Source organism: Bidens hawaiensis, unplaced genomic scaffold (assembly GCF_021521415.1).
Source record: "Bidens hawaiensis isolate Kalapana, Puna unplaced genomic scaffold, B.hawaiensis_p1.1 tig00010069_1, whole genome shotgun sequence".
NCBI classification, from domain to species: Eukaryota; Viridiplantae; Streptophyta; class Magnoliopsida; order Asterales; family Asteraceae; genus Bidens; species Bidens hawaiensis.
In genome coordinates this window covers 694,098-838,276 of record NW_027491760.1, presented here as the reverse complement: position 1 = coordinate 838,276, position 144,179 = coordinate 694,098, and the positions used below count along the sequence as shown (strand labels likewise).

The 144,179-nt window shown below is 36.0% G+C and overlaps 9 protein-coding genes and 3 pseudogenes across 11 annotated transcripts; 8 read left to right on the top strand and 4 right to left on the bottom strand.

The window, feature by feature from the left end:
• Positions 1–285: 285 nt before the first annotated feature.
• LOC143534161 (protein PALE CRESS, chloroplastic-like) lies at positions 286–3,239 on the top strand. Its single transcript, XM_077028732.1, has 7 exons — positions 286–385; positions 456–523; positions 993–1,187; positions 2,034–2,120; positions 2,250–2,300; positions 2,412–2,591; positions 2,896–3,239. The coding sequence occupies exons 1-7, from the start codon at positions 286–288 to the stop codon at positions 3,130–3,132; spliced, it is 918 nt and encodes a 305-aa protein (XP_076884847.1). The 3' UTR covers positions 3,133–3,239.
• Positions 3,240–6,212: 2,973 nt separating this feature from the next.
• On the top strand, positions 6,213–8,795 carry LOC143534147 (putative glutathione peroxidase 5). The gene is made up of 6 exons (XM_077028721.1): positions 6,213–6,352; positions 6,429–6,490; positions 7,100–7,161; positions 7,419–7,537; positions 8,229–8,395; positions 8,488–8,795. The coding sequence occupies exons 1-6, from the start codon at positions 6,299–6,301 to the stop codon at positions 8,519–8,521; spliced, it is 498 nt and encodes a 165-aa protein (XP_076884836.1). The 5' UTR covers positions 6,213–6,298; the 3' UTR covers positions 8,522–8,795.
• Positions 8,796–9,832: 1,037 nt separating this feature from the next.
• Positions 9,833–14,609, bottom strand: LOC143534146 (uncharacterized). Its single transcript, XM_077028720.1, has 10 exons — positions 14,580–14,609; positions 14,200–14,266; positions 13,306–13,465; positions 13,076–13,207; positions 11,660–12,111; positions 11,053–11,226; positions 10,866–10,982; positions 10,599–10,778; positions 10,462–10,508; positions 9,833–10,390 (listed from the first exon to the last, which is right to left on the bottom strand). The coding sequence occupies exons 2-10, from the start codon at positions 14,245–14,247 to the stop codon at positions 10,066–10,068; spliced, it is 1,635 nt and encodes a 544-aa protein (XP_076884835.1). The 5' UTR covers positions 14,248–14,266; positions 14,580–14,609; the 3' UTR covers positions 9,833–10,065.
• Positions 14,610–23,648: 9,039 nt separating this feature from the next.
• On the bottom strand, positions 23,649–30,129 carry LOC143534128 (aluminum-activated malate transporter 14-like). The gene is made up of 6 exons (XM_077028704.1): positions 29,516–30,129; positions 25,445–25,585; positions 24,831–25,103; positions 24,629–24,738; positions 24,109–24,252; positions 23,649–24,023 (listed from the first exon to the last, which is right to left on the bottom strand). Exons 1-6 carry the CDS (start codon positions 29,772–29,774, stop codon positions 23,697–23,699), a joined length of 1,254 nt encoding a protein of 417 aa, XP_076884819.1. The 5' UTR covers positions 29,775–30,129; the 3' UTR covers positions 23,649–23,696.
• A 13,699-nt stretch (positions 30,130–43,828) lies between these two features.
• Positions 43,829–45,470, top strand: LOC143534127 (uncharacterized). Its single transcript, XM_077028703.1, has one exon. The coding sequence runs from the start codon at positions 43,875–43,877 to the stop codon at positions 45,060–45,062; it is 1,188 nt and encodes a 395-aa protein (XP_076884818.1). The 5' UTR covers positions 43,829–43,874; the 3' UTR covers positions 45,063–45,470.
• A 13,683-nt stretch (positions 45,471–59,153) lies between these two features.
• On the top strand, positions 59,154–60,565 carry LOC143534126 (gibberellin receptor GID1B-like). The gene is made up of 2 exons (XM_077028702.1): positions 59,154–59,314; positions 59,387–60,565. Exons 1-2 carry the CDS (start codon positions 59,264–59,266, stop codon positions 60,377–60,379), a joined length of 1,044 nt encoding a protein of 347 aa, XP_076884817.1. The 5' UTR covers positions 59,154–59,263; the 3' UTR covers positions 60,380–60,565.
• Positions 60,566–65,011: 4,446 nt separating this feature from the next.
• Positions 65,012–66,732, top strand: LOC143534125 (protein VAPYRIN-LIKE pseudogene; annotated as a pseudogene).
• A 1,315-nt stretch (positions 66,733–68,047) lies between these two features.
• On the top strand, positions 68,048–77,292 carry LOC143534145 (serine/threonine-protein phosphatase BSL1-like; annotated as a pseudogene). Its single transcript, XR_013135481.1, has 22 exons — positions 68,048–68,246; positions 68,351–68,411; positions 68,897–68,975; positions 69,055–69,134; positions 69,232–69,326; positions 69,768–69,867; positions 70,299–70,368; positions 70,533–70,634; positions 70,720–70,801; positions 70,888–71,058; positions 71,689–71,848; positions 71,959–72,154; positions 72,240–72,407; positions 72,857–73,021; positions 75,614–75,687; positions 75,771–75,855; positions 75,945–76,043; positions 76,167–76,366; positions 76,434–76,509; positions 76,585–76,720; positions 76,798–76,937; positions 77,035–77,292. The product of XR_013135481.1 is annotated as a serine/threonine-protein phosphatase BSL1-like (transcript).
• Positions 77,293–99,875: 22,583 nt separating this feature from the next.
• LOC143534160 (uncharacterized) lies at positions 99,876–100,790 on the bottom strand. Its single transcript, XM_077028730.1, has one exon. It carries the CDS (start codon positions 100,788–100,790, stop codon positions 99,876–99,878), a length of 915 nt encoding a protein of 304 aa, XP_076884845.1.
• Positions 100,791–102,658: 1,868 nt separating this feature from the next.
• Positions 102,659–106,042, bottom strand: LOC143534124 (RNA-binding protein BRN1-like; annotated as a pseudogene). The gene is made up of 9 exons (XR_013135479.1): positions 105,805–106,042; positions 105,553–105,635; positions 104,833–104,884; positions 104,580–104,705; positions 104,417–104,496; positions 104,162–104,349; positions 103,876–104,096; positions 103,059–103,207; positions 102,659–102,978 (listed from the first exon to the last, which is right to left on the bottom strand). The product of XR_013135479.1 is annotated as an RNA-binding protein BRN1-like (transcript).
• A 2,763-nt stretch (positions 106,043–108,805) lies between these two features.
• On the top strand, positions 108,806–115,756 carry LOC143534159 (U1 small nuclear ribonucleoprotein C-like). The gene is made up of 5 exons (XM_077028729.1): positions 108,806–108,962; positions 111,873–111,922; positions 113,677–113,718; positions 113,793–114,021; positions 115,374–115,756. Exons 1-5 carry the CDS (start codon positions 108,806–108,808, stop codon positions 115,652–115,654), a joined length of 759 nt encoding a protein of 252 aa, XP_076884844.1. The 3' UTR covers positions 115,655–115,756.
• A 1,185-nt stretch (positions 115,757–116,941) lies between these two features.
• Positions 116,942–124,154, top strand: LOC143534144 (protease Do-like 2, chloroplastic). Its single transcript, XM_077028719.1, has 20 exons — positions 116,942–117,259; positions 118,139–118,315; positions 118,928–118,978; positions 119,358–119,431; positions 119,523–119,586; positions 119,760–119,804; positions 120,197–120,304; positions 120,972–121,049; positions 121,193–121,259; positions 121,382–121,440; positions 121,542–121,641; positions 121,718–121,854; positions 121,954–122,057; positions 122,211–122,298; positions 122,412–122,497; positions 122,593–122,617; positions 122,710–122,781; positions 122,893–122,943; positions 123,065–123,125; positions 123,521–124,154. The coding sequence occupies exons 1-20, from the start codon at positions 117,074–117,076 to the stop codon at positions 123,766–123,768; spliced, it is 1,881 nt and encodes a 626-aa protein (XP_076884834.1). The 5' UTR covers positions 116,942–117,073; the 3' UTR covers positions 123,769–124,154.
• The last annotated feature ends 20,025 nt before the right edge of the window (positions 124,155–144,179 follow it).

Genomic DNA, 144,179 nt, shown 5'->3' with positions numbered 1-144,179 from the left:
AAACCTACCCTCCACGAGGTGTGGCTCCTCTTGCCCGCGCCTCCTTCGTTTAGATCCGGACCTCAGTATGACGTATCTGTAGCAAGTCAGAGGTGCTCAAAACAACTAAACCAAATCATATGGACCAATTTTCTAATTATATTTGACATTTTAATAAAAATCTAGAATGATAGGAAAAAGTTAAGTAGTTACTCGTTCTTTTTTTTTTTTTCAAAAATAATTCATACAGTATTAACAAGCTGAGTAGAAATTGAAAACCAGCAAGCAGATAAGAAGAAGAAGAAGATGCAGGCGGCAGTGGCACAAGTAGTCTTCCGGCCATTGTTTCTTCCTCCTACCACTCTCTCAGCTTCTTCAAATCTTTCTTTTCCTAACAAATTCCCATGTCAGTCAGTATTCACCATATAATATATACAACACTCGTTATGAATAGGGTTTTGTTTGTTTGTTTCCAGATGTGTGCAGGTGCAGGAAGCTTGAACAGGAAGCATTAGAAGGCCTCCCTCAACACTTTCACGATGAAGTAAGTCAGTCAGTCAGTCAATGTTTTTTTTTTAATAGCTGAAAGGCTTAATTTCTTGAAATTTATTCAAATTTTTAGCTTTATCTTTGATGGGTTCTGTTCTATATTCTTCATATTTGCTAATTTCTTTAAAATCTTCGAGTTCTGAGCTTGAAATTTATGTAACTTTTAGCTTTATCCCTGCTAGAATTTTCATATCTGCTAATTTCTTGAAAATTTTCAATCTCTAAGCTTGAAATTTATCTTTTAAAGGAGTCCAGTCAAATGGGTTAAACACTGTCAAAAGTTGCTCAAAAGTCTATTTTTAACACAAATTCGGCCCATTTTAACCCGTATAAAAATCACCTGGTTTTGACCCGTTATCCAAACCGCCCACTCTCTTCACTTTGCAACATCTAGTTTAGTGATCCAAATGGTCTTTTCGAGGAGTTTGATGGTTTTTTGCTCCTTTATAATCTGTGGTTTTTAGGAATGGCAAGCCCGTCAACGAGAAAAGACCAAAGAATTGGAGCGGTTACGCCAAGAAGAAGATGAAGAAGAGGAAAGGATAGTTGATGAGTATCGGGAAATCGGCATGTTGTTGAAGGGTTATCCACAAGAAGAAGTTTTCAAGGCAAAGAAATTGGTATCCAGTTTTCTAAAATCTGCTGAAGAAATCGAAGAGGTAGTCATTTGCTATGATTTCAAGGTTTATGTCAACTAAACTTAGTGATGATTTTCCTAAAACATATTTTTGATGCACACAACTAGGTCTGTAAACAAACCGAACCGTTCGGCTGGAAGTTCATTTTTGTTCGTTTGTTTTGTTAACGAACAAACATGAACAGAAGTTTTTGCTCACTTAGTTAAACAAGCAAACATGAGCTGATGAGCATATGGCCCGTTCATTCGTTTATCTTTGTAAATGTTCTTTTATGTGTATGTTTGTTACTTTGCGTTTGTTAATATATTTATTTAGATTTTTTAGGCCTGTTACAGTTTAGTCTAGTTTAATATTTTTTTAGGCCCAACATAGTGCTGTTGACAATTACTTTTAATTGGTTCTAGTTTAGTTATGTTCAGCTATGTTCGTTCGTTTACGTTTTGGAACTGTTCGGTTGTACTGTTAACGAACGGACATGTTCATTTCTTAACGAATGAACATGAACAAGAAACCCCAGTTCATTTAGTTGTTCGTGTTCAATCGTTTGTTTGGTTAAAGTTAAACGAATGAACACGACCATGCAACCTTTGTTGTCATTCGATTCGTTTACAAGCCTACATACAATTTCTTATATATACGTATATATCTTCATATTTTTAGATTATTATTCTAGTAATATGGTTTTGGTAATCATATATAACGCATTAACTACTTATAACAAGATTAAAAAGTGGGTTGCATGTCAACCTGACCTGTTACCATTTTACCACATCAACCTGATCCACACATTTTCCATAATCTTGATTTTCAATTTCATGAAAAATAGTTTGTGAATATTATGAATCCATCTTATTTTCTTGTGCACAGAAAATTGAGGAAGCTGCAGAGAGAGGTGAACTGGATGAACTTGTTCTTATGGTCATCTGGACCCGTCTTGATCTTGCTCGCCGTGATGTATGCTTCCCCTATTGATATTATTTTGTTTTACCTGTTTGACCCGTTAGTAGTAAAACATGATCCAACATGTTCATAAGTCAATGGGTCAAAATTGACGTCTAATTTTGTTCAACACTTAATTGTCAGGAAGAAAAAGATGCTATAAGAAGTCTTGATTTGCTATACAGACGGGTCGAGGTATGCTCTGTTGCGTTTCTGTCAAACCAGCTATAGATTTTTGCTTAAACTTCTCATTTCTTGTTTACTGGACATGAACGGTTTTCTAATAAAAATTAGTATCTTTTTCAGACTGAAATCTTGAAAAGGCAAGCGAGTCCAGCAATGAGACTGCTTAATGATCTTTTGATAATGCATGATGGATATGATGATGAAGGGTGGCTCAAAGCGTGTAAAAAACGCATGATTGAAACGTTCCCACGTGAAGATCCGTTTAGTCTCTTGGTCCCTGCTGGATTTGATCTTGATAAGGTATTAATTTGCTTAGGCAGCAAGATAACGGGTCAAAAAGGTTTGGGTAAAAACAGATATTAGTTTTTCGGATCAAAAATGTGTTTGTCCAAGAACCAGTTCCAGTTTGACCCGGCTTTGACTTTTGCTGACTCAAACCGGTTTGGGCCCAGAACCTGATTTGTGCACCTCTACTATGAACTTTGACTTTGATTTGAACTTAATTTGGACTTTGGAGGACTTTTTATTTTATCATATTGACCGTTTCATAACAAAAATTACAAAAAGCAACCCGAGTTGACTCGTTTTCTTTTATGTGAATTAGCACCATGGGCCTCTAGGTAGATCTGCAATGGAAGCTGACAACCTTCTTCTAAGAATCGATTTTATACGCGAGGTTGATACATTGCTAAAAGAAGTTAAGCCTACTGAAACCGTTGGATCAAATACCGAGGCGCTTGATCCTCAATCGGTTGCAAATAGATTAAAGGAACAAGAGAAGAAGAAAGTGATTAGGCAAGTTGAAGCTCTTTTGGATCTTGCCATAAAACTTAGTTGGTAGATTTATAGCAATTTATTATATATGTTATTAAGTTCTTGTTTAATTTTTGTGAGTTTGTTGTAGCTATAGATATTAAAAAACTAATGGGTTATGTTGTGTTATTTATATTTATATTTAAACCAGTTTTTATCCCCCGTATTACGGGGGCTGTTTTACATTACTCGTTTTTAATATTTATATACTCTTCTGGCTTTAATTTTATTTATTGTAATGAAATTTATAATATACTTAGAGTTTGATGATTAAAAGGTTTCACAAATACCTAAGATGTTATAACGCGGTTTTAAAGTTATCTGGGTTTGGTAAGACCCATACCTGTGAATTCGGGTCAAATGCATGACAAGTCTTCATTTAAAAATCAAGCAAATCTGATGACTCCAAAAAAAGGGGGAGCGACCACATCGTGACACGTAGTATATTTATGTTTTCGTTTATATATATTATAGATTATTTAGTTATGTTGTCTTATATATATTTATATTTAAAGAGCTGAATCAAATGGAATCATGCTATATTTATTTATTTTTCAAAATTAGACAAGTAGCAGGGCTGTTCCAGGCCCTATACAGGGCTCGGACGACCTCTAAAGCACGATTTCAGTAAGATCCCGAAATATTTTTATAAAAATTATATGTATAAATTTTCTTTAACCTTAATTAGTGAATTCTGGTGAAATGGTTGAAAAGAAGCCAATAAGGTTTTACCAAGTCTAAACATTAAACAATTTAAAAAAGTATGGGCCTAGTAATGAAATATTACAATTATTGTCAATCTTTTGGAAAATTTATTTTATATAAAGGTCATTTTTTTAACACTCTTCTTGTGCACTTGAATTCTTGAAGACGACGCTGACAAGGTAGATCAATAGATGTACCATATCAGCATATGATAACATTTGAGTGGGTTCAAAGGTATTATAACAGTAGGGTATGAGTGGGTTATAGGAACAAATGATGTTGAGCAGCAAGTAGGACATGAGTGCGTTCTAAAGTATTATGATCAAAGTGGTGATTATAAAAGCAGTGTAGCACATCATGTCCCATCTATTAACTTGCTCCAAGCGAGCTCACCAGGGTAGTATTTGTTGAATTATATGGAAGCGTAAATTATAATGAGCATCCTTTTGATATCGAGGAATATATCATAGTTTGTTTTCAAGAAATTGCACCAATCATTTCTGTTGTTCACTCGGCCCGTCATAAATGGACGGGGCACCAAACTTGCTCCAAGCGAGCTCACCTTGGTAGTGTTCGTAAACCCCCCACACCCCACATACACACACGCCCCAAGTAGACCACGCGAGCAACATTTTCGAGTACTGGAACTCGGAGAGTAACTCACATAAATGTGTGGAGAGGAGACCAAAAAGAGAAGTGAGTAAGTGAGTTTGGGCTAGCACACCGTCCCTACTATTTTGAGTACATGTAAGTTAAAGTCAGGTGTGTAAGTCTTATTGAATGTTGTTTAAGGGTGTTCTAGTCCCATCCCTTGGAGCATGGGCGAAGCATGCTTATGACCCGGACCGAGTAACCCACAGTCCCACACCCCCTCTTGTTGCTCAATAGTGTGAATTTAGTAAACGTCCCAAATATAGTTCTTTTATGCACATTATAAAACTTTCTGCAATCGCATTCTAGTAATTATCTAATATACATGTTTTAAAACACAAGTCAACAAGAGTTAAATAAACAGACAATTTAGCAAAATCATATATAAATATACCTTGAATATGTTAGGATTATAAAGCAACTAGTTATAGCTAAATTAGTTATAAGCCATGACCCAACAAAGAATTAAATACCGGGAACGCTCAAGCCAAACTCTGAAACCAATGTGTCACAGGTTAAAACAACATAGTCTGGCTATAATAAGACTCTTCAATTTGAAAAGTGTGATGGCCTAAACACAATGAATGTTGTCCTATATAAAAAAAATTTGGTGTCAAATGTTTTTTGAGTGAATTAAAGTTATTGGATGAGGTTTGGCACATTAAGAATACAAATCAACAAACCATTACATATAGCATTTATTGATTCTATGTCCGCAAAGATGAAATGTGTGTCGTCTATACTCATTCCATTATGATAAAAGAAGCACACTAGTGCGTCTTATAGGTTTGATCAAATTAAAATATAAATGTGTTAAAACACAAATACAACTAACTACATGTATTATTAATTAACATAATATAAAGTTACAGGTAAGTGGTAACAACAAAACTATAATTTAATATCTTTTTCTTGCCGGTCGAATTTATATGATTTTATGTTTTTAACAACCACGACAAATTAAAATATATATTAATTAAATACATATTATCATCACCAACAATGTTTGAATTATCTAAATATCTATATACTCCATGATGATATAAAACTCAAAATACGAGTCCATAATTTACAGCATACAAAATACATAAAAAAAAATCATAAAAACAAAAGTTTGTTTTGACGTAATAAAACTTTCAGAATGAAACATACGTACCACTAGACAAATGGTAAGAGAAAAAAATTAAAGTATATCGAGTATATGGTTTCAAGTAATTAAGGCGGTATCACATGATACAATATATGATCGTTAATTTTTTTTTATGAATATTACGTTTGAATAACCTATTTTTCAAAGGCTTATTGGATATTTCAGATTTCTAGTATTAAGGTATCCGGGGTACTCCCTAAAGTACTCATTTTATCCAAGTGCAACCACCAATCAACGAATACACCTACATCTGAATACACACACGTAACAATCATTCATCTTTGCAAGTAACAAAACCCGAATTGCATTGCACCAGCCGAAACCTTTACCCGGATGACAGGCGACGGTGTTCCCGAAAAACGGGCTAGACGAAAACTCACCACATACAAAGATTTATTTTTTTCTTTCAATCTCAAGTAACCTTTTTATGAAAAGTTTGATATTTGATATATTCTAGTAAACTATATCATAACTTTTATAATAATAAAACAAACTTACTTTTAGAAAAAAGTTGAAAAAAAGGCACGGAAAAGTCAAACTAAACCAATCAATTCTCATATGACATTTGCTGGCAAATTTCAACCACTTCACCTTTCATTCATTCCCTTGCAGTCTTATTTAATCCAATCCAAAAGCTTAGCTTAAAATCCCGGTGACAAATAATATCTTATTAATTAGCTTCAATTCAATGGGTGCTGCTCCATCTGTTCCTGAAAACTCTGTTCACGAGTTCGCTGTCAAAGTATTATTATTAATACTTTATAATATATCTATATAGATCTGCTAATAAATGATTGTTAAATTTTATTAATTTACAGGATGCTAAAGGAAGAGATGTAGAGGGGAAAGTGCTGCCGATTGTTAATGTTGCTTCCAAATGGTTTGTTGTTTCTTAGGGATAAGAAGCAAATGGTACCATGTACCCATACCGAATCGGGTACTGTCGGTATGGTACCGGAATTTTACCGAAATTTGTGAAACCGGTACTGTACCGAGTATTTTAAACTATCCAAAGTACCCATTTTTTGAGTTTTCAGAATCAGTATGGTCCTCAATAGGGATTTTTAAATTCGGTACCAGTACCGTACCGAAAATTTGGTACCGTTGGTATCGAATCGGTACCAAAGTTTTGAGTTTTGGTATCAGTACCGACACTGGTATTTCCGGATTTTTTTACCTTCAATACCGGTACCGAACCAAAGATTTCGGTGCCGGTACCAAAAATTTGCGATTTTCGGGGCCAGTACGGTATGGTACCGATCTCATCCCTAGTCTTGAATGGTGCCGCTATTTTTCCTTAAATTTTTGTCTTCGGTACTGGTACCGTACCTAGTATTTTCGGAACCTGTATCCATATTTGGGGATTTTTGGTACCGGTACTGGTACCGAGCTCCATTCCTGTTTCTATCTCTAAATATTTATAATTGTTTGGAACTTTTTATTAGTTTTTTATTTCTTGATTGATTGATTGTGATTTGTGTTGAATCAGTGGCTTTACGAACTCGAATTACCCTCAGTTGGCTGAGCTCCATGAGAAGTATAGAGAGAAAGGTATCCGAATTTGAATTAGTTTTTTTTTATTAGATGATATTGATTGATGCTAATGATTTAAATTTTGATCGAAAAGATCTTGTTAGGGAGTGTTTGGGATTGCGTTTTAAGAACTGTTATTGGTTATTCAAATCGCGGATAATTATTACTTTTAACGCAATCCCAAACACTCCCTAAAGTTTCTAGACAGTGACAATATGATGAAGATAGTATTTAAGAAAATATGTATGGTGACATATTCTAGTAATGATTATCAGGTCTTGAGATCTTGGCATTTCCATGCAATCAATTCTTGTCCCAAGAACCCGAATCAAGTGAGAAAGTGGAAGAATTCGCGTGTTCAAGGTTTAACGCTCAGTATCCCATCTTCAATAAGGTTGGTTCTCTTTAAAAACACATGTTTAGGGTTTAACGCAAAAATCTATTAACTGAAAACCGATCGGTTAAGAAACTATGATAATTGAAAATATGTTAACGAAAATTATATTTTTTTAACAAAAATGGTTTGAGAGATTTATTTGCATTAAAAATACAATTTGGGTGGCTTTCAACTAGGGGTGTAAACGAGCTCAAGCTTGGCTCATTTCAAGCTCTGCTTCTAAAGCTCGAGTTTGGCTTGTTAGTAGTTTTTCAAGCTTGAGCTCTACTCGTTTATTATGTATTAGTTAATTTTGTATTATTTATAATTAGTTATTCATAGCTTATAATTATTATATTTGATGAATTTAAAAAAAAATACATAAATAATAGGCTCGAAAAGTCAGACTTGGGATCGAGCTCTATGAGTTAAAAGTGTAAAACTCATGCTCAAACTCGTTTTTTAAACAAGCTTGTTTTAATGCTCGAGCTCATTTAAGCACGACTCGACTCAAGCTTTTACTGAGTTGATCTCGAGTAGCTCACGAGCGGCTTGGCTCATACATAACCCTGCTTCAGTCGGTTTCCTTTTAAGCTGTCCATTTGATTTTATTCTTTTAACCCTTAAACATAACTCATAAACGGGTGTTATGTTACCTAAAACTTAGTTCAATGGTCAAATTGACTCTAATCGTGTGTTTTCATTATAGGTTCGTGTCAACGGGCCCAAAGCAGCACCTTTGTACAAGTTTCTTAAAGCCAAGAAAGGAGGGTTTTGTGGTTCCAGAATCAAATGGAACTTCACAAAGTTTCTTGTGGATAAAGAAGGCCGAGTCATAGGCCGTTATGGACCAACAACTTCACCTTTATCCATCCAACTTCACCTTTATCAATTCGGGTTTAATGTTCTTAACTAATGTTGATTATTCTAAAAGTTATTTGTTATTTTAACGTCTTTAATTCATTGCAGGGTGATATTCAAAAGGCGTTGAACGGGCAGTGAGATCTATGAACTAATCAAATAGTGAAGGTAAGCAAGATCTATACAATCATCTGGGTACAAGACCTGTCTATATAAACGGGCTTATTAGGGCGTATCACATAGTCATCAAATGGTGAACCTTGATGCTTGAGAGTTGAAGGATGTTGGTTTAATATGTATGGTATCTAAGTATTATTTTGTTTGTTTTGTTCCGCCTTTTATTAGCACTGTGTTAAACAATGTGAATGCAGAAAGTGAAGTTTGTGTAAATCACTTTTTTTACGATCTCACCCGACAGATGGTCAGTGCGAGAACTGCTTATACTAATGATCCAATTGAGTGCTTTTGAACCTCTTTATACGGGGTTGATGTCAAACCGGTTGAATAGGCAAAACTGTAACCAGATTTTCAAATTTTAGATTTTTTATAATTTTGTTATTAAAATCTTGTTTACTTTTTCATTTACTACTTGATTTTTCATATGTTAATATTACTATCCATTTACTTACAGAAAATGTAGTATATAATTTTGTATTAGAACATATATAGAGGGAGGCTTTCATATCATAACCAATAATATGTTATGATATATCCATACAGGATATCCATCCAATAACCAATGATAAGTTACATATTGTTAGAACTGTGAAAACCGTTGTATAAAATTTAATTTCTTAACTTAAAGTATGGTATATACACTTCTTTTTCTTTTCGTTTTTTTTAAAAAGACCAACGAAATTTCATTCGCAAACTAGCTAGAGGCTAGCACACCAAAATACATCCGCCTATGTAACAGAAAGACACCATAAACAAGTTTCGATTCCCTCCAGAGTAACTTGTCTAAGGTTCGATCTATTCCGAACCTAATGAAAGCTAACAACCTTTATTTATTCTACCAAGTCGAATACCCGGATCACCGCCCCACTGTGAACTCCTAAGTGTGATTAGAGACACCGCATGAAAGAAGTGTTAAGAACCAAAACATCTCAAGTAGATCCTGAATACAGAAAGTATGTCACAGGAACTCTGTACCATTGAAAAATGGCATGCCAAAGGTAATGAGTAGGGTCACACGATACAAAAAGATGTTCCGCCGACTCATTATACTCTCCCCCCAAAAGCAAAGGAGAGCCTATGTTTCAGGCCTCCAAAGCAACCCGAATCGTGAGACAATCTAATTTAGAACTCTAAACGAACTCATAATCACCATTGTACTCCTCGCACCCAATAAAATCTTAGAAAGTTTAAAAGATGAAAACTAAACTTTTTTTTTTTAATTTACTATATTTGTCGAAACACATTTATGATATATATAGTTCTTGCATACTTGCAGTGTATAGAATAACATAGTACTGCCAATAAATTTTATATTAATACATATATCATTCAGTTCAGTAGTAAAACAACGCATTGGTCAAAAGTCGGTTTGAGACGAAACAAAACAGTCACGCAAAAATCAAAGTTACTTCAATAATAAAATCCTACCCCTGGGTATTTCATAGTAGCTTTATAAACAAAAAAAAGGCGAGACATCTCCCATTAGCCAGCCAAACAGCTCCCACCGATCAATGATCAAACAAATCCCATCCGTCTTCCAGAAGCGTCTTCCGATCACCAGCAAAGCTCCCAGGTTCTTCAAGTGATTCAGGTGCCGCATCTGGCATTGAAGTATCTTCAACAAATCCATAAGAATCTCCCATCTCTTTACTGCTCTTTACACCTTCATCAAGCTCGGGCTCAAAAGAAGTAGCAACACTTCTAAAAGACGAGCCTGAAGAGGCTAAGATTGAGGAAGTTTGGCTGGAAGAAAGTGATCGAGATAGCGGGATTCCTTTATCAAACTTCTCCTTTAGCAGCAACACATCCTGACATTTAACAGATATCTCTCCTCTGCAAACATTCGTGTAAAACAAAATGTTGAATGATATATTTGTAATCATGTTTATAATTACAAGACTTACTGTAAGATGTCAATTGTGCGGCCACGGTCCATGAGAAACTCTTGCAACTAAAAATCATATAAGAAATGTTACGACTTAGAGCAAAAGCGGTATTTTAAATAGTATTTTGAATAGTATAAAAGCTTAGCAACACGTACCTTGGTATTTTCCTCTGCTTCTAGCTTTAGCTTTTTAGACTCTTCAACAACTTTTTCCATTTGGCGTTCTTGGTACAAAAGTGCTTCTCTAGCAGCCCGCTCATTTTCTAGCTTTTGTTTTTCTGCTGTTGCAATTTCATGTAAAGCGGTGGCCAATCTAGCCTCTAAAGCTTTTCGCATCTAAAAGTTAAAAAATTTATATCAATTGCTATGAAACTGATTACGCAGAAAAACAACATAAAGCTGAAAAGTAAATAAACACTATACCTCATCAAGAACTGTAAGTGATTTATTTCTCTCATCTGATAAAGTGAATAAACGAAGTTGAAGCTCTTTCAACTCGGTTGCTAAAATGGCCTTCTCTGCATTAACTTCTCCAGCATGTTGGAACAAAAAATGTAAGTGTACATATAAATAATACTAATAATTAAAACTAGTTTATTAAAAAAAATACCATGTCATTTGCTTCTTTTGCCCTTAAAAGTGCATGTTTAACCTCCTCTGCCTTTGCAAGTATATCAGCGCAATCCTGGGTGGCATATTCTTTTGCTTGGTCAGCAGCTTTTTCTTTGTTTTCTACTTCTCGCATTAAATCAATAACTGAACTCATGGCTGAAACGAGAGTTTTCTGCACCGAAACCAGTTTCAAAAAATAATAATTTTTAAGTTACCATATTTACAATTTGAAAATATATTCTAAGGAAAGACAACTGTAGTTTTTAAAACAGTCTTGTATCTAATATATTATTATCATGAAAACAACAAAAGAAGTTTGCAATAAGTATTAAGTTAACTTGTTGTAGCATAATGAGTAGAACAACATGCTGCAAACAGCAAAATGGTAAGTGTCAATCAAAAAAACATGTATTTACAATTCTCTTAAAAAAACGAAGAACTTCATAAATTATAAAAGTCTTAATTCATATAATTAACAAATAACAAAAGCGCAAACATAATAGATTATCAGAATGAAATAATTCATTAACATATGGGTCAAAATCGCGAAAACTGAAATAAACACTAAAAAGTTTACTGTAAAAATATCAAAGATATGAAATTACCTTGTTATTTTTAGCCTCTTCAATAATTTCCTCAAGAAATTCAGTGTTACATTTCTCCTCTGATCGAGTAAGCACATGACTCGCATCCAACTCACCATCAGAATCATCAAACTCAGCTGTAAAAGCATTTCTTTCAGAAACTGAATTCAATGCACTAGAATCTGATTCTTGAGTGGCACCTATATTTGTTTCTGGAACAAATAATGTTTCACTTTCAACAGCTTCACTTCCAGTATTCACGTATCCTTGATCATGGTTATAAGAAGAATCACTATCATTAATATTATAATGATGAGATGCAAGTGGCTCTGCATTTAGAGGCTCTGTAAATGTTGATAAACTATCAGCAGCGCTTCCGTCATTTGCATCATGATAAGATGATGTGGCAAGTGATTCCACATTTACAGGCTCTGTAATTGTCTGGCTGTTGAGTTGAGAAGCAGAACTAGTATCTAAAATCACACATTAAAAGATCAAGACATCATCAAAAGTCAAAAGGTTATAGATCCAAAAAAGAACAAGCATAAACTTATTGTGTGATGAAAACAGTCTAAACCACATTATGAGCTGTAATGAAATGTGTTCTATAAATGTGTTATAAAACATATTGTTTAGTTGTGGTTTATCAACTTTATACTGAAAGAAGTTAAACAGTCGGTTTTTAGTGAATAATGAATTCTTATAAAATGCTGAGGTAAATATAATCAAAATATGACACTTCAACTTTATCAACTAGAATGATTGTTCATAAATTATTTATTAACTGGTTCCTATATAACTATCATTTGTAATTACAGAAGTTAACTTTTTCATGTTATAATGAAAAATAATGTAAAAAGGTTAAAATAAAGGTAAAAAGGTAAGTCCGCCTTTCTTTTAAAATAATTGATACAAATAGTGAAAAACTGATTTTTTGATCACACATTCATGAAAACATTATAAACCAAGTATCACGACTAACAAAGTAATCACACCATACACAGTTGTCAATAGCGAATAGCGGTATATAGCGACGAGTAACCTAAATGCTACATAGCGAATAGCGGCAAATAGTGACCGCTATTTCATATTTAGCAATAAAAGAGTAGAAAACTTTTAAGCAAATAATTAGGCTTTATATACACAAAATAAGCTTTTACGGTGGAACTTGTGGAAGGTGCAGCTGTTTGGTCGATATACAAGCCTTAAAAATAGGTTTCTACAATTTTTTATCTTAAAAAATAAAAAAACATAAAAAAAACCCTAAATACCGTTTTAATAGCGCTAAATGGCCGATAGTTAGTATATAGCGGTCTATAGCCGCATCGCTACATAGCGCGCTATAGCGCCCGCTATCACCGCTATTGACAACTATGACACCATAACACAATGTCAACCCCTTAAATAAATAAACAGAAGTCTATAAGATAATGCTACCTTCTGTTGCACTAGGTAAAGTTCCATCAATGGCTGAAACTACAAAAGTTTCGGTTGATTGTTCATGGCGATCTGGATTAATAACCAAGTGATCCATACTCGACTCTAGCTGACTAATTTCCCCATTACCACCTACATCAATCAAATCAAGAATATAGATAACACATTATCAAAACTATACAAAAACACAGAAAATATCTAAAAAAACTGTTAAAAACAATGCATAATACCTTCATGGACACTGAGTGCGCTTTTGCTATTACTTGAAGAACCAACTGTAGATGGCTTTTTAGGAAGATTAGGAATGATCTCAAGAAGAACAATTTCCACAGCGATGTCAGCATCTTTAGAGTGTTCTATAGCCACAGCTTTCAAGATACGAGAATCAACCTGCACAATAATAGACCATCTGCTATCAGCAATTGCGTTTCAAAAGCTAAATGTTTTCATAATGACCTTTACCTAAAATACTTTTACTTTTACTCATTTAAAGATTAGTTTTCCTGCAGCTAAACTAATAAAATAATTGTAAGCAAATGTTACTTGTACACTGTAATAATTCTCACAAAACTTAGGTGATCACTTCCAGTAAGGGTGAGCATAAACCGGGTAGGACCTGTAAAACCGTCATACCCACACCCGTTTATAGTTTGATAATAGGATCAGTTCGCGGGCAAAGCATATGCAAGTATACAACTTTATGACTTGATTTATTTTTTGAATTGGTTGACAAGTTTTATGAAAAATTATCATTTGTTACATATCCTATAATCCTTGTATACGCATGATAAATGGAAGCTTTGATTTGCACCGTATATACTAATTAGAAAGGGTTACAACTCTTAAGTTGTTAGTTATGTTTCCGTTATTGACTTATTATTTTCTACAAATTGCAATGCAAGCCTATTAATTTCCCAATTATAAACCATCTCATATGAAACAAACGGTACAATATTAACAATCGATTCTCAATTCTCGTCTTAACTATTATACGGGTCTGGCGGATAAGACCCGTTTGATCACCCCTGACTTCCATAATGCACATTTAAAAAAGAATTTAGAAAGTTGTTCAATATATATATATATATATATATGATGAAACTTAAGATTATATATTGACATACCTGTGGGAAAACATCCTGTAACACCCTGTAAACTGAATTAAATCCCATATTTCAACAGCACCAAACCCTGAACAAAAAAAAAAAACTCAGCTTATTTAACAGCAAGAAACTTAATTAAAAAAATAATAATAATATCTGCATGTTTTTTTTTTATAAAAAGAGAAACTTGATCCTCATTTGATCATAAAGATACGAATAAAAACTATTGTGTGTTGAGAATTTCGAGTATAACCCAGATATGTAAATAAAAGAGCGACACAGAAGGATGAAAAAACTATACGATTAATCGGCGATCGTTCATAAAGAACGATTAATGATGAAATAATAATAATAAAGTGAAGGTATAGAATAGAGGGTTTAGAGAGTATAAATTAATATACCGTTGGATTAGATTTGCGAAATTGCGAGAGATTGAAACCCTAGAAGAAAGACAAGACAAGAGCAGAGGAGAGGTGTGTTAATGTGAATGTGAAATAAATGGGTTGAGCGATAAGAACAGAAGGCGAAACAACAAAATAAAGAAACAAACAGTGTGTGTGTGTGTGTGTGTGTGTGTGTGTGTGTGTGTGTGTGTGTGAGGGGTTGGAACTTGTATGACGGTCCGATGTTGAGATAACCCTCCTTCCTTAGAAATTGTGCACGATGACCAATTAAATTAATAATAATAATAATAATAATAATAATAATAATCATAACGTTTTTTTTTTAAATAGTTTCCACCAATACCCGAGTAAGCCTTTCTGAGACAAAATGTTAACTGTTCAAACTGATTTTGACGTTTCAGGCTTGACTCACCCAAGAACACCATCAAAAAAAAAAACTCACCACTGTTGGAAAACGACACCCCCTTGAACCATGATTCGAACCTGAGACCTCAAGGATCTCAAATATTAACCATCACTCGCATGCCATTGATCTAGAAGAAATTGATGTCATTTTCACTTTTTCACTTTGGTGAGGTGGTAAAGTGATTAGGGTGTGAAATAAAAGGTTAGGGGGTTCAGGGGTTCTAACATCATTAAGTGCATAAATTTAGTCTGTATAGTAATTGATAAGTTTGGTGCTGCTAAGCTCTGATTGGGCCACTTGGCGCACGATACTTGTCAACTTTTTTTTAATATTTTTTTAGTTTTAGTTTAGGGTTTTCCGAGACTGGAAACGCTCAAGTTTACCGACTGACACCACCCCATTCGTGCATCTCAATTTTTGTATTATCCGTTTTTCGCTCTGTACCTTAACGAAAACTGACCGAATGTCAATTTTGTTTTTTTGTTTTAGTTTCGGTATCATAACGAACGTGAAGAAAACCAACCGAATTCACGTAAACTCACCGCATTTTTTGTGTAAATTGGTACAATAACCCACGTAACGAAAATCAACCGAATGTCAATGTTTTTTTTTTGTTTTAGCTCTAGTATCGTAACGAACGTGAGGGAAAGCAGTCGAATTTGCATACACTCGTCGTCTCAACGCTCGGGATAAATAACGCTCAAGTCGACCCAACGCCCGGGTTTTACCGACCGACGCTACCCATTGGTCCACCTCAACTTTTATATTTCTTTTGTTTTATTTTTAGTTTTCAGTTACGATATCATAACGCACGAAACCGAAACCGATCGTATTCGCGTCACTTATCGTGTCAACGACCGTAACCGACAACACTTAGGTTTTACCAATCTGCCCTGCGCAACGCACCTGGTAAAATCCTAGTTGAATTTATTTTCTTTTTACAATCATAGATGTCACGCTAACTATCATTTTCGTCCTTATGATTTATTTACTTTTGTAATTTTTATTCAAATCTTCTTCATCGATCGAACCATCATCACAAAGAACCTCGATTGCTTCTAAGTCCTAAGATGTTGTAATATTCAATATCTTTTGCTTTTGTATTCTTCACTGTCACACCCCGACCAAAGGCGGCGGAACATGCCGGGGTGCAACGATTGCTCATAAGCGCATGACACTATTTAAAGCGACAATATTTAACAAACTCATTTCATTTCACAACATCGAAAATGTCACATAACCAAATATTCATAACTCAAATACAACAAAATATAACAAAATATAGCAAGTCAAATATTGTTCATTTTTGCTAATATCCTAACGGTATTTGTGATGTTTTCTTCACCGAACTCCATAATCAACCTAGATGCAAACCTGTAACATTTCATAAAATAAAGTTTATCAACACAAAGGTTGGTGAGCAATTCATAAGTTTGAACAATAGATATATAGTATGAAAAGCCACAAACTAGTATACAAAACCATAAATAATAGCTATAAACTTGGATAAATAGTTATCGCTAACAAGTTAGCGACACCCAACTATAAGGGGTTGCCAAATAGTTTAGGATTTTATAGTTATCGTTAATTGCATTACGTTAACGACACCTTGCCATGAGGGGTTGCCAAATGGTCTAGGATTTATAGTTCCACCATCCAAAAGCGATAAACACATAGTCAAATAAGCATAGAACACCAAATCGAGCAATTATTCAAGTAAGGTATACAACAACGTTTGTGGTTTAAGACCCAAGTATAAAACATTTAGTTTAGATAAGTTGAAATGTCATCCCCAAAATAAAAGATAGAAAACGGGGTATGAAGTTACTCACATTCAAGTAATAAACTTGAAAGATTGATTATTTAGAGATTTGCCGGAACAACGAGTTTAACGTATGAAGCCTAAATAAAAGAAAGTCTTGGATTTAGAAAGGTTGTCTTGAAGATCTTTAAATAAAATAATTGTTGCAAAAACTAATCAATTAAAGTTCAAGGTTTAAAATGTAACTATTTAAGAATTTATAATAATAACCCTTTTAAAAAATGTAAGTTTGCTCAAAACCGGGTTAAAGTATCTAACCTTAATATTTACTTAACCAATGTTAAGTAATAATGTGGGGAAAATGCTAAAATGCAAGTTCCATTAGGCTAAAGATACTAAAACGGGTTTTTAACGAGTGTTCGGGTTGTCGGTTCGGGTCTTGACAAATGGTCAAACCCAAAGTCAACTTTCCAAAATATTAATTGTTATGAGATAACTCATTAAAACATACTAACACTTAACCAAGTATGTAGATCTATTGTTTAGAACTAACAACGCACGTTAAGCGAGTGTTCGGTTTTGTCGGTCCAAACTATGTTATGAGATCAAGTTGGATCCAACTATTCCAAGTACTTAAGAAAAATAATTAAAATCAGTTTGTAAACTATTTTTTAAAGAAATATACAAGTCTTGATAACTAAAAACACACTTGTGTGTCTTAAGCGAGTAAAAGTCGGTATAGTTCGGTCTCCATCTCACAAATAGTTCATAGATGGTTTCTACATGCCCAAATATCATAGAACTTGTATATTGGTTTATAAATGAAGAAAAATTAAATTTTACAACAAAAAAAGTTAACTACAAGTCTTTTAAGCAAAAGTTTCGGTTTAGTTCGGTTTCCATCTCCCAACGAGTTCATAGATGGATTCCATATGCTTAATATCAAAGAACTTGTAAAAATGATTTTTGAAACTAAAATCTAGCAATAAACATGTTTAAACAACTATTTTAACAAAACTAGTAAACAAAAGTTCGGTTTCCGGTTTGGACTAGTTTCGGTTAAATGAGGTTAGTCTTATACAAACCCACACCATGGAACTTGTAAATAAGATGAACAAACTAAAGGGTTAGAAGTTAGTCATAAGTGACATGTATAATAAGTTATGTGTGTGTAAATATATATCAAGAACACGAAGTCCTCCATGAAGCCTTGCCTCATGACATTCGAAACTTAACCAACCAAAGTCGGTGAAGTAACAAATAAAGGAAACAAAGGGTGTGTATTATATATATGTTGTACCACCATATTCAAGAGTTAGTAATGTTAAATGAACAAGTTAGAATGAAAGACTATAGTTAGTTTGACTTGAGAAGTCAAAACTTCAAAAATACATAAGAAATAACAACCTTGAATCTATGGAGTTTGAGAGAGTTTTTTTGGAGATGTAGCAAGAGTAAAATGAAGAATATGGGTGTGTATATATAGGGAAGGAGTGAAGGGTTGGGTATAAAGATTCTTTTATGGTTTGCATAAATGGGTATGTTTAAATGGTCAAACAATGCATAATATAAAAAAACAATATTTTATATATTTTATATATTTTAAATGACAAGATCCAATATTTTATATATTTGAAATGTTCGGGTTACAAACGGGTCGGGTTTACATAACAAAAGTGACCCAAAATTGACGAATGTCACATTCACTATGTTACATCTTTGTTTTGATGATGATCAAACTTATGTAACTTGTAAGTTTTTTTAAACTGAGGTAGCCAGTTGCACAAAATAAAGTTTAGATACTAAAGTTGCATAGTTGGCTAAACCACATGTACTAAAATGACACTTAACTCTAGTTTAAAACACAAAATTCTCTTATTTGAAGAATGTCTAAAACGGGTTGACCATCCTCCCAAAATAGTGGATTGCATCTTTGATGTTTTCTAGAATATCAGTTTTCTAAAAGTAATGTGAAGGGACAAGGATCACAAAGTCTAAAATCAGATTGAGAGACAAAAGATTAAAGTTGTGTAGACATGTATGGTCGAACCTTGGATCGCCCTTGAGATCAACTCTCGTGTCTATAATATTTTTCTAGCTACTACTTTCCTCACAGTATAGAATAAATATTTTGCCATGTTTGTTGGGCTATAACCTCTTGAAAAACGTAAGTATAACCTAAGTAATGTCTTTAACGACTTTAACTACTAAGTTAATATCAAAAGAGAGATAATATCCTATCAAGAAAAGCTGGTCTTGTAAGTCTTATTATATCAACTACATAAAAACACTTATGGTAAATTTCTAAAGTGATCACCATTCAGATTATTGAGATGAGTTGTAAGGGTGATCACTATTATCATTGGCTAGATAAGTTGCAAGGGTGATCACAACTATCATTAGTGAGACAACAATGGTATTGCAAAAGTTAGCCTACTCAACTTAACCCCCTATGGCAACAACTTTTCATGTTACCTTACTGAAATTTTATTGCAAATTGCTACGGATTTACATGATTGATGGAAAGTTTCATAGAAATTGATCATTTACTCATAGTATATTACTATTGATCAATAGAAACTTGGTTCATCAATAGAAAATGGTCATTAGTAATAAGTTACTACTACTTAGCGACAACGATGATCAACGGTACCCATTCGTATAAGTGGCAAGTTGGGGGATTCTGATGGAGTTTATGCTCAAGGTTTTCAACTCTTTACCGAAGAATTTTGTCATTTTAGTGTAGTCGTGATTGTTCGCCAGTTATACAAAAAAGTCTTTGGTCTAATATTGGTACGTTGTTTTCGTAACATAATTCACACATTTTTTTTAGTTTTCCCTTTGAATCACTAAATAAAGTTTATCCATACATAGTACCGATGAAATATTTTAATATGACAATGTTCTTTACACGACGACTATTAAAGATACATTTACGAACTACAAGAATTACTTACGGACAGTATTACATAGTTCTTTTGCCAAGTAGTTATTAAAAAGAAATGATGTATAGGAAAAGAAGAAGACATAAATGGTATGGTCAAATCCAAAGAGGACTAGTGCATTTCATAACTAGAGCATGAGCTTCGATGCTTTTGTTAATGGAGGTTTTTAATGATATCATTAGTTAATCATTCAAAAGTTATTCATAACTAATTGCACTTTAATTCCAAACCATTCCACTTGTAATCAAGAATATGATTTGGATTCTAAACTTTTCATGTTTCGTTTTAGTTTTATAATAAATTATTCTCTGGGTCTTTTTTCCATGTAAAACTAAAGCTTTTTTATAAAAATTCTGGCAGGCAAGGAGCATGAGAATATTTATACTTTTTATCAACTCAACGGAATATGTATATTAAGAATTCGCATCAACACAAAGACAAAGAATATTTGTAAATATATTGAATCGCGTTGACAAAAATGGATGTTTTTACGTACAAAAGATTCTCCTAGGTTTTAAAACTCAGATGCTACTTAAATTGGATTTATAAAACATTGGTGAATCTTATTTGAATTAAAGATTCTTGAGAAATTAGGGGTGTGTCAATACTTTTTATTTTATTTAAATAACAAAGATGTGTTTCGGTTAAGTTATTGAAAATTTACACTCAGACTCCTGGCTATTAACTCATGTGTAGGTGAGTAGCATGGATGACCCTTGAGTAGCTGGATAGTAGTTTAAGATTTTGTTGATTTTGTATAAAACAGTTTTTCAATTTAAAAACGATATGAACTATCTTATTGCTTAACACTTGCTACATCTTCTCTTTGTGGCAGCTTCTACCATGACCGCCATGCAACCATTGCTACCACTTTAGGGGCTTCGATTCTCGACAAAGCTCGAAACACGACATCAAAGTTATAAGGTGTTGGTCGGCTAATATAACCATTAATTAACCATAGCAACATATTTATGGGCCATTTAATAAATGATTTAACACTTTAACCGGCTCGTTTAATAAATGGGTAAACCTATAAACCTGCTTAAGAGGTTTATAACAGATTTTTATTTAAAAAGTGTTAAAATTGAAAATCTGATTTTTTTAGTTTTCAATTTAACTGTTAATTTTTTAACTGTTAATTTGATTTTTTTTAATTATTATTTTTGAGGTGGCTTGAATGAATATACAAGTATCAGTTTGAAACAAGCGAATTCTCAAGATTTAACAATCTTTTAAATCAAGTGGTATAAAAGTTGTTTGACTTAACGACCCAATTTTTGCCTAACGACTAAAGTTGTTTGAATTACATTTGAAAGTTTCTTTTAATTGTTTGAATATCTTTTTTTTCTCCTTTTCTCTAAGTCATGGTGTTGAATTGTTGATTCGTTCAATTGAAAGAAGACCAAAGTATTGAGTGTTAACAATGATTTGAACGATGGTATAAAATTTGAAAGTTGGCTTTGATTCTAGTCATAAATTAAACTAGTGAAGGGAAACCAAATGTTGTACTATTAGTCTTAATTGTTCCCATATTAATTCATATAATGATTTTGGTTTTAAGTTTTTAAAAGTTACACCTTTATTACTCATTTTTCATTGAGTCATTTCACATTTTATCCTTGGCGCTAACGCTAAGTCGTTAAGAGTGTCTCTAGCACCCCATCAAACATTGGAGGAATCAAAAAACTTGGAACGAATTTGTGGGTATTTGTTCGTAAAATCGTATGAGATAGAATGAGGGTGAGTTAGCCAGTGAGATAATTAGGTCTTGACGAATGTTTATAGACGTCCTTAGCGTGGGAGAAGGTGTTTGTTGTATGTTTTTATTATTTTTTTAAAGTATTTTTAAGGGTTTTTTTTTGTTTTTGTTTTTTTAGCAATTTCATATATCTCCTTTTAAACTTAAAAAGATATTCATTTTTCTAAATCATGTTTAAAGAGTACTATATATTAGGCTATGTGTAGTGGAGGAGCTACAAAATGGGGCGTTTTGTGTCATGTGGCGTCCAGTCAGCAAAATGTGGGTTTTTTGTTTTAGATGTGTAATGGTGTTGTACCCCCTGTATATATATATATATATATATATATATATAAGACACATGTGAATATAATAATAATAAATAGAAAAGGAAGAAAGGGCGATAAATAGTCGTTGCCCCTCCAAATTCGCCCAGGGGGCGGTGTTGTAGTCCCTAAACCCTTAAATTTGTAGCCTCACTGTGGGTAACCTTATGATTTTGAAAACTTATGTTTTTTTATAAATATGTGAAATTTCTTTTTTTCTTTTAAGTTTCTTTATTATTTTATTATACTTTTTCCTTTGAAAAACATATATTTTTTTATTTTAAGTATAAGTAACAGGAAAAAAACATAATTTTTATGTTAAATATAAAAAAAACATAACAAAATAGTTGTATAAAAATTTCAAATAAATATAGTACTTAAATTTTATGTATCAATTAATATTTTCTAAATTTAATTATAATGTTATCCGATTCTTGAATCGGTTCCAACTAATGAATTAATAAAACGTCCGGTTTGAGAACCAGTTCACTTATTAAAATATTGGTATGCATTTTGTTTGAATGCTTGTTTATATCAGGTTTGAAGTTTAAATGAATTTTAAAATTGTTTGAATGACATTCGAATATATCAAATTGATGGTTATTTCGGTTTGAAACTTGACTTTTGAAAATTGTTTGAACGGTATTTAACTAAATGATGGCTATTATTAGGTTTAAAGTTTTAACAGAATTTTGAAAGTAGTTTGAATATAATCTGAAAGGTACCTTTTTGTAGTCAAGGTAATATGGAGTGTGACAATTCATATTTTATAAACACTAATTCTTGAATTGTTTATTCTTTTAAAAATAAAAGACAATGATGTTTAATTATATGCATAAAAATTTGGATAAATAATTACACTTTCTACTATTGGCAGCTACCAGCAGTCAGTTAGTCACATACAATTTTTTTTTATTTCTAACAATATTTTAATGGCTTGCATTAATATTAATTTAAGTTAGGACATAATGATACGGACTAAAGTAAATTATATAAATATCTGACTTCCAAAATGTTTTTTAATTTTGATTCTATATTATTTGATTGTTTAAAAACTAAAACAGAAATAAAATAATATATTAACAACCCTTAAAAATATACCTTTTTTTCCTGTTCTCCCCATCCAAGTAAGGTATAAACAATCCGAGTTAAAACTTAATTTGTTCAATTCAAGAAAACCTGAGGTTGACTTGTTTCAAACTCTACATGTAAAGCTCAATCTTGGCTCACTAATAATTTTTAAAGCTCAAATTTTGAATCACGTCATTTAAAATGGTAATAAAATTGTTTATTTATTGATTTACCTTACTTAGTTGGCTTAGTATTTTAGTTCTCTTTAATCTTTAAAACAACACCTATCATACCTAGTAAAATCTCACCAATAACACAGCTATTAGCAGAGTATAAGGAGGGTATCCATGACTTTTACTCAGTGGAGGCAAAGGACGTGCCGGTTAAAATGATTTTCTTCTTAAAAATCATACAAGTTGGTCAAATCAGCTTATTCTCAAATAAGACTTTGGTCAATCAAATTTAAGGCATGACTCATTATGTTGTCCGATCAAGAACATCACACATACCTGACTTTTACACTTGATTCTTTCGACTTGCAATGACGATACGAATGGTAACTATTTGGTTGAAGTTATGATTTTCATCTAGCTATTGTTTTGATTATGCTTTGAAGCTTGAATTAATGAGTGCCAGTTCACTTGATTAACAAAACTTGTCAATTTAGGAAAGGATTCCAGTGGAATCATTCCACTCTTTATTTGGGTATCAGATATAGTTGACTTAATGAGTTTGGATGTTGATGGTTGACAAGTTATTTTTGTTTATACATTCTACAAGCATGTAATTTTAGAGACTTGCATCAGTCATACCCTAAATCATTTGAATACTAGTTATAATATAAGTTATATGTACAACAGTTTATGCTATTTGGAATGAAAACCAGCAACTTCTCCAAGTGCTTCAACTTCTTTTGCAAGTACTTCTACTTTATCAACAATCCCCATCAATAAAAACAAGAAGTTTGCAATAGCAAGAGATTCGGTATTTACAATCCCTTTTAGCTTTGATGAAGTTGAAAGTAAGATGAGTTCTTGTTTAATCGACTGCAACTTTGGCATTGTTTGGAGCGTCGGCTGACATCTTTTCATATTCTTGATACTTCTCCCAAGCTCTCGCATGGTTAGCGCAAGTGACAAGCCAACATTTTCACATGGTTCTTTGATGGTTGCGTGTTGCAACGGTGTCAAGGGCTGAGTAAGAAATGGTAGCAATGTGAGCCGGTTTAACTAAATGTTGAACAAATTATTTGATGCGCGCATGTAACATGTTGCAAACCTGTAATGGTGATTCGAGGCATTCATGCAATGACAGAATGATAGAAGCAAGTTCCCTTGTGAGCTCTCCTATTTGTAAATATTTCTCCCAAGGATAATAGAATCCAAATCTTCCATGCCAAGGTTCCCACCTTGCAAAATTTGCCTAAAAAATCAAATGTGATTTCAATATTTGCTCATGTTAATTGAAGGTTTTTAGATTAGTAGGTGGTTTTATATTAAAATATTTCTAGGCGTATTTTGTAAGTTCTTTGACTTCTAGCCAGTTTGCCACCCCTGCATTCAAACGCGACAAGTTCTCTTGGGTGGCAAGTGAACTTAGTGAAAAACTTTATGGAGATCACTTGCCACACTTCTGAACTCCAAAATAATTATCAGAACTTGCATACGTTCAATTGCAAGGGTAGCGAACTATCTAGAATTACCAAAACTTTTAAAAATGCTTTAAGTAGCTAAATCTTAAACCACATACAAATACTGTCTTATACATCAAGATTGAAAAAGTAATCAACATATGTTACCAATGATTCATCATTTGATTTGGAGTGCAATACTGCCTTGCAATCCCTAATATTTATTTTTGGCTTGCTTTCTTTTTCACCAACTACCTTGAAGTATGCTTTCATGCAATCTGCAAATCATCATTTAAATTATTTTTATATATGACATTGCTATAAGAATATTAAATCTTTTCATGTGGCTGTAAGCCTGTAACTACTATACCTTCAATGCAGCAAGCTAATTTGTCAAACTTGGAGGATGTCAACTGATGAAGTTCATCACTAGCCCACATTGGAAAAACAAGTAAACTAATGAATATGCATACGGCAAAACCCATGCCTATTGTTGAGAGCCGCTCACGGGCTAACTCAATAATTTTGTCAGCACGTAAACCAGACACGGCTACCAGATTAAAAGTTAGGATAAATATCATGAACCCATAATCATATTTTCTTTTTATGCTTGGAATCAATCGACAGTATGTAGCAGCAGCGCCTGCACGTCACAAAAAAAATCGTCACCAGGTTATAAAGGTATATGTATATAAGTATAGCATACACATGCCACTTTGTCAATATGTGTGTGCATGTTACACTTGTTATGTTGTAAGAGTATATTATTTATTATAGTTAATTATTATTATTATTATTATTATTGATATTTATTTGTTGTTAATCACTATTCTATCTCTATATGACATTTAATCATAATCGTTACACTTTTCATTTATCGTAATCTCTTTGTATAAGGACATGTAAATAATCTCAGTTGATCAATTAGCATAAACTATTATTCACCAATACGGTTTCAGTTATTTTGAATTTTTTTTTGCTTACCAAAAATAAACACAGTTGAACCAACCACTGCTGCATTTCCAATCTTTCCAAAGTTGTCTGCTAAAATTGCTGCCAAACACCCTAATCCACCCCCAAGTATGGTTCCAAACCCGCAGAGTAACCCTTTGCTTAATGTGGCACCTAAAATATACATGTGTCAACCATTAAAATTAGTTTTAATGCAAAATAGGTAACATCAATCGTTAGACAAAAATCTGAACCAAAAAAATAATCAGGTATACAACATATATGTAGAACATATATCATTGTGCTTCTGTTAATTATATTTAATATTAAGAATCATGGTTAGTTCAGTTTGATCTTGTTGCTTTTGTTTCTTTTTTATTTTTCAATTGACACCCCAAATATAAAATTACCTTTTTTCTGTCATGCACACCAACTGTTCGACCTTTTGCCTCAACCAAACTTCTTGATTTTTCACTCTTGTTCTTCCTATTTTCCTTTTGGGTGCTTAAGGGGGTATTTTGAGTTGGAGTTCTACCCATTTTGCTTTGTTTTGGAGTTATACCTTCCTCCTCTTATGCGTTAGCGGTTGTTGTAGGGTGCTAGATGGGGGGTGAGCAACCCGTAGTTGCTCCCCTCCTTCGAGTGTGAGGGGTTTGGTCTTTGATTCTTGCTCTAACTCATCTCGAGTCGGGGTCTTTAGGGGTCCGGTGTCTTTTGTGATTTGTTTGTTTTCTGTTCTCGTGTGTACATGGCTACCATAAAAAGAATTCGAAACGTAAATACAGGAGGGCTTGGTCCTAGCTCCACTTACGGTTTAAGGCCATGCCCCTTTAAGCATTTCCACGAGTGTAAGGATGGTAGACCTGGGTCCTCGGGGTTTTTCCGCCTACTTGAGCACATGCAAAGTACCCATTTCAAAACGGATACTCGGAAGAACCTTTTAAAAGACGCTATCTCTAAGGATTTGGACCTTTTTATTGATGTTGGGGAAGCCCTTCGGGCAAGGGATAAATGGTTATGTGGGAGGTGCATGACGTTGCATGCCCTTAGCAGGGGGTGCAAGCATGCTGATGGTGTCTATTCTTTTTCTGTGGATTCTGGAGATGCTGGAGAATTCATTGTTGGGATCCAGAAACCTAATCGTGTGTCTGTGGATAGGGACCCAGGTCCATCTGTAGGAGTGGTTGGGGATGTATCCCTTTTGGAACAGGTTTTCTCCCTTCCCATTCAAACGGTTAAGAGCATCCCCCCAAGTTGTCGTTTGGCGTTTGCTCAGACTTTGGCATGCGCTTTACGCAAGGTAGTGGATTCACCAGGCTCGATTGAGAATTGGGTCAAATTACTATTGTTGCCGCGTTGTACTTTAAGGGTGGTGAAACCTTCCACTAGGCAGGAACGCAGGTCAGGGAATCGAAAGTCTTTGCAATGTAGTAGCATTCAGCAAGCACTTTCGGTGTGGAAAGATGGATCTGGTTTTGCAGACTTGGTTCTTTCTCTCTTTGATAACGTGGGGGGAGCACTTTTTCTAAAAGAGAGGTGGGAGGGGAGGAGGGTTCTGAAAACAGCCTCAATATTAAACAATGTCTCAGGAAAGTCAGGGATGGTCATTTCACAGCTGCAGTCAAGGTACTATGCTCAAATGGGGTTGCCCCTCTCGGAGATTCAACCATGAAAGCCCTTATTGATAAACACCCAGTGGTGCCGCCTCCGTCCTTGCCTTCTAGCTCTGTCGCCCTGCCTACTCTCTCTGTGGATGGGGACTGTGTGCTTAGATGTATCCGATCATTTCCTAAAGGGACCTCATGCGAGAGAGACGGGATGCGGGCGCAACACTTGTTGGACGCTCTTGGTGGTGAGGGATCAGTGACTTCCATGGGTCTGCTCTCAGCCATCACTGAAGTCGTCAACTTATGGCTAGGGGGTCTGTACCCCAAGGTGCTCGCTGAGTTTATTGCTTCGGCCCCCCTTACCCCTTTATTAAAGCCGGATAATGGAATTCGGCCCATTGCTGTGGGGGCTATCTGGCGTAGGTTGGTTTCTAAAGTGGCTATGAAGATTGTTGGGAAGAAAATGAATCAGTATTTAGGGGACTTTCAGTTTGGGGTGGGGACCCCTAATGGGGCAGAGGCGGTGCTTCACAGCGAACCGGTTTCTTAACTCCTTTCACGCGGATGGCTCTTTAGCTATGCTTACCGTGGACTTCTCCAACGCCTTCAATATGGTAGACCGCACAGCCCTTCTCCGGGAGGTTCATCATCATTGCCCGTCTATCTATCTATGGGTCCAGTTCCTTTATGCCCAGCCGGCTAGGTTGTACGTTGGTGATGACTGTATAGGGGCTACTACTGGGGTTCAGCAGGGAGACCCCCTTGGGCCCCTTCTCTTTGCCTTGGCATTACACCCTCTTGTTCTCCGGGTACAAAATGACTGTAACCTCCCATTTCATGCTTGGTACTTGAATGATGGGACTATTATTGGTGGTGCCAACGAAGTCGCTAAAGCCCTAGACATTATCAACTCGGAAGGGCCATCATTGGGGCTGCAACTTAATATTAAGAAAACCGAGGTTTTTTGGTCAGCGTGTAATGGGGTGAAAGTCAAAGATGGGCTCTTCCCTAGTGGGATTGGTAGACCAGAGAGAGGGGTAAAGCTCCTTGGAGGGGCTGTTAGTCGAGATCCCTACTTTATTAAGGAGTTGGCGATGCGGAGAGCATCTCGTGCGGTTGATCTTATGAAACTCTTACCTTGCCTTAGGGATCCCCAGAGCGAACTCCTCCTGCTTAGGTCTTGCATGGGGGTTGCTAAGTTGCTTTTTGGGTTACGAACATGCCACCCCCATATGATGGATGATGCGGTATCCTGTTTTGATAAGGGGCTACGAGAAGCCATCGAAGACATAGTTGTATGTGGAGGCCCGTTCTTTGGTGATTTTCAGTGGCGACTTGCATCTTTACCAATGCGTTTAGGGGGTTTAGGCCTTCTTTCGGCTCATGATGTTGGGGTTTACGCTTTTGTAGCGTCGAGGGCTCAGTCTTGGAAGCTACAGAATCACATCTTAAGGAATAGGGGAGTTGCCGACCTGGACCCAGACTACGTGCAGGCCCTGGAACGCCTAAATGGCGGTCTCCCAGACTTTGACATTGGCGGTTTCTCTAATATGGACACCGCCCCACCAAAGCCTCAAAAAACTTTGGCGAATGCCCTTTTTAGCAAAATCGCTCAGAGCCTGGGAGAAGTTTTTGGATTGTCCCCCCGACAGAAGACGGTTATTGAATGCTTACAAGGTCCTCATGCCCAAGATTTTCTGACCGTTATCCCGATTGATGGCTTGGGCCAAAGCATGTCTGCGGTCGAGTATAGGGCCATTCTTAAGTACCGTTTGATGGTCCCAATATACCCAGAAGACGGAACATGTCCGATCTGCCGTAAGGCTTGCCTGGATAAATTCGGAGAGCATGCGGTTCATTGCAAAGAGATGCCTGGGTTCAAATACCGACATGATTGGGTGCGGGACGTTCTTTGGGACATCTTAAGGCGAGCTGGGATATCAGCTAAAAAGGAAGCCCCCGTAAACTTCCTTACAGACCCCACGGAAGGGAGATCCACTCTACGACCGGCAGATTTGCTCGTCTTTGGTTGGGCCGGGGGAAAACACGCTTGTGTTGACCTCACAGGGGTATCTCCCTTAGCTTGTTTGAGGGATAATGGGTTTGTAGCTAGGCAAGCAATGAAAAGGGCTGAAACGAATAAGGTGAAGAAACATGCTTAAGCCTGCGAAGAGAACCAACATGTTTTTGTCCCTCTGGCTTTTGATACATTTGGCTCATTGGCACCGGAAGCTATCCGTTTCCTAACCAGGGTCCAACACGTTGTGCATAGCAATGTGTCGACTCCAAAGGGGCAGGGGTATCTCTTTAGCAGGTTAGGGTTTGCAATTCAGAAAGGGGTGGCGGCGCAGCTTGTTGCCCGCCTACCTGCTATATTGATGTAATATTTATGTTTCTATATAATAAATTTGGCTTTTAATGAAAAAAAAATAGGTAAAAGAATAATCGTTTTCAATGGTAATATAAAGAGCTAGTATTTACAGAATTGATGACGAACCTGCGAAGAACTCGAAGACAACGACAACAGTCATGATAGCCCACATGGCATTTTCACCAACTTGCTCAAAAAGTGGATCTAGGAGATAAAGAAGCGAAACTAAAACTAAAGCAACTCCAACCTTGATGCCATGAATGATCTTTTTCATATCTTGTCTAATCTGATTTTCTATAGCCAATGACAAACGATAAACAAAAGAAAGTTTCTTGTAGTTGGGAGTTTTTTCATTTTCATTTGAAATGTGAATAACGGTGCTCATTGTTAACTGATGCAGTCGAGTTAGAAGTTATTGTGTAGGTTATCTTGTGTAGATCGATAGAACTTATATACATGACCATTGCCCATTAGATATGGAACATTGGCAAGTGCTAAAGTAGGCATCTGTTTCATGGAAATTCACTCATTTTGACTAAGGGTCACACTTGATGGAATGATATTATTATTATTATTAATAGCAGTAAGTGGTTTCATTTGTGAATTAAGTGGAACTTGCTTGTCTTTTTGTATATATGGAGGATGGTCTTTTCACACATGTTAGTGCAATGCCATGTTATTTGAGCAAAGACAAAGTGGTCTAGCCAATTGCTCAGATACCAAGCTTTTGATTGATTACAACATGTTCTGGTGAGTGGCTAGACGATAATGTCACCAGGTGTAGGCATGTCCATCAGTATGACTAATACCGAACATAAGTTAACTATTAACTTTCTCTAGTTGTCTTTTGAAAGAATTACAAAGAACATTGGTGTAAATAATATATTATGTGCATTGAATAACAGAAAACCCTCTCTCTTTACATGAAAAGATCAAAAATGATAAAGTTAATCAACCAATTGCTATGATTATAATAAAACGCCAATAATATTTAAACCAAAGATAATAATCACTAACAAGCAAACTACAAAATCATTTTATTCAAAAGTGTATATTATTACTAAACTAGTAAATTTTTACATCATATTTTTTGTGTTACTTTTTTATGACGTTTTCAATACGTTTGATTTTAAAAACCAAGCGAATTTAAATCATATAATCTTTATCAATACTAAAAAAACATATTTTCTACGGAAATTTAAGATGCGAGAAATTGCGTAGCTAGGAATTTTCAACAATAAAAAACTATATATTATATTTCTTGTTGTGTTAACTTTTTCACAAACTCGCTCAAATTACAATACGATCATGCGATAAGATACGTAAGCATCAACTTTTTGATCATATACATTATAAGCCAAATAAAAGGAATAATTGCCAAAAATAGACATATTGACCCATTTTATTTTACCAAAATAGGCATCGTCAATCACATATGATCAGATAAGTCTCTTGGGCATAATCAGGCACCACGGGGGACGGACACAAAGTAACATGTTTATGACATGTCACATATGTGGCATTATTGGGCTACAATGGTGTCTAAACGACAATAAATGAGCTCTAGTGTTTCCTTACATGTGAAAGTAAATCTATGTAATAATGGTTAGGCTAATTTGGAGCCTTAGCCTCTCACAATCATCGCCGAGGCCTTGGTTTTGTTTTGGTAAGTGATTACTGGTTTGGAAGAATTTCATGATTTTTTCGTCACAGAGTTGAGAATTCTTGATGCTTTAATGTTATGACAAAGTATTGTTTATTATTGACTTCTGGTTGAGGAAGAAGTCATAACGAATTGCTAAATAAAAAACGAAAATTGAAATTTACTCTACAAACATATATATTTACGTTGAAGGGAAAGAAACAATATTTAAAATCAACCCAACCTCAACTCTCGTTTGAAACTGCCCATCAACAATGGTTTCATCTTCACGGGCGTTGTGCTCCAGTCGTGCCCCTCTCACAGACTTTTCTATCTCAGCCACAGACCCCCTCTCGAACGTCCTTAGAAGATGTTACCATCACTACCTAAAAGTAGAGTTACTTTGGGGAAGTATAATTGCCGTACTGAAAGTTTAGCAACATTAGTCGTCTGATTTGACATCAATTTATATTATAAAAATGAACAATAATCCCTGGTGATGTTGACGCTTAGATTTAGTGCTTAAAAGCTAAATTAATGGGAACACATTTGTACACAATCCGTACCTGTCATGCTACTAGTTTCTTGGAATCTTCTATGACCAAAAAAAATTATGAAAATTTATCAAAATGGTCATTTTGCGCCACGTCTTTCCAACTTTAGTCATCAATTAGTCAAAATCCCAAAAATATCCATCAAGAACCGTTACATCAAACGGAATTCGTTAAAAAACCGCCAGATCTGATGAAACTCGTATTAACCCGATGGATCCGACATAACCCTCTATAGAGCCGTCGGATCCAACGGAACTTAAAGAACCCTCGAATCCGACGGATTTTTTAACGGATCCGACATAATATTTCATCTCCTACCTTTCAAACCCTAAACCTCTATAACCAACATCGATCCATCTCCATGTTTCTTATTTCTCCACAAACTCAAAAAAATTCATCGTGTAAATCGCATAGTTTTTCAACGAAAACACAACCATAGTGTTTGTTTTCCACGAATCACATCTATTGTTGAGAAATTTGCACAAGAAAGTGACGAACCCTAGATTTTCAATTTGGGGGTTTTTGATTTCGAGTTTATAAAGTGATATTAAACATTATGGCTGTTATCTTCTCGAAAAACTAAACGATTTACATTATGGATTTGCTTGATTTTATGAAAAATAAGAAACATGGGGTGGAGGTTTAGAATTTGAGAGGTAAGAGATGAAAATTTTTATTGGAATTGACGGTTCTTTAACGAATTTCGTCGGATCCGTTAATACGTTAACACGTGACGAAATTTTACAAGTCAACGAGTTCCGTCAGCGGTTGATAAAATTCCGTCAGATCAGACGAAAAAATGACTATTTTTGGTATTATTATTTTTTTTCAAAACCACAGTTAAATTGAAAAGAGTTAATTAAAAAAGGTCAGGTTAAACGTACCCTCCTCCCTTGCTATCCATACCCCCCCCCCTCCTGAACTTTCATTTCCTTTTAACATTTGTAATTGACATGTTAGTTCCTCTTATTTTATTTTATAATTCTCTTAAAATATCAAATAAAAAACTATTAAATTTTTATTTTTGTTTTACAGTTTATATATATTTTTGTTATTGATTTTATTATTTTATTTCTTTAAGATTTTATCAAAAGTTTGTTTATTTTTTTTACATGTATTAAAAAGTACTGTATGTTTTCTCTAGCTAGTTTTTTATTTATTTTTTATTTTTTTTTAATATTTTTAAAATGTATTCAAAACAATTTGATTTTATTTGTTAGGTTTGGATACATGAGATTAATGTTATCTAAGAAAAGAGTCAACTTTTTTTATTAAGTTGTATGTTATTTAACCTTTTTATTTATAAAATATAATATTATTTTTTATAAAAAAATGCAATCTATCTCTTAAATTTAAAAAAAAACGCCCTTCAAAAGATTAAAACGGGTATAGAAAAAAATATTTAAAAAAAGAAGAATAACAACGTTTTTCATATAAGAAAAAAAAACATTTTTCTAAGTAAGAAAAAATATGTTTTTATTAAAGGCTTTAAATATACATAAAATGGTAAATAGAAAAAAAATTGTTAAATACAAATAGAAAAAAAATGCATTTATAAAAATAACAATGATAATAAAAAATAACAAAATGACAAAAGAAACAACAAAAAGATCTGTATTAATGTAAAACTTGAAGGAGGGGATATGTTTAGTAAAAATGAATGATAGGGGTGTACGTTTAGCAACACCCATTAAAATTGACTATTCAAAATATTTTTCTAAAAGCAAAAAAGAGAAGTTTTACCACGCGAGAAACATTTATTTATGCAAGAAAGAAACGCGTGTCTTCACGAATATTGTTTTTAATATTTGGTACATTATTTTATGATTGTAAAAGATTTACTTGTTTACCCGATACACTTCGCGATTGGTTGAAGGACTTTAAGGAACCTTTTTTTCTTTAATTTTTACCAAATTTTGTTTTTGTTTACTTTTGATAGGTATACATCATCTTTGTTTTCCTTTTATATTGGAAGGGGATGCTTCATTGGCCATGACTAATGATTAATTATTTAGCGTGCATAGTTTTCACTCTAAACCCAATTAACACTGAACAACGTTTAAAGTTGTCGACAGACTTATACGTGGACAATAACTTTTTTGATGTGGGATTGGGTTTAAACCCAACCCATTCGATGACATTATGAAGAACCAGCGATAGTGTAACAAAAGATATCGCTCTAAATAAAGTCTACAAAACAATCATAGAAGATAAAGGATATAAGGATTTAGATGTTTGTTGAAGTCGACTTTGATTTAATTAAGATACAAAAGAAGTAGGGGAAGAGAGGGAACTTTTTTCCCTTAAGTGTTGCATTAGTTATTCTACCTTGATTTTCCCATAGTACATGTCGATTAGATTTACATTTTTCTTTCAACTTAATTAAGCTTATATATTTATTTAGTTATTTATTTGATTATATATATATATATATATATATTATTTTTTTAACATTTCTTGATTTGTGTGTCATGTCTTAGGGCCATCTTATGGTTTCGGTTTCAACTTTTTAGAAGTTACACCTTCAGTGCTTGTTGTTCACTCCAACGTAACACGTTAGTCCTTGATAGTAACCAGTAACTTTTACGTAAAATGACTAAAATACCCATATCGTTATATATGTAGTTCACGTATATGTTAGTATAGTTAGCGACTTAGCGTATATATATATATTTTAGTGTAGCGCATATGCTTGTCTATATATACTTGCTTGTAATCACTTTTAGAATTTTAATGAGAATCATGATTTGAATTTTACACGAGGTCCTCAATTTCATAATTTCATCTAGGTTAGTTGCTTAATTTCCATTTTCTCGTTCTAACCATTCTTATACATTCATGGTTTTTAAGAAAGACAATTAAGTATATTATCTTAAACTAGCTAGACACTTTGCAAATTATGTAGATGGTGGTTTAAACGTGGATGCAAATGGGATTTGTTTATTTCCTCAGGCTGAGGGTGTGGATCGCTAGAGGGGGCGCGTGAGCCCATCCGCTCGCGCCCCGGGGCGCGAGCACCACACCACCGAGGCGCGAGAGGGGCGCGAGAGGGGCGCGAGCGCGGAAAAAGAGGCAGGCGCAAGGCTAGTAGCGGCTGGGAATGGGCGTAAAGGTGTCTTGGGTTGCGTAAATAGAGCCGTTGGGCTCTTTGTTTATTAAAAAAAAAAAATTTTGAGTATGTTTTTTTATTATGAATTTTCATATCATATCAGCAATTCACACCCACACATGCATATAATATATATTATATATACACACGTACATACATTATGATATATAGACACATAGTACATACACATATATAACTACATTCATGCATGCATACATATAGACGTATATATATAGTTTTAAAAGTAAGTCAAAATGTCAAATAAAATGATTAACATTTTCTTTGTCGGATAAACTGTATCATATGTAACTAAACAAACTTTTATGTTTATCATTTTATCGAAAGTTTATCGACTGTATCATATTTATCGAAAGTTAAATATAACCCGACCAGATGATCTTGTATTAGATTAGTTTTATTATTAAATATTATTGTTTGTTTAATTTTTAGTATGTTTTTTTTTATTATGAATTTTCAAAAAAATGTGTGTTTTTTTAAATAATTTTTGAGTTTTTTTAATAATACGTTTTTTAATACATTTATAAAAAAATAAAAAAAAAAACCGCTCGCGCCCCCTCTCGCGCCCCTCCACACCATGTCCCGGGGCGCGAGCACCACTACCAACACCCATCTTATCAAGTTTCTCTCTCTGCCACACGTCACAATATTATTGGCTGGAGCCCCCACTCGCGCCCCCCACACCCCTCAGCCTCATATATGATGATGATACGGTTGTACCAACATGCATCCGTACATATCATACTGACTTTTTGCACTAAATCATCATAGATGAGGAGAATGTGTACAAACTCGCTTCTTGATTTCTCTTTCATAATCATTCTTTCACCACATTAAACATTTCTTAAAACCTTTATATTAAACAATGATATTTTTTGTTTGTTTTATAACGCGTCTAAAGCGTGTTAGGTCATATACCCTACTTGATAAAATGTTTAATGGAATTGGTCACTAGTGACTTTACTTATATGGTGTGTTTAAAGTTTTTAACTTTTATTTTTATATATGCACCGACGAAGTTATGCACTACGGCATCATACGTGAGATTAATATTGTCTTTTAGTGATAGCTAGATGGGTGGGTGGCTTGAGTAGTTGATCAAAATGGCATTGGGTCGTAACATAACATAACATAGTTTAGTGTGTATGTAGGTAGAAGTAACACAACAATGTTTTTTAAGAGGTTGCATGACATGTTAGTTATTTAGTTAATATGTATTTATAAACAAATAAAAAATACTCATAGTATTTAATAATTTCTGTAAGTTTCTGGATTTTTTTATATAAATAAATTGCAATCTTCTCGCAAAAGAAAAAAGAATGAGACATTATGTTAGCTTCAACTGGAAATATGTAATGTTTTTCAACAAAAAATTTATATTTTTCATCATGTGTAGTACACATGTTCTAATTTGTTAATGCAATGTTTCAGTATAGATGCAATACTATTTTCCACATAGAGTATATACTTATTGCATAAATTTATTTTTATTTTTATTATTTGTATAATCATGTGTATTACGCATGTCCTAAACCGAGTTAAAATTAAAATAAACACTATATACTAACCAAAGATTAATATATGTTTAATTTGTCAACAAAATTTTAGTAAATTTAAACATTTATTATAAAATCATAAAATTAGTATGTTAATGAAAATTGAGTACCTTTACATATATCGAAATAGAAAAACTTGAGGTGACAACTGCAAAACTTTATTATTAATATGTAAAATTATCATTTTTTAACTATTGTAATTTATATTGTGTTATTTAATTTTTTTATTAATTATTAAAAATATGGACATAAACCTATCAATCCACTCATGTATTCGGTTGAGTATAATGGATACTAGTGGATGAGTTATTATCTCCAATTATGTTGTAGTTTGTGTTCGAGAGAGGACCATGTCACCTTAAGTTAGGTTTATGTCGCATTTTACATCCTTGTGTTTGCTGTTATGAGTATATACGCAAAATAAATATCCAGATCCTATTTTTTTTTTTTTTTTTTGCTTTGTTAAAACTAGGGGTGAGGATTTATGGCAGTACCTAAACACGATACGAAAACAAATTAGGATTTGAGATGTCCCGTATAACTTGTTTAGAAGGTGTTCGGCTAAGTTTTTTAAAATTGCTTATTTGTTTGTAAAAAAAAATACGGAGTAACTCAATAAGCTTTTTGAAAAAGCTTCATTGTGAAGTTCACCCACTTAATATGTCATGCTTGGATTTCGGGGTGAGCAAATATCAGGTTTACTCAATAAAAGTCGATACCCAGAGACCAAATATGTCATGCATGTTTTTATTATATGTTAGTTTCATAGTCATGATCATGAGATCGTCAATGTTCTCCATGTAGTGGTAGAGTATGCATGTTTACTTGTTTTCATGTATTTATGGTTGATTTGGGAATTAATGAAAACAATAAGAAAATTGAAGCGATTTATATTTCTCTTTCTCTCTACTAATTTGGAGTCTAACCTGCTTAAAAAGTTTGTATGTTAGGAGGTTGACCATCTTGAATCCTATCATCCCTATAGAAGTTTGTTTATGAGATTTTATTTGGCGGGCGAAGACAACCCCGGACGAGTTACAATGTAGGCTTGAGGTTTGTCTCCTAAGTTTGCAGTGTTGGGCCTAGAATGGGCTTGGTTTATAATAATTGTAAATTTGTAATGGAGTTTATGAAGTTTGGTGTTTATTATTAAAGTTTGGAGTTTGAAGTTGAACTAGTAAACGTTTTTGCGCGCTGCAGCGAAAGTGTTGATACATGTAGACTTGAACGTCACGATGGAGCCGTTAATAAAATACGATGTTAATAAAGTTCGTTCTAGTAAACATCCCCGTGCATTGCACAGCGAGCAACCGTTGATACATGTAAACATGCGCATCACGATGAAGACATTAATAAAACATAAAGTTAATAAAGTTGCTCCGTGTGTTACGATGACTCTATTTTGAATAAAATTTACATCAAAATGTAATTAAAGTACATATGAAAAATGAATCGAAAATTACTATTCAAGGATATTTAAGTCAAATATTAGTTATAATCATATAATAATAGAATAATAAAAGTAATAAAATCATATTAGAAGTTGTAAATAATTAAATGCATGGACTATGGTTCAACATAGCACCACACAATTAATTGATTGCAATACCCAAATAACTAACTTGATACACATGTTTAAATCTAAATGATTAATCTCATGAACAATTGTTTTTGTGAAATAACTACTATTTGGTTTCTAATATATATATATATAATATATATAACTAAACTAGTTTTTATCCTCTGTATTATATATTGAGTTGTTTTACATTATTCGTTTATAATTTTTATATGTTTTTTTGAATTTTAATTTTATTTATTGTACATAAGTTAATAATATACTTAGTGTTTGATGATAAAATAGTTTCACAAATAAATGAGATGTTATAACCCGGTTTAAATACTATCTCAGTTTGGTGAGACCTATGACCCACTTATTTTTTTACTATAATTTTTTTAATTATAAATAATATATATCTTTTTTTAAAGAAATCAGATATTAATTTTTAGTATATCCATATTTTATAGGATTTTCATACCAAATATTTGGCGAGATTAACTTTTTATTTAATGAAATGTTATAACCCGTTTAAGGAATTTTTGGGTTTGGTGAGACCCATACACGTGGATTCGGATCAAATAAATGAGAAGCCTCAATTTACAAATAATGCAATCTAGTGGCTTGAGAGAATGTAATGAGCAACCAGAGAGCCTTTAAAGGTTTCGTTTGTATATATTATTATAGATAGATGATATATTGAAGTGGTTCAAACGACACTCCTCTACTCTAGGGTTGTTCTTTGGGTTAGTTAATCGTGATTAGAAATTTCAAAACAAAACCAATAACTAGTATCTTTATTCAATAGTTCGGGTTTGGGCCGTTTAGTTTACGGTTCTATCTAGAAGTGTAAAAAACCAGTTTGGTCAAACCATGGTCCAAACCGGTTTGAATCAAACCAGTTCGGTTTAGGAGCAAGAAAGGTCGAACTGGTCCAACTCGATTCGGTCCGGTTCAGAACCGGTTTTTCCTCAAACCAATCCGGTTTTAAAACCGATTTGGTAGTTCAGATGGGGGGGGACTGGTTCCAAAACCGGCAGGCTAGGTCACTTTGGGACCCGGTTTGGGTGAAACCGGGTTTTTTAACAACTCTAGTTCTTTCAGGTCGGGTTAATCGGTTGGGATTTTGGGTTGCTAAAGTTCTTACTGGCTGCTACATATAAACTTTGTTGGGCTGATATATTTCTTATTGGCCAGCTATGTATAAACTTTGTTGGGCTGCTAGTAGGATACAAATTACAATAGCCTATGTAAACTCTATTTGGCTTTTATTTTAAGAAAAACAAAGCTTTATTCGGCTTCAATTCTTCAAATACATCATTATTCATTCATACAAGATTTTGTAAAGTAAGGTTTATGAGCAGTATGTTAACAATGTGTAAGCCCTAGTTCCAATTTTCCTTCTAAATATAAAAAGAAAAATGGGAGGGATAGTATTTTAGTTCCTTTAAATAGAAAGTAACATTATGCATCTTGTCAACAACTTTCTATAAATAGCAACAAAGTTTTGTTAATAACCATTGGGTGTTTTAAGCCTAAAATAGCAGCCTTCATGCATTTCAAATATGGCATACTGCCATATATACTGTTGTTTAATGGGTTTGTTGAATTGGTGATCTCGGTTAAATCCGTAGGTGTTGAAGTTGTCCGTATTCTGGTGAAACAGACCACTTTGAACGACCTTTAATACGTTGTTCATGATCTGTAGTTTTATGTCGACCACCGATAACATGTCGCAAATGAGATGGTCCATTGCATAAGTCATGGACGTTTCCCGTCTGCAGACGGATTACCGATGATTTTGACCTTGGATACTACATCAAGTTGTGGTGTAAATATTGTTTCATTCCAATATGTATTTAAATGGTTGCTATTCTTAAGTGTTATTTTCAAAAATGCTTTCTAAAGGCTTTAGAAGGATATTTCTACTTGTGCTTTTTCTTGGAACTGTTTAATGCAACAAAAGGGTTGTTCACTTTGTTAGTTACAAATCACAAATATAGCATATCTTTTAAACTTGAAAACGGAGACATTTAATTGGATGCATGAGGTTACAATTCGTGAATATAACCGGTCTTTTTACCTTTTTAAGGAAAATTTTTCTACTTCATGCGACTTAAACCTATGACATTTGGTTGTTAATAGACTCTTATCTCTTGTGGGTAATTTCGGACTCAAAGTCACAAGCCGGTGAAATTGAGGGACACATACTGACAAGTCTATCACAGTTGGTTATGTTTCCTAATCACATTGTAATTAAAGTAAGTCTTTGATAACAAGTTAGAATAGTCTATATAAACCAAGTTATGGTGAGACATTATAGAACAATAACCAAGTTAGGGTTTACTAAAAGAAACACGAGTTATATCTAATTTGGGTTTTTGAGTTATTTTTTCTCTATAATATATAGAGTTATTCTATAATCGTTTCATGGGTGTTTATGATTGGTAAGTTATATCAATTCGTTGTTTATCTCTGCCACTGGCTACCAACCCTAGACATTTATTTTTTAACTGCATTGACATTCTGGCATTTTTATTTGTTGATTCGGTTTTATGGTTTATTTATAACAGGTTTTCATGTCAATGAACCTTCAAGTGGACCAGATCGCATTGGGCGAGCTTTCATGTGATATGCTCACTATTTTTTGCAGTGGAGAACTTTACAAAAGCATCTTGATCATCGGTTGAAGAAAGTAGTATGTTCGCAGCATATTTGGATATAACCCGTGTTACATATTCTAGAGTTTATTGTATTTAATGAATGTTCCTTCTTGAAGACAAAGATAGTAGGTTCTAATATATGGATTCATCATCAGCAGTCACAAATCTAGTTGCAATATTTTGGCAATGTGTGTGATCATCTCTACCACTAAAATATATGTTGAAGGTGGGTCTAGTATTTGGTGAACTGAATGAGTATTCTTTGTTTTCCTCACATGTGCTAAACTTCATATCATGTTTGCTTGTATATATGTCATAGCTTTCAGAAAAGTAAAAGTACATACTTTTCTTATATTTGTACAAAAGAAAACAAATAGAAATGGACTAGAAGTGTTTCCGAAGATTGGCTTTATTACTATACTTTTCAAATGATGAAAATATCCATTTTAATAAACTTGAGTTTTTAAAAATTATATAAAAAAATGTCGTTTGACTTATTTATGTTAATTTCCCAAAAATTTCTACCAATTACAGGAGAATTACAATTTAAATTACAATTTATAGGAGGAAACGTGTCATTAATCACTTGTTGATTATACCCTTGATTAAAATGTTTTGCAACTTCAGATAGCAGATTCAATGTGCTGTGACAAAGGATCCAATCTATTACGCTAGATTGAAACTCGTTACATCAAAAGACATTTGTCACGCTTTGATTGATTGTTAATTTTAAAAAGTAAAGATTGTTTTGTTAGTTTTCTCGATCAAATGGATATCTTCATGATTTTCATTCATGATATGCTTGAAAAAAATTTTCTTGATTAAACCTAGCAATCAATATTGACCCGTTATAACTTACAACCTTATGTTATTACTATAACTTAAATCGTTATTAAAGAAATAATTTACATTATTAAATTCGTTAAGTTCTAAAAGACATTTATTTTTCCATAAGGCACGTATGTTCAGTAAATGAAGGTAGATGACAGAAAGAGACATCTTACCTAAAATGTATAAATACAAACACATCCTTTCTTATATTTTGGAGATCAAGAGCACAATCCTAATTCATATATAAGGCTGAAATTATATATCCACCCCGTGTTTACTATAAAGTAACTGTGCTTTATATTTGGGTTATGATGTTATGACATAATTGCCCTTCCAAATCGATCATTGTAGGGCCCACATAGGGTATGGTTAGGATTTGGGCTGCTCTGCATTGATTCAACTCCCAAATTGATGCTTGTGTTGGAAGATAGATGAGATTATGTTGGTAGGTTCATCTCTTTGTTTGCATGTGGATATTACATTTACACCCACATGGCTTGTGCTTTATGACTTTAAGGTACACCATGGTTTAAACATTGGAAGGCTTGATTTGTACTCTTTGGTTTTCTTCTTCGGGTTTACTTTCATGAGAGAGGGGAAATTGTTAGTGTTCGGATGTGTATGAAGAAGGATTTTTTGTTGGGACGGGTCATTTAAATTATTTACCAGGTTAATTCAAATCATGGAACCTTTTCCACCGGATTGAGTCTGAGTCATCAAAATATTTAGGGTTTTTTATTTGATTCGTAAATTCATAAGGTTTTTTTTATTTATTCACAACTTATTTTGTTCATTTTTTTTATATTGCCTAAAATCAATCAACAAATTTCATTTCACGCCTTTCAAACAACAAACAACTTTAAACCTAAACATGATTACATGAAGCATTTAATAGTAAATATCAAGCAATCAATAAACTAATTAAACACGAAGCAAATGATAAACAATCAAGTTTAGTGGAAAAAGTTTAATGAATTACCTAAAATCGAGACTATTTTAGAGGGATGGTAGGCAACACTACGACTGTCGACTGCAATAAGCGGCACTCCAACGACATCAAGTGGGCGCTCCATGGTGGAAAAAATGTTAGGTTTAGGAATAATATGTGTGTGAGTTGATCATATTAAAATTGATTGGAATGATTTAGGTTATTATTGGACTTAAGCGGGCGCCATGCTAAATATGTCTTATTTTGTCATTTGTGTTATAGAACTATTATTCTAATCGTATTACACATATTGAGTCATGTAATACCATTATTGTTAAACATGACAAGTTAATGCGCCGTTTTGTTAGTTCTTTCCCTTTAAACAATCTTCAAAATAGTTTAAGAAAATTTAGGGGGTGTACTTACTAAGTTCAAAAGTGAACTAAAGTAGCAACAATAATACTTACAACCATTAAAAGGTTACTTTATTTACAGTTGCTACAAAATAAATAAACATTTAACACTACTTTAATAATAGATCTCCTTAAATAAACTGGAACTTTTTAATGCTAACATGGTCATTTATGTATAACACCACCATCATGCGACCACCACACCACATCACCTAGCATTTACAAATCTACCCATTTTGACTGTGTTCCCACTAAAAGTCATCACCACTGCCACACCACAACGAAACCCTAAATCAACGATAACACAAATGCACGTTGGTGGTTGAAGACAATGGTCCTGAGGTTGAAGACAATGACGATGGTGGTAGTGGTGCTAAAGCCAATGGTGACGCTGGTTGGAGACGGGAGCATGGTTGTGATGATATGAACAAAGAGGGAAGCTACCGGTGATGGGATATGAGATGGGAAGAGAGAAAGGTTATATTAAAAAACAAATGTACAACATATCCCTTAGTGTGACGATAACATGAAAGCAATACAAGAGAAGATATTTAAAAGAAAAAGAAAATACCTCACATTATTGTAAATTGTAAATTGTAAATTGTACAATAAAAGACATAAATGATAAGTAGAGGCGGTAATTAAAAGCAACGACTTTTTTACAGTTTAGCATTAAAATCCTTTGAAATAAAATTTACATAAAAAACGAAACATAAAACATGTCACTAACACTTAATAAATATATCCGTGGCTGGTTCCACAATTGTCACGTGCTTATGGTCCTAGTCACCGATGAAACCCCTAACCCATCAATCCGAACCACCCTCTCACTTAGGCTCGGACAAACGTTGATTCTACCCAAACCCAACAACCACAATTACTAAAGTCTAAAACAAAATTGAATTAATAATAAAATCATGTAACAAACAAATTACAATTACAAATGTAGTCTGTCTTCTCCAAGAAGCCAACCTTTTCTGGTTTGCGTTCTCTCCAATCCATCATCATCATCATCATCATCATCATCATCACCGCTTCTCTCTCTCTCTCAACATAACCCTCATAACCATCTACCTGTCTTCACCATTAAAAGCTTTCACGGCCTCAAATCTCAATTTCCCACCAGAAAGGTGAACAATCACTCCCTTCACGCTTAAGCTTTCACCTCCTTCATATATATTCCAATCAATTGTACATCCATTCTCAACTTACAATGAACCCAATACAATGTTTTATATCAATTTTCTCACTTATTCACTTGCTACACATTTCCTCCGCGCTTTTAGACCCGGCTGATTTCCTCGCATTACAATCCATCCGGAAATCGCTTCAAGACATGCCGGGGTCTAATTACTTTTCATCATGGGATTTCACTTCCGATCCATGTAACTTCGCAGGCGTCTACTGCCAAGGCGAAAAGGTTGTCGCCTTGAACCTCGGTGATCCTAGAGCCGGTGCTCCGGGTCTCTCCGGCCGCCTTAACCCTTCAATTGGAAAATTAACCGCTCTGGCCGAGTTTACGGTCGTTCCGGGAAGGATAATGGGCGCATTGCCCGCCACATTGTCCGAATTAAAAAATCTTCGGTTTCTAGCTGTTAGCCGGAATTTCATCTCCCATGAAATTCCGGCTAATTTAGGAGTTCTCCAAGAATTGAGAACTCTTGATCTAAGTTATAATCAGATCACTGGCGGGTTACCTTCGGCAATTGAGAGTTTGCCAAAGCTAACCAACCTTATTTTATGTCATAATCATCTAACCGGGTCAATACCGGTTTTTGTGTCTCAGGCACTGACCCGGTTAGATTTAAAACACAATGAGTTATCGGGCCCAATTGGGCCCGATTCACTCCCCTCGTCATTACAATATCTTTCTCTCTCCTGGAACCAATTTAGTGGGCCGGTGGACCAGCTCTTGCCTCGGCTTAATAAATTAAACTACCTTGACTTAAGCCTGAACCAGTTCACCGGCCCGATCCCTGGTTGCGTGTTCGGGTTCCCGATCACGAACCTACAACTCGAACGCAATCAGTTTACCGGGCCGGTCCTGCCCGAAAACTCGGTGGCAATCCAGACAGTTGATCTTAGTCACAATATGTTGTATGGACAAGTGTCTCCGCTTTTCGCAACGGTTAGGAATCTTTACTTGAACAATAACCGGTTCACGGGTTCGGTTCCGACGTGTTTCGTGGACCGGTTATTGGGTGGGGACATACAGCTGTTGTACCTTCAACATAATTTCTTGACCGGGATGCCAATAAACCAGAGGACTGCAATTCCTCTGGCTAGTTCGTTGTGTTTGCAGTACAATTGCATGGTCCTACCGGTTCAGACTCCATGCCCGATTAATGCGGGTACACAGAAGACCCGACCCACTTCACAATGCATAGAATGGAAAGGGTAAAATAGGGATTTTACTTGTTTGGTTTTGGGACTTAATTATTTTTTTGTGGAGGGTGGTGGTTTTAGATTCAATTTTGTTGAAAAATGTTTGGAAAATTTGAGATGATGATAATAATAATATATATATATATATATATTTCTTGTGAATAAACCTTTTTTTGGTTGTCATATGTTTTTGCTTTTGGAAGAATTGGTTTAATATAGTTTGTCTTATTATATGTAGGAAAATAATAATATGTTTAAATGTGTAATAATAATAACAATAATAATGTTTTTGGATGTTTGTGGAGGGAGCAAGAGATATATGGATGAGTGTGTTTTCGTTTTCAGCTTTTAATATGCTCTGCATGGATGCTGTTGTGGAGGAACTCAAACTACATCATTGCCTCCGTGTTCCATTGTGTGGTCTCTTTCTCTTGAGTAACACCATTTTTTGTTTCTTTTCTATATACTAGCATAACATTTTTTAGGTAGAGAAAGATATTTCTAAATGAATCCTTTTTTGTCTTGAGTTGAGTGCTTGACTAAATGACTAGGCTAAAACTTTAGTTTGTCTGTTTTAGGCCCCTTATGGTTCAACATTTAATTAATCGACTATATATGACATATGTCTTGAAATGTTAAAAGTTATACATAAAGTACTATGTAATTATATAGCATTATATTTGTATGAATAATAAGTTCAATTAGGGTCAAGCATGGAACCGCACTCGTTTAAGCCCCCCTCTTTGACTCAAGATTTAACGAGTCGATTTTGAGTTGATCATAATCGTCTTGAGTTGTTTACACCCTCACTTTCATTACCTCTTTAATTGGTTTTGTAATGAAAATATGTTTTGAAATGTTAAAAGCAATGTTTTCATAACCGGACCAGACACCGAACCGGACAACCTACCGGTTCACCGGTTCAACCGGCCGAACAAATTTGGTCAAAAAATGACGGGTCAAGCTTAAAAAATGATTTTTCAAAAAAAATATTTTTTTTTCATACAAAACCGGTTCAACCGGTCCGGTTTTCCGGTCCGACCGGCCGAACCGGTTCGAACCGGCTGGTTCTCTGACTGCCGAGCGAACTGGGTGAACCGGACCGGTCGGTGGACCGAATCCCGGTTGAACTGGTTCGACCAGCTGGTCCGGTCCGGTCTCAACAACATTGGTTAAAAGTTATAGGTATATTTGTTACCAAATATCATTTTATGACATCTATCTACTCACTATGCAATTTACGAATGCATACCTTGTTTTTCGTCCTAGTTGTACGACAGTTTAACATGCCTATCGGGGATGGCCCAAAAAATAATACTCGAGATATTAAAAGGCGTTTGATGTAATAGCCATAAGTATTAGAGTTTGTATTGTATTTCAAATCTTCTAACATTCTAAGTATGTATTGGTTTTTCTTTGTGTTTGTGTTTGTGTTTGTGTTAAGTGTTATTTCATCACATGGTATTGTACTCCTATTGTATATCGAGATGACCGAGAATCTCTACCATCACTAGGAATGGTATTCTCCTCATCATTGTGCATAGAAGGCATAATCTAATTATTTTTTTAATTTTATTTTCTAACCAATAAGATAAAAGAAAGTTATTCAATAGTACTTCATTTAACTCACATAAATTTTGAAAATGTTTTTGTAGGGTTAACACCCCGAAATAACAAAGCGATTCAGAGAACAAACAGTATCAATAACGACATCTTGTGGCCCGAAGAAAAAGTTATTAGTCACTATGACACTATCATTGGTACGTGGGCGTTAGAAGCCAAAAAGAAATCTCTTGGATAACACATCTTATGGTCCGCTAAGTGGACCACTATTTGGCGTCATTATAGATGTGATTGTACATGTAATAAACAAAACGACGCACTCGAATTTATCTTCTAAATTTGCAATAGATCAATTCGCTCGATTCATTAATAAAAAGACATGAATTGTGTGTTTTACTATCTCATTCACTCACTCTCGTCACCATTATCACAATCATACTCGATTTAGATTATCGAATAAAGTATATATCACTGGTATACTAGTAGCCGAAGGGAGTTTGCTTTAGCATTGGCGCCATCCAGTTTCATGAAAATACGAAGAAAACCTAACTTAGTTGATCGGAGAGTCCAAGTTCTAGGTTCAATAGGGACAACTAGCTTATATAACCTAATGGTTGTCACTACTGACTGTGGAGCATAACTAATGTATCTCTTAATATTTAAGCCAATATATGTCTCCTGGACTATTCAAGGGAGTTAACAAACTTTCTGGTCAATTTCTGCACAATCAGTGACAATATGAAGCTATTAGGCTAAGTTACTAAAGCTACTTAGGAGAGTCTTATATGAACGAGTATTGCCCGCTACAAAAACAATGACCATTTCATATTCATCGAATTTAACTTACGTCTAGTAAGTTACTTCACATGAGAGGGTTAAAAGGTCACAGCAACCTTAATTTATGAACATTATAACGTTTTGTGATCTTCAAAGATAATATAAAGCTTTATGGTTATGTGATAGTCAAATAAGTATTTCTTTCTTAGTTTAGTAACTTGTTTAGAACTTTTTGGTTTTTGTTTTAATCACTGGATTTTGATCACCATTTACAAAAATTAATTCTGACAATGGTCAAATGAGACATATCTTTTGCTTTCATTCACTTTTGTATTTTTTTTCTTTTAATTTTTATAATAGCAATTTTAAGATATTAAAAACCTTGGTCATAAAAGGGAATGGAAATTTTGCCCAAAGTTGTGGTGCAGAAACACATGTGATTAAACAATTTAAAGAAAAAAACATCTTCCCAAACTCCACTTATCTTTATAAAAATATCGAATCATATTTAAGGTGGGTCTAAAGCGTAAGTTGATTTTATGATACCACAACTTATGTCACTTTACCAATTATCAAGCATATATACCAAACCATATGGACCTTTTGTGTTCTGAAAAGCTCTAAAGTATTTATAGCAAAGAAAATTATGATGGTATATTCTTTACTTAATTTTTTTCTAGGTATCTATACTCTTTTAAACAATACTTCCATAATCACTCTTCAACCGATCAATTAACCAGTACATTGTATGACGAGTGTAGCAGGTTTTAAATGAGGGTCATGGTTTTCGTGTGCCCTTAGTGGAAAAGATTATAAAAAAAACAAAGTAAACTGTCGTTACAGTAAAAAAAGTAAGGGAATAACAAAATAAAAAAGCAAGGGAATAACAAGTAAAAAACAAGAAGCACGACAATACGAATAAATCACTGGATATGATTTTACTAAAGCAATATTTTGAAATTCCAATCCAATCACTCAACACATTAATCGGCTTGATTCAAGATGACTCAATTGCCATTTGTGTAGTCGGTACCGGCCCTTCCCACCAATCTGGTCACGGTTTTAAGAGCACTGTTTTAACCCTTTCAAAAACAAGTTATATAATATTTTAACTCACGTTTTTTTCTCTGTATAACGTGTATTACTCGGAAATTGGATTTCACAAATCTCATATTCTCCTTTATATTTTTACTTTCATTGGGATTCGTAAACCATCAAAATTACTTATGCATCATACAACTTGTTAAATGAATCATTACCCATTAATTTTGATAGTGTATGAATCATCCGACAAACGTCATACTAATAAAATATGTGCATTAAGGTGGAAAATGACTTGAAAAAGTCGGAATCACATGTCTTAATATATTAGACTCGACGACTCTCTTAAAATGTTTAATGAATTAGAACTTTTAATATTAAAAGCTAACACAATCAATCTAGACATCTAGTGATAGCAATTTGACAACTTTGGTCATATGAAGGTTGTATTAAAATCATGAACTTTTAGAGGCGTAACCAAATTGGCTCATGGGTTGTACCCGAACTCTTTATGCATTAAATGCTTGTACGTAATGGGGATTAGTTGTGGGACTTTGGTTTCCTATTAAGGCCACATGGTTATTAATTTTAGGGACCATAGGGAAGTTAAATCCTTTTCTAGAGCAAGCTATGATCATGGCCAACAACAACGTCACATGGATGACTTGTACATTGTGCTTGCAAGATGTACATAGATATGGACCCCTACTTAGCCTCGTTGGAAAGAGTAAAAAAGCACTACCTTGAATTATAATGCACGGTAATGAAGTTTTAATAATCTTCTATCCCATTGAACCATGAACGTGCAACAAAGCCTAATGATAACATAATATCAAATACTGTGAGTTTTAGTTCTTCATGAAGGGGCACACATATATACATACACAAGGAATTAAAGAATTGGTAATTGTTTTTCTTTCTCTCTTATTTTCATTTTTATTTTTTAGAGGTGAAATGAACGAGTTACACATTTTAAATTATTATCGGTTATGACCATTCGCAGTGTAGGTAATTTTAAATATGGATTTAGGCGGATTAACTTCAAACATTTTTTTTCCCATTTTAGATTTGTAAATATTTGAATCCCATGAAAGTTATATCCTTGGAACATTAATAATCTACATGATACATGCTTAATTAATGTAGGAAAATGATCACCAGAAAAAGTGCCATTGGTGTGGTAGCAACAAAGTCATGGTTGTCAAAATATCGGTAAATAGATAACTCTTGATCCCATTCATTCCCAACATGCGACACTTCATGAACTAATTACTAATGTGACCATCCGAAGAGACGCCTTTGTCCATCACAACCCTAACCATTGCGACCATTTGTGCCTAACTATTGTGTATGTCAAATATAGCGAGACAAATGAAACGTGTGTGATCCTGATGAACCCTGCCTCTGAAAGTTAATTGTTCATTAATCGAACCACATGAAAGGAACTTGGTAGTGGACAGTGTTGAACCAGTTATGAGATCGAAAACATGTCGTGCTTATCGTCCAAGTCATATATATGATCTCCACTATGAGAACCACACCTCCTGAATAATAATTGATGATTAATAATCAATTTAATGTTTAACCATGTTCCCATACGTAACAGAAACTTTATATAGAAATGTCTTATATTATTTGAAAAAGTAAAGAAACCCTACAATTTTATCAATTTGGAAATATTCTAAAAACGTATGCCAATAAAAGGCATCCTTATAGCATAAAGTACCCACTCACTATTTTTGCAACTAATAAATATACTTAAACTAGGTTATGTACCCGTGTCTTACACGGGTTAAACAGCTTAAAAGAATGATTAATAAAGTTGAATATTATACATTAAATAAGTACAAAATTAAATTGCAATTATAATTCACAAACTTTAAAATAAATCAAAATCCCTAAATAATCTTTCGATACAACGTTAGATGATACACTAAAAATATGGTAACAACTAAAGTATAATAGTATTACGAGAACATTTCTGGTACAATCGGAACAAAAATAAACCCGTCATAAGTGGAAGAAAGTTTCCGGTTAGTCAAAGAATGTGCAGTAAAGACTAAAGAGAATCGATATGGTTTTGATCAACAATATATTGATAGAAAGAAAAAGATTACATTTACATAGAAAAGAAGGCGGACCGGTTCAGTTAAAGATCCACGTGTTTTTAACTATGAACCAGAGTAAGTTTTAATGGTTAAAATGATTCATATATCTATAATGTTGTATGTTTATAAAAATAATATAATTCATATCGAAGAAGTTAAATAAAGTAAAAAAAACCCTACAATTTTATCAATTTGGAAATATTCTAAAAACGTATGCCAATAAAAGGCATCCTTATAACATAAAGTACCCACTCACTATTTTTGCAACTAATAAATATACTTAAATAAATAAAACATTTTACCCATTCAATAAAGTGGAAGCTTAAGAAACAAGTATAAAATTCATAAATTATTCTAGAACCTCAAAAACAGTTCAACGAAGACATTCTTTTTCAAAAAACAAGACAACACACCAGAAAGTCATAAAGTGTGACTATTATTTCTTAGACACTTTCTTATAAGAATTCGAACTATCTATTTCGTTTTACATAAGACATTCACCTTATATTCAAATGTGTTCTTTTAACGTACATAAATTTACACATCAATAATATCTTTTAACCATAAGGATCAGATAATTTCAGTTTGTAATGTACATGTACCCGTCGCAAAACTTATAAAGCAAATTTCAAACACGAGTCTGTTGTTAGAGGGAGACGAGTATTTAATACTGTACACCCTAAAGATTTATATCCGAAAGTGTTCACAGACACATTTTGAAGGTTTTGAATTAAGCCAATATATATAAAAATGTATTTAACACACCTTTTTATTTATTTATTATTATGAACACATTTTGTATATACATGCTCGGTGAGAAAAGTCGAAAACCCTAACCTAAACTGAAACTCCCTAACCTAAACTGAAACTCCCTATTTTGCAATTTAATTGTATATACGACTTAAACTTATGTCGTATAAAAATTACACCGGTATGTCTTTGCAATTTAATTGTGCGTTTACAAAAAGATAAAAGAAGGTTTCTTAGTAAATTCTGTAATAAATTTGATATATTCTATAGTAACTAGCTTCCAAAACCTCATTGTCAATGTCGGCTACACGACACCTTTTTTTGGAACCAACATTAAAAATCAAAGCTTTGAAAATGACGGAATAACCAAAATTATAATGTAATTACTTATTTCTCAGACTATAGGCGGGTTCCACGCTTTGTGATGGGATGTTAGTATTGATTTCGACTACTTGTATATTAGTATTCGTGATTAGGGCTAATAATTTATACACGAGACACGAATACATGACACGTACCTACACGACTTTAACATATAACATGTAAGGCCTTAACATGTTTGATGTTTCGTGTATTAAACAGGTAGACACGTATTTACCTGTTAAGTACATGTTAAGTACGTAGTTAGATTTTTATAATTATATATATGTGTATATATATATATATGGTAGGGTTATCCTAAAAATAATAGTTTCTAGGAATACTAGGAATAAATCATAGTCATTCGATCATGTTAATCAATGGTTGAGATTTAAAATTACCAATAACCGACATGGTTTCCTAAAATTACTCTTTAATCATTATAACCGACATAGTTTCCTAGAGTTATTCTTTCACCATAATTTGTAATGACAAATGTCAAAATTTTGTTGGTCCTTATTCTTTAATCATTATAACCGACATAGTTTCCTAGATTTTGCGAGAAATGATATTACAACGAGAAGTGCGAGAAGTGAAGGTATAACTCCATTACTCCATAATTTCATATGATGTTACACACACACACACACACACATATATATAGGTTGGTTGTATTTATGTCTTAATTACACATTCAAACCTATGTACCTACAAACATACAAACATACACACACACACACACACACACACATATATATAATTATAAGTTATCCTAAACCCTAAATTCATAAAACATTCTCACTCTTTATTTATGAGCCGTCGCCAATAATGAACATTCCCTCTCCGGCTTTTGTTTCACTAAACAAGTTGTAAAATATGTGTTTCTAACCAGCTCTTATCGTGTATTAGCGTGTTTTATCGTGTATATCAGGTAGTAACAGGTTTGTGTTCGTGTTTGAGATACATGTACACAATAAGTTATCGTGTCGTGTACAAGTATGCACATTCCGTGTTTGTGTCTTATCGTACACGGGTATACACGATATGCCAGCCCTATTCATGATATTTAAAAAAAAAAAACTTTCCGTTGAAACGTTAATATAAAAATAGACACATCGCAACATGTGAACACACCAGGAGTGAACAAAAAAACTTATCAACTGAAGTAAAGCTAAACTGACCTAAAAAAAATCAAACCAAATAACTAACCTAGACTAATAAACCAATGGTTTGGTTTTGCACCGAACCAAACTATGCCAAAACCAAACATGAGCATAGAATCGTACCAAACTTGTTTGAACGTTTATTTATGGAATGATACACCATTTTGAGCTAAAAGTTTCATGCTCAAATTTATAAATAAGTGGTTAACATGGTTTAAAAAAGAAAAACATTAAGGCCCAATTCATCTTGGGCACATTCCCAAACATTTTAAGTCCAAGTATAAACCGAAAACTGAATCTAACCCATACGTATAACCGAAACAGCCCAAGGCCGAATAAGCTAAAAGGCTAAAATCAAAATTATAATTATCCCCCAAATGCTTTTCAACACCACCATCACCGATTCACCACCATAGGCACCGCCTCTTCCATGTAATATAGAAAAGGGTGTCATGTGTGTTAGTGTGTAGGGTGATAAATTTTATACGACCATATTCATAACACATGGTAGTAAATATCTATAAAAAGAAATCCCATTAGCATAATTTTTTTAGTTATGATATAACTACAAGTATTCGAGTAATAACTTTAAAAACAAAACAAAGAAAAAGACTATGGCAATTAAGTTATGTTAGTGATGATAATTAAGTTTTCTGAAAAAAACAATATATGAAGTCAAATCAAAAATGGAAAATTACAACAGATTATTAGAAGAACCAATTCATAAAACCTTACAGCTTTCTCAATCCAAAAACAACATTTAATTTAAAAAATAATCATTTCTTTAAATCATTTTTTGATTTCATTACAGAAAATATAGGGATCTTTTATATTAAATTATATACATATATAACGTGACACTTCACAAAAAACATTTATCATCACGCTATATAATATGCAGAAACATTTATCATCACGCTATATAATATCTTTATATCGTTTAATGTAAAGGAGATAAAATAAGAACTATAATACCATCTTTAATCTAGATATATTTTTCAAATATGTAATAATCACCGGGGCCGCTGACAAAAAACTAACAACGGCAGTGTCCATTGGTGGATCATCAAAGGATCACAGGAGAAAACAAAACCTAAGGAAAAGAAAACATATACTAGTTTTTTTTATAAAATTCATTGTTAATCTGTCTCTAATGACCGATGAGTATCATCGGAGCAGACAAATATTGAATACTTTATAGAAATAATAAGATGATAGAAAGAAATTGTAGCTCTCGTAGCTAATCTCATTACCAATTGTCGACAACTATTTACGAATATTTATAAGAAAAGTAATTTTGATGAAAATTCTCTTATTTGTATTAAATAAAAAACGTAGTCGTGCGAAAAAATCTAATTACCATCCAAGCACTTTTCATGTATGTCCAAATTTATTTTTGTGTGTTTTGGGCTTTTTTAAATACTTACAAAATAGTTGTTACAAATAATTATTGAAGGTAAAGACAAAAGTATAACTTTTTAAAAACCCCACAAGATGTATTAAATATATAAATTTGATTAAGAAAACAAGGCTGGAAATTTTCTAAAATTATTAGATATGATATGTTCGATTGTGTCTAGATTTATAGTCTATTTTTTATTCAAAGCTACAAACAATTATGAAACAAGAGAAAGACAAGTTTTCAGGTTGATTGAGTATTTTGAATCAAGCTCAAGGTGACTTTAGCTCGACTTGACTCGGGTCATGAATAAACTAAAAATAGCAACTTGGCACGCATGTTTAACGCTTTTGCCCTTGTTGAATACTAGAAACCAATTCTATGGGCTGCAATAAAACATGCTCATCCGATAAATGTGTCATTTCAACTATTTGCAAAGTTCCAGCATGCTAACTACAATTTTTGAATTAAAATAGAAGTGTAACTGAAGAGGTAGGTCCCAGCAGAGCCCAGTTGGACCCGCAAGACTCACCTTAAACAAGGACGTCTGCGCAGAGACCAACTGGATCCGCAGGACCAACCATGCTCAGAGACGTGACGTCCTTACGCGCAGTACGCAAGCTGGTCCCGCAGGAAATGCCTCCCAATGGTGAAGGACTCCGCCTGTCCCCGCAGCCTCGGATACAAGCCATTAGGGAAGGCCACCCGCGCAGCATGGCTACACGCACAAGGCACTTAGCTCTCGATCATTCAGTGTCACCTGAAGGAATGAGCCAAGCCGGGAGCAATCCCGCACAGAGGCGGGAGGGGGAATACTCCCGCCCAAATAAGCCAGTCCGTATACTGAAGGATCTTTTACTGTACCTGACGAGGTATGGGCGAAAGATCTGATCAGAGATACGACAGCTCACTGATACAGTATGGCGAGCAGCATGCTCCTGTACTGTATCACTATTAGCCGCTGCCTACTCACCAACTACTGCCATACCACGTGCGTAGCCGTCAGTTGGTGGAACAGGAATAGTATACAGCAGGCCTGGTCACTATCAGCCGCTACCTACCCACCAACTACCAGCAGGGCACGTGCGTAGGCTACTGTTGGTGGAACAGGAACACTGTTGCAGCCGGCCATACCTCTTTGGAAACCTACCTTCGGCTATAAATACCACAAATGGTATGACCATCTCATCTTATCATATCTTATTACATTATCATCATATTATACCTGATATCTGTTCTAGCAATCTCTTAATATACTTTTATATTTAAAGAGCAATCTAGTCTGATTCTCACGCCGGAGGGTGGTCACAAGGAGGAACCCCCCCTTCTCAGTGACGAGCTCATGGTGTCTGTTTTGCAGGTTATCAGAAGAACCATCTTCCAAGGGTCTAACCCCTCGTGGGAAACATCTCTCCAACCCCCAGGTTACCAGTAATCTGTCCGGGGTCCGGTTAGTGTTTCTTCAGTAACCCTTATCTAATTCATCTTGAAAATTAAGTTTACCTTCTTTTTCTGTATTTTGTATATCTTTGTTCTTATTTTGTTAGTTTATATTATATTTTATGGATATGGGTATTTTGGGTCAAGTTATTCTATAAAGGGAAACAAAAATGAGAATGATAAGAAGGATTTGTAGACACACAAAAATACCCCTCCATAAAAATTAAAAATTACAAAATAAAAAATAAAAAAATCATAACTCAAAATTTAATAAAAAAACGAAAAAAGTAAAAACACAAAAATGTTTCACCTTCTTTCTCATTCTCATTAAAAAAAACACAATCGTAAGTGAAAAAAGTTGTGTTTTTTTGTTTATCATAGTATTTTGTGTTTAATTTCGTCATTGATTGTGCCTTTTTTTTCTTTACATTGTGAATTTTTTTCTTTATATTGTGTTATAATAATCAACATTGTGTTATATTTGTTTAACATTGTGTTATATTTTGCGATCTATTGTGTCTTTTTTTAGTTATAATTATGTCTTTTGTTCATTTTCGTCAATGTGTCTTTGATCTCACTATTATGTCTTTTCGTCATTTTTTTAAATTTTTTTTGTATATATTTTTTAATTTTTTTAACGGGAGTGATAGCGGAAACATTTTAGTTTTTAATCTTTTTCGTTTTTTATTTATATTTTGAGCTATGATGTTTTTATTATTTTTTTCTAAATTTAATTTTAAGAGGTTTTTGTGTGATCGCAAATTTTTCTCAGAATTCTTATTTTTGTCTCACTTTGTATTTTAACTATACCCTGGGTATTACTAGGTAGTTTTTTTTCTTTGTTTTTCTTTAAAAAAATTTTTATGTGAATTATAAAAATACTTATTTCATCATCATCATCATCGTACTCAGTATATCCCACCAATAGCAATGCTATGGTAGGGTCTGAGGAGGGTAAGATGTAGACAGCCTTACCTCTATCCCATTGGGATAGAGAGGCTGCTTCCGGTGAGACCCCCGGCTCGATAGTAGTTTTGCATCAAGCCTTGGACATAAGGCACATAGCACTCAATCATCGGGACACCGGCTGATCGGTGCATGTGCCCTTGTCTTTCGGCTATCAACGCCACCACATGATGCCTGATTAACCTTCCGCCACTTTTAACGTTATTTTCACGAGATTAGTAAAATAACGTCAAAATTAGTGCAATTTTACTTTTGCCCACCCGAGGGTTCACACATATATACATTATATGTGCGCACCGCAAGCAGGGCGTAAATAAAAATACTTATTTAATAAATATAAAAATTCTATTTTGGAAAAAGAATAAGAAAATGGAGCGATGAAGGAGCGTGTCGCACGCAGAATACCTATTGTCATCATGGCTGGTTTTTCTCAACTCATTTTCTTGCCGCCATAAGAAATTGTTTTTTTTTTTTAATTTCTCATATTTTAAATTTGGTCCAATCTTATTAAGTTTATAAATTAAACGATAAATTCAAGTGAAGTTAAAAGAGTTTAAGAAGCTTCCACCACTTATATCTTACTTTATTATTTGTTCATGAATCTAATTTTAAATTCTTATCGTAATTTCTCTACTTAACCTAATTTTATTGTCCGAAGTTGTCTATTACTGTCTGATGTGATGTCATTCATTGCTTTTTTTACTTTAAAAGATATGAGAAGACTTCTTTATATCCCAAGCAACAACTTAGTATCGTTGGATGCTTGAAAATACAAACTCGCGATATTCACCATGTTGGTTCACATGGGGTGGTAATGTTTATTAGTCTTTACTCTTTGCGACTATTAGGCATTTACTTTGTGAACATGTTTACGGCATATATGAGTTGATAGCTATTAATTTCATGAACATGTTTCTTGTTTTCAAAATCCACACGACATGTCCAATAACCACACCATGACACCAATCACCATGCATGGATTTTGCTTTGGTTTCGTCATTTATATATTTATTTGTTTTTTAAGCTCGTTTTCTATTTATCACATTTTTCCTCTTCTTTGAGCCTAAAAAGTGAATTGAAACCTTTGGTTTGTGAAAATAAAATGTGTTTCATCATTCATTTTACGGATAACAATGAAAATGATATATGTAACCACTGTGTTAGTGATTTTAGTTTCGTTAGACCATTTGGGTTATTGAGATTTTACTTGTAGAATACACACTTATCTAAAACTATTGTGACTTTGGTACAAAAGAAACCTCCATATTTTATGAGGGGTTCTACAGTGGTACTGATACCAAAAATCGCAAATTTTTGGTACCCGTATCGATACTGATATTGAAGTCAAAAATTGAAAAATACATGTACCAAAACTCAAAACTTAGTACCAATTCGGTACCAGTACCGAATCTGCTTATCCCTAGTCAAGTGGGCAGTGACTGAGGAGCATTTGTACGATTTAATTGAAAATGTTTTTTCATAAGTCACATTAACTTTGCTAAGAAATGATATAAATACCATGTCAAGCATTCACATATCATTTTTCACATCTACTACGTCCCCATAATATAAAGAAAAAAAATGTTGGGTTTTCACCAAATCTATCGTTAAATCCATTCGCTAAAAAGACTAAATTTATGGACTCTTATTATTTCTCATATTGATGAACTTATATTCATTTTCATTACGTTGGTTGTGAATGGTGGAAAGTTGGTTGTGAATGGTGGAAAGAGATAAGAAATGAGGTGTATGAGTTTTTATTTATTTTAATAGATATAGAAATGCGTATTGAAATGTATGCATTTTTTAATTGATAATCATAAGTATAAGGTTAAATGTCAAATAAATTTCACGCTCTTTGACTATACTACTAAATTACACAATAATTTGACTTAAACCCACAACACATTAGATTAGCAAAGTCAATTTAGATACCACTTACATAAAGAACCTAGTGGTGTTTTTACATAAATTCCAGAGGCAGGTAGAATATTAACGCTGTGCCAAGAAAAGTTATAAAAACAAATGTAAAAGATTTACAAAATTAATGTCGAAATTATCTACTCTTGACCAATGTTGTTGAAACCGCACCGGACCGGCCGGTCGAACCGGTCAGACCGGGATTCGGTCCACCGACCGGTCCGGTTCACATAGTTCGCTCGGCTGCCAGGGAACCGGCCGGTCCGGACCGGTTCGGCCGGTCGTACCGGAAAACCGGACCGGTTGACCGGTTTTCTAAGGAAAAAATATTTTTTTTGAAAAATCATTTTTAAGCTTGATCCGTCATTTTTTGACCAAATTTGTTCGGCCGGTCCAACCGGTTCGACCGATTGAACCGGTAGGCCGTCCAGTCCGGTTGTGAAAACATTGCTCTTGACCACACTACAAAACAAGACAAGAAAAGAAATTAAATATGAAATGCAATGAATTAAGCAATACAAGACAAAAGAAAAGAGACTTAGGTGGAGTTGCTATAATTACATTTGTTTTTATTAAAGCAAACGTCCAAAAACCAATTAAAATCACAGTTAATAAAATTTAAAAAAAAACCATATTTATAAAGCTCATATCCTGATATCCACATCCTCCTTTGTCGTCTTCCTCTCTCTTATTCTTTCACTCTTTACTCACAAAATTCATCAATTCATTCATGGATTGTAATAATAATAATAATAATGAAATCAAACCCAATGAAGCCAAGGTATTAATATTATTATTCTTCGTATTCTTATAATTATAATTAATTTCTGATTTAATTTCATGTTTTGTGTAGAAAGTTGTTCCTATACACACATGGATGCTAATATCCCACTTGAAGTTATCCTACAACATGCTCCGGCGACCGGACGGCACCTTACGCCGGGAACTCGCCGAGTTTCTCGACCGGAAAGTCACCGCCAACGCCACTCCGGTCGACGGTGTTTACTCCTTTGACGTCGTTGACCGTGACACCGGTCTGTTCAACCGGGTTTACAAATTCGCCTCGCCGGAAAATGAATCAGTCGCCGGAGTTTTGGACTTTGAGAACCCGTTAAGCACGACGGAAATCGTTCCGGTTGTTTTATTTTTCCATGGTGGGAGTTTTACGCATTCGTCTGCGAATAGTGCGATTTACGACACGTTTTGTCGGCGACTGACGGGGTTTGTTCGAGGTGTGGTGGTGTCTGTTGACTACCGACGCTCGCCTGAGCATCGGTATCCGTGCGCTTATGAAGACGGCTGGCGAGCCCTGAATTGGGCTCAGTCCAGACCGTGGCTTGTAAGCGGTACGGATGGTAAAGTTTATGTTTATTTAGCTGGGGATAGCTCTGGTGGGAATATAGCACATCACGTGGCACATCGTGCTGCCATGTGCCACGTGGATGTGATGGGTAATATATTATTACACCCGTTATTTGGGGGTGAAGAAAGGAGAGAGAGTGAGAAAATATTGGATGAGAAATATTTTGTGAGGTTAAAAGATAGGGACTGGTATTGGCGGGCGTTTTTGCCCGAAGGGGAAAATAGGGATCATCCGGCGTGTAATGTTTTTGGTCCACGTGGTGCTGACTTGACGGGTGTTAAGTTTCCAAAAAGTTTGGTTGTTGTGGCCGGGCTTGATCTTGTTAAGGATTGGCAATTGGAGTATGTGAAAGGGTTGGAGAAAGCCGGGCATGATGTGAAGCTTTTGTTTTTGGAGAAGGCGTCGATCGGGTTTTATTTCTTTCCGAATAACGAGCCTTTTTGCACATTGATGGCGGAAATGAAGAGGTTTTTGGAAAATTGAATTTGAGAATGAAGAAGATGACATACACATATACACAACAAAATATTTTGATGTCTGTAAGGCCTTAAACGATGCTAACTTTGAAGAACAATGACGGTGCTTGTTTGTAACATAAAGTAATGTTGTAGGAGGTTTTATTTTTGCTTAATGATCTATTACAAGTATGTATAAAGTTATAAGTTAGATTGTTGATTTTTACATCTTTATGAATGATGTAATATGTTTTAAAATTTATAGTTGTTAACATATTTGATACCTAAACCCTAAATTATCGGTAAAACTATGGTGCTTGTCAATATCCTGTTAGTCAAAGCATGCGCGGCACATGTGGTGGCTTTCAAGTGATTCCATATAGAAAATTAGTGGAAACAAAATTCGAATGGATGCAATGGGGTTGGTGGAGCATGGCGAATCAAGAAGAAAGGAGATGGAGAAATGATTGGGGAAATGAGGACAAGTTCAAGGTTGTAAATGGATGTCTATGTCATTCTCTTGATTTTGATTTGATAAAACATTGTCATGTTTACAAGGGTTTAAGTTGGCAGTATTAAAAAAGTTGAGGGGAGTCATACAACTTGTTTACAAATGACAATTTAAAAATGGGCTTATAATGAATAAATGAACAATAAAAAACAAATAGCTTGCTATTAAGGGAATATAACGACTTGGGAGTTGCTAGATAGTTTTTAACAGTTTTATTAAGAGACTACATTTAAATTTATCAACATACAAGTTTATTTTGTTCACTAAAAATATGTCTCTGCATTAGTCAGTTTTCTAAACATAATGGCTCATATGATGGATTTCAAATATCTTCTTAGGCCTATATCATAACGTCCAGGGCGTTAAAGCTGAGTTGACAAGGGTTAACGAGTGACATACCACTTCCTTCATGGGTTAAGGGCGTAAAATGCAACGTGAGTTAAAATGTTAATGGGTTTTAAAATCTATTACACACACACAATGAATCAATTTCATATTACATATAGATAGATAAAGGAGGGTTAAACAATTTTCTTAATGCGAGCTAAAATGAAATAAATTAAAATAGGTGATGTGATGTCATGGCCTAAGCATTGCATAGGGCTTGAACTTCAAGAATTAAGTTTGAATAGTTGAGCATTTTAGATCATTTTTTATTTAAAACATTTTAGGTTTCAACACTAACTTTCTCTTATAATGCTTGACAGATTTGGGTTAAATAACTATTTGTCCAATTTGAAAAAAAAAGAAAGAAAGAAAAAAGAGTTTGAAACTAGTCCATTTCGTTAGCCATGAGGGTAAAATAATTATTTCGTACCAATTTAAACGAGTTTGAATATAAATTATTGGTAGAATCAAATATGTTATAGAAAGAAAACAGCATAGCTTAAGCATAACTTTTTGAAACTTTGGCTCAAAGATATTGCTTTGTCCAAACCACGAAGTATATTTTTGTAATTACCTCCGGTAATAATGGCCTATTATTTTCCACCATATCATTCAAGATTGGTAGAGATCAAGGATTCAAGTAGGTTGAAATGAGCTTAAGCTCAACTCGAACAATTTAGGTTCATTTTGAGCTTGATTGTGTAACTTGATGAGCCTTTATGATGCAAGCCTGATCATGGCTCAAGGAGAATTTAAAATCGACTAAGTTTTAATTTAAAATTTTGAATATTCATATAGTTTAGAATTCAAGATTGGCTAAGTTTCATTCAAAAACCACGAATATTCATATATATAAAGCTAGTTTTAGTTAAGGGTGAGCAAATAACTGAATTGAATGAACCAGAACTACTTAACCATGATCGCCTTGCAGAACTATTATTTTTTTATGTGATCATGTTCTAAATATTTCTTAATTGTTCACTGTTCATCAAATAGTTCATACTTCAAAATCACTATTTCTTTATGTGATCATGTTTTAACAATCAACTTAATTCATGTACATATAAAAATCATATTCAATGATTAGATTTGTTTCAAATATATTTGTATATACATGTGTAGGGTGTTAACTTGAGACTTGAAACTAGAAAAGTTCGAGCCGTGTCCTTACAAGCTTAAGCTTGACTCTTTATGTATTTCAACTTTGAAAAATAGATAAATTCCCAACTCAATCAAACTTAAGTTTGAGTTGAACTTAACTGACTAAATGTGAAAATTGTGTTGAGTTTACTAGTTAGGTGCATTATAATTAATGAAATAACTCATATTAATTGTCATGTCAAATATATCAATCTTAATCTAGATGTGCTCGAAGATCACTGGCTCGGACACGACCCGTGCAACCCATTTCTCTAAATGTGCCAAATAATTGACCCGCACAACCCATTTCTCTAATGTGCCAAATAATTGTCAAGTTGACGGTGTACGTTCTTAGAAAAACAAATAGTAAACTTCAAAACACATTGTAATTGAGTTGAATCTATGTAATAAAGTTGTAAATGGATCTTAAAAGGGTTGAATGTATAACTTTTTGTGTTGCATCCAACATCTCTTGCCTCTTATCTACCACACACCCCCATCAGTAACGGATCAATAAATTTTAATTTCAATGTTATTACTGGTATTCGTTGTTCGTATATTTATCACTTGATTATATTATTTTTGTAGTTAGTTTCGGTTAGTTTCGGTTCACTATGCCCCCAAAGTATAAAAAATGTTACTTTTGATTCAAGGAAGTTGAAATCGAAACCATAAATCCAATTTATCACATGAACATAGTTGTGATTAACTATTATTTTTATTTATGGTTCTTGAGATTTATAATCATCAACCCATGCACCATTTTAGGAGATGCATTATATAAAACTTTTCTATTGACTTTTTGTTCATTACAAGACACGTTTCATCGGGTATACTAAATAATTAGAAAATCATTTTTCTAAGAACTATATTCTTCTTTTCTCACTTTATGGACTTTGAATTTGTGTCCGGTAGACGACAATAAAATCAAAGTAATTGGCAAATTAACGGAAATTATTCTCCATTCAATTTTTGTCTAATTTCCTAAAAATTTTATTGTTTTTTCTTAAGACAACTATTAACATAAAATTTGATTTTTTGGTTAAGTTCACAAGGATCATTCCCACTTTGATAAACTGGTAATGTAGTTAAAATATAAAATATGAGGTTAAGGATTTGATTCATATAGAATGTAACATGTAATCATTAGAGAAAACATAAAGAAAGTAAGTTCACAATGTTTGAGTTCAAACGACTACACAAGCTTACACAGAATCAAATCAAATCGTCTAGTTGAATAGAGGACCTCTTACACATACTTTTTATGACTTTATTAATGTACTTTTTTTTTTGTTTTATTTTTATAGGTACATGTAAAAACACTAGTTAGAACAGAGAGATGTGTTTATATTTTGTGAGATGGTAAATATTCAATGATTTTAGATCCAATCCAAGTAATTTGTTTTCTTTTTCTAGTTAAATTGGTCGGTTGTTCACCTTTCGCATCATATGATTATATACTTGTTAAAGTATCATTGTATTTAATTCTTTGTTTCTATTCTCTTTTATATAAAAAATGCATGATTTCGTAGGCAGTAAAAAGTTATGAACCCATGAACTTCATTGATAAGTTACCGGTGATGAAGACATGCAATCTGTTCAACAAACGAATAAAGACTCGATGAGCATATGATCTTTATTGTGCATTCTGTATCTTTGTAATCTTGCTTGATATACAAAGATATCTTTTAGCTAGTTGTTCGCTAAGGAATAACAAACCCTAATTATGAGTTATTAGTTGAACCTTATTGTACGTGATTATGAATTTGTTCCGGAACTTTTTGATTAAACAAGTTTCTTGATCACGATTTATTAATCATTAGAAATGAATTAATGATCTAACACTTTGTTAGATGCAATTTCCATGATATCGTTTTGTCCCCTCTAGCTAAAGCGTCCCAAGATTAGCGAGAAAAAAATATGTTTCACTCTCTTAATGGTTCCGATTTCCTGAGGACAAACAAAACAATAAAATATGGGGATCTTATGCATATTTTCTCAAAGAAATGACCAAAGCCTTATATGTTTATTAATCTTAAAAAAAAAAACAACCGATAATTGGGGATCTTATGCATATTTTCTCAAAGAAATGACAGAAGGTGAAATATGAGATCACAACGTATTATTTACTCTCTAATTAATAATATAAATTATTAAAATAATAAAATAATAAGAAAGAGAGAGAAATATAACTATATAAGAATAATTTAATATAATATTCATATTAGGGGTTTGAAATATCAAATAAAAGTGGTTAACAATTTACCTAATAAAAATGTTTGATGGTGATTGACTTGGAATCATTGAGCTTTAATAAGTAAAAAATGTTAATTGGTTTGGGTATTATAATACTATAATCATTATTATATTTTTAATAATGATATATTATTATACAATGTTCATATAATAACAAATTAATTTGTCTTAACTTCCAAAATTTTCCGTGGGCTAACTTCTAATTTTCCTACTGTTTTTGTACAAGTTTAATAAATCTTTCATTTTCGTTTCAGCCCAACTGTTATTGTAGCCTCGTTCATATGTTACATACTTACATATCTGTTTATTTAATAAAAAGAGCTATTTAAACCACTCTTTAGCATCTTTCAACATTTTGATTCAAATAACTTATTTTGGTCGGGTCAAACAAGTCATGTTCCAATTGCTCACCACCTTCCAACCATCTTCATACTTAATAATATACATCACAATCCATAACTTTAATCAATTCAAATACCACATAAAATAATAACCATATACACAACAAACAATCTCACCTATCTCCATCTTCACCTCCATTCTTATTCAAAACCTTCACAAATGGACAGACTGGTAACCTCAGACGTTAAGGAACTCAACCTACTATTCACCGCCGGCAAAAAATGCTCTACAACTTTCAGGCTAACCAACCTCATGCACACCATGTCCATAGCCATCTCTTTAACCACAACAAAACCTTCAATATTATCATTCACTCAGTCTTATTCAATAATCCCACCACTCGGGACCGGATCTTTCACGTTAATATTATCCAAACCATCCGATCACCCCCCGATATCAACCCCGCAAGACACGGTTCTTGTCCGGTCAACCATGCTGCCTACAGGCAAAGCCAGCCAGGAAGAACTCCGAAAACTGTTTTCTAAACCCGGTCCACATATATTTAAAGACGTAACGATCCCGATCTCGCTTGTCGGGCCTCGGGTGGTCGAGTTTTTGATATCTTATACCGGTTCCAAGACGTTAGAGACCGCATTTTCGTTGTCTAAGGCGATCTCGTGGTGTGATGTATTGGAATTGACTTCGTTGTTGGTTCCGGCTGCGAGTTTTGGGAATAGTTATGTTGTTTCGGCTTTGCTGGACGTGGGTGCGGATGTTGGGGCTCGTGGGCCGGATGGGGAGTCGGTTATGTCGTTGGCGATTGGTTCGGGGAGTATTGATACGGTTCGGGTCTTGGTTGAGTCGGATTGTGTGATTGATTATGAACATGATAGGTTTTTGCATGATGCAGCTTGTGTAAATAGGGTGGATATTATGGAGGTTTTGTGCATGGGTTATTTGGATCTTGATGTGAATTTGGTCAACGGTCATGGTCAAACACCTCTTCATGTTGGTGCAACTTATGGTTTTGTTGAAGTGATTGAGTTCTTGATTATGTTAGGGTGTGATGCTGACGTGGCGGATTACAATGGGTGGACCCCGCTTCATTGTGCCGCGGTTAATGGGCATGTTGAAGCGGTTGATTTGTTGTTAAATACATGTAACTATGTGAAATACGCGGTTAATAATGTAGGGAAGACCGCATTTGATCTTGCGGTTGAAAATGGGCATACGGGTGTATACGATATGTTATGTTTGGGGGATGTTTTGCATCGGGCTGCGAGGAAAGGGGACGTTGAGGAGATGAAAAAATGTTTAACGGAAGGCGCGCTGGTGAACGGGAGGGATCAGAATGGGTGGACCCCGTTGCATAAATGTGCGTTTAAGGGTTACATTGAAGGTGTGAAGCTTTTACTGAACCATGGTGGTTCGGTTGATGTGGTGGATGGTAGTGGGTACACGGCTCTTCATCGGGCGGTAGAAGGTGGGCGTGCTGAGGTGGCGATGATGTTGATCGGTCATGGTGCAAAGGCGAACATGAAATCTCTTGTGGGTCGTTTAGATTCTTTTAAGAAGTGTAACATCATCGTAAGATAGAAATAGCTTAAATTCACGAGTCGAAATGTTTTGTATTCAAGAGGTTTCATTAGATTGTATCTATGTATAGTTTAGGGTTGTGTGTCACGTACTCGTGGATAACATACACTATTACTGAAATAGTTTACCTGGATCGTATGAAATATGTATGATTTCGATTTTCTTCAACGTGTCTCGTTAAAGAACGTATGAAGTTTATATAATACAAAGTTTTATCATAGTTACTGTGCAAAAAGGTTGTAAATTTGGGTAATTGGAGTTAGTGGCTACAAAATGTGTTGCATACTTGCATAGACTGCATCTCCACATGATTATATTTAGTGGATCCAAATGTAACATATTAAGCTTTATACTATTAATTTAGGATGTAATCACGACAACTTCATCATCATCAAGTTCTGCATCAATACTTGAATCCTATGAATACTCCCAAGGGGTAATTAATTCAAAATTAGGTGGGAAATACTATAACATTGGTTAATGAATTCACATAAGGGGTGGCTCGTGGAACAACGAAAACAAGTTAGGGCTTTAGGCCCACACTCAGTTAAGGCCCATCAATCCAACAAAAAACAATACATATAGATATATTATAATGAGTATGGTAGGCCACACTCAGTTAAGGCCCATCAATCCAACAAAAAACAATACATATAGATATATTATAATGAGTATGGTAACCTCAAATTAATGTAGTGGTGTGGTGGTAGGCTTTGTTGTTACTAAAATATAGGTTATTAGTTCAAAACTTGTAATAATCAATTTTTTTCTTAACATTTCTCATGAAAATGCCCCAAAATCTTGTTTCGATTTAGACCCTCACATTTGTTGAGTCGGCCCTGATTCACGCCCATACACTATATGGGAAAATAGCCATCACTTTGCTTAGTTGGCGGGTCACACCACAACAATAAGGGTCTATAACAAATGCGCATCATAAAAATATTTTAGACATGAAACATATTCTTTTAGATATGGCCATGAGACATTACAACACACACAAAAGTTGCCATAGCTAACATGATGATAAATTGATAATATGATCGTTGTGCCATAATTTAGTCAAACTATGCTAATTAGTATACAATCACATCACTAGCATACACCTTGTTGGGGGGTGATGAGTTCGATACCGAACCGATACCCTTCCCGAAAATCTCGTTTCTGATTTTTCCAAAAAATTTGATACCGGTACTAATACCGAAATGCTCGTTTCCCATTTGCTCATCGCTACACTTGGACCGATAAATCATTACACAACTAGGCTTATAAACGTAATACTAAGTTGAAATCGTTTTAATCAGTTAAATACAAAATACTTAGGAATATAGGCGTTAGAAAGAAAAAGAATCAATGACACACAACACTTGATACACATTCACTAATCATCCACCTTGAACAACAACATTCATTTTCCATATCTCAACCTCACTCACTAGTGATTACTACTCATGACTTTGATTGATGGCTTCCAAGCCCTGGCTCACACCGGCTCCAATCCAACTTATCATCCACTAGAGGCTTACTCCGACTCACAACACGATGCTCCCGGTCCTCGCTGCGGCCACACGCTCACCGCCGTAGTCTCACGGCCCTAGGCTCATATTATACGGTGGTGCCACTGCCATTGGCGGTGCTCCGTCCTCTACTGTCTCCGGAATACGTAATTATATAATTATACATCCTTTACTCATTGATTAATGCCTGTAGTTAGTTCAATTAATTGTTTCATTTTTTTTATTATATTATATTGTTTCTGAATTCTAGGGTTAGAAGGTGTGACCAACTCTGTTCATGTATACGACGTGCTTACCAGGAAATGGACCAGGTTCATTTAACTTTAACCCAACACTAACTTATAATTCATCAAGCTTTTTTGAAGTTCATGTTCGTTTATTAAGAAAATGGGCATATTCGTGTTCCTTCCTTCGTTTAAAACCTAAACGAATATTCACAAACATAAACGAGCTTAAACAAACATAAATGAACATAAGTGGGCGTTAATGAAATATAACCAAGTGTATGTGTGTGTGTGTAATATTTAAACGATCCCCTTTTATGCTTATATTTATATAATATAAATATAACTACTTATGTGTTTGTTAAATTTTAAATAAACTAACTAACAAAATGTCTGTAATTTAATAGAATCAACAAAATATTTTGTACATGTTTGTTCGTTTATTAAATAAATGAACATACACGAACTTCCTGCCAAACAGTTCATGAACGTTTGGTTTGTTTACGTTTAATATTGCATTCAGTTCTTATGCTTTTGTTTGGATCTGAGTTTTAATTTGTGAGAATTTCCAGAATTCAACCGGCCGGAGAGCCGCCTTCACCTAGGGCTGCTCATGCAGCGGCTGCTGTGGGAACCATGGTTGTGTTTCAGGTGATTATAAAGTAGTTTTACAGTGAAATGTTTGCAGAAATAAAAAATTTCAGTTTTGATAAGTTTGTGGTGTGGTTAGGGAGGGATAGGTCCTGGCGGACATTCAGCGGATGATCTTTACGTGCTTGATTTGACTAATGACAAATACAAATGGCACAGGTAAATATGCACAGTTGAAATGTGAGCTTTGTATTTGTTTGTTCTTGATCTGTTAATTGTGTTGTTTAATGGTGCATTGATTTTTTGTGGAGTGCAGGGTTGTTGTTAGAGGGGAGGGTCCTGGCCCTCGTTATGGCCATGTGATGGATTTGGTAGCCCAACGCTATCTTGTTTGTGTTAGTGGTAATGATGGTGAGTATATCTGTAGTTGTAGTTTCAAATCAACAAATTTAAAAAGATGGCTTGGTATATGCTGCTGTGTTATGTTGGTGAACTTTAGGTTTTATGTGTTTGTACTGGTAAATTACTGTTTCAGTAGACCCTCAGCATCTTTGAGCTTATGCGTAAGATGTTAATACTGACTACTTGCTATGAAATTGCAGTTGAGTTCTTGTCTTCTTGAGGACATACTATAGATGCTATCTGTTGTTTGATTCCATCATGCCATTTTAAAAGTATCTGTTATGCTTGAATGTCTTTCACCTGTTTACTTTCTGTTTAGTGTGTTTTTCTTTCTTCAGAATTTGAAATTAGCACACACTTCATACCATGGCTAATTTTTGGAGTGTGCCATTTTTTAAACTGCATCTTTAGTACATAAACCCATAAGGCAACATCTGTTTTTTGTTCTAGGAAAGAAAGTGCTTTCGGATGCTTGGGCTTTGGATACTGCTCAAAAACCATATGCTTGGCAGCGACTAAATCCAGAAGGTGATAAACCTTCTGCTAGAATGTAAGTACTAAATTTAATTGTCATTACAGATAATAAAACATTCATAGGTTGTTATTATGAATATAGTTCTTCTACTAGTATGTAATTCTTTTAGGTTACAGTTAAAGAGGGCCATGGATTTAAGATGAAAATTATATTTAGTTCCAAAATTTCTTTTGCTGGTAATTTAATCTAGAATAAATGGCCTTCCTATGTATGTATATGATGCTAAATGGATTGGATGTACTTATTCCATATCAATTCAGATACATGCGTATTAATTTCTGGCTATTCAAGAGTCTAAAGTTGATAGTGCATTTGAAAGTTTGTATCTGTTCATCTAAATGTGCATCAAGTACTCTAAATCCTTATTGATCAAAGATTACACTTAGGAACCAATTAATCATTTTGTTCAAACCAGTGCCCGCTCAGATGGTAGTTTCAATTTGCAGGTATGCAACTGCCAGTGCCCGCTCAGATGGCATGTTTTTACTTTGTGGTGGAAGAGACAGTTTAGGCACGGTATGTTTATTTTAGTTGCTTAATCTTACAACTGTCTTACTTGTAACCCCACTTATAAATGTATGCAACATTTTAGTTTTAGTTTTGAAGTCTATATTAGCATTTTGTTGTTAAACTATATAGTTTTCTTGAATCGATTGGGTCTGAATATATGACATTTGCAGCCACTAGTAGATGCATATGGATTGCTCATGCATAAGAATGGTCAATGGGAATGGACACTTGCACCAGGAGTTGCACCATCACCAAGGTACCAACATGCATCGGTAAGTAATAAACATTTAATTAGCGCGTTAAAACCAGTTCATCTTTTACAGTACCTGCTTATAAAATCAATTTATTGGTCATCAGGTGTTTGTTGGTGCTAGATTGCATGTTACAGGAGGGGTTCTTAGGGGAGGATGCACAGTAGATGGTGAAGCAGCTGTTGCAGGTTAGTTTGATTTATATTAATGAAGTAAATGGTTAACAGATTCATGTTAAAATGTAGTTAATTTACAACATTGTTACATGTTACAGTTTTGGACACTGCTGCTGGTGTTTGGGTAGATAGACACGGTATGGTGACTTCTTCAAGCAACAACAAAACCAGTCAAACTGAAGATCCTTCTCTGGAGCTCATGCAGCGTTGTAGGCATGCCGCTTCAGCTGTTGGCGGCCGCATATATGTCTATGGTGGTCTTAGGGGAGGTATGTTTAATTTCCAAAATTACCCTTTTCCCAGGAAATTAAAGATGGCAATCATGACCCATTCTTCAAAGTGGGTTAATTTGAGCAACATAACTTGTATATGGTTAATTTGGGGCATATCAAATCAGTCAATGGGTCCATTTGGGTCAACTTAAATTAATCAACGGGTCAAAACGGGTGACTATTATAAACTTAAAAGGGTCCAAATAGGTTAGCACCACTCATGATCATTGTTTGTTTCCACCACCTCCAACAGCGCCTTGTAGTCTACCACCACCACCATCGCTGGCACTAGCTTTCATTAGATAATATAACGGATGAACCTATTTTGATACTTCTCCTTAGAATGACTCGTTTCAACCCGACTCCACTTTGGCCAGAACCCGTCTTGACCTGAACCAAATTGATGTTTTTTAAAATGACCCGTTTTGACCCGAACCAAGTTCATGTTTTTTAAAATGATTCGAACTCATTTTTATCAAAATCCATATTGACCTGAACCTCTGACCCGATTCCATTTTGACCAGTGACTCGAATCCGCCTGACCCACCCAGTTTGCCAGGCCGAGAAACTAATCACATGTTTGTACTGTTGCATAATATGAGTTTTTACTTTTTACTTGTGTTGCAGATGTGTTGTTAGATGATTTTCTTATCGCCGAAAATTCACCTGATTCTGATACTGATTTTCCTATGTTAATAACATCTGAAACAACCACGAACAATTTGAGCTCGTTTGGTCCTATGTCCCCTGACAGTAGACCAGCTAGTCCTTCATCTGGTGGCTTAAGGTTAAACCTGCTTACTTATGAATGGGTTGATTTGAGGTTTCTTTTGTATGCCAAATGAATCAAACAGGTTGAAAGTGCCTGATTGTTATATAATAATGTTTTTATTCCAGTATGAACAAAGAATCTATGGAGATGCTGGCCGAAGCATCTGCTGCAGAAGCACAGACCGCTAATGCTGTTTGGAAAGCTGCACAAGCACAGGCTGCAAATCCAGAACAAATGCCAGTTTCTGATGACTCACAAACTGCAGAAACCAATTCAGAGGGTGGTGATACAGAGGGTGATGTTAGACTTCACAGGAGAGCTGTATGTTTTCTTGACCTTGATGCAATTTTAATTAAAATTCATTTACTTAAATAACCTTAACTCATACCAAATAATATACTTGCAGGTTGTGGTTGCCAAAGATTCAGTAGGAAACCTTGGTGGGCTGATAAGGCAGTTATCCTTGGATCAATTTGAAAATGAGAGTAGACGAATAATTCCTTCACAAAATGACATGTCACATCCAATAAAAAATATTATAAAGCAAAAGTCACGTGGAGGCGTGCATAAAAAGGTAATATATGTTAAACTAATCTTGTCATAAGTCTAATAGTTCAGGGGCATTTTGATCTTTTGGTCATTATGGGGTTAGTTAATTAGTTAAATTCATTGAGTTAGTTAAAGAGTTTTATTTGGATTTTATTTATTTGTTTGTGCTTATGTATGCTATCTACTGGGTTTAGAGAATCATGGGTTCATAAAATTTATTTATTTGTTAGGATTAGAGTCCAATTAGGATTGTTTAGCTACAAATAGGGTCATACTCATCATGTAATCAGTTTAGCGTGTCTTATATTTTCGGTTTATCAATAATAAAAGAGTTGAACGAGTTCATTCATATGGTGTGTTTTGTGTTTGATCAAGGGCCTGATTTTCCAACAATATATTAATATTGCATTTCTTTTTAGTTTTAGTAAGTAATTTTTTAGAGAAAATTGGGATTACTAATATTTAGTTTTGCAGGTCATTTCTACTTTGCTTAGACCTAGAAGCTGGAAACCTCCTGCTAACAGGAAGTTTTTCCTTGATTCATATGAAGTAGGAGAGCTTTGTTATGCTGCTGAACAAATCTTTATACACGAGCCAACAGTTCTTCAGTTAAAAGCTCCTATAAAAGTTTTTGGTGATCTTCATGTTAGGAACAAAGCGGCGCGCGGAAGCGAAACAGCACACACACGCACAACGATAAACACACATAAACGAAAATATAAACGACACAAGAATTTAACGTGGTTCGGTCCCCGCGAGGGGACCTACGTCCACGGGCTGCAACTAGGTTTTCTTATTAGCTCAGAACCAAGATTACAATTACATGATGGGATATATATAATAAACAAGATTAGGGTTAAACATAATTAGGAGCCAAAACCGGGCCTTCTAATAAAACCGGCCCAAAGGCCTTCATAACCCAACAATCTCCTACTTGAAGGCCTTGCGATAAATTCCAGCCTGCCATCCAATTAAATATAACAATCTCATTCATCCAGTAACTCTAGTAATCTTCAGTAATAGAAATCAACCAAGCCTCCAGTTCCAAGAACAAGCTAAAACTTCAACAAAAGAAGTTCTCCAAGCCTCCAGTTCTCTAGGAACAAACTAAGATTTCTACCAATCCACACCAGTTGCAGCGCCCCTTCCCATCAGTTACCTGAAAGGCCCATTGAAGCTCCCGAGAGCTCCAATCCGGTCATCACAGACCCAGCCATGACAAAACCCGCCAATGGCTCATCCTCAATCTTAACCGGCCCTCACTTACTCACACTACCGGCTCCAAAGACTTCCAGAGGATAATCACTCTCCAAAAATCAGCAGACTATACCAGGAGAGATTTTCACATTCGGATTTCCCAGTCTTCCGAACTCAACGTCCCTTTGGAAACAAACCTAGAACACACCGCGTGCTCCCACTGTTACCAAAACCCCGAACATGTTCAGACCTCCGAATACGCTCAAGCTAACATCACTGTGGCTCCAGGCTTCATGTCTGCAAACTGAAACCCCTTAGCACTACCCGATTCAGCGAGCCAAGACCTTATAACTCGGAAGTTGGTTCACTTCTTCCGACGATACAGAGACCGTATCTTCCAAAAGTCTTTAACTAAAAGATTCAACAAATGCTTCATTGAAGTGAGTAACAAGAAATAAAGCAAACTAGAATCTTGAACCCAAGAGTCTTCACCGCCTTCACTGAGTCTCAATGCATCAACCCCAGATACATTCTCAAAAGCAGAATTCCAAACCTTTCGACATCGACTCTTAAAATGTCTCACCTCTACGCAACCTACCAAGTCGACTATGCCCAGCTCCCACTGTTCCTGTTATCCCAACCCATGCCACACCAACACTCCATGAGATGAACCCCACTCGTACTATCCCGGCAAATAACTTTACCCAACACGAGATTATGAACCTCTCAAATGGTGTACCACTGATCACCACCAAACAAGATATAACTTCACAATTCCAAACGAACAAGAAGTAATAATCACAGTTTCGAACCAGCTAACAGGCAAACAGCTATAACAACAGTAGAACTTTCATGAAATCAAGCGGTACCAAGGGTTCTATGACCGTACACACGATCAGTTAACTCAAACCCTAACCGAAAGATCATCCAAACGAGCAATAGTTAACATGACTTGCCACTAACCTCATTTTTTTTTTTTCACTTATGCCGTCACCAGCACACCCGCTGGTTCCATTTTCTCCAAGTTTATCCATCACCAGTACTATATCCAAGTTCACATGACAAACCAATCAACCAAAATCCAAACCGTCAAACATTCCGATCATAACCACCTCGTCTTCAGTTATAACAATAACAAACGAGAACAAATCGAAAACAGTGAACAGACACAACAAGGGCACGGGCCTAAACTTGACGATTGTTCAACAGAACACTGCCAAATAAACCGATTTGCTCTTGCAATAACCGATAAATCAACTAACTGTAAATAAACTATATAAAGTTACCTCAGACTAATCTCTTGCAAACAAATCTGAACCCGAACCTAAATGGTCTTCACAAAACCCGGTTCCCTGAAGCCGAGCAACCTCCAAAGAAAAACCCTAAAACCCGAAACACCCGACCCGGTGCTTCACCTGCAACGCCCGAGTGAAACCTGCAACTCCAAGAAGTCCAAAACAGGAATTCTAATTGCAAAATCACCCGGAAAACCGTCCCAAACAGCCCTGAAAAACAGCCCCGAACAGCCCTGTTAACCAGAAAAACGAAGATCTCTGACAATACTGTTCACCGCCGGAATCACTGTTCACGGCCGGAAACACTGTTCATGCCGGATACTGTTCACCGCGGGACTGTAGCGGCGGCACTGTAGCAGCCCTTCTCAAACCAGCCTCTTCTACCTTTTTTTTTTTTCTTTCGATCGATACCCGTGCAAAACCGTGTGTAAACAACGAGCCAAAGCTCTGATACCACTTGTTAGGAACAAAGCGGCGCGCGGAAGCGAAACAGCACACACATGCACAACGATAAACACACATAAACGAAAATATAAACGACACAAGAATTTAACGTGGTTCGGTCCCCGCGAGGGGACCTACGTCCACGGGCTGCAACTAGGTTTTCTTATTAGCTCAGAACCAAGATTACAATTACATGATGGGATATATATAATAAACAAGATTAGGGTTAAACATAATTAGGAGCCAAAACCGGGCCTTCTAATAAAACCGGCCCAAAGGCCTTCATAACCCAACACTTCATGGACAATTTGGTGATCTGATGCGTTTGTTTATTGAATATGGATTTCCTTCTATTGCTGGCGATATATCGTATGTTTGAAGTTTAGTTGCTGAACATTATTTGAAATCTTTCTGGTGGATTTAAATTGTGATAAATTTATAACCTTGTCCAGGTATATTGATTATTTGTTCCTTGGCGATTATGTTGATAGAGGTCAACATAGCTTGGAAACAATTACTTTGCTTCTTGCTTTAAAGGTATTGTAACTTGCAACTAACAATTACAACTTATAAACCTTGTTTTAATTCTTTATTCGATATGGTTTTTTCCTTTGTATTGTTTTCAGATTCAGTATCCTGAAAATGTTCACTTGATAAGAGGGAATCACGAGGCTGCTGACATAAACGCACTCTTTGGTTTCCGTCTTGAATGCATTGAGAGAATGGTAATTGGTGATTTTATTTACCGTATAGGTGGTAGTTTTGACCAATTTAAGGGTAAACAAGTCAAAGTGTATCATTTCTCTGACAGGCCCCAATTTTTACTTATGGTTTATGTTAACGTATAGGGGGAGAATGATGGGATCTGGGCATGGACGAGGTTCAACCAACTGTTTAACCATCTTCCACTTGCAGCACTTATTGAAAAAAAGATAATATGTATGCACGGTGGCATAGGGCGGTCAATACATTCAGTTGAGCAAATAGAAAAAATAGAGAGACCCATAACAATGGATGCTGGATCTCTTCTTTTAATGGATTTATTATGGCAAGTTTCTTATTTGTTTTACATACTTATTTTAAAAAACAGTTTTTGACTTTTTCGTTTTGTACAGGTCGGACCCCACAGAAAACGACAGTGTGGAAGGTTTAAGACCAAATGCTAGAGGACCTGGTCTTGTCACTTTTGGGGTATGAATTTCACTTTCAAGAATTTATCTTTATAGTGTGTGGCAGTAATTCATAACATTTTAACTACTTTTGCAGCCTGACAGAGTAACAGACTTCTGTAAGAGAAATAAACTTCAGTTAATAATAAGAGCACATGAATGTGTAATGGATGGATTTGAAAGATTTGCACAAGGGCAGTTGATTACTCTTTTCTCTGCTACCAACTATTGTGGTAATCTTAGTAGTTAATATAGTTATTTTAGACAATTATATAAATACATCTTTGGTAAGTATGGCAACTGAATTCAGGTACCGCAAACAATGCTGGAGCATTGTTAGTGGTCGGTAGAGGACTTGTGATTGTTCCGAAACTGATTCACCCATTGCCTCCTCCGCTTCACTCGCCAGAAACATCACCAGAACATGTTCAAGATGACACTTGGATGCAGGTAATATTTATGTATAACTTCTTACTGTATGTGTGCGTGTTTATATATATGTGTATTTATTTAATTTTGTTTTATGGGTGTTATCTGTTTGTTGTAGGAGCTTAATAATCAGAGACCGCCAACTCCAACCAGGGGGTGGCCTAAGTCTAACCATGACAGGAATTCGCTTGCATATATTTGAGTAGTGACATGATTTGGGGATTTTGGTTAAGTTGTGAGGTTGCAAGTGATCAAGGTTACAAGTGATATTTAGAGTACAAACTTGCAAGATAGAAGTCACCTATTACAGCCGGCATGTATTTTTTTGTGATTTCGAAGTACTCATTGTAGTAAAATCAAAGAGGAAACCAAAAAATATAGGCGTAATATCATCGAAAAGCTTATCGAAAAATGTTATTTTCGGTCTTTCGTTATGCAGCGTTCAAACTGTGCTACCAAACAAACGCGCTGCAATGGGTACCAAAAGAAGGAAAGAAAAAGTTAAAACACGGCCCGTTTATTAAATGTGTCGAATTGAACACGGGCCCATTTAGTAAATAGGCTGACAGCCGACTTAAACACGGCTCATTTACTAAACAGGTCAACAAAACAAGGTCTATTTAGTATGGGCCTTGTATCTGTTTACTAAAGGGATGACTAGTACACGGCTTGTTTACTAAATGGGTCGACCAAAACACGGCCTGTTTACTAAACGGGTCAGCCGAAAAACAGCTTGTTTACTAAATGGGTAAACCAGAACACAAACCGTCCAATAAACGAGCCTACCAGTATAGTGCCCGTTGACTAAACGAGTCGACCCTGAACACGGCCCGTATACTAAAAAAGTCGGCCTGACCATGGCCTGATTACTAAATAGGCAGACTACAACACGACCTGTTTAATAAACAGACAGCCTGAACATGGCCTGCTTATTAAATGGTTGACCTGAACATGGCCTGTTTATTAAACGGTCAACATGAACACGACCCATTTATTATACTAGTCAGCTTTAACATGGCCTGTTCATTAAACAAATCCATCTTAACACGACCAGTTTAATGAGTGAATCAATTGAACATGGCCCGTTTGTTAAACAAGTTGACCCGTTAGCCTATTTAAATTTGAGGGGTAATGTCAGCATATCAGATAGTAGCATAAAATACCAGAAACATAATCTAAAATGAAAGATCAAATCAGATACCTGATGATCCATTATCTTCACAACCACCAAAAAGAATCATTATCAACTTCCATAGTATCCTTCTTCATTTTCGACACCTTCGGGTCATCACCCGCTCCAATCTCCGTCTTAAACCACCCCTCTTTAAACAACTTCACACACAAATCACTCATCTGAAACTTAGTTACAAGTTTAGTTAGTTAAAACTGGGCCGAACCCACCTGTGATCAGCCCAAAAAGATTTGAAATCAGTTTTCTAATACTTCTATAATTTCATGTCTATTCAAAATTCCAAATTATAAGTTCAACCAAGAATGCAAAGGATATATAGTTCATTTAATTTAAGAGAGCTTGAGTTCTTCTCGTCTCAAGTTCAAGTTCAAGTTCAAGTTCAAGCCAGAATGCAATATTTCAAATTATAAGTTCACACCCTGCATCTGGTTCGGGCCGGCCCTTACGTTCATAAAAAGGTTATGAGTGATCTTTTATCTGAGTGAAGTGTCTTAATAGTTGACGAGAATGTCACAAGTCACAAGGACCAGAAAAGGCTATACCTGATTTAGCGAAAATAATCAATTGCTTTGTTAATTTATATTTTCTTATGTAATTAGTTATTATACAACAATTAATAATATTTATAAATCTTCATTTTCGTTTGTTAGTATTGTTTTCATCGTGTTCTCACGTAAATTTTCACATTTGTGTTTTATATCTATATAATATTCACGTGAATAATAAATCTTAGAACGAAGTATAATTAGGTATTACCTTGTCTTATTCATTTGAATCATTTATATTATGACTCGTATTTCTTCACATGGGTCTTTAACATCTTCATATAATAATTTGTGTGCTTGAGTTTATATTTTTAAATAATATTTTTCTTTCATCATTTGATATATTTAGATTACTAATATATGCCATAGTCTAGTGACATAAGACATGCAACTACATAATATCTTAAGATCAAAAGTTGTGTTGAACAAACATAAGTGATGAGTTCAAGCAAAATCTATGATCCTTAATAGAGTCTATTGATCTAACTATAAAATTATGTATCAATATATTTTATAATGAGTGTTTTTTTTTAAAAAAAGGCAATACACTATCACTATGATATCAATCGTAAGAACCTAGAGAGGTGGATAGGTTCGTTTTAATATATTTTGGTTTTAACAACTTAATTTCGTTTAGTTCAAAGAAATAGTATATGATTAGCATATATATCATATATGTAGGATATGTTTGGCAAAACTAGATGGTAGCTGTAGCTGGAAGCTGCTAGCTGTTAGCTGGAAGCTGGTGACTAGAAGCTGTAGCTTTTTAAAAATATTTAGGTGTTTGGTAGAGTAGCAGCTGAAGCTTTTAATAAAACTAGCTGGGTGCTCGCGCAGTGCATCGTTCTAATCCGAAACCTATTCTGACTTTACCCCTTTCGACTCAAAACCGTACCAACATGAACCAGACTAAATTAGCCATTTTTGTATCGACTCGTTCCGACCCTAATTTGGTCTTACACATGACCCAGGTTTGCCTGACTCGACTTGTTGCCGATCCTAACCAATAATCACATAATATGTTAATGTTTTAAAGTTAAAGAAATATAACAATATGATACTCAAATTAAAGATAATAAAATGCTCGTTTTTATGATGCAATTTTTAAAAATAAGTATTAACGCGTGAAAAAGTTATGGTCTTTTAAAAAGTCATGGGGGTAGGTTTTGAATATGGGTTAATTATGTAATTATTATATGAATTAACAAAATGTGATGAAAGTTCAAGTACTAAAATTGTAAAATTTGATATACTAAAAGCTTGTAGTTTTTTCTAAACGCTACTAGTTGGAGCTTTTAGCTTCAAGCCTTTTCTCTTAACCTAAAAGCTTTAAGCTACTCTAACCAAACAAGACTTTTCAATAAATATGAGTTTTTTCTTAAAAGATTGTAGCTTAAAGCCTCTAAAAGCTTCTGAAAGCTCTTTGCCAAACATACCCGTAGTATCGTATGTGAAGTGGTAACTGAAAAAGTATTAACAAAGTTTGAGTTAATGTTAGAGACGGTGAATGTAAAAAATTGAAATCGGTATCATGATATAACAAAAGTTTTGAACATGTGTAGTGAAGTAGTTAAAACGGACAAACAAAACATAGAAAACCGATGTTTCAAACTCTTTTACTTTTTAACACGCTTTTGATACTTGAAAGCGTTAACCTAAGACATGTGTAACATTAGGCTGTATATAATAAGAAGTTAATAATATGGAGTCTTCGGTCTTTTACTATGGAGGCTACTTGTGGACTAAGTTGTCATTTAGCATATTGGACGTTTTATATAACAAATAATAAATTATCTAATCACATTATAAAACTTACAATAATATTTAAATATCTTAGATGGATCTTGATCTATGATAACGTTTTCTATATTTAATTTAATAAGAGACTTCTAACGCGTAAGTCGTAACACACATGCTCTACTCTAGCCTTAACAACTCCTACCATGATTCCCGTTTGGTTTAATATGATAGTAGAGAATCTAATTTTATTTAAGCTATGTATTCATGTACTTAATGATATTATATTATTAGTATAATTATCTCACTTGATTATGATAAGATGATGAGGTTTATACTTTATACCTACTTTTAGAAGAATAAAACCCGGTCCTCCATTTGATTTGTCTCATTTCATCAAAAAATGGAGAAAGAGAATTTGAAGCGCCTAATTAACATACGATACTTGTATCGTATGCCATCTGAAAAGCATGGTCATGCGACTAGACTTCACATATCGCTGCAATATGCATATTAAATAAGAGATGTGAGACCCCTCACGTTCATTCTTACATTTGCACCATTGTTTTATGTGTCTAGAAAATACTCTAACTTACTCGAATGCCAAAGCTTTATAATGAAATCTAACCATCATGCCAAGACTAACAATGTTCTTTCTGTTCTTAAGTCGAGGCATGAGGACCTTAACACGATCTCAAAATTTCAATCTAGCTCCTGTAAAAGATCCTTTGTTGCAACATGCGTCGATCAAAGTTCTAACGGGTTAATACTGATAACTGGAACCATTTTAACTTGTACCACAATGTATCTAGTTGTTGAGATCTTTAAATGTGTTTAAAGTAGATTTTGGATAATAAGATATGAGATATCAGTACTAAAAGTCTAAAAGTATTGATTTTGTTGTGTAAGTTGAAAGAAGAAAATGAGTAAGCTTATCTCAAATAAACGAATGAACAAAAACCACATAGTGCTTTATAAGTAAGAGTCAATTAATATTTTGTTTTCGTTGATGTAAGAATAAATATATTCTATACATTTATTTATATGGCCATCATTATCATTTATATAATAATAGATTAAAATAATTAATTATACCTTATTATATATTAGCTTGGTAATTATTGATGGGTCATATTACTCTTAATAGCTAATAAAAGGTTTCCCCTTGGGTGTATATATAGAAAGAATAAATTAACATCATAACCTAATCTCACACACATAAGTAAATCGTGTGTCTCCTCTCTCTTCTAAACCGGGTTCCTCTCAAGAACCCTAACCATCCTTAACTATACATCTTAAAGGGGAACTCGATCAAGATGACAAGCATGTCGACTACATCATACCCTGCTACGGTTACTACTCTTCATGCTGTAATAGGTTCATAAGTTTAATATTTATCATGTTTTATATTACTTACATAAAGAACCGATCAACATGTGGCATCAGAGTGATGTTGATTAATCAGTTCTTCATGTTTTCCGTAAATCTGGAATTGAATCAGAAGACATGGACTAAAACTTGATAAACCCTAATTCTTTAGGTTTCTTTTTTTTCATGTTCGATTACGAAAACAATACATGAAACTGTTTAAAATCACTAAAATTCATATTTTCGAAATCTATTAATTTCATGTTTAAAGATTTCGATTCCAAGTTTTTTTTTTATGTTTAATTGTTAAAATTTTCGATGATGTTCTTCGTGTTCATCATTATTATCGAAAATTATACATATGTTGGTTTAAAATCTAGATTAAAATTTGTTAATGATTATTTAGGGAAATATTTTTTCAAATCTTGGATAACTTAGAAATTTTAATATTTTCTTAAAAGATTTGAATCCTCTTAAAATAAGAAACAAATATAATTGTTAATCATTAAAAAGATTTGAACCAAATCTTATCATTATTAATTTAGTTAATAAAGATCATGGGTTAAGGGCTTAAACCAGTTTACGGGTTCACTGGCTATTTAAAAATCATGTATTATGGGCTTAAAGAGTTTATGAGTTTCTAAAATGGTTTTGGGTCATAACCCATAAACCCGAAAATTCACTAATACCGGAATCAACATTTTCCATAAAACTCCATAAAATCATGTAAACACCCAAATACTGAAAAACCCACTAAAAAGCCGGAAACTGGCAATTCTCGGGAACCCAAAATATCCGAGAACTAATTCCGCAAAATAAGGTCCTACCGAAAATTTAAAAATCCTTACTCTAAACATTTTCCGCTATTAACTAATCAAATGTTTTGTAAACCTTAAATATTATAAAATTTTACAAAACATAAAGGCTTAACTTGAATGGACTTTTGATGTAACACTTCTGCCCAAAAGTGATGAGTTACATTTACCCTATCATTCAAGTATAACTGAAAAGCTTTTGTTAGTTTTGCATAACATGATACAAATGTCTCACTTCTGCCCAAAGGTGATTTGTTACATTTTTATTTAGCAAAACTAGCCCGTGCATAATTAAAATAATTGTCTCACTTTTGCCCAAAGGTGATGTGTTACAATTGTTTTGCACATATACTTAAATAAATTTTAATTCTGCCCAAAGGTGATTTATTTTTTGTTAAGTAGAACTATTAATTATAGTCTATTAGTTTGATGTTAATAATAGACATGTCGCATCTTCAATAAAATATAGTGATCCTCATATTAATGATCTTTCATTAATCTAATGATCATAAACTTTAATATATATTATTTTAATATCACATAATATTACTCACTATATTTTCTTCCATAAATAACGATCTCATCTAAATCATCCACTATAATCTTAATATACAATTGAATTTTGTCTCATAAAGAGTTTTAATAACATTTAGCTCTTCTCAATTTTAATTATTCATTAAGACATGATATGACTATCATACTGTTATTTCTAATAACAATCATTATATTAAAAACTAGAGCATAACAAATGGGATGCGTCAATCATAATGTCTCTTATAATAATGATAATCAATAATTTATTTAAATAAATGATATCACTAGAGTTATTCTTGATTTAGTTTCTCCTAAGACTAATCAAAATAACTCATAAGATGCATGCATTCTTTCTTGAAAATTCTAACTATAAGGTTAAATGGCATTACCGAATACATCATAATGTAAAATACCATGACCCATAAAATTAAGGGCTTACACATGGAAATAAATACAATTTTTTAGTACATTACATACTAAAATTTTCAGCTGTACAATTTGGCGCCTTACGAATCAACTATAACACTCAGAAGTAACAAAGGAAAATGAGTGTGTTGATCAGCAACATATGCACACGAAAAGAAATGTCTGGTGCTAGATTTAATATGTTATTCAACTCACTACCACTAAAACCTAAAAGAGGATAATTCTAAGGTTCATAGACAAAATACAAGTATTACTTCCAGCTTTAGGTTTCTTAAGGAGAAGTCCCATTGCAAAAATATGCCATTAGATTAGGCATAGACATTACAAGACTATCCATAATTCAAAAGAACAACTGGCTAAAATTGATAGTTGTATTATAATGATATATAAGTCTGCTAATCCTAATATTCTCATTAACACATGATTTGTTGAGTCTAGTTCCATATGTTTACCCGAAATCAACAAATAACTAACATGAGTGTTAGTGACAAATTTAAATGTTAAAGTTATTAGAACCATGATAAACTGTCTTTTAATTACACTTTATGATACCTTAAATATTCTGAAGATTAATCAGAATTTAGTATCAATACTTAAGTTACATTATGATAGTTATAAGGTTTGCATAGCCAACATAAAGTCACTCTTACCTTAAACTCTTATATTATTTGTTATCAATATCTGGATTGAAACATTGATAAAATAGAACTAGATGAGAATGTATACTTTCACAACTTTTGTTATAATGCAAATAAAAATTTAACGAAAGACAAATGAGACCTATAATATTCATCTATTAAAACCAAATTTCAAGAGAAATCATTACATGGTTGATGAGGGTGATTTTTCATATAATCTCATTCTTAGTGATTTTAAATCATGTGTTAAATGCCCTAAACATTACTTAGCTAAGGAATAAGTATGGGTCCACCATAAGTTATATTTCACTGACATTCGTGAAACTTATTCAAACGGAATATTCAGACATAATTCTTTTATCATTAAAAATGCTATTTACTTGTATCTAATCAGTATTCTACGGTCCGCGGTCTTAAAGAGATCCGTTCACATATACTTATACGATTTCTTCTAAATATGTCCTTTAAGTTTATTATGACATCTGGACGTTAATGGAATCAAATCAAGTCTAATATATATATGACAGATTCTCACGTCATGTACATTATTGAAACTTCTCTTGTATTTTTCCTATAGATATTAAAGATCAGTGGGAGCCTTAAGTGTCTCAATCATAACTTACAAGATTTGCAAGAGGTGGGGGAGTGAAAACTTGATATTATCTCAAATACACCTCTTGTACAAAACATTGCTCCATCATAACACTATTCCATCAAAACTTATCTCTTTAGAATTTACTACTACTCTTACAAAAGTTTCATTGATGCTTAAACGTGGACAAATTCAGATTTCTTACTAAATTAATCCTCACCAAGAGAAACTGCAACAACTTATATTATTAACTTGTTTCTCTGTTAGAATCTATTGGTATTTAAATACTGACCCTAAGTATGCTAATTTCCTAAAGGTTTCTAAGGTCAGTGGGAGCAGTAAAAGTCTTTATAATGACTTGTTAGAAGTACAAGAGTCAAGGGGAAGAGAGATATTTACACACTTAGAATCCTGAAAATGATAGCAACCTAACTAAGAGCTAATCCATAAAACTGAGACTTTTAAAATTACCCAATAATCAACTTAGGAGACCATCTAGGTTTTAAAACCTACTAAATTTGATGCTTATGTAACCTCCCTAACTAAAGTTGAATTGGATGTTGGAAAGTTTAATGATCATACCCCTTATAATTAAACCATTATCATCAATCATAATTAACTCCATAAGTCGCTAACGTTTTGAGATTTGGTTGAATCACCTACAGGTGTTCATAACTAAACTAAATCCTAACACAAACGTTAAGACACTAAGAATCATAATTGATTATTAAAGGTTATATTCAAAAGGGAATAAATCATCAAAGAATCTTATAACCTATATTATAAAACATTTCTTTGAGAATCATCACTGTTCAAGTAGCTTATAATAGTTAAAGAGCTACGTTAGAAGAAAATTAAAACAACTTTCCCTAATAACTGACTTACATATCTACATGCTCATAAAACAACCTAAATGTTATAAACTGAAGGTTAATGAACATTTAGTCTATAAGTCAATAAAATCCATATATGGGTTAATGCAAACATCAAAATATGATGAAATATTTATACAATTATTTTCATCAAAAACCAAGTGGATTAATGTACCTACCTCAAGATGAGTGGGAGCAACTAAAAACAAACCTGTCCTTATATAGATGACATTCTTCTAACAAGTATATGTTACATAAGTCAAAGCATTGTTCACACACTTTGATATGAAATATCTCAAAGATATCCCTTACATAATAGATATCATAACATTCTGAGATAGACCCAAAGGTACATTAGTTTTGTTCATAAGTTTTATCTTAAATGGGTCCTTACACATGTAACAAACAATATTGCTCTATTTAGAGGATAATAGGATCATTGAGATTATTACCTTATGCTTCATTAAGTAGAAACCTTATGCGGGTTCAAGTCTATACTCGTTCAGATATTACTCAAAATTGTAACACACTAGATATGCCTAGATTAATGTAAAACATCTAAAAGAGTATTAAAATATCTTTAAAAGAAACGAAAGACTATAATTTAAAAGAAGAAGTGAGAATTCAAACCGGTATATTACTCTAAACTTTGTCATATTCAGAGATAAGAAAATGTAATTTTCGGGATATATTCTTATGTCAGTAGATAAATCTACCTCATGGAGGAGTCATAATGAACTGATAACAACAACCTAAGTCATAACAACATAATATGTTGATTAATTACAACGTTGTTGTCAATAAATGTTGTTGAATATTTATTAGTGGACTCATAAGTTTTATTAAACTCCAAATAACTTATATATTGAAGACTAATTGTGATAATGTCAGCTACCATGTTTTCTCAAACAGTAACAGTTTGATAGGTGTTGCATTAAATTTTGATATGAAATTAATTATTCGTTTATGAACGAATTGAGGAATCTAAATTTTCATATCGAATACATTCATGATATGCTTAAGGATCCTATAACTAAAGGTCTATTACCCATAAGTATTATGAAAGCGCTTATAATCATGAGGGGTTTATTAATGACCACGTACAACTGCATATCGTACTATGAATGATTAACTATTAAATTTCCTCATCAGTTTTGATTTTGTACGTCTTTTAATATATTCTGCATGCATAATGACATATAGACGAATTAAATATACAAATCAAACGTTCTGAAGGCTTATTTGAAAATTTTGATCATAACTACTTAGGTTTTAAATAAGGACTGCAGTATGATTAATGGGGGTCTTGAGCTGATGTTCAATTCAATGACTGTATTTCTCTGCTCCAGTTTGAGTTTAAAATTAAAATGAGTGTTAACTCCTGATCAGGCTTATCTAATACTCATAATAAATGATTACTCGGCCAAGTGGGAGAATGTAAGAATAAATATATTTTATATATTTATTTATATGGCCATCATTATCATTTATATAATAATAGATCAAAATAATTAATTATACCTTATTATATATTAGCTTGATAATTGTTGATGGGCCATATTACTCTTAATAGCTAATAAAGGGTTTCCCCTTGGGTGTATATATAGAGAGAATAAATTAACATCATAACCTAATCTCACACACATAAGTAAATCATGTGTCTCCTCTCTCTTCTAAACCTGGTTCCTCTCAAGAACCCTAACCATCCTTAACTATACATCCTAAAGGGGAACTCGATCAAGATGACAAGCATGTCGACTACATCATACTCTGCTACTGTTACTACTCTTCATGCTGTAACAGGTTCATAGGTTTAATATTTATCATGTTTTATATTACTTACATGAAAAACTGCATGATCTATATAATTCAAACTTTGCATTTCCGTGAAACGCAGACACGAATGTCATATCAAAACCTAAAATCCTCGAGCTTGTACTGTTGGATTTTACAAGGAATCATATTTTTTCTAAATCGATATTTTTATTTGATTTCTTTTAGGTTTATTTATAGACAACTTATTTTTATATATTATTCTATGTATAGTAAATGATATTATTTAATAACAATAATACATATATATTTTTTAACAAGAATCAACTTCCACTTGGTGACACCTAACACGTGTGGATAGATTTACAAATCTCAAAGCATTACTATTAACGACACTAAAGTTGTCTAATCCTTTTAAGAAAAAGTAATAGACACGTGCTAGTCAAATTCCTGTTGGCTTCCTTCCTTCTAGATGAAATCCTTGTACACCTTTACCAATCACCAATCACCAACAAGTCGGCCAAATCAACCCCTACCCCACCCCCACTCGTACCCCACCCCACACGCTTAAACTCCCATCATTATATATATACACATAAACATGTTAAAAGTCCACAAACACCATTAAGGAAATCTAGTAACATATAAAGAGATGGAATGGAATTGTTGGTGGAGTGTGAATACTGTGACACCTTTCTTGTTTGAGTCTAGTGGTGATTCTGAAGAGTACCTAAAATCAGACCATCTTCATGTTGCGGATGATTCCGAAGGTGTATTGTTTCGATTCGATGATGAACATGATGTTGATCATGATGTCAAGGATGATGATGCTCAGTCTTGTAGTTATGATCATTCATCTTACATAAACACTACTAGATCATATGATGATGATGATACTAGCCAACATGATAAGTCTCAAAGGCTAATCTATGATGATGATGATCATCATGAAGATGGTGACATAGATGATGGTGATGATGATGATGATGATAATAATAATCATGGTGAGAGCAAGCTGAGGGATTCATCTAAGAGACAAAAGATATCTCATGAATTTTGTGGGGATAATTTGTTAATTAATCTAAGAGAGATTGATATAAAATTCTGGGAAGCATGTTTGGCTTCTTAAAGTGTATAGATACTTTTCATTTTGTTTTATTTTTTTGGCATGTTTTTATATTTGTTTCTTGATGTAAAATTTCAAATCTCTGAAACTTAATGTGGTTTCATGGAAGATTATTAAGAGAATTATATGAGTTAGTTTTTTACATTATGAAAGTCTTAAGAGATGTTATAACTACATACACTTGCATTGCGAAACAAAATAAATCATTTATTCTTCTCAATCTTAAAAAAAGTTTAAATAATGTATGAAAATGTTTAAAATACAAATTTATCTATCTTTTTGAATTTTGAATAAACATAAAAAAGTGTTGTTTATTTACATAACCACCATGAATAATTTAAGTATAAGTTATATAATCCACATGTGTAGCTCTTTAAATAAGCATAAACATGTTTTTTTTAGTCTACATATAATACACACATTTGAATTTAAGTAGTACCGGAGTAGTGGACTTTCAAAAGCTCGTGACCCAGGCATTATGCGTCACGTAGCGTCCAGTCAGAGTTATGGTTTTATACAAAAACAGGGTGTAGTCATAAAACCCCACCCCCAGACGTTATGCGTCACGTGACGCTCAGTCACTATTAATTTGTTTTTTGTTTTTTATTAAAATAATCAAATAATAATAATATTTATTAAATAAATATTACTTTAAATAAACCAAAAATCAATCCAACCCTTCCATCCATGTGATCAACTCGCCGGAAAAGTCGCCGGAAAACATAAACTCGCCGTCAACATCCAACCACAACATCCCCACCACCCAACAAAACCCTTACCGGTCACCACCACCCAACAAAACCCTTACCGGTCACCACCACCAACAGAGACCACTGTCAAATCATCTCCGGCCACCGTCAAACCATCTCCGGCCACCGTCATTGGCTACACCACCACCTCGTCCTCCTCCTCCATAAACCCTTCCAACAGTTAGAACTTTGAAAATGGTGTCATTTCTCGCGTTATATACAAAACGCCGGAAAAAATCAACACCCAAAACGCCAGGGGCGGGGCGGTGTGCATCCGGCGTTATACCTCAAAACGCCACAGATGACGCCCGAGTACGCATGGTCTAATATATTTCTACATGTATTCCAGTAAGTTCACAAATCACAACGATTACACAAATAATATTACATTTGAGGTCAATAATATATTTCTTAAATGTGTAAAGAAATTTCTTTTTAAAAAATTTAAATCCATTTATATACATCTAAGTTATAAGTCAAATGTCTTCACCAAAACTCATTCAAACAATCTAGGTGCATTAGGACTTAAATGGCATTTCCTTTTTATTGTGGGATTTCAAATTACTTACATGATAAAAAAAACACATTTTAGCAAGATTCTAAAACTGTGTCATGGGATAACTGAGTGTTGTGGAACTAGAAAATTCACGGGAAAGTGATGATATAAAAAGTTATTGCGTTAAGTTACTGACATGTATTTAGTGGGGGCAATAACTAGTCACCAGTTAATTTAAATGTTATGGTTAATTATATACTCTGTTTAATAATAATAATAATAAAAAAAAAGGATTGCTTGTTACGGGTGGACCCCCACCCTTTAAGCCCTTTATGGACGTCATCGGCTTAACGGGAAGAGGAGAAAATTAGGGGGCATGGTGCCGTCCTGTGTTTTGCCCAACATGATTTAACGTGGTGAGGTGGTATGGCGCCTCTAAGAACAAACTATATAAAAGTATAAAGAAAATACCCATTCTAGCATGTAACTTTCATCATCGTCTCTTCCACGTAAAAGCCTATTTATATTCTACATAGTTTACAAGCATATACAAAAGACAACACTTGTTTCAAACCTTTGATGCGAAATCAGAATATCAAATGGACAAATTGGCACAAACAAAATAGGAGTCAATTCATGTAGTATTTTTTTAATGGAAATCCGTGTTTGTTTGGTACATTAAATTCACAGAAAATCATATTACTATTATAGTATGTTTTTATATACACATCACCCAATCACTAAATGCATCAAAAAGTATAATACCTATGAAGTTATTGTAAGTGACGGATCGGAATCACCGAATGACTTCTCATTATGTCAAAACTGGTTAATACACAAATTATGGAAACTATCAATGACAAATATATGGAAACTAAAATCTATACTATATAATAAATAAAAGGTTTTTATTGCCACGTGTCATCACCAAAGTATTTTTTACAAAATTTTCCCTTCTCTCTCTCCTATTAAATACAAAATTTTCACTCTCATCTCTCATATTAAATACATTTATCTTTCTTATTAATAGTTTTGAATTTCATTTTTCTTTTTTTAGTCTTTAATTTTCTCTTTTTAATAAAGATATTATTGGATGAGGAGGCAAGATTAACTTAAATTTAAAATTTCAATAAACTTTAACTTATTAAATATATGATTGTTTACTAAATTACAAGTTTTTTTCTTTTAAACTCTTAAAAGGCAAATTCACTATCGATGTATTCTCAGTGTTTATATTAATTTAAACGAGCGAATTTTTTAACTGGTTAAAGTATTAAACATGGTTCAAGTAAAAAATATTTATGATTATAATGTTTCGATCACAGGTTGGTTTAAAAGTAACCATTTACAACTTCTTTTTTTAATTGATTGTTTAAACAACTCATCATTTATGTTACGTTCATCATCTTAAAAATTCACAAAAATATAAACACTAGACTACATGTTTTGGTTTTCAGGTGGATAATACAACTTTTTATATTTTGAATACAAATGTTAGACATTAACACACTGTTAATCAAATGACAAATTGACTCTGTATATCCTTTTACTATTAGAGATTTCAAAAATATAGATTTATTTAGTAAAACGAGTTGTACATGCACCAAAAAATTAGGTCATTCAAGAAATTAGCAAACGTTAGTTGTTCATGGATCTATCAGACATAAAATGATACGTTACAAGAAGGTATTAGTTTCTTGATGTTTAAATTGCCTTAGAATCTAATGTTGTCAAGTCATATGAGAGTCCTAAAAGTCAAGTCGATGTTGCTTAAAATATTAACTAGAAAATTGATCTATGCAATGAAACTAAACTACATATGAAAATACAATCTGATAACCGTGCAATAGAAGCCGAAATCATATCCAGAAGTAATATTAGAACTCATACTTTCATTCTTAAAAATATCCTACACCTTTAGATAAAATAATTAATTTCAAAAAATGAAATTTTTACTTTATTTTTGTTTTGCAATGAAGATTAATAAAAGCTAAGGTCAATCATTATAGATAGTTGGTTTATTTTTTAAACAATTTATTTTAGTTTATGATCAGTTATGTGTTGTATTATTCATAGTTAAAAGCAGAAATAATAAGAAACTACTAAGTTCTATATAAAAAGTAAATTTGCAAATAAAACTACAAATACTGTGTATAAAGAAATGTTTTGAGATTCATAAATTTTGTAACAACTTTTTATTTCCATATTGTGTATTGTGTAATTTATTCTATCATATAATATATCTTTATATTTGTTGAACATATTTTTTATTATTTTATATTATGTTATTATTTAAATACATTTATTTATTTATTCTAACCCGTGTGCTACACGGGTAACTAACCTAGTAGTTACAATATATAAACCTTCGATTATATGTTCGGTAAGGCATCTCCTAGATCTTAGTGGTAGATTGTTGAATGCAAAGACTGGATTTATATTTATAAAAAGTAGACGAGGCAGCCCTATAGTGAAAACATCGGCATATTGATAGTCCGTTGGAACATGTAAAACACGAATGTTACCAACCCGTACCTTTTCTCTAAAAAAATGAATATTGATTATTCGATTTTCGACGTTTTTAGTGTGTTATCCGAGTTTGTAGGATACATAATGGAGAGATTATCACAATAAAAAAAAGGTAGCCTGGCGAGTTGGAATCGACATTTCATAAAGTAAAACGCACTTAGGAAAATTTAGTATAGCTTCGTCTCCTTCCTCAAAGTCTCAAGCGCCTTCTCAACAACACGTTCTTGAACGACGCTCGCCGTGAAAAAATTAAATGGTTAACCGTCGACTTACTCGATTCATAAGACCCATTAAGTTCGTCATTGCATATTTGCATTCATTAACCAGAAACACGTAACAGAAGGGTTTTTGAATGTCTTACTCTTCCACTTTAAAAGCTATACTAGCTAGCTCAAAAGTTTCCGAATAACGTATTAAAGAATTCCCAACTACTTTACTTTTTGAGTTTTTTCAACTATTAAGACTATTTTTTATAGCTCATTCAAATGTGTACTTTGATTTCTTATGCCAAATTCAAACAACAAAGAATTTGATAAAAATTACCATATAGTCAAAAAATTATTAGAAATTTCTGTCCTTATATATATTTTGTGTCATTTAATACATATAAAATAATTTTAATAGTCGGATGCATATAAATAATTCCAATAGTTTGATACACATAAAAAAAATGTTATGTACGGTGTGTGACCAATAACCTTACGTATTATTCTATGTTTCATGTTTGGAATGACTCTGTCTCTCCCTCTCCCTCTCCCTCTCCATACCGGTGTGTGGCATGAGCGGATACGCGCGGTGGGGGGGGGGAGTTCTTGCCCCAATCACTCATGTAGGCAGTAGACCCAAAATTATTTTAAAAAAAGTTACGCTATATTTGAGCCCAGTTTTATAAAAATAATAAAAATCACAGCCTAGACCATAATCCAATAAGCCATTTTTAAAAAAATCATTGTTTAAATCTTGCTTAAAGCCCAATTTTTTTCTCGTCTTTAATCTCAACATTTTAACAATTCTTGAGGACATCTTTGATACATAGATCCATAGACCCCATTGCAAGTTGAAGATGCTATAATGTCCTAAAGCTAAAAGTAGTGGAAGAAAGGTATACATCTTGATTATAAAGCCATAGCACTTTATTGACTTTTTTGCATCAATCAAATCAAATATATCGGCTTGTGTTTATTGATGAAAACACAATTCTCATGTGCTAAACCTGAAACACTTCGCACAAAGACGGCAAATTGTGATAGTTTATACTTGAAAAGTGAACCGATTATATTTGACTAAAGAACAATGGCCAACCGATTATATATGGTTCCTACCCATATATATGTTATTATGCTCAAGAAATTAATCATTTGTGTTTTATTTTACTCAAACGTTTTACCTCTAGCTAGCACTAGCTAGCTTTCGGTTAAAAGCATCGCCTCCACAGACGAAGGTGAACGCCCTCAATCTTCGTAAAGAAAGACCCGTTTAATAGTTATATAGAAGACTTTCATATAAGCTCCTATAAACTTAATATATCACGTATGCTTAACCAAAACTAAAATGACATCATATATACACATTTATTTAGTAACTTTTTTTACGATGAGAGATTGACCCCTTTAGGGTGGACGAAGTGGGGCTTGGGAGTTGGGACGGGTGGACGAAGTGGGGCTTGGGAGTTGGGACCCCTTTGGTGCCATGCGTGAGGTACGGGTACACTACCCCGTTCCTGGTGGTACCAACAAAACAGTCGGAAATCGATGAAGTTGCGGCTTGCCATCCCGTTGATCCATCCTCCAACATTCCTTATATGAGTATATATAAAAACAATTAATTCAATAATTTATCTATATTTAAACTAACCAATTTACTCATTCTTCACACCAAATTACTCATTCTTCACATTAAAATCTCTAACTCTAACTATAAAAATCTCTGAGTGTATTATCGAAAAATCGATATTTTTGGTACTCCATTGTGTAAACTGGATTCCAGTGATGCCGAACATACGGTCGTCAAATTCATTAGTTTAGTCGGACGAAGACAATTCCTGAACCCAAAGAAACAATAGGTTACATACACAGAGATCGTGAAGCCGGACACAAACAACTAATGAGAGATTACTTTGTTGAAAATAAAAAATTCAATGAAGAAATTTATAGGCGAAGATTTCGGACATCACGACCATTATTTTTAATTTTAACTTTTTAACCTCTATCTACGTTTTTTTAAGGCTTGTATTTTTTTTAAATTACTAGAATGTTATTTTCAATTATATATATATATATATGTGTGTGTGTGTGTGTGTTTTAATTTTAAAAAATAGTTAATTTAACCAAATGAGAAAAAAAAATGGTTGAAAGATGGATCTGAATGGTTTAGATGGTTGCAAAGGTTTAGGTACGCTATGTAATGAAATGATGTGACGTTAACATGGATGAAAAAGAATGTGAAAATGTATAGTTGATTACGGATATCGAATGGGATTATGACCACTCCAACCACCCTTATATTATGTCTTTTTCAACCTTGTTAGATTTTAATATTTATTTAATTGTTTTCCCTTTTTCCGTCCTTTCGTATCAATACAAGGAAATTGTGGATTTGAATGGAATATCCAATTGTGTGACGGCACCTTTAAAACATGGTGTACTCTTCACTCTTTGTTGTATGTAATCTTACCATCACATGGCTATATGATTTTGGAATTGACCAGACTTGATTAGGAATACATGTGCCATTTTGGTTGTGTAGAGTGCAAGCCATTCTTTATGATTTTGTTTTTCTTTTTTTTTATTTTCTTATCAACATTTGAAACTGTCTTCAATACATGAGTAAGCACTAAGACATGATTTCAGCCATTCGTATTGATTTTAACGTTCCAAGATGACTCACCTGGATCGCCATCAAAGAGAACATTAACTACTGTGAGAAAACCTCATTGAGTCAGGTTTCGAACCTAATACTATAAAGATCTCAAGTCTCAACCATCACCCTCATTCGATTGGATCATATGGCCAATGGTGTATGATTCCATTACTAAAGTATTTTCATTAACGTCATGCTTTTCAAGTCCAAACAAGGTAATACGTTTATCATAAATTGTACTCTTTTAGAATTCAAGGCACTCTTGAACGTCACAAGTAATCAGTATGATCTGAAAAGAGTGAAAAATAAATTAATGGGCAAGGCTAAAATAAATATCTAAATCGATGTCAAGGCTACATTTCAAATTATTTGCCCTTTACAACCGAAGAAAAATTCAAATATTAACAAAAATGAGGAAGATAATCAAGTTAAATCCGGCACCAGCCATAGGAATTTGGAACTGTTGGGACGTTTCCTTCATGTCTTATAAGCCTAGTCACTCAAGACGAAGCAAACATTACGTCCATTTTCAAGTCGCGCCCTTTTTAACTCAACTGTCTTTATCCAATTAGTCCAAATACGAGCTGTTGATGTACATTTCGTGCCTGCCAGAATGTTCCACGAAGGGCTGGACCAGAAGGGGCTGTTTAAAGCAGCCTAGATAAGCCTTGAACCATCATGCTAATGCCAAGATAAACCTCAAGAAGTTGCTGGCCAAGACAAGTATAAATAGGAATGTAAGTTCCTAATCATATCAACTACTTGTACCGCATTCTAGAGCGATACAAAGATATTTCTCGTGTACTACCAATCTAGTGTTCCCTTATTGTAACTCTTGAATCACAAGTCACTAACAAGTCTTCTGCTACAAAACTCACCAACATCCGACCATCAAGTCTTATTTAAGAGCATTAAACTAAGTGCCTCACAGAGTCCAGGAAGTAACTCTGTGACATAAGAAGACCGACCTGATAATTTGTTTAGTTAATTTGAAATAAAAAAAATACAACTGGATCTTGTGTAAGAAGCAATCTGCAGATTTTGAGTCACTTTAACCATTTATTAGACTATAAATTGTTCTCATGGATCATAACTTTCTAGTCTTGTTTTGTGTCTGAGGGTGTTTTATAGATCAGTTTGTAGTTGTGTCTCGTTCTGTCTAGTTTCTTACTAGATTGGTTTTTTAATATAAGTGCGGCCATTAAAATAAGGTGAAAAAGGCTGACGCCATTGAAGATTTGAAGTGCTCAAGAAATTTGGTCTGCCAAATCTACAAATCATTTGAAGGTTTGATTGTTTACCGATTTCGGTATCAACGAAGACAATAACATGCATGTTTAATTGATGTGTAGTTGTATCTTTTCATTCCCTAAGTCAATTTTTTTCAGCCACGCACACATTGCCTTCAACGAAGACAAAACTTTCTAGTCATGGTGGCCCTCCATGAATTCACTTATATAAGCCACGGCTAAAGTTGAAAAAATAAGAGCTTGAATACCACTTGTAAATAATCCAAGGAACATGAGTGGAATAGGAACCACAACCACTCAAGGTACTAAAGAAACGAAGACAATAGCATGCATGTTTAATTGATTACTTATGATCATGTTGTCTTTAATGGAATTGGTACCAGGTATTGAACACGAACTCAAAACCCAGACACGTTAATTTGGCTAAGCACCCAAACACGTATGTTATATTATTGAGAAACTTCACAAAACTCAATTACCCAATTACTGTTACAATCTCTAAACCCCAAAGCACGGGTATTTATAATCTAACCTATCACGTTTAGACTACAACTAGGATTGCTAAATATTAGGACATGATAATTATACTAACAATTAAATCTAAGCACATTTAATTGTTTATATTTATCCACTCCTTAAATCTCGTTACTTAACCATGCACGCCAAGTAACGGTCTAGAACCGAAATTCCCAACAATCACCCCCGGAATTTCGAACTCGAAACCGACAAGTCTTCAACTCCAAGTAATTCTCGCATCTCCTTGAATTTGATTCTCCCAAGAGCATTCGTCAAGATATCGGCACATTGCTTAACACCACTAACATGCTCGACACTTACCTCTTCACGATCAACACATTCTCGAATGTAGTGAAACCGAGATTTAATGTGTTTGGTCCTTCCATGGAAAAGCGGATTCTTCACGAGAGCTATCGCTGATGTATTATCGATACGTAACACCACTGCTTGAATTTCCTTGTCGAATAACTCACTGTTTATGAGAACACCAAGTAATTGGTGAAGACCCAAGATAAAACATGTGCCCCGTAGTGCTTCTGCCATCGTCTTGGTCAATGTTATGGCTACTATCACTATAACCAAGTAACACGTTTTTCCCACGAGTGTAAGAAATACCAAAACCGAGAGTACCTTAAATATAACGAAGAATTTGCTTTATAAGAGTTGCATGAGATTGCTTCGGGTTTTGCATATACCGGCTTACGACTCCGACCGAATACGCCAAGTCGGGACGAGTTTGTAACAGGTACCGGAGACACCCGACAATCTTTCGATATCTCGTAGCATCAAAATCTTCTTCGTCTTCATATTTAGAAACTTTTATACTCGGATCCAATGGAATTTGAGCAGGATTGCAAATCTCCATTCCCGCTTCAGCTAAAATTTTCTTCGCATACGCTTCTTGCTTAATTTTTATCCCATCCTTGCTTTGTGAAACTTCAATTCCGAGATAATAAGTTAGCTTTCCCAAATCCGACATTTCAAAGTTTAAAGCCATCTCGCGCTTAAACTCCATAATTAAGTTTAAAATGGAACCCGTCATGATCAAGTCGTCAACATACACACCGACTATTAAAAGATCGGCTCCAATTTTCTTTCGGTATACCGCTTGTTCTTCTATGCATCGGTGAAACTTCAAATTTAACAAAATACCGTTCAACTTTGTATTCCACGCCCTCGGAGCTTGCCTTAAGCCGTACAACGCTTCGGATAATTTGTATGCATTGTGTTCTTCACCCTTTTTAACAAAACCAAGCGGTTGAGAAACAAAAACTTGTTCTTTTAACTCGCCATGTAGGAACGCGGATTTGACATCGAGGTGATGCAATTCCCAACCTCCATTCGCTGCGAGAGATAAAAGTAAACGAACCGTTTCGAGTCTAGCCACTGGTGCGAAAACCTCGTCAAAATCGACTCCGGGTTGCTGAACATAACCCTTTGCCACGAGTCTCGCCTTGTGTTTATTAAGCGAGACATCTGCGTTTCTTTTAACCTTGAAAACCCACTTTAAACCAATCGCCTTTGCACCACGTGGTAACTCGGTCAACGTCCACGTATTATTTTTATTTATCGAGTCAATCTCGATACGCATTGCTTTCATCCACTCCGGTTTCAATTTTGCATCATCAAACCAAACCGATTCATCATCCGCAAGCAATAGCAAATCTTCATCAATTATACTCGAATTCAAGACATAATCATTATGTACCGGGGTAACAGTGGCTCGAGAAGATCTCCGAACAGCCGGCTAAGGTGTAACCGTGTTGCTTGTACCAGCCGGGCTTGTTGGAGCATTTTCGACTATCGGTTCTTCATCGTCTTCTTCACCCCCGTCACCAGTTGAACTCGTAGAGTTTGACTCAGGGTTCGACCCGATGTTTTCGGCATTAACGGTTCCTTCTCCGGTGTCAATTTCATCACCAAAGTTAACCCAAAACATGCCAGGTGCTCGATCCTCCTCATCGATTACTTCGGTACTTTTACCCCAATTCCGACTTTGCTTTTCGTCAAACGTCGTGTCACCCGCTCGACTCACAACAATTTTTCTAGTCGATGGATTGTATAAACGATACGCCGCCGAACCTTTCTCGCTTCCGAGATAAACTAAACGAGTCGAATGATCGTCTAACTTCTTAATATTTCCCGCAACTATTTTTGAATACGCAACACATCCAAAAACTTTAAGAAATTTAAGATCCGGTTTCTTTCGTTTTAACATCTCATACGGTGTTTTGTCTTTTAACGCTCGAGTTGGAATTTTATTAATCACGTCGGTTGAATGCCTCACCGCTTCACCCCACATATAATTCGGAACTTGTCTCGCTTTTAATATGCTTCGAGTCATATCTCCCCCTCGATCGGTTCGAAACGTCTTGATTTTCTCACTATTTTTCGCTTCCACCATGACTTTAAATCGCTTGAAGGTGTCGAAAGCTTCACTTTTTTTCCTTCAACAGAAAAGTCCACATGAAACGAGAAAAATCATCTATCAAGACGAACACGTACCTATTTCTGACTATGGTCCTAGGAGTAATGGGCCCGCATAAATCTCCATGGATTAGTTCCAACGCTTGGGTTGCTCTAAAAGTCGCCGACTTCGGAAACGGTTTCCTCGTTTGCTTCCCGACTAAGCACGAGTCACAAATTTGATTTTCCTGATCAACTTTTGGCATTCCAATGACCATATTATTTTTCACCATTTGTTTCACAGACTCGAAATTTAGGTGTCCTATTCTCGCGTGCCAAAGCCAATTCTCGTTATCAATCCGGGCTTGTAAACACACGGGTTTCCCCGTCTTTAATTTTATCGTATAAAGACGATTCTTGGATCGAGTAACCCGCATCAACAATTTTCCTTGATCATCATACATCAACAAGTAATCATCTTTCATACGAATATCACAACCACTTTCCGTTGCTTGCCCAAGACTAATAATATTACTTTATAAACTAGGAATATAATAAATGTCGGTCAATAATTGTTGCTCCCCCGTTTTACTGACTAGCAATATCGACCATTTCCCGCAAATATCAACATAAGACCCGTCTCCAAATTTAACTTTGCCACCAACACGCTTATTTAATTCAGAGAAAAAAGATAAATTACCCGTCATATGGTTGCTCGCAGCGTTATCCAAATACCACAAGTCTTGTTCGTTCGAACCACTCTCGTAATCTTTTGGTATAACCTTCTGTTCATTCAAGTACACTTTTTCTTGAACACACTGCACTATATAGAGGGACGGGTCTTTTTCTTTTGCTTCGGCCATATGTGCTTGTCTTTCTCTCCTTCGTAACGGACACCTCGAGACGAAGTGACCAAATTCATCACAACGAAAGCATTGAACTTCCGAGTAATCCTTTTTACCCTTTCGTTTATCCCCTTCGTTGGACCCTCCTTGTGAACCACGGTTCTGACTGCCACGTCCACCACCATGTCCTCGATTCGAACCTTTCCCGCGCCCCCTACTCGTTTCGCGTGAATACTGCTTCGAACTCGAAGAGGATTCAGAATGATTAAACAAAAGTTTACCTTCTTCGGAACGCAACACATGCCCTTTGATACGCTCCTCGTAAGCCTTCAACCTCCCGACAACATCCTCAAAACCGACTGTTTTAAGGTCTAACACTTGCTCGAGGGATGCTACAACTTGGATTAACCGGCTCGGTAGGCTTGTGAAGAATTTCTGGACTAGCTTCCTTTCTTCATACGGTTGTCCAAGTGTGGCTGCTTTAGAAGAGATCGCGGTCATTCTCGAGACATACTCGTCAATGGTTTCGGTTTCTTTCATCATCAAACCGTCAAATTCACGTATTAGCGTATGAAGTCTAGCAACCTTCACACGTTCCGCGCCCATATTTCTTGACTTTATGGCATCCTACATCTCTTTTGCCAATTTAAAATTACCGATTTGAAGTATCTGTTCCTCGGGAATCGACTGGAACAGAAGCGCCTTCGCGATGTTATTTTGCTTCGCGTCATTAGAGCCCGGGTCAATCACATCCCAAACTCCATGAATCCCAAAAATAACCTCCATATGCATACTCCAAATCGTGTAGTTTGTTTTCGTCAAACGCGGACACTGAAACGACCCAGAGATCGTCTCCTTTTCGCTTGGTTCGCTTCACCCATCTTGGTTCTACGACTATAAGATTTTGAAAAATCCTTTGGTGTAACTGGTTCAATTTTTCCAGCCTACACGATTAAACCCAGTTCTGAATCTGACCCGAACACGCCTTTCGGTTTCAGAGACAAGTACAACTGATTCTAATTAATTAATTTGAAATATCACTTTTTTTTTCTTTCGGGCCTTAGTCTGATTGAACCAAGCCACAACCCAATTGAACAAAGATGCAGCTTATGGACTTGGGCAATCCCAAAATCCACCACTACAGCAGGTCGCCAACCAATAATTGGAATCGGTATTAATTTATTTTTTGATATAATATCAAAACAAGATATTATTGATACCTACGTTGAAGGTTACTCCGTCAATTGATTGCCAAGGTCGGTCAGTTGATGAACGCGCTACAACTGAAAGAGGATGCAGGTTGAATAAGCCGACTGAACACTGCTCACCGGTCGGAACTACCTCACGTCGCAGGTCGGTTCCGATTGCAGGTATTGAACGCCGGTGGGAGTTCCCTCACGTCACAGGCTACTCCGGCCACAGGTCCGACCTTCACGCCGGTTCCCAGGTATGTCGATTCTGCTTAATGGAATTGGTACCCGGTATTGAACACGAACTCAAAACCCAGACACGTTAATTTGACTAAGCACCCAAACACGTATGTTATGTTATTGAGAAACTTCACAAAACTCAATTACCCAATTACTGTTATAATCTCTAAACCCCAAAGCACGGGTATTTATAATCTAACCTATCATGTTTAGACTACAACTAGGATTGCTAAATATTAGGACATGATAATTATACTAACAATTAAATCTAAGCACATTTAATTGTTTATATTTATCCACTCCTTAAATCTTGTTACTTAACCTTGCACGCCAAGTAACGGTCTTGAACCGAAATTCCCAACAGTCTTTTGCTATCAAATAACTTAAGGAGAATGTTAGTCTAATTTAGAAATACATAAAACCTTTTGTAGACGTCATGGTGCTACCAAAGTACTCCTCTTTACCATTTAGGATATCAAGTATTTTTCGAAACTATAATTACCACTACGTCAAATAAAAAAAAAAGAAAAAAAATCATCCAAGACTTTCAAATCTACATATGAGCTTCACCATGGTTCTACACTTCAAATATTATCACACCATCACCCCTTGACTTCAAAAACCAAGTGTTTCTATTGATTATCATGAGGTTATCGACTTTCTGGGTCGTTCAAACAATGCCTTTGCTTTAACTGTGCAACCAATGAGTCGTATGAAAATAATAGGAGTTGTATGAGAAGGTTCATGATACACGTCGTATGAAGTGTAATACAGGCCATATGGACCTAAGAACAGAAAACTTCGATGATGGTTTAATGCGTCTAAGAAGCGTTTAAAGGTTATTTCAAGCTTAAAGACCTACAATTAGTGTTAACAAAAATACTTGATTTTAATTATAACTTTATCTTGGTGATTATCGAGAATTAAGTGATAAATGAAAGATTTCAAATAACCAAGCTTAGGTGAATTATCAATAAATTAATAAATCACAGAACTAAAGGCAACATATAAGAATCAATAAATCAATTGAAAGTCAATGACTATACGAGTCCAGTCCAGTGTTGCCCAATTATAAATTACAACACAATCAACTAAATGTTACAAGTGTCAGTTGTGGTTTCGATCTCATGAATCGGTTACACGTGGGATGGAATAGGGGCAGTATAGTCATTTACTTCCCCAAATCCGCCCCACAGTAGCCCGATTCCAGAAACATATACGTGTTTAAACTTAGACTGATGTAGGTTGATTTTGTTTGTTGTCTCTTTTGAGTTGAACCTTCAATTTTTTACCACCTAATTGGTATCCATTCATCTTATTTATTGCAGATTCTGCAGCAGCTGACGTGTCATAACTTACAAAGCCTGAAAGCAAGAATATAATTAAAAGTTGGAGAAAATATAACAAATTGATTGTAATTGTTGTATAAAAATTTAATTCATACCAAAGCATTTGCTAGCCCCAGTTGCTTTATCAACAAAAACCTTAGCACTCAAAACTCTTCCAAATTCCTTAAAAGCATTTGCAAGTTCTTCATCATTAAATTCTTGAGGAATATGGTAAATAAATAGATTGGATTGGCACCAGGTGGACCTGTATAACGACGGACTGTTAAAAAATAATAATGGAATAGCAGTAATTCCATATATACCCCTGAAAACTTAATATCATGTTTGCTCAAGCAACACACTTAAAACTTCTTATTTACCCATTGCATTAAATACAAATTTATGTCCATGGGGGTAAATATGTAATTTCACACTAATAACTAGGCTTGTATACGAACCAAACGTTCAGTGAACGGTTCGTGAAGCGTTCGATGGGCCATTTATGTTCGTAAACGTTCATTTATGTTTGTTAGTTTACGTATATTTAAGTGTGTTCGTAAACTTTAAATTTTTTGTCCAATCACAACTTGGTATAATTTAAATAATTTGAGGCCCAACACATTTTCTTCACATTACTTTTAACTAGTTTTATTTCAGTTATGTAAGTTCATCTATTTTCAGTTATGTTCATTGTTCACTTATATTGTTAACGAACGAACATAAACGAACACAATCATGCTCCTTTTCTTATTGAGAACGTGAACAAAAAAAACCCTATTCATTTAATTGTACGATGATTCGATTGAAGTTAAATGAGCAAACACGAACACACTCCGTTTGTGTTCGTTCAGTTCGTTTACAATCCCACTTAAAACTCTCATAAACTACATCTTTACATAAAGGAAGGGTGTTTATGTCATAAAGATCTTAAACCTTCAACATGATCAGCAGGATTCGCACCACCACTTGAAGATGTTGCAGTGAGGTTGTTCACATCTGGACTAGGTGGCCCACTCATCATGCCCCGAGGATACGCCATAGGAACAGGCGGATAACCTTGCACAGGATAATTTCTTGGAGAAGGTTGATTCTGGCCCGGTGGAAGCCGATACTGCATGTACCCATAACTTCCAGTAGCCTACATACAAAACCAACTTTTAAATAAACCCATTAACATTTGAACCGTTGATAAAACCATTTATTATTGATCAAAATTAACCAACAAATCTGGTATCCATAATTATTATACAGTGAAACGTAACCCATAGGCATAGCTACAAATAAAGATGGATGTGTCATGTCAGCATTTGCAAAATTAGAAGCCCATGATTGGGCTTTTTGGGCTTTTCTAGCTAATCTTTCCTTTTCAGTATCGGCCCATTTGACCACCAGAGGGACGGTTGAACCCTATTTGCACAATTAGCATATAAGTATATAACATACAAAGTTAAGTTATTAATTAAGTATACACAACCTCCATTTTGTGCTTCCCATTAAGGCCTTCTATAGCTGCAACCGCTTGCTCTTTTGTCTCATACTTTACAAAAGCACAGCCTGTCACCATTGTTTCTAAAACATTAATAAAAAGTTTGCATAACTTATTATTGTCGCATTGCATAAAATATGTTATACTGCACCTTTGCTTGTTTGTTGAGAGCCTCTCAAGATTAGTAGGTCTTTTAGGGTTCCATATTGAGTAACCAATTCCGAAAGTTCACTCTCGGAAACGTTCTTTGGAAGCATGCCAATGAATAGTTTGTGCTCTTGAACAATAATCAGATATATTAAGTGAAAGTTTATAATTATATTGGATAATGGTGAATTAAGTAGACATGAAACACAAAATTAGCAAATCTGAAATACAATAAAATAGCAGGTGACACGTCATACCTAGTCTTTCCAACTCGCCATCTGCATATTTCACTTGCAATGGACAAGTTGCCTGATACACAACAAAAGACACATATTATTATATCACATTTTCAAAAATAGAAAAACATTATAAATCATGAGGTGAGATCTAGTACATATAGATCTTAACATAAAAAGCGTACAAATAACTAAAGTAATTATGCTTGAACTACGATTATTATTACGCTACAATTTTGAAGTAGCGTGATAATGATTACGCTAGTTCGGTTGCAGAAGTCGTTCGGCACTGCCAGGTCGGTCGACTGTGGAGCTGCGAGTACTCAGCCCAGTCAGGAAGTACAACGGAATTACTCGTTGAGTACTCGGCCTAGTCGGGTAGTGCTCGGGGATTACTACTCTGCACCTAGGTCCGACATTTGCAACCATGGCAATAATAATTACTCTAGTGCGCTTCTCTTGTTAAGAGTTGTTTGTAGCTGTGATCCTAACGCTACAAATCATTATATGAAGCAGAATAATTTGCCCATGGCCTTAATGTAAACCAATATAAATGTTTAAAAATTTCACCAATGCCTAACTGAAGTTCTACAGTAACTATCGGATTTCAATTAAAAAGAAAACAATTCCAATTTTTACTCGAAAGTACATATTCGCATAGTTAACATCTCGAGCTGTCCCGTACTAACTGAAACAAGTTTAACAATATTATTCAAATCAAAGATCTGCAACAACACTCACCCCAGGGAGAGTCTTCTTATTATGACACGCATCCACAGCCTTGTCCGCTTCCTCTCTACTCGGACATATAACAAAACAACAACCTGATACCAAACAATAACTACCAAATTAGGGTTTACAACCACACTCATATTATTTACAACCACAACAATGTAAATAAATCAGTAACAATTACATAACAAGCAACGAATTAGTGATCCGGAAGGTAACATTGGTTAATTAAATGTGATGTAATAATTAAATTATAAGTACCTCGAGAGAGGCGCGTGGCTTTGTCTTTGATGATGTTGACTTCGTCAATTTGAGCGAATTCGTTGAACATTGAAGTGAGTTGTTGTGCTTTGGGACTTGGCCGACGAAGAGCTTCACGCTTTCGTCGCTGTGTTGTCGTGGGTTTGGACCTTCCGCCATTAATGCCGTGGTTGTTGCTGAGTGATCTCGGTTTGACTCGCTCTGTTTCTCTCTCTACAATTGAGTTGGATTTGGATTCCTGTTTCAGAAAATAGAGGGAGGTTTTTAATAAATAATTATTCATATTTTTATTCCGATCGACTGGTCTGTTTAACATTTATCTGAGCGATTATATGTATTTGGCTACTTTACTTTTATCATTAATTCATTATCATCGTACTCGGTATATATCATCAATAACAAAGCTATGGTAGAGTTTGAAGAGAATAAGACGTAGACAACCTTACATCTACCCTTTAGCAATAGAGATGTTGCTTCCAGTGAGACCTCCGGCTCGATAGTAGTTTTGCATCAAGTCTTTGACATAAGACACATAACACTTAATCATCGGGACACCGGTTGATTGGTGCACGTATCCTTGTCTTTCGGCTATCAACGCCACCACATGATACCTGATTAACCTTCCGCCACTTTAACGTTATTATCACAAGATTAGTATAATAACGTCAAAATTAGTGCAATTTCACTTTTGCCCTCCCGAGGGTTCACACATATATAAATTATATGCGCGCACTTCAAGCATGACGTCATCAAACATCGTGAATATACTTTTATCAAATCAACGCCATCAAACATACACATTGTTGGATTTGAAGTCTTTGTATTAGGGGGATACATCATTATCACTGGGATGTATTAGTTTGGGACAGTGACATGGTTAACTACTCACTTAAATTTGGTTAGAACATGTCCCATTGGTTTTTTAGAACGTTTTTTAAGTGGATATGCTTCTTTGATGTGTTTTGATGGTCTGTTCATGTTCAATGATGGGTCAGACTGATATTTTTAGAAGGATATAAAGAAGTAGTATTTTTAGTTGTAAGATGGATAATATGGATAAGTTGTGACGCGACTGCTGCTATTTGGCTTCTCAAAAAAAACAAAGAATGAGGTTTCATATTATTTAATTTAGCTAGTCGAAGGAATCAATCGTTCCTTAAAACAATTTCCAAGTCATGTAAGAACTTGAAAACTATTGTCATGTGTTAAAGTTAATATTATTATAATTTTGAAGGAGAGCCTTTTTTATCGACTACAAAACCTAACTAATACTTTGTAGTTTGTACTTTGTACCGATAGTAAATGGACAAACAAAGAAAAAGTAAATACATCTTTCAAAAAGCATAGAATGAAATAGTCAAATAGGTCAAATTTTATTTATTTATTATTTATTTAAAATTTAAAATGCTATTTAATATTTAATTATATATTTTATAAATTGTACAAAGTTGTAAGATGTTGATTTTTACCCACATTTAAAATGTTATTTAATATATTTAAAAGGTTATTGAAACATTATTACAATCAATAGTACAATGTTGTGAGATGTTGATTTTTACCCACATTTAAAATGTTATTTAATATTTATGTAAAATGTTAGCATTATCACAAATCTTAATCATAGCCCATGTAATATTCTTTTGGATGTTGAATATGAGAAAGTGAAATTTTCATATATATTTATATATGTGAGAAAACAATTTAGCAACAAAGTAACGTTTACATAAAGCCTGTCAAACATGATGTAATTAATTGTAATATTACATTGTCAATATAGCCTAATCGTGTTATGTTATATACAGATTACCTAATTAACCGGTTGGTTGTTTTTAAATCAATGAATGCAGGTCGAAATCCAATTAAATAAATTCGCCATAACACAAATATTCATAAAAAAGTAAAAATAAAATAAAAAGTTTATTACACTTGTTTTATAACTGATTAAATTGATGTTAACAATAAATTAGTTGACTAGAAGTTTCATGTGAATCGACTAGTTTGTAATACTAAATATCAATTAATAAATCAGGAGGTCATTCGATCAGTGGTGTGCCCATAAATTTGAAAATGAATTAACTACTAAATAGTTCACTTCCACGCGTAGTTTTTCATTTTCTTCAAATCTACCTACTTCCTTAAAAGAGTCCATAATCTCTTTAATTTAGAATTTCAAGATTTATAAAATCTACACGTATGCTTATGAGAATGAATGTAGTGGGTGACATAGTTGTTGGGTTTTTTTATGTGTGATATGAGGTTACGCTACCGCTTCTAGGCGATAAAAGAGTGATAACCGAGGGAAGGGGCACATACCTTTTGTCGCTGGTTGTGTGAATGAAAATGAATGAAAATAATAAAACAAGTTGGGGGGGGGGGGGCTACACATCACTACACCCCTGAAATGAAAATAGTCTCTCTAATGACGTGGTGTCACATATCGAAAATCCCCTCTATTTTGTAGCCCTCCACTACACATAGCTTAATTATTATATTTGCTTCCTTCCACCAAGTTTGACGAAATTCTATTTGTAGAGCATCACTACATCCCGCGTCATCTCTATCTCTATAATACATTATAAACCACTAATTTTTTCTCAGTTTTTAATTAATAATATTTTTTTATACATTTATCGTTATATTTTCCTTCTCATCAAATTATTTATTAAAACGACCAACGAAATAGCATATATTAATAAAAGTTAAAAACCGTTACATCCCCTTTCAACAAATATTAAAAAATAAATAGGGGCAAACAATTAATATCAATTCGATATCAAATTTGGAAAGGTTGCCCTTTTTACAATTCACCTTTAGACCTAAACCCATAAAAACAACTAGTAATAGGAGCAACGTTATTGAAGTTCATACATGACCATTCTCCCAAAAGAAATACATCATCAGCATAAAAAGATGTTTGATAACATCGGCTCGTTGTTAGGCAATAGAATGCGTCGAAAGATCAAAACATGCTGATAACATTGTCCCGTCGTTAGGCAATAGAATGTGTCGAAAGATCCCACAATTTGGCGGCTTCATAATTATTGAGTTGAGAGCCCCCGTGCATACGATGAACAAGTATGAAGAAAGAGAATCACCTCACCTAACCCCTTTACATATCGGAATTTGTGCATATGCGGGCCACTATTTACCAGACCGATGTATGTGCCAAATGAAAACAACACAAGATCCAAATTCTGATAGTAATTTGCAGCACATTATTTTTTTTATTGCAATAGTGGGTCGATTCTTGAGTTGGACTCATTCGATTCCAACTTTATGTCTTTTAGCAAAATTTAAGTATAAACAAAATATCTTTTTTAACACACTTACAAAAATAAATGAATAGAAAGCCTATAGTTAAATGGAAATTACTCAAATACATATAAATGAATAGAAAGCTTGATAAATAAACGGAATTACTCAATACAAATAGAAAGCCTAATACGTAGTTAAATGGAATTATACTTAATTAAACAAACTATCTCTTGTCCATGTAATTATATTAAAAATTATTATATTTTATTTATTATTTTCAATTAAATAATATTTTCTTACAGCTTTATCATTATATGTCTGTTATCCACTCACAACTGCTTTCAGAAAATAATAACAAATTATACGATGTAAACCCAAATTTAATTTCCCTGCATAACGTCTTTTTTCTTATCTACTCACAACCACTCATAATCACACCATATAATTTACAAAATCAATTCACATATTTATAAGGAACGAGTTAAGAATACTCTAAGGGCGCGTTCGTTTCACGGAATGGAATGGAAAATTGAATTGGAATTGATAGGATTTGGAATTTGAAGGAATTGGATTTTGGAATCTGAACATTCCAATAGGAATTGGAATTGAGGGGAATTGAATTCAAATACATTCTTAATGTGTTCGTTTGACAAGTGATTAAGAATCAATGAGTTTTTTTTTTTAACAATTATAACGGCGAAAACATTTTAGTTTTTAGTTTTTTGCGTTATGATTTTTTTTTTAATTTTTTTTATGGGTTTTCTATAATAATAAAAAATTCATAACTAAAAGTATAAATTAAAAACAAAAAAAAAGTAAAAAGACTAAAATTATTTATTCATTGCTCTCGTTAAAATAAAAACTTGAGATAAGATTCCAATGAATATCCTTGAATTCCTCCACATTTTGGAAGGATTTGGAATCCCAGTATTTAAAAGAATTTGAAGAAATTAAATTCCAATTCCAATTCAAATTCTTTGAACCGAACACACCAAAATGAAATTAAGATTCCAATTCCAGTGAAACGAACACGCCATGTCATGAGATTTTAATTTCAGTTTTTTTGAATTCTCACGAATTCTGTGAAACAAACACGCCCTAAAAAGCGTTTCCCACACGGTCCCGTATTACATAGCAATGATGGGTCTAGCCTAAAGCACTCATGAAAATTTAGATTTAATGACGTGGAGAGTAGAATTCACTAATCACTTTTCATCTTCATTATAAATATTTAATAGAAAGTTATGAGTTATGACACATGATGCTCTTAAAGATGGAAAACTTTCATAGATGGTTTACATCCATTTTTCATTCTCATATATCATTGTTTGATTTGATTATACTTATTGTTTAGAGTCTCTTGAATCACCATAAATGTGTACAAAATCGTTGGAACACACCAAACGTGACGGTGATAACTTTACCATACAAGAGTCTACGATTTGAATTTTCACATAGAGCGTTGCAATTTTTTAATATCCAATTTAAGCAAATCTTTATGAATATCCGACTTTAGAATGGTTAGACAAAGGGATCATCTTAAACGAAGACGAAGTTTTATCTTGATGGTATAAAAGACTTTTCATATCGAATGAACACATATCAAGTACTTAGGGACCAATATATATTACTTCTAATATGGCCGTCTTTACTTTTATATATCTAATCAACTTTATGTATTAACACTTGAATTCCTAATTTTCTAAAGTTACACGTTTAGTTTTAGTTGTTTACTAACGAAACACATTTTTGGGGCTTAAAGTTGCTGGAAATGACTACAATACCCATCAACGTATTCTAAAAACAAAAATATATAGATATATAACCCCGTCTAGTCATCCTATCCGCTCGAGTAATCCAATGTTGTTACCACTCCAGTCACCACTCACTAGCTCTGATTTTGCAAACACAAACGTTGTATTTAGTAGGGTAGGGTTTGCTATTCAGAAGGGGGTAGCGGCGCAGCTTGTTGCCCGTCTATCTGCCGTTAGTCTGTAATTGTCCCGATGTAAACATCATCTATTAATAATTAACCAAACACAAACCTACAAAACTAATAAGCCACACACGGGCGTTGTTAAATTGGTTTGATATTTACATAGATCTTTTTAACTCGATCTTACTTTTATTTTTATATGAAACAGATAAGAACATTGATTGATTAATGGATTTTCTGTGACATTATATGAAACACATATCAAGTACTTAGAGACCAATATATATTACTTCTCAATTTTATTTTTATAACAATTCATTTTTTCTTCCCGGATTGCTTCAGGTTTTTTCGTGACAAGGCCGAACCGGCCAAAACCTAATTCAAAAAAAAAAAGAAGCCAAGACCGTAGACCAAACCTACTAAAATAACTTTGAGTGGGTCCCGATCCGTCGATACTCGGTTTTTTCGGGTCAACCAACAAGACGCCCACCCGCAATGTGTAGACTGTTGAGCTTATTTCTCAGACTCGGATCGAACTCAGTACGAATAATAATAATAATAATAATAATAATAATAATCTCATTCATCGTCTTCCCCGAGCAAGCTAGGGTTTTAGCGTACCCTCTACCATCCACGTAAGCTCATGTATATGTTTTAAATCATACCATTTCTAATCAATTTCTTTTCTAGGTCAAATTATGTAAACGATTATACACGATGCTTCAAATTCTAATACACAAACATTAATTTAATTTGCAGATAATCTAAACACGATTACACACACTATATCATGCCTCGGTGAGTTTTTTTAATTGAATTTGATATATGTGATGTGATGCACATCATGATATGAAGTGCTTGACCTAATTTCCCCAAGTTTGCAGGTATTACTGTGATTACTGTGATACTTACTTGACACATGATTCTGTAAGCCATCTCTTATCCACTTTCTACCTTTTTTTACTTAATTACTGATCATTGTTCTATTGCAATCTGTATTTATACATTTAAACTAATATTGTCTTTTAGTTACACTTTAGCTGAGTACATTGAGAGATGGGTTAGGGGATATGCCCAACAGATAGTAATATTCGAACTCCTTTAGGTTTAAGTGTTCTGTATTACTAGACACCCTGGGTTTAAAAGTTGTCTCTGGTGGGTTGGAATACACATCAAGGGATTGAAGTGGCGCCTCATCTACGTCTGGGTCAAATTGGTCATTATTAGGGTATGTAGGATGCTGAGTTGTGAAAACAACCAATGGGACGAGGGCATTATGAAACGTTTACCTGATAAAAAAGGTTGATAAGTAAAACAGGCGAGAGAGACGCATACAGTTTATTTGGTTGTACCTAGAGCATACCTAATTAAGAACCTAATGTATGTTTCTTGACTTTTTGGACCCAAACCCTTTTGAGCGTCTCAAAACCTTTTTAAACCAAGCTAGACACCAATTCCAAGAGCTGGACAAAATACCATTAGTTGGACAATAACACTAAAAACATGCTTGATTTTATTGGTTAGGAGAGCATGATACACTAATATTAGATGGGAGATTTTTTTCTGATACAAACATACAACCTATGTTGTCAAAAGCCCTTTGGGTGTGACAAGGCGAGGTGCAGGGACACTGGGACAGTGACTTGTTGCCATTCAAGCGCTCTGACGACATTCAGTCCAGATTTCTGCCAAATATTTAACGTTTTGGCAAAATTTTCAAGTTTTGGACAAACTGGTTTGAAACATCCGAAATGGCGTGGAATCAGCCTAAACTAGCCTCCCCAAAACAGTATATTTATGCTATGCGTTTTGCTTACAGGGCCTTGGCTTTGCCTAGGCCCAAGACTCACCCTTTGCGCCTTTTGTTTTTGAAAACTATGCGTAAAACAAACGTAGTTAGTATAATCCCACTTATAGAAGAGCTAACAATACAAAGTACTATTAATGACAGTTGTAAACTACCATTAACATATAGTGATGAATAAACTATAGTAGTTACAAGTAAAAGAGCAAAAAGACGAGAAAAAGAGATAGTGACTTCTATGAAAGTACCTATACACCCCCTTAATAATGGTCTAAACATCAAGACAACACTAATGCATGGCCAAGGCCAGGGTGAACAGAAAAACGCTAAAGCCCCAAGACGACTCTCTCTAAGACAAATCTACTGACTCCCCCTAAAAGTCCATAACCCTAATACGACATCTCCAAGAACTTCTATCCTTGATCATGTCCTCGGATAGGTGCATGTCTAGCAAATCCTTGAGATGGAGATTTTACTGTGGTGGATACTTTGTCATAAGTTACTTGAAGCTAGCTGCAACATTACCTGCTTCTGGAGGAAGCAATTTAACCCAATTATGAACACCGGTCAAAGTGGTTTGCCTTTTGTTGCTTTGGTAATTGGATTTCAAATGGGTAAATTGAAAATTTGCTATAGACCTATTCAAAAAAGTGTCCCAAAACATACTGAAGTGTTTGCAATCTCCTAAATTGCTATATATAAAAAATTGGACCATTATTTTATCAATAGTTGTTTTAGTCATATTAACTGCTTACGTATGAGACTAAAAGAAAATACTCGATCCGCCAACCTACTCCATTTTGATGCTATGTTTTTTTTTATAAGTTTTGACCTTTTTTAGCGTGTTTATCTGATCGATAGTTTGTTTTTTCTTCAGCCTTCTGTAAGGAAGCAGCACAATGCAGGATACAAACACAAGGTACATGTTATTTGAAATACAACATACAACAAACTTGTAATTTCTAATAACACACATAATAATATTATTTGCAGGCAAATGTTCGAATCTACTACCAACAATACGAGGCACAGCAAAACCAATATCTGATCGACCAAAAAGTCAAAGAACATCTTGGTCAAGCCGCTGCGTATCAGCAGGTTGGTGCCGCTTACAACCAACTCAGACCTCGTCTTCCCGTTCTACCGAATCCTATGATGCCAATGATGCAAATGCCTCCTGGAATGAGGCCACTTGCCCCTTTGCCAAGACCACCTATTCCTGGTACTCTATGCTTTTCTTATATTATTATTATCACTTTTATTATTATTATTATTATTTTTAAATATAGATAAAGTTGTTATCAATTGCATAGTTGTATCATCACAGTTACATCAATAACATGAGTTTTGTTCACAAATGTTATTAGCTTATTGATGATTTATATTCAAGTTAATTAGTTTTGGACAACAAGGATGGACTAATGTAACTACGAGAATTTGAAAGTATTTTCATAATAAATGATAAATCATATGCAAGTGAAAAAGAAAAACGTATGTTGCCCATTTCTGTAATTTTATAAGGAGTTACCGTATTAATAATTTAGGGCTGTAGACGAACTTACGTTCAACGAACCGTTTATGAACCATCTGACGGGAAATTTGTTTTTATTTGTTCGCATGAACAAAGAATTTTGCTCGGTTAATGAAAAGAACGGACACAAATAGAGGCCGTGCTCGTTCAATTGTGTTTGTGAGCACTCAGTAGTGTGGGATTGTGGTCTTTTATGTTTATTGTGTTTGTATATGTTTGTTTATTAAGTTTTTACTATTATATATATATATATAAATAATTTTTTACCCTAAATTTAAACTAGGAGGTAAAATTTTAAACCTTAAATTCTCAGATTAATATATGTTCACTTGCGTTTGTTTAAAAAGTAAATGAACGAACACAAACGGACACGTACAAGTTCATTTTCTTAACGAACACAAACACGAACACGAAATTCCGTTCAGTAATGTGTTTGTGAACAGCCAGCCATTTGACTGGTTAAAGCTTAACGGACGAACATGAACAAGGTCTTGTTCGGTTTGGTTTAGTCTGTTTATAGACCTAATCAACATGATTACAAGTTGTATCCAAATAATGGCTTATTTTTCAATAGAATTTAGGAATTTGCAAATGCTTGTGTATATTTTTGGTGACTTGCAAACCATTCAACCTGTTTGACCCGTTAGCAGTAAAGCACCACCAAACGGGCCCATTTTGGGCGATGCATCAACATGAACCCAACGCTTTATTATTTGACTGGTTAAAGCTTAACGGACGAACATGAACAAGGTCTTGTTCGGTTTGGTTTAGTCTGTTTATAGACCTAATCAACATGATTACAAGTTGTATCCAAATAATGGCTTATTTTTCAATAGAATTTAGGAATTTGCAAATGCTTGTGTATATTTTTGGTGACTTGCAAACCATTCAACCTGTTTGACCCGTTAGCAGTAAAGCACCACCAAACGGGCCCATTTTGGGCGATGCATCAACATGAACCCAACGCTTTATTTTATTATTCTATAAATATGTGACTGTTGTTAAACTGCGTCTAACCATTTTTTACCCTTTTGGTCTGCTAGGATATCCTGGCATGCCCCCAATGATGGCACCACCTGGTGCACCTATACCTGGTCAGGTCAACCCAGGCATACCCGGTCAGGCCAACAATGGTGTGCCAAGGCCCATAACTATTAGTGCCCCAATGATGGCTCCAGGGAGCTCAGGGACCCCTACTTCGGGTGCACCACCGCCGATGTTTACACCAGGGATGTATCAAGCTGGCCCAACAGGACCAGCATTGGTGCCTGCAGGTTTAGAAAGTCCAACTCCTGGTAGCCAACCTCAGGAAGCTGACCATTAATATGGTTTTTGTTTCTTGGTCTAGAATTGGGTTTGTATGAAGTTTGTCTTATACACTATCATTCTATGTTTTTTTTCATGTTTTAGAATTGGTTTTGTATGAGATGTGTTCTTGAATCTATAATATCTATTTTTCTGTATCTTAAATGTGGAGCACAAGTTTCAAGTAGCTATTGCATAAACTTTCAGCTTGTGTAACACAATTCTCAATAGGAGACTTCAAAACTGCCTCCACATAAGCGATATTAGAGCCTTGTTTCTCTGACAGTCAAAATCGGCTTAAAAAACGCCTAAAATCACATTCTTTTCCTCTCTCCTTCAATCATAAAACCTGTTATTTCGTGCTTGCCTTCTAAAAACGCTCAAAATCAACTATTGTGGAATAGGGTAATGGGTCAAAATGAGTATCAACGATCAACCCAAATATTTGTGTTGGTAATAAGTATGGAATTATTAGAACAAAAGAAAAGCACAAATACTATAGATCAGTTTATTAAGAGACATTAATGACATAAACAATAACATAGGCTTTCATTTATTTAATCATTAATCAAAACATAAAAGACAACAAAAGGTTTATTAAGGGCATCTCCAATGATGATGTACACATATAGATATGACGAGAGAGAGTGCCAGAAGTGTCCGAGATTAAGGACAGTTCTGTGAGAAGAAAGAGAAGAAGGGGGGGGGGGGATAGGTTGGGGTTAGGGGGTGAGGTGACACGTCTGTTTCCAACTATCATTAGAGATGCTATAATGCTTGAGATACAAACCAAGAAACCAACATTTGGTACAAGTGTACAACCAACAAAGAATAAAGAGTTCACAGAGTGCGAATTAAAAAGCTGGTACTTTATAATAACAATTCACAACGTGATCTATTGTATTTCTTTATTGGTTTCGGTAATGAGTTTATAACCTTTCGATTTGTGCTTCTTTCGTTCTAACAATTTATCCTCCTTTTTTACAACCCGTAGGCGCTACCATTGCTCATCGTTGCCAGATTCTGTTTCGGAACACTAGGTTGTGGTGATGGTGGAATTTCAATCGCCTTGAGATTTCAGAACATGGTTATATTCCGGAACCCTAGGTGGTGCGGGTGTGGTGACGGCATGCAAATAAAAAAATGCTAACAAAAAATAAAAATATGATATTTATGAGTACGGCTTAGGTAAACATGTATGTATGTCTGCATGTATGTTTTAAAATAATTAAGCTAAGTATCACCTAATATCATACCGTGTGCAATCCACTTATATTTTACATCAACTTTGAAACAAAATATAAAAACCAGGGACTATTTTAGCAAGTGACGTTAAATAAACTTGACTGAAAAGAGCGGATAAGGCAGAGAGAAAGAGAGAGCTCAATTTACATAACAATTACACCTCCAACAACACCACCACCGGCCGCCGTGAACAATGGCGATCGCCGTCGCATCTTCCTGGTTTAACGCCTTCAGTACCTCTCGCTCCTCTCAACGTCTATTCTTCTCACCGAAAATTTCAGCTACTCGTTTAGTCATTCCTAAAGCAGCAGTTACCACCACCAGTAGCAGTCAGAATCCGAAGAAGAAGAAACACACTCCTCGTAAATCATCACCTCAGGTATATTCATATTCATATTCATCCAGTTATTAACTGTTATTAGCTTGTTTTCAGTTGATTTCAGCTGCGTATGTGTGTGATAGTTTTGAATTTTAGTGGAATTTGTGCTGGTTAGTTGACTTTAGGTTTTTGAGAGATTTGGAGGTGATTTAACCTAATTTCATCGTTTATCGTTTAATTTATGCGGATGTTTTGACCTAGTGGTTAGTTAGTGTTTAGATGAAATGCGATGCTAAATTTAGCGCTAACCTAGGGCTTATTTTCTTTGACTAAGTTGACTTATGGAACACGTTCATATATGTGATGTGATGTGAATGTGATGCAACTGAAAATTTAAGAGCATGATTTGGTTCGTTGTTAACAGATATTTTAGCCGCTAATCTGTTGAGAAAACATATATTTTCGTCTAGAGTTGTGGAGATGTGGTGTGCTATATGGTCAATGCAAGAAATGATCTTCCGTTGTTGCTTGTTCTCGTTAACATGCTGTAAACGATTAGATGACCTAACGGTTGAGTTAGGGTTTAGATGAAATGTGATGCTAAATTGAGCCATAGCCCTTTACTATGGCTCTTTCTGTTTGAATAAGTTGACTCATGGAACACATTCATATACGTGATGTAATGCAACTGAAAACTTAAGAGCGTTTGGTTCATTATCATTAGGGTCTCACTTGCACAAGACATTTTAGCTGCTAGATCTTTGTGCAAACAAATATTTTCTTGTATAGTTGTAGAAATGGTGTGCCATATAGTTAATGCAAGAAAACATCTCCAATTGTAATAAGTTTTAAGTTGTTGCTTGTTCTTTTTGATACTATAAAGTCAATTTTCATTAATTTTGATGAGTAATTTGCTATGTTGGTGTATTTGCATTTTAGAAAGAAGCTAATGTTCAAAAGCTTTCAAGAAAATCAAGAGATGAAAGACAATATTCGAATGCTGATGACTACAGTGATATGAAAAATACAGAACAACCTCAGTCAACCGCCTTCAAGTCGTTTAGTACACAGAGAAAAAACGCCAAAGGTTTTATGGGTAACATGAAAGATCAACAGGTATTGTGTGATTATTCCAATTCATGATTTGATTCTTTTTAACTTTTCATGATGAGACATGTAGTTGGTGTTGGACTCATGACAAACTATTGCATTATATATTTTCTAGCTGTCTGTTACTTAAAATTTCATTATATGCCTCAGTAGATTCCATGATGAGACATGTAGTTGGATTCATGACAAACTATAGCATTATATATTTTCTAGCTGTCTGTTTCTCAAATTTCATTATAAACCTCATTAGATCCTGTGGTATGTTTGGTTTTTAAGGATGAATGATTTGGTGCTATCTTCTGCTTTTTTTATGCAATTATATATGTCTCATTAAACTCAAAACGATTACAATAAAGTGGCAGGCAAACGGGCAACAAGCTGCGCCGCAACCCCCTTTTGAATAGCAAAGCCAATCCTACTAAAACCGGATGTTTTATTACTGTTGGAATGTTTTAATACTTCAAATAGATCCTAATTTAGGTAGTCACATTTTTATGATTTTGCCTGTGTAATCTAGCATCTTATCTAAGTTACATCATCCGGTTTCATTTGTTTGACCCGTTACTTGTGAAAGTGACCCTTAGTTAACTGCAAGTTTAACCACCTTCTCTTTTCCAGGGTGAGACTGCTAAAATTCAAGATGCTTCTTTTCTGAACGCTGTTGTGAAGGTAAGCATAATATAAGAATCTATTTGATAATTTCAAACTACCTCCTTCATTGATAGTAAAATCACATCAATGATTATACATTATTATATAATGCTATTTGTTTTAAAAAAAATATGTTATCTTTTGCACCCAGAGAAAGGTTCTAAAGATATCTTAGATCTTATATTTTGGCTTCATTTGCAAAATGTGAAGTCACATCCTACCAAAACTTCATAGTTTCATTTATTTTGTAACCAAGAAAGTGGTGATAATCATATGTAATTTGGGACGAAGGGTTTATGCATTTATATAGTTTCAGTTAATGCTAACATTTCTTTTCATAGTTGTTGCTAACCATGGTTAGCTTTTAACAATATTGCTGTTTATTTATTTTCTATAGGTTTATTGTACTCATACTGCACCTGATTATTCCCTCCCTTGGCAAAAGCAACGACAGTATACAAGTACAGGAAGGTATGTGTATCTATTTCTTTCCATGCAAGCAAAAGTTGTAATACTTTTCTATGCCAATAGTCAAAACAGTTGTTTCTCATTGTTGATGCAGTGCTTTCATGATTGGTGACGGAAAGCTTTTGACAAATGCTCATTGTGTTGAACATAACACACAAGTAGGTTATTTCACCGTTCTTTATTGATTATATGATATTATTTTAATTAAAAAACCAGGTTATGTAAAATAAGTAGATAATTTAACAAAAAAAGCTTTCTTTAGCGGAGTTGTTGATTTCACACAGACGCATATGTTTCTATTGTTGAGTACCAGCATTTTCACTGATTTCAGGTCAAAGTCAAGAGAAGGGGGGATGATACCAAGTATGTGGCGAAGGTATTGTTATTAATAGAATAGAGTAAAACTCATTCTTATCATGCCAAAGTAAATATAATCTCAAAAGTTATCACGACTTATTATCACACTATTAATTTAGGGGCGTGCATGGGTTGGTTTGGATCGATTTTGGGCTTAGAAGTTATAGTCTATGAATTCAATAACAAATGTCGATTTTCAGTTTGGTTAAAAAAGTCAGTTTTGTTGTTACGACGCGGTTTGGTTTTTTTCAGTTTGTTAAGAAACATAAAACCAAAGCGCCGGTTGTAGGTTGGGCTCGGTTATGTCCGTTATTTTGGTTTTATGCACACCCTAACTTTACTATTTGTATCTTGTAAGTAAATATATCGTAGATACTGCTTCTCATGTTATTATTAACAATTCACTTGCAGGTTTTAGCTAAAGGCATGGAATGTGACATAGCTTTGCTCTCAGTGGAAAATGAGAAATTCTGGAAAGGAGCCGAGCCACTTCAGTTCGGTCATTTGCCTCGTCTTCAGGTTAATTTCCTGCACAGTTTTCTCTAGGCTTGCAAACAAACCGACCAAACACAAACGAAGCATGTTCGTGTTCGTTCGTTAACTTTAACCTAACAACGGACAAACGCAAATAACTAAACGAACAGTGGTTTACTGTTTTTGTTTTCTTGTTTGTTAAGAAAATGAACATGAACATGTTCATCCATTAACGGTTCACTAAAATAACTGAGCATTGATGAACGAATAACTGAGCTAAAACCAGTTAAAAGTAACGTGAAGAAAAATGTGTTGGCCTAAAAACGAAAAAGTTATTAGAACTAAAACCAAGCAGTCATGGGCCAAAAGTTTTAATTTTAATATATATGCTAACGAACTTAAAACAAACATAAATGAACGAACATATACAAAATTAAATGAACAAACGTTCACGAACATAAATAAAAGAACGAGAGATGTGTTCATATTTGTTCTTTTAACCAAATGAACTTTACACCGAACTGTTCACAAACTGTTCATTGAATGGTCGGTTCGTTTACATACTTTTCCTCCCTTAAACAAAGATATAAATCAATGGAATTTATTTTAAGGATCATTAAAAACTATAGAATGTAACTTGAAAATATTAACTGAACCAAAATTAGAAAATTTATATGATCTGTGTTTTTAAGTACAAACTTTTCGTCTACAGGATCCAGTTACTGTTGTAGGGTATCCACTTGGCGGAGACACCATTTCAGTGACCAAAGGGGTTGTATCTCGAATAGAGGTTTGCTCTACAATCTTTTAGCTGTTTGAAGTTTTTTATTAATATTTGAATACGAAGATGTGCCATGATAATGTTGCTTGTGGTAAAAATAAAGAAGTCCAGTTATGACGCATGTTTTGATGGAAATTGGATTTTAATGATAGGTTACCTCCTATGCTCATGGGTCAGCTGAACTGTTGGGCATTCAAATTGATGCAGCAATTAATCCTGGTAAAATCTACATTTCTTGTGTATTTTTTAAGATATGTATATTTCTCCTTTTGAATTAATAATGTCATGATGCTATATGTTTATTCCCGTTGTAACCACCACTTATACCAGCTATTTTGTAGGTAATAGTGGTGGTCCCGCTTTCAATGATCAGGGAGAATGCATCGGTGTAGCATTTCAGGTAAAATAGGGTTTAATATTCTCCATATGTTATCAGAAAAGAGCCTTATGTCAAATTATCATCTAATATCTTATGTTATTTACACCTATTTATCTTTTTAGGTGTACAGGTCTGATGATGTTGAAAACATTGGGTATGTAATTCCAACAACGGTCGTGTCTCATTTCTTAGATGATTATGAGAGAAATGGGAAGTATACCGGTGAGACTGTTTCCTTTACTGAGTACACCTATTTTCGTTTCATTCATCATCATATTATTAATACTTAAAGTTTCAGGTTTCCCTTCCCTTGGAATATTATTACAAAAGTTAGAGAATCCAGCCTTACGCGCCTGCTTAAAAGTGCCGTCCAATGAGGGTGTACTTGTCCGCCGTGTGGAGCCCACTTCTGGTGCCAGTAATGTCTTGAAGGAGGTATACTAATATCTAAACTTAACATACTCATGTTATGAAAATTATTATAAAGTGAAATTTGAATACTAATATTTATATATGTATATTTTTACTTTTCAGGGAGATGTAATTGTAAGCTTTGATGGTGTAGAAGTTGGGTCAGAAGGGACGGTCCCGTTTCGGTCAACCGAACGCATTGCATTCCGCTACCTCATCAGTCAAAAGTAAAGCCTTTTTTATGACTCAAAACTAATTAAACCAATAAACAATCCAAAACCGATAATCCAATTAATAAACTAACATTCAAACTCAATATCTAACAACCTTTTAACCTTAAATTTCGACTCGTTTCGCATGTGAAACATCATGATTTCCAGATTCACTGGGGATATGGCGGAGCTTGGAATCATCAGATCAGGGGCTTTTATGAAAGTTCACACAGCTATGAATCCGCGTTATCATTTGGTATGTGATCCTCATAATCACTAAATAACTTGCTAATTGCTAATATGAAAATTCATGGTGTGACTGTGACTGTGACTAATTTGATACCTGATGGTGTGGCTTTTACACTGTAGGTACCGTATCATATTGAAGGTGGTCAACCGTCATACTTGATAGTAGCTGGCTTAGTTTTTACTCCTCTATCAGAACCACTAATAGAGTATGTATTCATTTTGGTGTAATTTATGTAGGATTTATTTAACTATATATTGATTTAATGCTTTTGTTCTCTTTTTCATATTTTCTTCTTGACAGTGAGGAATGTGAAGACAGCATTGGGGTAAGAGTATTTTCCTTTTTTTTATATCCTGTGGTGATTTTTCAGGAAATGTGCTCGTTTAGAAATTCATTTGGTTATTTTTCCTTTTTTAGTTAAAATTATTGACAAAGGCACGGTACTCTATGGCGAGGTTCAAAGGAGAACAGATTGTGATCTTATCACAGGTAAAGTATTTAATTGAAAAATAGAAACGTGTAAAAATGGGTCAAACATGTCATTAGGCTAATAGAACTTTATTAAAGGTTTACTTTACTGATCTTGTATTAAACTTGCAGGTATTGGCAAATGAAGTTAACATCGGGTACGAGGATATGAGCAATGAGCAGGCAAGTAATTTCTTTTTTGATCAGTAATGTATCACTATATGTTATTTCATATTATTGTTTTTGTCTTTCCATAGTTATTTTACTCTGAAATACTAACCTTATTATGTAAAATAATCCACAGGTTCTGAAGTTCAATGGAACGCGAATAAAGAATATTCACCATCTTGCTCATCTTGTCGATTGTGAGTGCACATAAAGCTTAATTTATAAATACAATAATACATATAATTTATTAATTTTTTTTATCATAATTACCTATATAATAACTAATATATAAATAATAGTCTCGTTTAGGCTTGCGATCTAGCTCGAGCTCGGGTAAGTGAAACTCGGGTTCCTTTACTAAAGAAGCTTATTATTAGGCTCAAGCTCGAGCTCGTTTAGTTGGGCTCAATTCAAGCTTATAGTGAGTCTGTCTCAAGTAGCTCACGAGCTTATACATTATTTCACCATTTAAAACCCAAAAGATTAAGAAAAAAGCCTATTTGGAAACATGGTTTCCTGAATTTGACAAAACTGCCCCTTCTGATACCATATTTGGTGTTTCTGATCCTTATGATGTTACTGTTTCCAATAGCATGCACGGACAAATACCTGGTTTTTGAATTTGAAGACAATTATCTTGCGGTTTCGGAACGAGAAGCTTCTTCATCCGCCTCACCATGCATCCTTAAAGATTATGGCATACCATCAGAGAGATCTTCTGATCTTCTAGAACCATACGTGGACCCCGTTGGTGAAAATCAAGTAATCGAGCACCATGATCTTGGTGACAGTCCTGTCACAAATTCAGATTTCGGGTTTGACGGGCTTCAATGGGCTTGATTTCTCTTCCTGGCCCAAATCCAAGCCTCGGCCCATATTGCAGCCATATTTTTAAGGCTCGAGTTCGGCTGCAAATCGATGAAATTTTGTAACTTTCATAAACGCGCTGTTGGAGAATTGTAGAAGTTGCAGCTTTGCGGGGGGGGGGGGGGGGGGGGGGTGAAAACGTCACAGCAAGCAAGCAAATTGTTGTATCTGTATACTGAGTTAGTTATTTGATGATTTTTTTAGTTTATTTTTAATTATTTATAGGAAAACACCCAAAATTCATTTAGTTCAGTCAGCTTATAATCCCCATTATCACATGGGTTTATGGTTGGAAGAAAATCAACCCTCTTTTTGTGTTACTTGGGGTGTTTGAGATTTTGCATTTTAAATTGATTATTCAAAATAGTGTTTTTTATGATTATGCGTATCACTCGCTGAGATACAATGAAGAATATGTAGAGTAGGAAACATAACAAACCCGAGGCTAAACATAACTATAACAAGGATATTGGATATAATATGGAGCCTTTTATGTGCTTGAATGAACATGAAGAATGCGCAACTTAATCTTCGCCGCTCAAAAGTGTATGTTTCAATATGCTTGATGTATTGATGTTGTATCGGATCGGATTATATAAAAGGAAAATAGTGTTGATTCTGTCTTAATAAACAACAAAGGAACAAAGCAAAGAACAATGAAGGGATTGGGGTTGGGGCCTAATTTTCCTTTGGACAAAGGTTACAACTCACAACCTTTTGGTTGTGAGACACCGATCTTACCATTTAAATTACATAGTTAAAAAAAAGAGCAAAGGAAACACAATAACCAGAAGGGGAAAGTTGAGAATACAAAGCGCCTCTTGAATCGGCCATCTAATTATGCTGCAGTAGCATCTCATATGATGTAACGAGATCTGTTAAACTGCAGATATCTCGTTTAGCGAAAGTTAGGTATTGTAGAGCACCAACAAACAAAAAAGTGATAGATATGGTCCTTAAGTAAAGGCCCCTAAACTAACTTTAGAGTTGGTGGAGTAGTTGGCTTTTCATTGGACATTTTTGCATAATTGTTAGATAAATATTGCAAGCAGTATCGCTCCCTAAAAAATAATGAGGACGTGAGTCACTCGCTACAAAAAGTGATAGTGCTATCAAGCAGATTATTAGAGAAGCCTTTAAGAAGCATATCATTCATATAACGCAAGAGAAAAATTGTGTATCATAGCCATATACTCTGAATAAGTCTTTTTGGTCATGTTTGCATAGTCGTCAGTGCATTTCATAATTTATGTGTCATGTAAATAGAGACTGAAGAAACACTAAGTGACCCCAAAACAGACCACGAGGGTTAGGTCCGGCAAAGAAGGATGTTCTTCAGATGACCTGCAAAACAGACCGTGAGCTCGTCACTGAGAAGGGGGGGGGGGGGTTCCTCCTTGTGACCACCATCCGGCGTGAGAATCAGACTAGATTGCTCTGAATATAAGTGTATATTGAGAGAAATAGCTAGTGAAGGTAAAATACCAGATGATCCTACCGTTCCAAGGTGTTGGAGTATTTATAGCCGAAGGTAGGTTTCCAAGCAGGTACAGCCAGCTGTATAATATTCCTGTTCTACCAACTATGGGCTACGCACGTGCCATGCTGGTTGGTGGGTAGGCAGCGGCTGATAGTGACCAGGCCGGCTGTGTACTATTCCCTTTCCACCAACTGCAGGCTATGTGCGTGCCACGACAAGGGTTGGTGAGTAGGCAGCGGCTAATAGTGACAAACAGTACTAGGGCATGCTCCTCGTAAATTTGTCGGTGAGCTGTCACCCTGTGATTGGTTCATGGGCTGCTTTGGTCAGATCTTGTCTATTTTGTCCATACCTTGGCAGGGATATAGTACAAAAGATCTTCCAGAAGCATACGGACGGGCTCATTTGGGCGGGAGTATTCCCGCCTTGCTCATTCCTTCAGGTGACACTGAATTATTGAGTTAGTGCCTTGTACGTGTAGCCTTGCTATTAGTGCGGGTAGCCTTCCCTGATTGCTTGTATCCGCAGCTGCGGGGACAGGCGGGGTACTTCACCATTGGGAGGCTTTCCCTGCGGGAACAGCTGGCGTACCGCGCGTAAGGTCTTCATCTCTGAGCATGGTGGGTCCTGCGGAACCAGTTGGTCCTTGCGCAAACGTCCCTCTTCAAGGTGAGTCTTGCGGGTCCAACTGGGCTCTGCTGGGACCTACCTCTTCAAGTCCCCCCAGTTCAATGTTCTTCTCATGAATTGTTAATAAGTGAGGTGAACTTTGGACTTAATCAAGGGGTTTTGAAAAGGATTTAGTTTTAAGGTTGTCCGTGGGGATTCTTCCCGCGGTTTCCCTAATGTCACGCAGAAATTCCCGACTTTTCTGCTTGATCTTTGGGTATGATGCGGGTTGGTGTGTAACCTCATCGCAAGTCAGGAGCGTTGAGTTCCACTTGTGTAGATTCTCCATGAGGTTTTGGTAGTTTTGAACATAGTGATCAATTATGTTAAAACAACCAATTCCATCTTGGAGCTTCAAACAATCTAGTTCTCGACGTTCCCGCTATGCGGGGATGTTATTCCCGTTTCCGCAAGCATGGCCCAGAAGATCCTTCTTGGTTTCAATTCCCTGCGGAGTGCTAGGTATGTGAAGGGTTTCGCCTTGACACTGTACCCGCACTCGTCTTATAGTTACTTTACTTCCAAGGTATTCCTGGCTTCAATTCCCTGCGGGTGCTAAGTATGTGAAGGGTTTTGCCTTGACACTGTACCCGCACCCGTCTTATAGTTACTTGGTTGCCGAGGTAAGGGGTATAGTCCCGCTTACTTTTGAATCTTTTTGAATCTTTTTGAAATTCGAAGAGTTGGTGAAATGATAAGAACAGTCCAAACTGTTGAAACGTCGTCCGACGGTTTCTTCTGACAGTGTCAGGACGTGCAGGAAGTTATGGCGACGTGACAGTACATGGTCATTCCAGACGCTTTTTCAGGCGCGTGGGCGCAATTTTTTGGGCGCGTGGGTGCGGATTTTACGGCGCACGTCCCGTCAACAGCTGTTGCCAGCTTGCTTTTTCCACGTGTCATAGTTTCATTGCACCAGCTCTTTTCTCTCTCCTCCGCATTAAATTCATCGCATTCATTGTGATGAGTATATAAAGGGGATAGGGTCATTTGTAATCCACACTTTCACTTCTCTCTTCTCTTTCTAAGCGATTTCCGGCGAATACTCTTTCTGTCGAGCATTCTCCTGAAATCGTTCTTTACCTCCAAAACATGTCGTCTACTCATGATCCAGAAGCTATCGTCGAAGAGTCTGACTTGTATGTCGAGAACCCGACGTCTACGTCCGATAAGGACGATAAGAGCGCTGCTGGCGAATGCCAGTGTGCTCTTCCCATCGAGCTTTACTGGTACATCGTCCGGAAGTTCATGCTCGAGCCGTTCGAGCCTGAGTTTCCGGAGCCACACCAGACGGTGTACGATGCCCCGAAGGGCAAAATAGGGGTATATGTCGCCTTCTTCGTCTATGGGAATCTTAGGTTCCCATTGACGAAGTTTGTATACCGTGTTTTGGATAGACACGGTGTGCACTTGACGGAGGTACACCCAATGGCGACCGCCAAGATCCGCCATTTTGAGTGGGTGTGCCTCATTCTTGGCGTGGATCCCCACGTCGACCGCCTGATGACCTTCTACTCCTGGAGGTGCATCCAAGGCTGGTACACCCTGGTCACTCGGATCAAGGGTTTGAAGATCTGCGCTACCGAGCGCAGTCTTCGGTCTTGGAAGCGGGAGTTTTTTTACATCTCTGCCCGTGTCGTCCCTATAGCGATGACATTTAAGAACGGGAGAGCTCTCCCCAGCCTTCACGCCTCCAACTACCAGGAGGCGGAATGGTTTTCCAAGATTTTCCGGATCCGGACTCCGGTTTTCCGCTTTCCGGAGTCCGGGATGGTGATGCTCGGTATGAGCAGGGTGTGGAAGGATGCTGGGGCGGATGCGTCACAGATTCCCATCGTACTTGAATACGGTTTGAACTTTATCCCTTACGGTATGCTCCGTCTTCTTTGTTGATTTAAGGTTTTTTCTAACTGTTTTTCTTTTTATTTCAGAGGGAAATGACTTGCAGTCCCTCCTGCATCCGCGGGAAGCCGACGGTCCCGCTCGGTTGGGTACTCGCGCTCTTGACGAGAACGAGTTGCCCATCCTTGCGCAGATTGCGGATCTGTTTGTGGAGGCTTACCCGCTAGGTCACGAAATACTGAGCGCCACGTGGCCAGGTAAAAGACTATTTAACCCTCGCCCTCTGAATGCTGAAACCTCTGCTGGAATTCCTCTAATCTTGTCATCTTCTGATGAGGAATCCGCAGATGGTCCTTTTCTTGCGCGGAAGAAGAAGGCTGCTGGCGGGAAGGGCAAGGCGAAGGTAGCCTCCACCGCCGACCAGGTGAACCGGTCTGAGTCGGAGGCCGAGAGTGAAGAGGCGGCGGGGAACCCAGGTGGTGTTGAGACCACTGCTTCGGAGGTTGAAACGGCTGTCACCTCCGAGCAGCCCAGGACGACGACGATGACCGGTACGAAGAGGCCGGCTCCATCGGGTTCGTCCCCGCCTGTTCACACCTTCAAGCTCAAAAAGACCCGTAAGTGTACATAACTTTAACTTCATATCTTTCCGCTATTATACTTATATATCTTGTCTTCGTGCAGGCGTGGATGCTACCGCATTCCAGAGTGGAGCGGGAGGGAGCAGCTCTGGACCCATGAAGGTAGGTTTCGTCAACCTACCCGAGTCGATGACCCAGGCGGCTACGCCTGCTTGCAGTACTGGTTCAGTTGCTCATCCCATTGAGCCAACTGTTCCAGCTGTAACATTATCCCCGCCGGCTGTCAGTGCCATTTTCACAGAATCCATCACTGAGCCGGCGGTGATTTCTCTTGCGGGTTCTTCCGCAGCCGCGGCCACGGTTGTGAGTTCACCTCCGGTGAGTTCACCTCCGTTGGTTTCCACCGCGGCAGCCTCCACCATGCCTCCTCCGGCGCCTGCGACTACGGCCAGTCCTTCAGGTACGTTTGGGGTTGGGGCGTCTAGCCAATCCCTGCCTCCTTCCCGTCTCCTTGACCTTTTGGATGGATATCCCTTAGGTTCAGGTGATGGGTTTGGTGGCTATCGGCCTGTTGTCGACCCTACAGGTGCGTAGGGTTATTTTGGCCTATATCCCTTTCATCATTTCTCTCTTAACTGTTTTTTGTTTTATTGCAGTTCGTGATTCCAACGAGGTGTACGCTCCTCGGTGGAAGATCCGCCGGGGAACGACCCTCCGGACTGCTGAGGAGTGCGTCGAATGGGTGCGTCACGCCGCCCCAAGCGGTGCGCTGGGGGAGGCCATGGCCAGCTACCAGGAAGGTAGGCTGTCCAACGAGCTCCGAATCCTCCTCACCCGGATGCAGCCGCGCGTCGATCTACTTTGTCGTGAAAACGACAAGTTAAAGACGGCGCGTAGCCTTGAAGTGGCTCAGGCGCGGGCTATCCGGGAGAAGAATGCGAAGCTTGCTGCCGTTGCTGCGGAAAAGGAGAAGGCCTTCAAGGCCCTTGAGGTTGACGTTCAGGCTCGTCTCGAGGCCCGTTCCAAGGCCGCCCAAGCTGTTAATGAACAGCTTCGGTTGGCTAAGGAAACTGCACGGAACGCAACCGAGAGGGCCACCAAGGCTGAAGCTGTTGCTGAGCCTCTACGCATCGAGAATGAAGAACTTAAAGCCAAATTAGAGAGGCTCCAGCAGGCTCATGATGCTTTGGCCATGGAAGATGCCAAGAAGCTCCAAGAGATCTTGGACCAGAGGGGGGTGCTTGACCAAACTGAGCGTAAGCTAAAGGGCGTCGAAGAGGCTGCAGCCAAAGATGTGTTGCTTGCCAACCTTATAAAGAACGAAGACGAACGCGCCCGTAATGAAGCTCAAGCTGCCCTCCATGAGGCTCTGGTTACCAAGGAATGGCTTCTTCGAGAAGCGTTGTCGCAGGTATGCGTAGTTTCACAATTTCTTTACGCTTTTCCTTAGAAGAGTTTTTGATATACTTCTGTTTTTTAGGTTGTGCATCGGGTGTTCACGAACACATCATATGACGATGCGATGAGCGCAGCCCTCAACGCTTCTCATGAGGATGGGGAAAAGGCTGGCTTCCTGCTTGGTCTAGGGTTTGTTGAACAAGGCATTCCGCCTTCCAACTTCCCTCTTTACAATGTGGATACTGAAGCTGTGTATGACCAAGCAGAATCAGTATGCCGCATTCCCGCATCCGGTGGTGGAGAAGGTAAACGAGATTGCTGCTGCTGATGATGGGCTAGCTATCCTCAAAGCTTTCCTTGAACCGCCACACTCTACTGATGGTGCGAGTCCAAGTGGGAGTGGTCCTGAAGCTTGATACTTTAGATCTCTTTCCACCATTAAAGTAGATTTTTATGTTTGTAGACTTCTAATCTTGTATGCGGGTATGTACCCAGCGATTCTTGTAATGTTTGAATGTTAATGAAATAAAGATTATTTGTTAATGCCTTGCCTTGTTTATTTCGCGCATATTTTGTTTTAACTTAGCAATTTCTTGAGTACTTAGATAAGTTAACTTTCCAACGTGGCGGATAATAAGTTAAAGTTTTGCTTCCTCTTTCGTGATTGTGCGGATAAGACCGTCACTTTCACTTAGTAGGATGGCTAAACTTCACCTATATCTGACCTGCGTGGAAGTTTTCCTCATCTTTTCCTTTGAAATTTTCTAAGTGTTTTGAATAAGTTAACCTTTCGACGCGCGGTTGCCAATAGGTCAATGTTCAGTTTCCTCTATCATGATTGTGCGGGTAAGACCGTCACTTTCATTTATTGGGATGACCAAACTTCACCTATAGCTGACCTGCGTGAAGGTTTTCCTTAGAAATTTTTACCGTTTTATGTGTTTATGCGGGTTTTGCCGCCTTCCACACACAACGACTTACTTCTTCCCATATTTATGAGGTGAATACCAGCATCAGTGTGGGAAGTTTATAAGTATAAAGGTAAGGCTATCAACACAATGTGATAAAGGAGAATCATTTCCATTAGAAGTGGCTCTAGGCCTTTTCTTTACAAGTTTGGAATTGATCTACATGTAACATTTGCGTAATTGAGCTCCGTTCCATGTTCTTGGGATAGGAGTGCCATCGAGCCTTTCGAGCCAGTATGCGCCTTTTCCTAAAACTTCTTTGATAATGTACGGTCCTTCCCAGACCAGTGCCAGTTTTCCTGGGCGCTCTTGGTTTGAAGCCTCGTTGTTACGCAATATGTAGTCTCCTACATTGAAGTTGCAGAGTTTTACCCGCGTGTTGTAGTACTTTTGCATTTGTCGCTTATAGTTTTCTTCACGCGCTGCGGCTAAGTCTCTGCGTTCCTCGGTTAGCATAAGGTCTAACCGTCTTTCCGCATCACTGTCTTCTGGCTGAATCAAGACCCTTGGTGAGGGCAAACCAATTTCGACTGGGACCATGGCTTCAGTGCCATAAGTGAGGCTGAACGGGGTTTCTCCCGTACTGGCCTTTTTCAGCGTTCTGTTTGCCCAAAGGACGTGTGGAACTTCGTCTACCCAGCCGGATCTGTGTTCCCGGAGTCTTTTCTTTATGCCTTCGACGATGCTTTTATTTGCTCTTTCCACCTCACCATTACCTTGCGGGTGTGCCACTGAGGTAAAGGTGTGGGTGATTTGAAGTTCTTCCAGCCACTTTTGTAGCTTCTTGTCAGCAAAGTTGGTGCCGTTATCACTCACCAAAGTCTGTGGAAGTCCAAAACGACAAATAATAAATTCCCAAATAAATTTTTTAATATGTTTTGCGGTTGTTTGGGCTAAGGGTTTTGCTTCTATCCACTTGGTGAAGTAGTCATGGCTACCACTAGGAACTGAACGTTTCCTGCTGCTGTAGGAAATGGGCCTGTCACATCGATGGCCCACTTCTGAAATGGCCATGAAGAGGTGACTGGAACAAGTTCATTCTTCTGGCGATTCGTGTTGGGTGCGTAGAGCTGGCAAGACCTACACTTTCTGATGTATGCCAGCGCATCCGTATGCATCCCCGGCCAAAAGTATCCAGCGTTGTTTAGCTTAGCTACAACAGCGCGTGGACCTGCGTGTACTCCACAGATGCCTTCATGTACTTCCCTTAGGAGGTAGTCAGCATCTTGGTTGTCCACGCATCTTAAGAGTGGGCCAAGAAAGTTACGTCTGTAAAGGATGTCATCGATGAGTTGATAGTTTAATGCTTTACATCGTATTTTTCTTGCCTGTGTTTTTGACTCTGGTAGTATACCCGCTGCAAGGTAATTTATTATTGGTGTCATCCACGTTTCTGTACCGGTTTGGATGACACAAATTTCCTTGTGCGGGACTGATGGTGCTTCAAGGAGTTCAATGCGGATGTCCTTTCCCAAATGGGTGAAGGCTAATGATGCAAGCTTGCTTAACGCATCCGCAGATTTGTTTTCGCTACGCTTGACGTGTATGACTTTACAATCATTAAAATCGCGCATAAGGGTTTTTGCTTGTGCGACGTACAGGGCCATTGTGTCGTTCACGGCCGTGTACGTTCCGTTTATCTGGTTGGCCACTAACATGGAATCCACGTGGGCTTCCAAGTTTTTCACTCCCATTTTACGCGCAATTCTCAGCCCTGCCAAGAATGCTTCATACTCGGCTTCGTTATTCGTACTTGGAAAATCCAGTCGAATAGCGTAAGTGTATTCTTGGCCTGCTGGGTTGGTTAATTTCAACCCTGCGCCTGAACCCTCGTTGCTGGCTGCTCCATCAGTGTAGAGTCGCCAGACATCATTGATGTCCTGTGCTGGGGAGGGTTGAGCCTCCTCCTGGCAATCTTTCTCCCGCGAAGCGGGGACTTCTGCAATAAAATCGGCCAAAACCTGGCCTTTCATAGCTGGTCGTGGCTTGTACTTTATCGCATATTCCCCCAACTCAATTGCCCATTTGGCTAGACGTCCCGATAATTCGGGTTTGCCTTGAACGTTTGCGAGTTTGAAGTTGGTGAGAATGGTGATTGGGTGACCTTGGAAATATCGTCTTAGCCTGCGTGAAGCCTGTACAAGTGCTAAGACTAGTTTTTCCATGGTTGAGTACCGGGTTTCTACGTCTGTTAGGACACGGCTAACATAGTAAATAGGCATCTGGATACCTTTCCGCTCTACTAGCAGGACTGCCCCGGTTGCTCTATCTGTGGCAGAAAGATATATGATTAATTCCTCCCCCGCTTCTGGTGCTGTGAGCGTTGGGAGTTCGATCAAGCGTGACCGAATTTCCTGAAAAGCTGCTTCCGCTTCTGGTGTCCAGTGAAAGTGCGTTTTCTTTAAACAGTTTCTTAATGTTGACACGAATGGGAACGACCTATCCGCATGGTTTAATAAAAAGCGGTTAAGTGCGACTAGGCGTCCATTCAGTGTCTGGGCTTGCTTGATGGTAGTAGGTGATTCCATTTTGATAATGGCTTCGACCTTTTCAGGGTTCGCTCTGAAGCCATCTTTAGTAACAATGACTCCCAAGAACTTCCCTTCTTCCATCCCAAAGGAACACTTGCTCGGGTTGAGCTTCATGTTTATCTTTCTGAGCGTGTTGAAAGTTTCTTCGATGTCTTTCAACATCGCTTCTGGCTCAGGGCTTTTGATGACCAAATCATCCATGTAGACTTCCAAGTTTCTCCCAATCTGGGCATGAAACTCTTTGTCCATCAGGCGTTGGTATGTGGACCCTGCATTCTTAAGTCCGAATGGCATCATTTGGTAACAAAATGTGCCATCGGGCGTCCGAAATGCGGTTTTGTCCTGATCATCTACAGCCATGTGGATTTGATGGTACCCCTTATATGCGTCAAGGAAGCATTTAAGGCGAAACGGTGCTAATGAATCCACTTTGAGGTCAATTTCGGGTAACGGGTAACAATCTTTGGGGCATGGTTTGTTTAAATCTTTGAAATCTATACACATGCGCCATTGTTTGTTAGCCTTCGGTACCATAACGGGATTTGCAACCCATGTTTGATATCTACTAACGCGTACGATGCCCGCATCAAGGAGTTCCTTTACTTGGGTTCTACACGCGTTAGCCTGTTCCGCCCCCATTACTCTGCGCTTTTGTATGACTGGCGTAAAAGCCGGGTCACACTTGAGCTTATGCTCTGCTTTACTTCGAGGTACACCAGTCATGTCAGCTGGTGTCTGTAACATCTGCCCCGATCCGACCCGACCCAGGTACCCGTTTCTCTGACCCGATCTCTTTCTTTTATGATTTAATATTTATTTATACTTATATTTTACTTTTAATAATAATAATATACTTTTCCTTCCCGCCTCTTTCTCTCTCTTTCTTTCCGCCGTCCCGTCCCTCTCCTTCTCTCTTTCCGCCTTCTTTTCCCTCTTGTCGCCGTCCCGCCCTTAAGCCTTGTTTCCCTCTTTTTCTTCTAACTCTTTGCTTGTCCTTTGTTCCTTCCCGCCTAAGGTTGTCTGCGCAGCTCCACGCGCCAGACCCCTTACAAGGAATCCTGCGTGAAGACCACCTGTTTCAGCGTTACGCGAGACGAACTCTTCTCGCAGCGCGCTAAGGATTTGTAGTTCTTCTCGCAGCGCGCTAAGAATCGTAGTTCATCCCTCGACGCGCGAAGAATTATAGTTCTTCCCGCGGCGCGCTAAGAAATGTGATTCTTCCCGCGGCGCGCTTAGAAATGTAGTTCTTTCCGCGACGCGTTAAGGTTGGTTCTGTCTGCCTTCGCGCTCGCGCTCTCTTGACCTTCTGTGTCTGCCTTCGCGCTCGAGCCTTCTCGCGCTAAACCCTTTGAGTTTTCTTCTGTTTAATCTAGCCGTTTGCTTTTGTGTTGTCTTATCTTTTGAGCCGTTGACCTAATCTGCTTTATGTCTGAAAAGTTACTTTCGGCGCAGCATGCGCACCAACCCCATTGGTTGGCAGAAAAAGTGACTGACATTATCTTTGGAGATCTGCTTTTTCCATGCCTGACCTGTACCTTTATCTGAACCGCCCATGCCTTTTTTTACTGTTCCCTGTCAGCTTTATCTTGCCTCTGCAGCTGCCATATCTTTCCATATCTTTTGCTTTTGGATTCTTATGCTTTTTGATATCTTTTGCTTGATCCTGTTAAAGATCCTTTCCCCTTTTCTAGGGATTATGTCTCCTAGGGTTTTCCTATAAATAATAATAATATTTTCATAACACTACACACACAAAACACTTAATCTCTCCTGTTCTCTTGCTCCTTGCTCTCTCTGCCGTCTTCCTCTCTGCCTCCGTCTTCCTCCTTGTTCTGCCCTGCTTTTCCGGTAATATATATATATTATATAATAATTTACTTATTAATTATGCTAACTTATTATCAAGACTTAAAACAGATCGTTAAAACAATAATCTTAATTATAGGTTAACTTTGCTTGTTTAAGAGTTGATTCTTGCATATCTTTCACCGCATCGTTTATCAAGTGAGTTATCTCGTATCTAATCCCTTTTTATTTTTGCTTTGGGATGTTCATGTGTTCATACAAAACTTGAGTCTTAAACTGTTTATGAACTTTAGTCGCGCAGTATCCCATGTGTTGAGGACGTAGACTTGGCTGTTTATTTGTATGTGTGGATCATTAACCGTCTTGTCGGTCTATTCCGCAGTTTTCATGGTACCATTAGATGAACACGGGAGAACATTCGTTTATGATTTTCTCTTTTGTTACACTTGCACAGTTAGTCTTGTTTGTGAGCTCAATTGTGAGCACTGGCAGTCTTGTCTCTTAGAGTTGGTCCCGATCAGATTACACCCTTGTTGAAAACCAGACATACACATGTTGCGCGCAGATTTATTGTTATCTATGTATTGTATTAAACTTGATTTCTCACCAACACGCAAGTGTTTGACGTTTATTTTAACACATGTTCAGGTTTGCAGTAGCTGTTTTGGAGCTTGTGGACACGTAGGACGTTTTTACTTTTGGACCTAGAATTAAAATGTATCAGGACAAGTTAATGTTGTTTGAATGTTATAATTTATAATATATTGATTTATGTTTGATTTATGTTCTTTATTTTCCCCGCTGCGCGTGCGCGATAAAATGTGTATTAATAAATATTGACACCAATAGTGTCACGAGTAATGAAACAATATGTGGCGCCCCGATGTATAATCCGCCTTTGGTCGGGGTGTTACAGATTGGTATCAGAGCTCGTTGACTTTAGGATAGGTGGTTAGACGTAACGGCCTAGAATACCTAAGAGTCCCTTCTCGCGCATGAGAGAAATCTCATGTTTGCGCGCTTATTGTTAATTACTCGTTATTTATGAATATGCTCGCACTTGCGCAGTATATGATTTTATGTTTTATTTCGCGATATTTCGATTTTGGTTGAATTTCGATTTTTATTGATTTTACTTACATATTCGTTTGTGGGATTTGAAAATCCGAAAAGTCATGGTGATACATGAATAGTTGATTTTCAATTTCCATTTACGATTATGTTCTGAGGTTGGAGACTTGAAAAGTCATGGTGATACATGAATTGTCAACCTCCAATACTCATTTTCTTGTATATTTTATATTGAAGATTGGAAAGTCATGGTGATACATGAATCGTCAATCTCCAATACTCGTTTACTCGTATATTTTAAATTGGGAATTCGGAAAGTCATGGTGATACATGAATTGTCGATTTCTGATTCGAATTTGTTACCTTTATTAAGTCTGCATTTTGGGTCATTTATTTTACTTTAACTTTTGATAGCATCTAACTCCGTGAAACCAAGCTTTATAAAGTTATACTTTGCGATAAAACCAAGATATTAACTAAAATTAAAACTTTTATAGAATGCCTCCGCTATCTCGCCGATTTCAGAGAAGAGAAGCCTCGCGCATGCGTAGACAGCAACGTTCCCAGGAAATGGCCGCCGCAATAGCCCAAGCTTTGAGCCAAAACAATACCAACACCTCTGGTTACAACATTAAGTCCTTTAACGCGGGTAACCCTCCAAAGTTCACAGGTCTTGAAGGAGCCACCGTGATGCTCCAGTGGCTCGAGAAGATAGAAAACACTTTCCTTCACACCCAATGCCCCTCAGACAGACGAACCCTATATGCTTCCAGTGTCCTGGAATCCAGAGCGCTTACATGGTGGAATGGAGTAGCCCATGCGCGTGGCGCAGAGGCTGCTTCTAGCATGACATGGGAGGAATTCAAGGAAATTCTTACGCGAGAATTCTGCCCTCCCAACGAAGTTAAGCGCCTGGAGGAAGAATTTTGGAACTTGAAGCAGTACAGCGGTGAAGCGCGCGAGTACGCGACGCGCTTCCACGAGCTAAGCTTACTGGTCCCTCACCTTGTTACCCCTTCACGCCGAGCAATCGAGAAATTCCTTGGGGGTCTCCCCATGGAAATTCAAGATTCTGTATGGGCCAGAAACCCAGTTACCCTCTCTGACGCCATTGAGTTGGCCGCTGTGCTCAGCGACAACCATGTCAGAGCAGGAACTCTGTTCCTGCGGGGAACTGAGAAGACCAAAACCACCAAAACTGTCCCTGAACCCGCAGAAACCAAACCAGAACCCTCAAACCGTAACAACCTCAAGCGCAGGCGCAAGGCCTATGCGCTTACCAACCCGCCCATTGTCCAGCAACCCGTTTACCAACCCCCAGTTTACGCGCCTAACCCTCTGTCAGCTTACCCAACTCCCCCTGTAGTTCACAACTATGCCCTAACCAATCCAGCACTCCCTGCCCCGCCTCCTAAGAAACCTTACACAGGAAACCATCCCTTTTGCCCAACCTGTAGATTTCACCACCCAACCCAAACCCCGTGTCGACTTTGTACCCGATGTGGCCGTACTGGTCACACTGCTGAGAACTGTAGAGTCCTTCCCGCCAATCCAATTGCGCCAACACCACCAGTCTACCCGCAGAACCCACAATCAATCTACCAAAACCCACGACCCAGATCGTGCTTTAACTGCGGTGATCCCAGTCATTTCCGGAACGCGTGCCCAAGACTACAAGTTCAGATTACGCAAGCGAATCCGGTGAACCAGATTTCGAACCAAGTGACGCGTGGACGAGCTTTTAACATAACCGCGCACCAAGCGCAAGCGAATAATGACGTAGTTAATGGTACATTTTTGCTTAACGGATTTTATGCTTCTGTACTTTTTGATACTGGCGCCGATCGAAGCTTTATCTCTCGCGCCTTCGAGCAGAAGCTTGCGCGACCGCGCAACGATTTAAAAGAAGATTTTTCAGTTGAATTGGCTAATGGTGAAATTATTTTAATTAACTCAGTGATTAAAGATTGTACGCTTAATCTTAACGAAAACGATTTTCTGATCGACCTCATCCCTATGCCTCTTGGAAGCTTTGATGTTATTATTGGTATGGACTGGCTCTCGCATAATCGCGCCGAAGTTATTTGCGCCAAGAAGATGATTCGCATACCTCGAGAAAATGGTGATCTTCATATTTACGGCGAAAAACCCTCCAGTGGTCTTAAACTTATGTCTTGCGCCGAAGCCCAAAGACTCATGCGGAAGAAGTGTATTGCATTTCTAGCCCATGTGGTTAAACCTGTTGAAGAGAAGAAGCTTCGCGATATCCCTGTTGTGCGTGATTTCCCTGAAGTTTTTCCTGATGATCTTCCTGGTATCCCTCCCGCTCGTGAAGTCGAGTTCCGTATTGATCTTGTCCCTGGTGCTTCCCCCGTAGCTAAATCTCCTTACCGTCTTGCACCCGCTGAGATGCAAGAATTGGCCAGCCAACTTCAAGAGTTGACTGCTAAAGGATTCATTCGCCCTAGCTCTTCGCCCTGGGGTGCTCCGGTGTTGTTCGTTAAAAAGAAAGATGGATCGTTTCGCATGTGTATTGATTACCGCGAGTTGAACAAACTCACCATTAAAAACCGGTATCCCTTACCGCGTATTGACGACCTCTTTGATCAACTCCAAGGTGCCTCTTGTTTCTCGAAGATTGATCTCCGCTCTGGCTATCACCAGTTGCGCATCCGCGATGAAGATGTTCCGAAAACTGCTTTTCGAACTCGTTATGGCCATTTTGAATTCTTGGTCATGTCCTTCGGTCTAACCAACGCACCCGCCGTTTTCATGGATCTTATGAATCGGGTGTGTAGGCCTTTCTTGGATAAATTCGTGATCGTGTTTATCGATGATGTTCTGGTGTATTCTAAGACCAAGGCCGAGCATGAGCAACATCTTCGGTTAGTGTTGCAGAAGCTTCGAACCGAGCAGCTCTATGCTAAGCTTTCCAAGTGTGAATTCTGGTCTGATGAAGTACAGTTTCTTGGTCATGTTGTAAACAAGATGGGTATTCATGTCGACCCATCCAAGATTGAAGCAATCAAGAACTGGATTACGCCATCCTCTCCTTCTGAGATCCGTTCCTTTCTAGGCTTAGCTGGTTATTACCGGCGCTTTATTTCGAACTTCTCGAAGATCGCTTTGCCTTTAACAGCTCTTACGCACAAAGGTAAACCATATATTTGGGGCTCGAAGCAAGAAGAAGCCTTTCTGACGCTCAAGCGTTTGTTGTGTGAAGCTCCTGTTCTTGCGCTACCTGAGGGTAATGATGATTTTGTCGTGTATTGCGATGCATCCAACCAAGGTCTCGGTTGTGTTCTTATGCAACGAGGCAAGGTTATCGCTTACGCATCAAGGCAACTCAAGGTTCATGAAAAGAATTATACAACTCACGACCTCGAGCTTGGTGCAGTTGTTTTTGCCTTGAAGATCTGGAGACACTACCTTTATGGTACTAAGTGTATCCTCTACACTGACCATAAAAGCCTTCAGCATATCTTTGATCAAAAGGAACTTAACATGAGGCAACGCCGATGGAACGAACTCATCAGCGATTACGATTGTGAGATCCGGTATCATCCTGGTAAGGCTAATGTGGTAGCCGATGCGCTCAGCCGAAAACCCTGCCAGCTTAACTGTATCTTGCCGCGCACCCAGCTTCACTTCGCGCCGATTCAAAGCAACCTTGAATCGCGTATTCGTGACGCGCAGCGCGCATCCATCAGTAATGGTAACCTTCGCGCCGAGTTAGCGTGTGGCGCGGAAGCACTCTTTGTCCCTAATCTGAGTGGAATTCTCTGCTATCTCAATCGCATCTGGATCCCTTGTGATGAGAATCTTCGCGCTGATATCCTTTGTGAAGCGCACAAATCTCGGTATTCTATTCATCCTGGCGCTGATAAGATGTACAAGGATTTGCGCATAACTTATTGGTGGCCCGGTATGAAAAAGGATATTGCTGTGTTCGTAGCTAAATGCCTGACTTGTTCTAAAGTGAAAGCTGAACACCAACGCCCATCTGGTTTGCTCGAACAACCAGAAATTCCTACGTGGAAATGGGAATGTGTAGCGATGGACTTTATTACCAAGTTACCTTTGACAGCAAGCAAGCATGATAGCATTTGGGTAATAGTGGATCGATTGACTAAGTCTGCTCACTTCCTGCCCATTCGTGAAAACTACCGTGTTGAGCAACTCGCGCAGCTTTATGTCAAGGAAATTGTCTGCCGCCATGGTACTCCTTTGAGCATCATATCCGATCGCGATGGCCGTTTTATATCTCGCTTTTGGAAATCTCTCCAATCTGCGCTAGGAACTCGCTTGGACATGAGTACTGCATATCATCCTCAGACTGACGGACAGTCTGAGCGAACTATTCAAACTCTCGAGGATATGCTCCGATCTTGTGTTCTTGATTTTGGAGGTAATTGGGATTCGCACCTGCCTTTGATCGAGTTCTCTTATAATAACAGCTATCATTCCAGTATCGGTATGGCCCCATTTGAAGCACTTTACGGTCGTAAGTGCCGCTCCCCGATTTGTTGGAGCGAAGTGGGTGAAGCTCAAATCACAGGACCCGAACTTGTTCAAGAGACAACCGATAAAATCGCCAAGATCCGTGATCATCTGCTGACTGCCAGAAGCCGACAGAAGAGTTACGCAGATCGTAGGCGGAAGCCTCTCGAATTTCAAGTTGGTGATCTTGTTCTCCTCAAGGTGTCGCCCTGGAAGGGTGTTGTCCGCTTTGGGAAGAAAGGTAAGCTTGCTCCTCGTTATGTTGGACCATTTAAGATTCTCGCGCGTGTGGGAAAAGTTGCCTACAGACTTGACCTGCCGCCCGCGCTCAGTAATGTGCATCCAACGTTCCATGTATCCAATCTCAAGAAGTGTTTAGCTGACGAGAACCTTCACATTCCACTTGATGAAGTTCAACTTGATGAAACTATGCATTTTGTTGAGAAGCCTGTTGAGATTATGGATCGCGAGGTAAAGCAAACCAAGCGCAGTCGTATCCCTATCGTGAAAATTCGCTGGGAGTCCAAGCGCGGAGCCGAGTTTACATGGGAAAGGGAAGATCAAATGAAGATCAAGTACCCGCACCTGTTCTCTGCGCAACCTACTTCGAGATAAATTTCGGGACGAAATTTCTTAAAGTAGGGGAGACTGTAACATCTGCCCCGATCCGACCCGACCTAGGTACCCGTTTCTCTGACCCGATCTCTTTCTTTTATGATTTAATATTTATTTATACTTATATTTTACTTTTAATAATAATAATATACTTTTCCTTCCCGCCTCTTTCTCTCTCTTTCTTTCCGCCGTCCCGTCCCTCTCCTTCTCTCTTTCCGCCTTCTTTTCCCTCTTGTCGCCGTCCCGCCCTTAAGCCTTGTTTCCCTCTTTTTCTTCTAACTCTTTGCTTGTCCTTTGTTCCTTCCCGCCTAAGGTTGTCTGCGCAGCTCCACGCGCCAGACCCCTTACAAGGAATCCTGCGTGAAGACCACCTGTTTCAGCGTTACGCGAGACGAACTCTTCTCGCAGCGCGCTAAGGATTTGTAGTTCTTCTCGCAGCGCGCTAAGAATCGTAGTTCATCCCTCGACGCGCGAAGAATTATAGTTCTTCCCGCGGCGCGCTAAGAAATGTGATTCTTCCCGCGGCGCGCTTAGAAATGTAGTTCTTTCCGCGACGCGTTAAGGTTGGTTCTGTCTGCCTTCGCGCTCGCGCTCTCTTGACCTTCTGTGTCTGCCTTCGCGCTCGAGCCTTCTCGCGCTAAACCCTTTGAGTTTTCTTCTGTTTAATCTAGCCGTTTGCTTTTGTGTTGTCTTATCTTTTGAGCCGTTGACCTAATCTGCTTTATGTCTGAAAAGTTACTTTCGGCGCAGCATGCGCACCAACCCCATTGGTTGGCAGAAAAAGTGACTGACATTATCTTTGGAGATCTGCTTTTTCCATGCCTGACCTGTACCTTTATCTGAACCGCCCATGCCTTTTTTTACTGTTCCCTGTCAGCTTTATCTTGCCTCTGCAGCTGCCATATCTTTCCATATCTTTTGCTTTTGGATTCTTATGCTTTTTGATATCTTTTGCTTGATCCTGTTAAAGATCCTTTCCCCTTTTCTAGGGATTATGTCTCCTAGGGTTTTCCTATAAATAATAATAATATTTTCATAACACTACACACACAAAACACTTAATCTCTCCTGTTCTCTTGCTCCTTGCTCTCTCTGCCGTCTTCCTCTCTGCCTCCGTCTTCCTCCTTGTTCTGCCCTGCTTTTCCGGTAATATATATATATTATATAATAATTTACTTATTAATTATGCTAACTTATTATCAAGACTTAAAACAGATCGTTAAAACAATAATCTTAATTATAGGTTAACTTTGCTTGTTTAAGAGTTGATTCTTGCATATCTTTCACCGCATCGTTTATCAAGTGAGTTATCTCGTATCTAATCCCTTTTTATTTTTGCTTTGGGATGTTCATGTGTTCATACAAAACTTGAGTCTTAAACTGTTTATGAACTTTAGTCGCGCAGTATCCCATGTGTTGAGGACGTAGACTTGGCTGTTTATTTGTATGTGTGGATCATTAACCGTCTTGTCGGTCTATTCCGCAGTTTTCATGGTACCATTAGATGAACACGGGAGAACATTCGTTTATGATTTTCTCTTTTGTTACACTTGCACAGTTAGTCTTGTTTGTGAGCTCAATTGTGAGCACTGGCAGTCTTGTCTCTTAGAGTTGGTCCCGATCAGATTACACCCTTGTTGAAAACCAGACATACACATGTTGCGCGCAGATTTATTGTTATCTATGTATTGTATTAAACTTGATTTCTCACCAACACGCAAGTGTTTGACGTTTATTTTAACACATGTTCAGGTTTGCAGTAGCTGTTTTGGAGCTTGTGGACACGTAGGACGTTTTTACTTTTGGACCTAGAATTAAAATGTATCAGGACAAGTTAATGTTGTTTGAATGTTATAATTTATAATATATTGATTTATGTTTGATTTATGTTCTTTATTTTCCCCGCTGCGCGTGCGCGATAAAATGTGTATTAATAAATATTGACACCAATAGTGTCACGAGTAATGAAACAATATGTGGCGCCCCGATGTATAATCCGCCTTTGGTCGGGGTGTTACAGTGTCCACGCGAAGATGTCAGCGTTTCTCTGTAGTAAGCGTTTGAGTAAGGTGCGCGTAGGATCAGTGATTGTTGGGCCAATTGTAACAGCCTGGTCAGGGTATTTGCCATTGAGGGCCCATTTTTCTGGTTCGGTGATGGTTGGTTTAGCCATCTTTGGTTTGGGTTTAGTTGAGACGGATGCGATGCATACCTGGGGGATACCGGTGATCATCGCTACACCCTCAGCAGTTGGCCATCCCATCATGCCGTGGACTGAAGATACCACGGCGTTGAATCTTGCCATCCCGTCTCTCCTGAAAAGAATGTCGTATGTGTGATGTGGCTTCCTCATTACGACGAAGTCTACGTCTTCCGTGCGGGAGTATTTCCCGTCCGTGAGAATGACGGGGAAAGATAGGATACCCAGGGGGTGTTTGTGCTGCCGTCGAACCCTTCCATTGAGGCGTAAACCGTTTCCAGGCGTTCTTTGTCTTCGTCGTCTAGCTTGTCGAAGAACTGCCTGTACATAACCGTTGAAGAGGCGCCGTTGTCAGCAAAAGTGCGGGAAGTTATGTAATGCCCCAGCTGGCTTTTGATGACGATAGGGCCTTCCTTGCTGGGTCCTCCTTGCACTCGCGGGAAGCGCACCTCAGCTTCCTTCCATTCGCATGGTTCTGTCGTTCGTCTTTTTCTTCCTCTGATGTTGCCATGAACCATGTGGATGCTGATGTCAACGGGCTTTCGTCCGTTGCCTTTATACCGGTTATCATTCCTTCCTCCATTCTTGATTGATGCCACAAGGTGTGCAAGTCTTCCATCCTTGACGAATGTTTTACAATATCCTTCAAGGATGTACACTCCTCTGTACTATAACCCTTTGTCCCGTGGAAGTCACAGGATTTGCTCTGATCCGCATTAGGTC

Coding starts and splice junctions, on each gene's coding strand:
- LOC143534161 (XM_077028732.1), top strand. CDS start 286: ATGCAGGCGGCAGTGGCACAAGTAGTCTTCCGGCCATTGTTTCTTCCT. Junction 524..992: donor CTCAACACTTTCACGATGAA/GTAAGTCAGTCA, acceptor TGTGGTTTTTAG/GAATGGCAAGCCCGTCAACG. Junction 2,592..2,895: donor CTGGATTTGATCTTGATAAG/GTATTAATTTGC, acceptor TATGTGAATTAG/CACCATGGGCCTCTAGGTAG.
- LOC143534147 (XM_077028721.1), top strand. CDS start 6,299: ATGGGTGCTGCTCCATCTGTTCCTGAAAACTCTGTTCACGAGTTCGCT. Junction 6,491..7,099: donor GTTAATGTTGCTTCCAAATG/GTTTGTTGTTTC, acceptor GTGTTGAATCAG/TGGCTTTACGAACTCGAATT. Junction 7,538..8,228: donor AGTATCCCATCTTCAATAAG/GTTGGTTCTCTT, acceptor TTTTCATTATAG/GTTCGTGTCAACGGGCCCAA.
- LOC143534146 (XM_077028720.1), bottom strand. CDS start 14,247: ATGGGATTTAATTCAGTTTACAGGGTGTTACAGGATGTTTTCCCACAG. Junction 13,208..13,305: donor CGCACTCAGTGTCCATGAAG/GTATTATGCATT, acceptor TGATTGATGTAG/GTGGTAATGGGGAAATTAGT. Junction 10,391..10,461: donor CGCACAATTGACATCTTACA/GTAAGTCTTGTA, acceptor GAATGTTTGCAG/AGGAGAGATATCTGTTAAAT.
- LOC143534128 (XM_077028704.1), bottom strand. CDS start 29,774: ATGAGCACCGTTATTCACATTTCAAATGAAAATGAAAAAACTCCCAAC. Junction 25,104..25,444: donor TTCAACTGTGTTTATTTTTG/GTAAGCAAAAAA, acceptor TGTGACGTGCAG/GCGCTGCTGCTACATACTGT. Junction 24,024..24,108: donor GCCTCGAATCACCATTACAG/GTTTGCAACATG, acceptor TTTCTTACTCAG/CCCTTGACACCGTTGCAACA.
- LOC143534127 (XM_077028703.1), top strand. CDS start 43,875: ATGAACCCAATACAATGTTTTATATCAATTTTCTCACTTATTCACTTG.
- LOC143534126 (XM_077028702.1), top strand. CDS start 59,264: ATGGATTGTAATAATAATAATAATAATGAAATCAAACCCAATGAAGCC. Junction 59,315..59,386: donor TCAAACCCAATGAAGCCAAG/GTATTAATATTA, acceptor TGTTTTGTGTAG/AAAGTTGTTCCTATACACAC.
- LOC143534160 (XM_077028730.1), bottom strand. CDS start 100,790: ATGGGCGCGGAACGTGTGAAGGTTGCTAGACTTCATACGCTAATACGT.
- LOC143534159 (XM_077028729.1), top strand. CDS start 108,806: ATGTGTCGAAAGATCCCACAATTTGGCGGCTTCATAATTATTGAGTTG. Junction 108,963..111,872: donor CCACTATTTACCAGACCGAT/GTATGTGCCAAA, acceptor AATTTCCCCAAG/TTTGCAGGTATTACTGTGAT. Junction 114,022..115,373: donor GCCAAGACCACCTATTCCTG/GTACTCTATGCT, acceptor TTGGTCTGCTAG/GATATCCTGGCATGCCCCCA.
- LOC143534144 (XM_077028719.1), top strand. CDS start 117,074: ATGGCGATCGCCGTCGCATCTTCCTGGTTTAACGCCTTCAGTACCTCT. Junction 122,058..122,210: donor CGCTACCTCATCAGTCAAAA/GTAAAGCCTTTT, acceptor CATGATTTCCAG/ATTCACTGGGGATATGGCGG. Junction 122,618..122,709: donor AATGTGAAGACAGCATTGGG/GTAAGAGTATTT, acceptor TTCCTTTTTTAG/TTAAAATTATTGACAAAGGC.